Raw genomic sequence first — 144,179 nt, 5'->3', positions numbered from 1 at the left:
ATTACGTGTTTATATGTATATGAGTAATGAATAGAAGGTAGGGACTCTGACTGGTGAAAAAGGATGTTGTAAACCGAGAATCGTACTTTAAGAGTTATGAAATGTGTGTAAATGCGTGAATGTATCACAATGCCGGCGAAAATTTTTTGGACACTGTTATATTCATAAGATATTGTTTCTACACATTTGTAACCAAATTCTCAACCTGTGAATTTTTTTATATGAGACTGTCACTGTAGCGAAAACTGCTGTCGTCAATATTTCGGTATGAAAGGTAAGTGACCGTGACGTAATTCGTTGTGAGCGGCCAGGTGTGCCAGCCGCCTTGAGAAAAAGCCGTTAGGTGGTAGAAAAAAAAAAGGGGGAGGCCATTATCCTCGCTATTGACGTTCCTTTGTAGAGAGCATCGCAAAAACGACACGGTCGAACTTGAAAACATACGTTGACACTGTGGAGATCTTAATTTATGATATTTACAGAAATGCCTAATGAAATGACGAGAAATATTTTTACATCTGCACACCTGATTATGACAAGCGTCTTTCTACGAGAGTTGAGAGATTTTCTGTACTACCTTATGAAATGCCCTATGGCTAATGAATGATGTTTCATGCCTTCCTTTGTACATACTTACTCATTTTGTTTAATATCTAGTTTCTAGCTGCACTGCAGCATTGGTTAAAATAAAATTTTATAGATGTACTAATATAAATATTTTATGCCTACAGATCCAGTAAATAATTTTATGATCTATTCAAAAAAACGAAGGAGCATAAAAAGATATTTCCCTTCACAGGAATTGCATACGGAATTTTCTTTTCAACTACTGGGTAATTTTTTTTGGTAGAATAACTTCCTGTGGTGCACCACTTTAATTACTTAGACATTAAGATGTGATTATACATTTCCCTTATCTGCATTGTTATCTTTAGTGTACTATTTTTTCTGCTTGAGCTATGTCATGTTTAGATATTTCATTTTCTGCTGCTGTTTGCCAGGCATAGTGTTGCTGAATTTGAATTTGTGTTACTCTGCTAAGCCACATTTATTTTTCTTGTTTGCTGCTCATTGCCTTATATTAGTTGTAATATTGCATTTGCTTTGCTAATTTATGCTGCTTGCTTTGCCTTTTCTATTTTTTATCATTGTTGTTTGTCTTAATTGTTTTATGCTGCTGCATTGCCTCGTCCCTTAGTTTAATATCTGAGCTCAGTAGATTTAAGTTAGCTTAAGAGGGGGTAGACTATATAAGAACCTAACTATGGAGAATAGGGAAAGAATGCTTTGGAGGTTATATGAAACAGATTTGGCAAAAATGAGTATTGTGCACTGAGAAATAATTATTTTGAAAGAAATATGAATAGAATACAGAAAGCAGGTATAGATAGGACTTTTTGGGAATAATGATGAACGAAGGGAGATCTCCAAGAACAAAATAGGTTTTGTTCGCAAAATACTGCAGTACCAAAAGTTACACTGAAAACGAACCCTGTCCTTTCCATTGTGTTATCCCCCTATGTGTTTGTGTACCCTTGTGTATTTGTTTTCTTCCTGTCTCTGTGTACTGTTTCATAGAACTTTTTTCTCTTCTAATACTAAGTTACATTCACTATGATGAGGAATACTGTTATCCTCAAATACAATTGGCATTAATAATATGTTATTTACTTTGTAAAGATGTTTAGACATTATTAATTCTGTTCTGTGAAAGTTATTCTGATCTTTTATGTATGTACTCATGTCATAATTCCTGTAACACTGATGTATATGTTTATTTCTATTCTTTTGTAAAGACCCTATTCCTACAAATGTTATCTGTATTATTATGTTTTTAATGATGTATTTTGTACCGTTGTTATTGTATTCTTATGCTATAAAATTGTAATTGATACCAGTTCATCAAATTAAGTGACTTGTAAGTTACATTTCATTGCACACGTTTCTGTTGGTCATAGTATATGGACAATATGTGAGAAGTAGGGACTGTTAGTGTTTGCACATGTGTTAATAATTCAGCAAGGGACTAGATAACAGCATTGCTGGTTCTAAGGACAATTCCAAAAACTTTGTGAGTGCACAAGTGGTGGTTTATGGACTTGCTATATTGTCCGCAAGACTCTTCGATGGTGATTGTGCACCTGCACATTTGCAACAGATGGCTGCTGGCCGTCTCTACAAGGACTATAGTGGGTCTGCGTCTTTGCTGACTCACCAGTACCATTATTTCTACAAGGACTGCAGTGGGTCTGCACCTCTGGTGGCCCACCAATACCGTAATCTCTACCAGGACTACAGTGGGTCTGCTCTGTGATGACCTACCTACCAACACTCTTCAAAATTTCGACTGACTCTGCTGTGGGTTTGCTCTGTTGAGGCCCATTACCTGTCTGCATGTCGAATCAGCACTGTCTTTCCGCTGGAAGGACAACACTACTTCTTCAAGACTGCATGGAAATCCACTACTTCCGTGTGCATTTTCCTTTACTGCTCAGACTTTGAGAAAAACACTGCAATGTGATGAATGATCAGGACTGTCTTTATGGACTGTGAGAAAATTTTAGCTTTTGACCAACATTGTATCAATAAGTGTGTGCATTTGATTTCTTTGTTATTGTAATTGTGAAAAAAATTTTAACAAATTTGTATTGGCCAGTGCCCAAAAAAATTTTGTAAAATTTTTTTGTGGGGAGCATGGGGGCTATGTAAGTAGGCTGTTTAGGTTTTTTTATTGGTAACGCCACCTCTGTATGAAAATCACTGGCTGTGCTGTGTGCAGTCTGTGGCTGCTTTGCATTGTTGTAATACTCGCCATTGTAGTGTTAGGCAGCTGGCTGTGAACAGCGCGTAGCGTTGGGCAGTTGGAGGTGAGCCGCCAGCAGTGGTGGATGTGGGGAGAGAGATGGCGGAGTTTTGAAATGTGTCATGAACTGCTCTATATATATGATGATATCAAGGTAAATACATTGTTTGTTCTCTATTAATATCTTTCATTTGCTAACTATCCCTATCAGTAGTTAGTGCCTTCCATAGTTTGAATCTTTTATTTAGCTGGCAGTAGTGGCGCTTGCTGTATTGCAGTAGTGGGAGTAACGAAGATTTTTGTGAGGTAAGTGATTTTGTGATTTGTGAAAGGTATAGTTTAATGTTAGTCAGGGCCATTCTTTTGTAGGGAATTCTGAAAGTCAGATTGCGTTGCGCTAACAAAATATTGTGTGTCAGGATAAGCACAGTCTTGTATAATTGTTCAAAAGGGGACGTTTCAAGTGGAAGTAGAATATTCGTAACATCCTTCATATATCGTTGATGGTTTGACATACAAAGACGCCGGCCGTTGTGGCCGAGCGGTTCTAGGCTCTTCAGTCCGGAATCGCGCTGCTGCTACGGTCACAGTTTCGAATCCTACCTCGGGCATGGATGTGTGTGATGTCGTTAGTTAGGTTTAAGTAGTTTTAAGTCTGGGGGACTGATGACCTCAGATGGTTTAGTCTCATAGTGCTCAGAGCCATTTGAACATACAAAGACGAATTTTCGGCAAATGACGCCATATTTTTCAACATAGCCACTATGCAAAACTTTCTTATCTACTGCAATATATGAGTGACTACATCTTTTTTGAATGAAATTATGTAATTCTCTAAAGGGCAATCCATAGCTGGTGAAAAGAGAATTAGTAAGGACCTAAAAATAGGAATTTTGTGAAAAGAAGCTCTTTTTTAACATGGCAAGAACAGAAACAAAAAAATTCTAAAGCACAAGAGAAAAAAGAATCATACCTCCCTCTGTTGCAATTTCAGCGTAGTCCTGTATCCATTGAGTTTTTAATAATAAACGGTTGACTTGCTGAATGATTTGTCGTACTGTCATAACCTGTTAATACGATCGCCTGTAGACTTTGCTAGCAGTAGCTCAAGCTTTCTGCGAGATAGGCATTTGTGTGAAGGCTTAAGGGTACTAGTACGTGAATAAGTGTCGAAACATCGGATTTTTTAGATCTTTAGCTTTAAAATTTTTAAGCAGTTTTCTTAGCAAGAAAAAGTTTACTGCCAGGGAATTGAACTGAAGAACGTCCCAGAATTATAGGAATTTAAGTGGCTTTACACATGAAGACGCCTCCACGTCACACAGACAGCTCTGTTTAGAAACAGAACTTTGTTCTCGCCATAAGTATTGTTTGCCTTTTCCTATAATGAAACCCGTATATAGGAATAATACTGTTAGTGACACAAGGCTATTAGAGAAGTGTTAACATGATAAGACTCAAAACGCAGATGAGAGATTTGACAACAGTTCTGATAGGACTAACAAGGGAACCTCCCCATCGCACCCCCCTCAGATTTAGTTATGAGTTGGCACAGTGGATAGGCCTTGAAAAACTGAACACAGATCAATCGACAAAACAGGAAGAAGTTTTGTGGAACTATGAAAAAAATTAGTAAAATATACAAACTGAGTAGTCCATGCGAAGATAAGCAACATCAAGGACACTGGGAGTCGTGAAGTGCCGTGGTCCCGTGGTTAGCGAGAGTAGCTACGAAACGAGAGGTTCTAGGTTCAAGTCTTCCTTCAAGTGAAAATTTTAATTTTTTATTTTCAGTTTATGTGACAAACTCTTATGTTTTCGTCACTTTTTTGCGAGTGATTATCACATCCACAAGAAAACCTAAATCGGGCAAGGTAGAAGAATCTTTTTACCCATTCGCCAAGTGTACAAGTTAGGTGGGTCGACAACATATTCCTGTCATGTGACGCACATGCCGTCACCAGTGTCGTATAGAATATATCAAACGTGTTTTCCCGTGGAGGAATCGGTTGACCTATGACCTTGCGATCAAATGTTTTCGGTTCCCATTGGAGAGGCACGTCCTTTCGTCTACTAATCGCACGGTTTTGCGGTGCGGCCGCAAAACACAGACACTAAACTTATTGCAGTGAACAGAGACGTCAGTGAACGAACGGACAGATCATAACTTTGGGAAAATAAAGAAAGTAAAATTTTTACTCGAGGGAAGACTTGAACCAAGGACCTCTCGTTCCGCAGCTGCTCACGCCAACCACGGGACCACGGCGCTCCTGAGCTCACATTCTCCTTGATGTTGCCTATGTTGTGCATAAACTACTCAGTTTGTATATTTTACTAATTTTTTTCATTGTTCCACACAACTTCTTCCTATTTTCTCGATTGATATGTGTTCAGTTTTTCAAGGCCTATCCACTGTGCCAACTTATAACTAAATCTGAGGGGGGTGCGATGGGGAGGTTCGCTTGTAAGTACTCTGAAAACATTGTGCTGCACGCTCTGCTATGTTTCAGTGCTAGCGCAGTGTCGAGGTTTAAGTTTATGAAATCGATAGCAGATCCTGCTGGACACAACATACAAAGAGCTTTCATTGCCACTGACCTCAAGGACTCTCTGAAACAGAGAAATCAGTGTCGGAAGCCAGCAAAGAAGTAGGAATAAGAATACGTAGTTTGAAAAAGAAAAGGGAGGAGTAACAACGCCAGAAACAAGATGAATATGGTGGACCTTTGTTATGCAAGTTATAAAGGGTGTTTCAGAAGCGATGGTCAATAATTCACACGTGGGAAGTACGGGCCAAAACAGCTAAAACTCTCCAATAAACATGGGTCCGTAGATCAACCGTTCCCTGGGTACCGCATTAATTCGAGTTGGAAACCAACTGTACACGCCGCTGAATACCGCGGCATTTACGTTCGTATCTCAAAGCTGGGGATCGACTACCTATTTGTTTATGCGTGGATAAGTACTTACCTTTCCCCCTCTGTGTACTGTGCCGTGCGGGCCTCCCATGTATAGCAAATGGAATGGCAGTGCCCTAGAGGCCGCACGATTGTAACAAGCTTCACCTCTCCGCCGGCAGCCCAGCAGGTGTACATTTAGCCGGTTACAGGAGTGCCTCAGAGAAACCGGGAATTTCGCACACACACGTACGAGAAGGTCGACCCAGACCCATAACGCCCGATTCTGAGGAAGCCGGGTTATGCATTGTACACGAAAGTCCGAGTACTTCAACAAGACGGTTTCCTATTCAATAGCGTGTCCTGACTCATAGCAGTGTGTGGCGGCTTTTTCATGGACAAGTTCTCTATGCATATCATCTCTAGCGAGTGCAAGCCCTCAACAACGCAGACATCCCTCCTAGAGAGAATTTATGCCAGTGGGTGCAATGGCAGTGTACCGCTGAAGCCCCTGTTTGTAAGCAGTATTCTGTTTGCGGACGAGACTGGATTTACCGGTGACTGTATTTTTAACTACCATAACTGTCACAGTTGGATCGATGTCAATCCTAATGCAGCGCGCGTATCACGATATCAGCAGTGTCAATCGTCGAACGTCTGGGCAGGACTGCTCGGAGACCACATAACCGCACCACACTTCCTACCACGGAGACTAACCGGACAGCTGTAAATGTTGTTTCTGCAGAATGTACTTCCTGATGTACACGATGATGTCCCACTGAACCAGCTCCTCAGCATGTGGTTCATGCATGACGGAGCTCCAGCACATTTTCATTTACGAGTGCGCCGGCTTCTAACTCGGACGTATGGTCAACGTTGGATAGGTAGGGCAGGGCCTGTGCCACGGTCTCATGGCTCTCCGGATTGCTGTGTGTGAGGTGATGTCAAAAGCTTCGACTTTGCTACCGAGGTCACGTCTCTTGAGGAATTGCGCTCGCGGACTGAAGCAGCCTTCCAGCATTTACAGAACTCCCCTGGACTGCCTCAGAGGATTCGCAACTCATTTCAGACACCAAGTTCAATGTTGCGTTCGGAAAAATGGGCTACATTTTGAACACCTAAATTAATGTTTGGAGATGCTATTCAAGATAGGGCCTCAAATGTTGTATACTGTCTTAAGAAACAAAATCAAAAAATCCACTATTTTGATAACTTAAATTTCTGAAAATTGAAGACTTTTTAAAGAACCACTAAGAGATAATTACTGAAATGTACGATAATCATTAGTAAAAAGTTTTTGGATCATAATTTATGTTAGCAACATCTTTTTAAAAGACTAATTTAAAAATAACACAGTAAAGAATTTCTATTTCTGGTTTATTTCGAGATATGTGTATCTATCTGTACACAAATAATTAACATAGTTTCTTTCACTTACAATACAAAATACAATTAAGAAAAAAATGTGGTTCATGCATCAGAATGTTCCCAAATGATGTGTTACCTGGGCTTGCAACTCTTATCCTTTGAGCTACACTATTTAGAAAACTGACAAATTTTTCACGGTCTGCCCTTCAGTCCACGAACCAGTCTCCTTTAGCTACAGAACTACACCTCTCCTGCTGTGAAGCCCTGCCACCAGGGTCGTATTTAGGTGGGCGCAACATGTGCAGTTGCACAGGGCGGCAAAGTTTTGGGGGCGTCGAAAACTTGTCGTAGAAAACTTTTGTTTAGTTATAATTTGAATGTTCATTACATGAGCATTCAGGCGTTCAGTAATTTATTGCAGGCTGTTGACAAATATTCGTACGTTTTATTAAACTTGTATTTTACTACTGGTCCAGCTGTATAACGTCTTCCACTCCACGGCATCGCCGCGTGCCGGTCAAACAGTGGGTGGCGCGCGGGCGAGTGTGTGCAGAAACAGAAAGACTGACGAAACTGATGCGTGCAAATGAACTTTTGTGCGACGTACGGTTCTGTCATTATGAAAATGGGATGAAAAAGGCGGCAACAAAGAAGAAAACTGAAGCAAGTGTATATCAACAGAAGAATAAAGACGCAGTTGCACGATATAGTAACAGATGAATATTGCAGAGTACAATACAGTTCAGTTAAAATAACAATATGCTTCCACAAACCAATGCTGCCATTGAAGTACAATTTAAATTACAAATACGCCGCTCTGACAACAGCTTCTGCAGTATCGACAGGCCTGGAAAAGACTCATCAGTCTCGAGCGAGAATAGACAAGGCGCTTTCCACCACACTATGACCAGTGCATATTTGTTTACTGAAAATCGCTTTTCAACGATCTTCAAAGGTTGTTCATTTGGGGAAGGGGATGATAAGACAGGTTTGTAATTTAAACCCTTCTTCACCTGTCAGCACGTGAGCGACGGGCATATTTATGTCCGGCAAAGATTTCAGGGAGACAATACACTTTTCTCGTATGAATTCGCGGAAAAATCCAGAGTTTTCAACACTTGTGCTGTCAGAGTGTCTGCGTTGGCTGCCCACGTCGATAACCACGCAGCTGTAATCGTGAACAATAACTGCAAGCAGAACAGATGAAAACAAGCTTTTGTAACAAAAATAATTTGAGCCACTGTTTTCTAGAAACTTCATTCTAACATGCCGCTAGTGCAGTTAGGAAACTTCCACCGTTCCCTCAATCCCACCTCAATTTTCTCCCAGATTTCCTCTGCCGGTTGAGGTGGTTGAAAACGTTGCACTGTTCTTGACTATTTGACTAAGCTGGAGACGGTCGTCTTGGCCGGTATGGTGTGGATCACCAGTGGCCAAATATCTGGAACGAAATGTACTATTTGTTAGCGATAAATGCATCATGTGGAATAAAATAATTCGCGTGTGTCTTGAGCAAGATGGAAGAATCTAGGTGACTCCTACAGCAAATACCTGGAATTCATAAAGGGGGGGGGGGGGGGACAAGTTGGGCCAAGAAGTATTAGAATTGGCCACGGGCAGGTCATTCGGAGTTTCTTCCTAACACACTGTCGCCATGTCATACATCATCAAACGTTGCAGAGTCAGAGGAACCATTTCCTCAAGATCAGAATCGAGACGAAGAAGCACAACTGAATCCGTAATGTCAGTTCATCCGACGAAAAAGCCGAAACGAAAAGAAATAAATTAAGATGTAGCTGCAATCACAAATTCTCTACACACCAGAGACAGTAACAGGAGAGGGGAGCGCGACCTTCCGTACGGCAACTCATTTTTGATTTATGCACACACGTTCACACAAACTCATTTAAAAATGCAGCAGGCACAAGTTTTAGAGAGACTGAACTCGCGACATTAGACGACGCACCACCGCCACATCTATCCCCCGCAGTCCTCGCATCAACCAGGTCAGTGGTGCCCCAGTTTAGTGCTCCTGCTATACCATAAAATAAAGTCACCGTTGCAATTTTGGAACCAGGGAAATCTTCCAATGACTTTTTAGCGCTAGAGAAATGTATGAGAAAGCAAGAATTTTTTTCAGTGTCGACGAATATCCATAGCTCAAAAATGTCTCTGAGCACTATGCGACTTAACTTCTGAGGTCATCAGTCGCCTAGAACTCAGAACTACTTAAACCTAACTAACCTAAGGACATCACACACATCCATGCCCGAGGCAGGATTCGAACCTGCGACCGTAGCGGTCGCTCGGCTCCAGACTGTAGCGCCTAGAACCGCACGGCTACTCCGGCCGGCTGTCCATAGCTCACACTTGTTTGTACACACTGTTTGTTTACAGTATTTTTCAGTTTATACTTTACTCACACAGTTCCACGTTTCACGATTATTGCTATTTTTCAGGATATGTAGTGGGAGTAAATAATAAAATATAGTAAATGGTTTCCATCATAAATAACTTTCTATCATATATAATGTTCTATCAAGCAGCGACAGAAGAATCAATCGACATCATAAATAATGTGCTTGCCTCATACAAATTGACGAATCTTTCCACTGAACCTATGGGCTTTCCCTAGTTCGTTTTAATTTTTGGAGATTTTCGATTAAATGAGCTTCTGTAACGTTTCCGATTGTTCGCGAGACGTCGTATACAACCATCATTTCATGTGCTTCTCAACTTAAAATTAAAGTATCAACAGGTCATACATTTGATACAACCAAAGTACAGTGGACTCCCGATTATCCGGTCTCCCGGCTATACAACCTACTTATTTAATATCACAATAAGCGCTCCATCTTCAGGCCACACGTGACCCATCGGGACCATCCGACCACCGTGTCAGCCTCAGTTGACGATGCGGATAGGAGGGGCGTGTGGTCAGCGCACCGCTCTGCCGCTCGTTATGATGGTTTTCTTTGACCGGAGCCGTTACTATTCGGTCGAGTAGCTCCTCAATTGGCATCACGAGGCTGAGTGCACCCCGAAAAATGGCAACAGCGCATGGTGGCTGGATGGTCACCCATCCAAGTGCCGGCTACGCCCGGTTCTTAGAAGCGCTCACAAACAACAATGAACACACGTGGAGACCAGCCGTATTGGCAGCCCTGTGTTCTTTGTTTCTTCAGTTCCACATCAGAAGCCCGTGCATTGTTAAACTGTTATTTTGTGCGATCCTTTGTGTTTTGATTAATGAGTCCGAAATGTGTGGTAAACGATGAAAACTTATAGTGAACTTAGAAAATTTTAATAAACCTGGGCTTTGGTGTAAAAAGGATGTTCTTAATGGTATTTTTTTTTGTCCAGCTTGACCTCCTGCCTCATTAGGTCGGATAGTCGGGCGTCTACTGTCTGTTCAGTTTCTAACGTTCTACATCGTAGTTTTTTTTCTATAGTTCATCGTAGCGGTATGGATGGACGATCTGGGTTAAGTGGTGCTGCACATCCAGAGAAGGCTGAAGAAAAAGACAGAGGGACAATAAACTTTTACAGAAAATACCGTAACTGTACTCATATTTTAGGGGTGAAAGTGAGAGTGAACCTGTGGCTCTGAACCTTCAGCTGAAGTAACAATGAACAGTGTAGTTCTGTAAGTGCAGACGAAATTGGAGTTCTCCAAGGTAAACAGAATCCTGAAGTTGTAACTTTCCTAGTTCCAGAAGGATGCCAAGAACCTACACACCCCCGATGGCAGTGGGTTTCCGTGTTCCTAGGCCCATTTTATTGGGAAAACAATGACCAGACACTGGATTATTTGGTTAAAATGGTATTAATCGAAACAAAAGTGCTGAATTTTCGTCCTCAAGGAGATACGCCAACGATCTCGGCGATTTCGCAGCAAAAAATTGTTTCAGAAAATTTTGGTGAATGGGAAAGTTATCAGCCGAGGAAAACTTGTATATTCTCCTGGCCAAGGATCGCCGTTCTGCGCATGCTGTGAACTACTCGGCGGCGCACCTCAGTTTGCAACATCACGTGTCAGCGATGGAGTACGAATACCTCAACATGGAAGAAAGTTGTGCCTCTCCCACAGGGTGCTTCCTTAACGAGATGAACTGAATTGGCAGACGGTTGCTTACCCAGCACGAACATGAAGTTGTATATATTGGAGAAATGTGCTAAAAAGAGTTGTTTCTGCTTCTAGGGTATAGCATTTTGTGAAGACAAAGGTGTGTTTGGCTCTGTGAAAAATGGAAATTTCATTATATGTTAGGAATTAATTGTGGAGTGTGATTCTTTTTTGTCTTACTTAATTACAAGGTATGATAAACGACGAAAAGGAGTTATTTCATACTTGTTACCAGGAACTTACGAATATTTAATACGTACGTCTTCTGGGGAGGTCAATGAACCAAAAACTATGACTGAATAGTACATTCTACACTAGCTATACTCCACAGTAACCAGTTACATACAATAATTAGGTACGTAAATGAAGATGGGCTCACAGTTGAAAGATTCCTGTGTTTTATGAAAATGCTGATCACATGGTAGAGAAGCTTTCTGAAGCAGTTTTGAATTCTTTACAACTACACGGACTGAAATTTGACAACTGTGGAGGTCAGTCATATGACAACGGAGCCAATACTTCTGGTGGACATTTAGACTTGCAAGCAAGGTTCAAGGACCGAAACACTCTAACTTTAGTCATTCGCTGAATCTAGTTGGCTCACGGGCTGCACAATACTGCACAGCATAGCTGTAATACAGTTTTTTTGAGTTATATTAAGTTTTATACAGGCTGATGGAACATCTTGGAAACATATTTTGATTCTGCGACTATGGCACTGAATCACTGTCTACAATACGAAGGTGTGCACGTGATAATGCTTCTAAGAGTTAGAATGCAAATTAGAAAGCTATGTTTTCAGCATTAAGAACAATTTCAGGAAATGAGAGCGGTGCAGTTAGATGTGGAGCCGAAGGTCTTTAAGGTAAGTACTACTGCGACAGCTTTCATGACATTCTGCAACAGTTTGGTAAGGCAGCGAAAAAATTGCAAAGTGAAGTTGTAGACATTTCTACTGCCGTTGAAATGTATTACTCTCTTGCAATGTTTTTAGCTGAGCTTCAGACATCTTTTCAATTTACAAGGCTTCAGCTGAAAAGAAACTTACAGAGCTCAGGAATTCAGAATCAGTTCCATCTATTTCAGGTGCGAGAATCAAAAACGGAAACGTCAAATTATATAGAAGAAATTCTTTGATGAGTCATGTGACTCAGAGGATGAACACAAATGTCCTGAAGAAGGTACGGGATCAGATTGCGTTGAGATCTGGAGCAGAATGAAAAACGTCATATTCTGCGGTTATACAAACAGTCTAAGATAAGTTACAGAAGAGAGTTACTGTCTACAGAGAATTTTCATTTGTCTCTAATATCACTGAACTGGAAGCTGTTCGTATTTATGATGCTGCAGAGAAACCTAGAGCCATTTATAGTTCTGACCCAGAAAGCAACTTTGGTGAAGAATGTATACACTTTAAAAGCTATCTGTTTTCTATGAATAAAGAAAATGGTGACATGTTTCCCTCTCTTCCATTTCCCTCCGGAATGTCGGTTAAGAAAAAATGTTGTCTATCCAAACGTGTAGGTAGCGCTCAAGATTTACAACTGCACAACTGTACCCCAACGAGAAACTGCTCAGCTGAAAGGTCCTTTCCAGTTTTAAAACGGATTTACAACTACCTACGGACAACAGAAAGTTAAGACTGACTGGTCAATCTTGTAGTACTAGCCAAAGAATCAGGCATGACAGTCTGGATGTTCAGGAAGTGATAAATCAATTCGTAAATACAAAAGAGAGAAGGAAGTCATTTCTCTAATATTTTGGAAAAGATCAGGTAAATGATATTGTATCATGTATTAATTGTTATTTATTTATTTATTTACACGTCAAGTTCCGGAAGACCAAATTGAGGTCATGGAACGTGTCATTACATGAAATTACAACATAAAAGTAATAACAGATAAAAATAAATGTTAATGAACCTGAAAAAAGTCAGTCCATAAGTTTAAGTAAACGCAATCAACAAAACAATAAGATCAGCTTAATTTTTTGAAGGAACTCCTCGACAGAATAGAAGGAGTGACCCATGAGGAAACTCTTCAGTTTCGATTTGAAAGCGCGTGGATTACTGCTTTGATTTTTGAATTCCAGTGGCAGCTTACTGAAAATGAATGCAGCAGTATACTGCACACCTTTTTGCACAATAGTTAAGGAAGTCCGATCCAAATGCAGGTATGATTTATGCCGAGTATTAACCGAGTGAAAGCTGCTTATTCTTGGGAATAAACTAATATTGGTAACAAGAAACGACAATAAGGAATATACATATTGAGAGGCTAATGTCAAAATACCCAGACTCGTGAACAGAGGTCGACAAGAGGTTCGTGAACTCACACCACTTATTGCCCGAACCGCCCGTTTCTGAGCCAAAAATATCCTTGTAGAATGGGAACAGTTGCCCCAAAATATAATACCATACGACATAAGCGCATGAAAATAAGCAAAGTAGACTAATTTTCGCGTCGAAGTATCACTCACTTTTGATACCGTTCGAATAGTAAAAATGGCAGTACTAAGTCTTTGAACAAGATACTGAACGTGGGCTTTCCACGACAGCTTACTATCTATCTGAACACCTAGAAATTTGAACTGTTCAGTTTCACTAACCATATGCCCGTTCCGTGAAATTAAAACGTCAGGTTTTATTGAATTGTGTGTTAGAAACTGGGTCTTACTGTTATTTAACGTTAGTTTATTTTCTACAAGCCATGAACTGAGGTCCTGTAGTGCACTACTTGAATGTCGCACACAACATCCTCTACTAGCAAGCTAGTGCCATCAGCAAACAGAAATATTTCAGAGTTACCCGTAATACTAGAGGGCATATCATTTATATAAATAAGGAACAGGAGCGGCCCCAACACTGATCCCTGGGGCACCGATTGTGAGCTACTCCCCTTATTCCGTAATGGTCCAACTCCTGGAGCAATACTTTGTCATCAACACAATCAAATGCCTTAGTTAAATCAAAAAATACGCCAAGCGATCGAAACTTTTTGTTTAGCCGATCCAGTAACTCACAGAGAAAAGAATAGCAGTTTCAGTTGTTAAACGACTTCTAAAGCTGAACCGTACATTTGATAGCAAATCGTATGTTATATATAATGATCAATTATCCTTACGTACACAGCCTTTTCAATGACTTACATTACTTGGTGGCAAGAAACAACCAGCAGTTAATATGAACAACAAATGTAATAAGTATATCAACAGCCGTCTGATGTTGAACCAGTTGGTTCTAAACCGATAACGTCGCTAGTTGCGTGAATACACCGACGAAAAGAAAAAAAAATCGCGACACCGAAAGTAATTTAAAAATGGTTCAAATGGCTCTGAGCACTATGGGACTTAACATCTGAGGTCATCAGTCCCCTAGAACTTAGAACTACTTAACATAACTAACGTAAGGACATCACATACATCCATGCCCGAGGCAGGATTCGAACCTGCGACCGTAGCAGTGGGGCGGTTCCGGACTGTAGCGCCTAGAACCGAAATTATTTAGTGTAGACTAATGAGATTTGGGGAATACGATTGTCTGCTTAGTATATTTAAGTGATTAACATTATGTGACTGCAAGGATGCAAACGTGTGCACGATTCCTTCGTGGAGGTTCCGGATGTCAGTTTGTGGGATGGCTGCTGCACTTGATGGGTCGGTGCTGGCACTGTTAACGCTGTTTGTGAATGACGCTGGACGTGTCGTCCGGTGATGTCCGATATGTCCTGCATTTGAGACATAGCTGGTGCTCCAGCACGCCACTCTGCAGAGCACGTTGGCTTACAACAGCGTAATGTGGATGAGCGTTGTCGCCTCTGGAATGTCGTTCACGAGTCGCAGCACAGCTGATGCAATCACCAGACTGACGTACAAACTCGCAGTCAGGATGCGTGGGATACCCACGAGAGTGCTGGAAATTGGCGGCCGAGACCACAGGGGTGCGTCCAGTGCGTCCAACGTGCAGACAGGTTGGCTACGGGCCCTCAGCTGGCCTCCAGAACCAGGTGTCACTGGAAAACACAGCAGACCTCCACCCTGCTCTCTAATGAGCTCTCGCTTGACACCGGTGCAAGGCGCAAACGGCGGTGCTTTGGGGTCAGTGGAATGCACGCTAGAGGGCGTCTGGCTCGGAATTCTCCTCGAAGGAACCGATTCGAAACAGTTCTCCGTGGCACTGTGGTGCCAACTGGTGGTCACATTGTCGCTGCAGGTGCAGTACGACGCGTCACAGCCGTACGCCGAACACGATGGTGTTCCCTATCGGTTGTGCCATGTAGCCGCCCGGAGCCCGTTCTACCGGGTGATCAAAAAGTCAGTATAAATTTCAAAACTGAATAAATCACGGAATAATGTAGATAGGGAGGTACAAATTGACACACATGCTTGGAATGACATGGGGTTTTATTACAACCAAAAGAATACAAAAGTTCAAAAAATGTCTGACAGATGGCGCTTCATCTGATCAGAATAGCAATAATTAGCATAACAAAGTAAGAAAAAGCAAAGATGATGTTCCTCACAGGAAATGCTCAATATGTCCACCATCATTCTTCAACAATACCTGTAGTCGAGGAATAATGTTGTGAACAGCACTGTAAAGCATGTGTGGAGTTATGGTGAGGCATTGGCGTCGGATGTTGTCTTTCAGCATCCCTAGAGATGTCAGTGTATCACGATACACTTGCGACTTCAGGTAACCCCAAAGCCAATAAACGCACGGACTGAGGTCTGGGGATATGGGAGGCCGAGCATGACGAAAGTGGCGGCTGAGCACACGATCATCACCAAGCGACGCGCGCAAGACATCTTTCACGCGTCTGGCAATGTGGGGTGGAGCGCCATCCTGCATAAACATCGTACGTTCCAGCAGGTGTTTATCCGCCAGGCTGGGGATGATGCGATTCTGTAACATATCAGCGTACCTCTCACCCGTCACGGTAGCAGTTACAAAACCAGAATCACGCATTTCCTCGAAGAAAAAAGGCCCGATAACGGTAGATGTGGTAAATCCAACCCATACCGTGACTTTCTCGTCGTGCAATGGAGTTTCCACGACCGTTCTATGATTTTCGGTAGCCCAAATTCTGCAGTTGTGGGCGTTGACAGACCCTAGGAGCGTGAAATGAGCTTCGGCGGTCCACAACACGTTATCCAACCAATCGTCATCTTCCGCCATCTTTTGAAACGCCCACACCGCAAATTCCCCCCGCTTCACTAAATCGCCAGGTAACAGTTCATGATGCCGATGGGTTTTGTACGAATAGCATCGGAGGGTACGCCTAAGTGCCGACCAAACAGTAGTGTATGGAATGCAGGTGCGACGTGCGACTGCACGAGCGCTGACTTCCCCGTGCATTGGCGAACCCGCTACAGTCTCCATTTCTTCCTGAACTGTCTCAGCAGCATTACGCCTTGTGCTCGGTCGGCCACTACGGGGTCTATCGTCTAAACAACCCGTGGCTTCGAACTTTGAAATCATTCTCGCCACAGCTGCATTTGTCAACGGACCTTTACCCGTTCGAATCCCCTTCCTATGGCGATAGGATCGTAACGCTGAACTACCACATTCCCCATTCTGATAATACAGCTTCACTAAAAGCGCCTTTTCAGGTAACGTCAACATGCTGCGACTGCTGGCGCATCTGATTCTCTCTCTCATTACAGCTCCTTTCATACACGATTGGCATGCGCAGTCACTGACGTTTTGCTGTCCAGTGCCATCTGTCGGACATTTTGTGAACTTTGTTTCTTTTCTAATAAAATCCCATGTCATTCCAAGCATGTGTGTCAATTTTTACCTGTCTATCTGCATTATTCCGTGGTTTATTAAGCTTTCAAATTTATACTGACTTTTTGATCACCCGGTACTTGTGACCGTAAGTTCTAGTGGCCACCGCTGCCAGCTGGTTGTCCCCCGTTCGTGTGCTAGCAAGTGCCTCTTCCACTCTTCCTACAACCATCAGCGCCCGCGCGCGCTCGTGCGTGTGTGTGTGTGTGTGTGTGTTAGCACATGTACGCATGACATGTTCTCGAAGTTTATGCTACTCTGTTGTCCTGTTTTCAAGACAGTGACTCAGCATTCATAAATCATACTTCTGTTGTTTCGTCGGATGCTCTGTGCATCCCCATCAGGACGAGTCGGCTTTTTTCATCGCGAATTCGGAAATCACGAACTTTGACTTAGCTCTCTCGACAGTTGCACGTTTCCCAGGGTATTTCTTTTTCGCATTTGTTGGGGGGTCGTGAAATAAGCAAATAATTTGAACTTTACTTCTAGCATGTGAGCTTACTTGATACACATTGAGGTACTAGATTCTTGTTTCTTAGAATATCGTAATTTTCAACGTGGCGTTGGGTTGTTTTTACGGAGTACGGAGTATTCGAAGTAAAACAAAAACTGGGAAGAGTTTTGTATCCCGCTCTTTAAATCTTGTCCCGAGTTTCCAGTGCTGACTGATGAAGTTTGCTGACTGATGAAGTACAGTGGTTGGATGGGTCGCTGTGCATCAGTTGTGCGTTTCTGTTATGAATCGTACCTTCAAGTGAAGAGGTCCAGTTATGTTGCGAAATCCGGCACTAATTTAACACTGTATTCCGTGATGTGGGATTGTTTTGCCCGTATCTTATGTCCGCCCATATACTTCTGAAGTTCCTTCTAGATTTCGCACGACTTTTAGGGGGAAATTATTTCGTGTTTTAGACTGTTAAAAAGAATAGCGTTCTCCTGAATAATCGGCATGTACTGTTTACTATTCAGAAACTGGAAGAAACTTCAGAAACACACGCCAAGTCCCGTTCCCTTTCCTTGTGGCGAGAAACAATGTGAAACAAAGAATTCTGCAATGCAAGAGAATGGTACTTCATGCAGTAAAATGATACGCATACACACACACACCCACACACGCATACACAGACAGACATACGGCAGAACTACTGCGCGATCTGATCTGGTCGACCAGACGAGTTGACACTCGGCTTAGGTCGCTGCTGCGGACATGGCAAAAACAAAACTCGAATCATATCGACGCACCGACCTATTCCAGAAGACTGGCTGCTTGTGGGGTGGTTTTCCGCCACACACGCACAGCGAGCCGTACAATTAGCGCTGCGCTACTCGGCAGCTTGCCACGCGGACAGCGCCAGCTGTGACACACACACACACACACACACACACACACACAGACACAGAGTATAGAGGGTGAACACTGGCTGCGCGGCGCGGCGCCGCGTGGGCGAGAAGCCCGCCTCGCCTCGCCTCGCCTCGCCACCCCCCTCCCCCCGCGTCGGCACACACTCGCCACTCGCCACCCGCACTTCCCTACGGATGCCGCTGCCGGCCAGCCTCCACCGTCTGGTTCAAACTGAATTTAGCTGAGCGCGGCTGGGGCGCAACCTGGCCCTCAGTACGCGCGTTGCGTCTTAGAAAAGTTGACACATCAAATGAATTCGGAATTGCGAATAAGGACTACCATCAGCTGTAGAATGAAATGACGACAGTGAAAATGTGTGCCGGACCGGGACTCGAACCCGGATTCCCCGCTTACCGCTAGCGTGTGTGCACGTCCGAAGGAACTTTGCAGCGTAGTGAAAACAGCACGGGCACTGAAATGTCGTGTCTAAAAGTTAAGGCTGCGGCAGACACTGGCCGGTCACACTGCGTCCCGCCTCCACCGTCAGTTTCCGGCGAGATGGACGTCCGGTTAGAGGCTCTGCCGTCGACGAGGTCGGTTAGGACGGCTCGTCCCGCAGGACGAACGCCGCGACGCCTCTGTGCTCGGAGACGAGCGCTGCTGTGCGGCGGCTTTTGCTATTACAAAGATGCCAATGCGTGTCAATAAGCTACACCTGTCTCGCAAAGAACGTGGCGAGTACTGTACGCTCTTTTTCGCAGTAACTGGGATCACCAGATAAGTTGTACGAACATACTAGATGAAGAGAGAAACGTTCTAGAACGTACTCGACATGATTCGAGGTGACATTGAAAACGAAGATTACAATCACTCTGCAAAACTGGAAATAAATTCACTAAAACAGTCGTAATTATGTCATTTCACCTGACGTGGATGGCATTCAAATTCAAATGGCTCTGAGCACTATGGGACTCAACAAAATGGCTCTGAGCACTATGGGACTCAACTGCTGTGGTCATTAGTCCCCTAGAACTTAGAACTACTTAAACCTAACCAACCTAAGGACATCACAAACATCCATGCCCGAGGCAGGATTCGAACCTGCGACCGTAGCAGTCGCACGGTTCCGGACTGCGCGCCTAGAACCGCGAGACCACCGCGGCCGGCGGATGGCATTCAGAGTACGTTTGACACACAAACAAAGATTTGAATAAGACACTCTGACCACCAAAAGCGTACAAAACTGTAAAACGCAATATGCAAACCGCTTCGAAAAACAGAATAACCACACTACTGGCATGAAAACGAAGTGAGCAGTAGTAACAGTTCGTAGATAGCTAATGCCCTCCTTCCGCTAGCGAAAAAAATATCTAAAGTACGACATCTTCTCTCTTCAACAAATTATTTATCGAGGTTATATTTTCCTACTAAATTTTCCGATAAAATTTTGCCTACTTGTGGTTCCCAATGAAGCCGCGATTTCAGTCCACAGACTCCCAGCCACAAACCAATTATGACATATTGTAAGGTGGCAACGGCCTTGCACCTTACATGAGTCCATTTAACGTGACACTTTAGGTTTTGTTGGAGTAATACTCTAAATTACGGTATAGGAAATCTATGTGGAAACGCGTCGGCACGCGAGAATTCCGCGATTTTGTAATTATAAGATTTTGCGGAAAGGCAGTACGCGAGACAGAGCTCGGCTATCTCCCCGCCTAGCCGCCGAAGGCCACAGCCTAACTGTATGAATGGTGAACTGGATGATTTCTGTAATCCGTTTAGAGAGGCCACAGCGGCCGCCAACCTCAGAAGGACGTGCGGCTGCAGGTGTTCAAGTGTTTACCAAAACAGAGCAGTGGATAGCTGGACGCGCTTTCCTGTGCGTGCTCTCGCCTATGTCCCACTAATTTTACCCTTCGAGTAACTCAAGTGGGGCAGGCCAGGAGTTGCGAACAACAAACTTTCAATCGAAGAATCTGTGTTCGCTACGACGGGGAATCTCGAGTGGTCTTTTGGGAGAAATATTCCAGTAAACGTGTTATTGCCCACAGCTGTGGTTCTTCCCAGCCGGCGAGGGTGGTGTTTGCTTGTGACATTTTGTAGAAATAAAAGAATGGTGAAAAAGAGTTCTATTCCCAGGCCGTACATTGGTCGGCACTGGCAAACTGGGTATTTTGAGAGCTTCTAGTGATGTGATTCCCTCGGTAAAAGTTGAGGGGAGAAAACAAAGGTGAAGAGCGTTCTTGCTGGACTCTCGGTAATGGTCTTCCGTTCTGGGCTCTCGTACTGAGAGGACGTTAGCCAAGTCGTCCCGCGTCTTGGTCTTTCGTTCTGAGTGGACGTTAGCCGCGCCAGCTCTTTGCTGCCGGGAAGATCGTTGCAAATACAGGAGTTTATGGACAGCGGTCTGTTGTCCGAGTAGTGTAGGAGTGTACTTTCCGAGACGCCACACGCCAACCGCACAGCCGCGCCGTCGCCGTCGGAGACCGCCGCTGCAACAGGAACATTAGGGTGAGGTGGCTCCCACTTCGGCCTGTGCTAGGAGTAACGTTAAATAGGTGGATCACGTGCAATTGCTGTTTCCAGAGAGGTTTCACGGTACTTTAGGGTGTACTGGTTCTTCGTATTTTACGTTTTGTGTCGATGTCAGCCGGTCAGCCAAGTTATAAGAGATCGCGTTTTGTGCCAATTTTAACACAGTTCACTGCCAATGCCAGTCAGGAGGATGATTTGTAAATTGTTCATCGTGTTTTATTCAGCATTGACCTGAAGGTTTTAATAAAATTATTGTGATTCAGTAGAGCCTTTACTTTCAGTAGTTGATCCTGAATTCACCCTTTTGCGTTATTTTATTTTTGTGTATGTGTTTGATGTCATTGAAGAGTCTAAGTGGTCATGATCATTCAAGTTTGGAAGTAAAAACAGGTGTGATTTATCGTCAACGCTACCACCACAGATTAATTAGGGGTGACAGGTCCCCATTTAAATCTAGCGTTATCCATTTTTGCGTACAGTTCCACTCCCAATTTCTCTGTAAGTTGTTTGTCAGGGGCGAACACACGCAAAAATCGGACAAGCAACAGGTGGGGTGTTACAGGTGCACAAACTGTTTCGAAATGCAGAAACACCTGCAGATGATCGACGACTGGTGCAGCGGCTGGTAGCTGAATCTGGACTCAGGCAGGTGTAACATAGTACGTATGAAGGGACAGACTGAAGAGATCCATTACACTCCCAGTACGGGTCCTCCGTACTCGAGACGTGGCAAATTAATTTTATTTAACTTTAGCGCCCGGGTGCCCTCTGTGTCACCGCAGCCGTCAGTTACTAGAGGGGGGAAGCCCCCCGTGTGCGCTCCCTCGCTGTAAATTTTGTGAACTTTTGTGCAGCGCGTGTCAGCGCATTTTGACTGTTTGTGTGCCATGTTGTCTGAGGCGGAAATTGGGGTGCAGCCCGGCGCTTGCCTAAGCGAACGTGGGGAACCGCCTGAAAACCCCTGTGAGGCTGTGCGGTGGAGCGGCCACGTCCTTTGTAATCCGCGCAGGTTCGGTGCCGCGTCTCGCAAGCTAGCGCACTCCGCTTTACGCTATACCAGTAGGGCGGCACTCGACTACACTGCTGGCGGTAAGCCATTGGAAACTTTAACAGCTAGCAGTAACCAGCCGGAGCGGCCTAGAGTTGCGTGACGACGTAAAACTAGTTGTAGGCGGAGCAGATGGAAGATCGAGATTCATTGCAAGGTCCTTAATCGACGAAGGAAGTAGCTTATACAAAGAACTTGTCCGACCAACGAAGAGCGGCGCATTTAGCCACGGTTATCGCTCAGTAAACTGGAGAGCGTTTCCAAAATGTTGGATAAATTCCAGTGGCAGACGCTACGGGACAGCGCTGTCCATCACGGAGAGAGCTGCGGTCCTACAAAGGTCGGGTAACACATTAATCATCCCCCCCCCCCTTACGCCATGCACGGCTTGAAAATGATCGCAGTGAAGGAACCTGTCTAATCGCAGCTCTTACTGCGGTTGACCGACAGCCGTTCTTTCACAAAGCATTCGCGTCGACGTAGATGCATTCGCACTATTTCCTACTTACTTAATAACTGGCGTTCTTGCCCTCCTGCAGCAGGCCAATCCGTAACACCGAGTACTCAATTCAACGCGCAGCCTCTGTACAAACTTTCAAAGTTTAGAGAGAAGGGCACACGTATGAGTAAGCTGCTTGTACTTCCAGATGTTTGTGTCGCTATCTCGAGCAGCATCTAACACATGGCAGTACACTGAATGAAAGGGATGTTCTACAGGGTTCGGATTGTTGTCATTCAGAATGCTTATGATAACCAAATAGTGCTTTCGGTCAATATTCTCACAAAATATCTGTTATTTTTATGGAATTAAAACTTAAAAATCACGACGTCCAAGATTTGGTCACGAGATCGAAAACGGTCTGTTATTGGCTGAACATCTGGTCATGTCGCACGTTAGTATTAAAACGAAGATATACGTTTGTTGTAGTGAGGTTTGCCCGAAATTAACATGGTTTTCCGTATTTTTTCTACAAAAATATCAGTGATGCAAAACGCATATACAACTTTTTTGTAACAAAAGGAAGGAATTTTGTGAAGGCTGATGGTAGGAACCTTCCGAAGGTTGACTCTCTCCCTTCGTTCTAAAAAACAAGCCAGATTTTTATGTTCCGGAAATAAGGAACACGAGAACTGCGTTGACGGCGAGTGGGACGGAAGTAGTGTGGCAGAGCAACGAGTTGCACAACTGAGGGAGGCTGCAGCTGGATTATTTGCTCGGACCATGCTGAAAAGTTTTTCCAGGACAGCTTGTCAGACCTTGCATTATAGAACGCAGTGGAAACTTTTTCATTCACAAGATAATTCTGACCACTAATAGCTGCGGTTGTCGCCAGAAGTACGACTGTTTTCCAGGTTTCGCTGGAAACTTATGTCTATGAAATATGCAGATTACGCAGCAAGATTTTAAAATATCTTTTACTGTATATTTCACAGCTGCTGAAACACTATGATTTAAAATACTTAAGCAGGGTCAACTTTCATTTTATCGCAATGCCCTGATATTATTACATTTCCTCGTAGGTTCCAACCGACGTTTACATTTTTTCCTTGTTCGCCTTTACAACAAGCACAATGGAGACGTCAAGTAGGGAAGCGGGAAAATTTGAGCAATGTAAGAGGCCTTGCACAACACATACGTAGGATCTATCCAAAAGTCAATTCGTACCTTCTGAAGAAGAGTAAGACTGTGTCGTTCACGTTCCGGTACTGATCTCTGAAACTTATCAGTACCCGATTTCCACTTGAGAGTCGCCATTTGGAGCGGCCAACGATCAGTAACAACTCCGAGTGATGTATGTCTACGCACAGCAGCGGCCCACGTGATTACTGTCCACCGAAACCCCGTAAATTAAGAAATTTGTTTTTGCCCCTCGTTGAATTGCGACCCCGAGACAGGAAATAACCATCGATGATCGTATCTCTGCACGCCGACGTAGTAAAACCATCACTTGATCAGCGTACAATCCAACAGCGAGGGTTCTTCCAGAAAGTGTCCAGCCCTGAAGCTGCACGCAGTCTTCCTAAACAACTTCTCCGGAGATGAGACAAACAAAGACATCGAGAGCGGGTTCCCTTATGGCACTCCCTGACGGACGGGAATATGGTGTGTCAGTTGCCCATTCACTATCACCGAAGCTGCGACGTCTGTGAATATGTTCGATAACACTCTACGAGCCTCAACAGTAAACCGAATCGTCTCCAAAATCCGAAGCAGAAAGTCATGATTTACACGATCCAAAATGGTAAAGGCACAATGGACATAAGTAATGGCAGCAGCCGAAACCACATCACGGTATTCGGCCCGAGGGGTACGAATAGGACGACCGGGGAGACAGCTGACAATAGCTGCCAGCGAGGCAGACATCCTGCGACTTAACGCCCTCGCCACTGTCTTGTAATCAAAATTCAGTAACGCGAGAGGACGAGAAGTATTAGCAGCATTACAACCAGCATGTTTAGGTATCAACACATTTTTCCCCCCCCATCTCGAATAGATTGGGGACAACTATCTGCCACCCTTATCACCTCTTTCAACATGGATGAAAATGTGGTGGCCAAAAACGCACATAAAATTTCTTGGAGCGCATCCAGACTTGGCAATTTGTGACAAGGAGAAGTAACGATAAGATGATGTACGTCGTCTTGGTAAAAGTCGGCCAAGAATTCCGTGTTCTGTTCAGGCGCGAGAAGCATACGTAGGGTCCGAATTGCCGGATCGGAGGAAAAGTCGCTAGCTGTATCCACGTCTTAAAGATTGACATAAGAGTGATGTAAGGCGTGAACCACGTAAGCTTGAGCTATCAGCTGCCGGCCGTGAGGCGCTTTAAGAGAAGCAGTGCAAGAACGGCGACGTTGAGCTTGATGTCGAGACAGATGGTATAATGAAGGCAATTCCCACGCCACTAGTGGTCGTCGTTATCATCTTATCCGAAATCCTTCCATTTGCCGCCGCTTCAACTGCGACGACTTTACTTTAATACATCGTTCATCCGCAACCCGCAGGGGGCGCTATCAGAACTGTCTTGCAAGTGGCGGATGGGACAATAATAAAAAAATTCACGAGTTTTCCGAAAATCCCTCGCCCTAGCAGCACAATAAGTGATCAAAGTTTGACGGAGCTTTGGCTTAGCCAGGGCAGTCCACCGTTCCAAAGCAGCAGAGTACCTCCGAGCGGATCGAAGACTACCCTCCCACACATCATCGAAAGAAGAATCTGCGAAGTGAGCGACGTTAAACATCCACGCGAAGCACAGTGATCAGAAAAGGTGGCACGGATAGCATCGACTGCAAGATGTGATTGCGAATCCTATCCGATAAATAGAATCGGTCAATGCTGCTACCAGAAGTCGTAGTGAAATGCACAAATTTGACCAAACATTTTAAGTACATCGAGCATACCAACTCATTTAAATCCCGACAGTAATTAAAACGTGGAGACTGATCCCATTGCTGAAGTGGAGCCTTTGAATCTGGTAGAGATAGGCTGTAGGCTTTTTGACCTCCCCTTGGTTGTTTTACATGCCCCGTCTAGTTATGTTCACACAATGGAATGTTCGACTTTTTTTTATAAAGAGCAGATTATTTATCTTTTACGCAGAAGTGCCGCAACACGACGTGGCATGGACTCGACTTATGTCCGAAGTAGTGCAGAAGGGATATGACACCACGAATTCCGCTGGGCTCTCCATACATCCGTAAGAGTACGAAGGGCTGGAGATCTCTTCTGAACAGCACGTTGCAAGGCATCCCAGATATACTCAATAATGTTCATGTCTGCGGAGTTTGGTGGCCAGCGGAAGTGTTTAAACTCCGAAGAGTGTTCCTGGAGACACTCTGTAGCAATTCTGGACGTGTGGCGTGTCGCATTGTCCTGCTGGAATTGCCCAAATCCTTCTGAATGCACAGTGGACACGAATGGATACAGCTGATTGGACAGATGCTTACGTACCTGTCACCTGTCGGAGTCGTAATCTAGACGTATCAGGGTTCCCATACCACTCCAACTGCACACGCCCGACACCATTACAGAGCCTCCACCAGGTTGAACAATCCCCTGCTAACACGCAGTGTCCATGGATTCATGAGGTTGTCTCCATACCCATACCTGTCCATCCACTCGATACAATTTGAAACGAGACTCGTCCGACCAGGCAACGTGTTTCCAGTCATTAACAGTCCACTGTCGGTGTTGACGGGCCCACGCGAGGCGTGAAGCTTTGTGTCATGCAGCTATCATGGTTGTATGAGTGGGCCTTTGGCTCCGAAAGCCCATATCGATGATGTTTCGTTGAATGGTTCGCACGCTGACACTTGTTGGCTGCCCAGTATCTCTGAATTCAGCAACTATGCTGTTAAGAACGGCAACGCTGTAGGCAAATACGAAGTCTATTACTACATGAGGAGCAAGTGACCTGCGTAATATTCCTCCACCACCTATCCCTCTATCATCTGTACAGCAGGAAATCCCCTCTTTCAACATCGACATCCCTCAACGGTTGTGTGTGTGTGTGTGTGTGTGTGTGTGTGTGTGTGTGTGTGTGTGCATTCTTTCTGGAGCAGAGTTCAACCTGCAATGGATGTACCTAGAGCATTGTCGTCGTTGTTTGTTGTTAAAAAAACAACAGCGACAATGCTCTAGGTACAGCATTGTCAACGAGACGAAATTATTTGAGGCAAGCAGAATATCTAGTTCTTCTACAGTCACAGTATACAGCAACACACACACAGCTCTTATTCAGTACAGTGGGGTGTCTGAAACCAGTACCAGGCAGCCTTCAGACAGATTACCTGAAGATGTAGAATAAAGATGAGCGATGGATCGGTTATAACCACATGTAGTGGCGGAAGGTAGCGAGTGCAGACACTGCTCTCCAGAACAGGCAGGTTGGCACACAGTCGGACGTCTGGTATAAAGACCTGTGTGTACCTCATTTGTGCAGGACGTATCATTTCTATGTTGTTCCTACATGAGGCTGATTTGGCCGAGGAGCACTTTCAGAGAGTGCCGGCACATGCGGAACGTTTAAGAGCAGGTCGCTCTTCACCCTTCGGTTCTTCATCTGTAGCCGATAGTCACGTATTCCGCTATTGTTCCAAGAAGGCTAGTTTTTCCGAGAAATACGTTTAACCCTTACAGCAAGCATTCTGTTTGTGAATCTTTTGTCTACCTGTGACTGATTTCCGCACAACGGAAACAGTATATCACTGCCAGTAGATGGATCTCAGTGTGTACCGTCTGCGACAGGTTAGAACAAGCCTGGAAAATCTCTGTCCCCAGCTGGGGGGAGTGGAGGAAAGACTGGTTCTAAGGCGCTTGGTCTGTAACCACATATCGAGGTGAACACACATGCAGCTGCTGCCTCTCTCTAGTGGCAAGATCTTTTCGGGCGGTTCTTGTGGCAGTTTTGTTATTATAATGGCTTTTCTCAATTCCTGGGGCATGTATTGCATTATGAGCCATTGTTTACGAGTGGTGGTTTTTCACGACAATTTCCTCAGCGCCTATACACTTGTAGATCGGTAGGCGGCAACTCTTCCTACACTTCAGTGATAGTTTTCTGTCCTAACTGTTCATACCGTATATCTGTGTTTAACTTTATAGCCACACCCAAACTTCCATATGCCATTGTTTCCTGTAATTGTACACACATTATGCAATTCCTGCACACTGGAGGACTTTTTAGTTGGATGTCCGTTCCTGGTATCGGCAGATAGATATCATATTGCAGTGTGTGTGTTGTTAAGAAGCACAATGCAACGTTCCTTCGAACGTGCACGCATGCAGTTACATAATGTGTGTAGGAGTACGTGTTGTGACGCACGAACGATGACATACAGAAATTTGGGTCTGGCCACGAGTCGTGAACGGATAGCCCAAGCGACAGTCTGCCTTCGGCAGTGGGGAAGCGTGCACGCCTTGTTTGAATTCGCCTATTGCGCTGCTTGCAAGGGAACGCACATTTGTTTACTTTCGCAAACCGGCTTGTCTCAGAGTCTGACTTCATCTACCATCGTGGCATTTTCTTACCGCCAAGCCACAATTAAACTAACTTTTCCTTTGGATCACTAACGACCGAAGGTGTATGAAGTATAACATTTTATACGGGATGAAATGTGTCTCCCTGCACTTCCCCTGCGCTCGAATGGCCCGTCCTCCCGGCGATGGCAGTTTTTCAGAATTATCACAAAGCCACAGTCAGTGTCGATATCATTCGTGTAACCCACAAACTGGCTTTACTCCATAACATGCTGTCTGCTGCAGATATTGAAGCTGTTCTCCTTCAGGAGGTGCACGCTGCAACTCTCTGTGCTCCCCACGGTTTTACAGCACACGTTTCACATGCTTCCCCTACTGGAAGTGAGGTGGCGATCCTCTTGCGTGTCGTTATCCTCGCTGATGAAGTTGCCTGTCTGCCTGATGCCAGAGGTACGACTCTCGCATTTAGTGGCGTCAGGATCGTCAATGTCTGTGCGCCATCTGATTCGGGTCGCCGCCGTGAACATTCCACCTTCTTCTCAGAGACAGTCACGCCTCGTTTCCTGGGTCGGCAGGATGCATTGATCGTGGGAGGCGATTTCAACTGCACCCAGACACCCAAAGACCAACTACTACGTCACTCTCCGTGCGCGGCGCTAGCGACAATTCTCCAGCACCCCAGTCTTGTGGATTCTTGGGAATATGTTCGTGGCGATCGTATGGCATTTCACTAGCCGTTCTTCCAGCCACCTCGAACGTGTTTACATCTCCCGCGATATTGTCAATGGGGTGCAGGCTCCTGAAATCTGGCCCATTGCGTTCTCTGACCGTGACGCATATATCTGCGCCATTAATCTCTACCGCGAAAGGGTGTGGCGCTGCCTGGACCGTGGGAACTGAACACGTGCCCCCTTACTTCCCCCGACTGGCGGCGCCTCATCGAGACCACGTGGACAGCTTGTCGTCGACGCCGTGATGCCTGCCAGTCTGCCCTGTCTCTGTGAAAACCTGCCCTCCGCAAGGCCTTATTGGTTGCAGTAGGGAGGTTGCAGTTTGGCGGCGACGATCTCAGGAATTCTGTTTCACTATTCTCCGAGAATGTACTACGATGCCGGATTCACCAGAGCGCCAGGCGATGGTGAATTGTGACAAGATACAGCTCACATCCCTCTCTCCCCGCCACCTTGAAGGAACAATGGTCATGGCGCACACACACGACGAGTTAGGGCAGCAGTGGCCATCTATGTATCGACGCCACCGCCAGGGGGCTTTGATTAATGTTCTTACGACCAATGATGGGCGGCGTTTTCATGTAGGTCTGCCCTCCATGCCTTTTATGTTGCGGTGCGCTCTGAACAACACCATCCTGCCAATATTACAGCGGTCTCCAGACTTTCTTTTGGCTCAGTTCGTCTGAATGCGACGATAGATCTCTTATCACAGAGGACGAAGCCCACGGTGGCACCCAGGCAGGTTCTACCAACAGATCGCCTGGCCATGGCGGCCGCCCACTGTAGTTTTGTCGCACACTTCGTCCCCTTCTTGCGCCAGTGTAGACGAAAATTTGTCAGGACCTTATGTCACCTCTCGTACCGATTTCAGACGGTCTCCTCGATGGTTTAAACGGACGGCTCAGTACGTGGATTCCCCCGATCAAACTTCTTAGGCTGGTCCCAATAACAACTGCACTTCCCTCTGTCGCTATTGGGGCATAATCGCTCTTTCTCACGCTCGACGTATACCTGGACTTGTGACAGCTCTCGACTTCAGCCAGGGGTTCGATCGAGTCGATCACGACTACCTGCAAGGGGTGCTCCGCAATATGTAATACCCTGATACTACCGTCGACGTAGTAATGCGTCTCCTTCGTGGAGCTACGTCTCGTGTGCTCTAAAATGGCCGTCTGACTCTTCCCATCTCTATCCGTCGATCAGTGCGTCAATGCTGCCCGCTCTCTGCACTGTTGTAAGCTTTCACCGCGGAACCGTCGCTCTGCGGCCTCCGTCAGTGCGTCTCTGGGATGTCTCTCGGTGACCACGTATTCAGCAGCACTGCTTATGCAGACGATTTCGCCATCGCTAGTCGTAGCACTATTGAGGTCAGGGAGTCACTGGCACGGGTTACTGGTAGGCGCCCGAACGTCCGCAAATCGAGCGACACGGCTACAGGTGTGGGGCTTTCCGCGGACAGCGCTCATCCTTTGTGTGATACCATCCGATGCTTAGGCCTTCAACTGCCAGCGCCGGCTCTTAGGTCACAGTTAACGAGCACTCTTCTGCAATGGACTCAATATGTAAATGTCTATTTGGCGTCACACATCCCCCACGCGGCACACACACTTCCTATTCCGCCTTCCGAGGAGAGCCGCTCGCTAGCGGCATTGGGTTCCTTTGTTTCCCACAGCGTGCTGTTCAAGATAACGTCCGAGACGGTCGCCCTGCCGTGGTGCAGGGGCGGTTTATGTCTGTACCGTGTGCCTGACAGTGCGGTAGACCATTTCATCGGTTCTCACATGGCTTTTTGGCGCAGTTGCCTTACGTGCCTTATCAGTCTGTTGCTATAGGCCCTTGCGTCTATCCCGCTTTCGGACGTCCCGCCGAACTTCTTTTACTTCCGCTACTTTTTCCTCGACCTGAGCCACATCCCTCCGTCGACTAGCGTGTGCGCTCCTGATCTTGACACTGACGTCCAGTCTGCACGGCGCCCTACTGTCAATGGGAAGCAAGAATGCCGGTCACGCGCTCACGGGATTCACCTCGTACACACCCCACTGTGTGTCGCCTGTCATGTTTTGGACACAGACGAGCAGCGCCTGGTCTGCAGATCGGCAAGAGGTGTCTAGTTGTTGGAGGGACAGATGCTGTCCCTAGTTACCCATACGACACCTCATCAGAAGTCTATTCAAATGCTTCTTTTTCCGGACGCATCATACTTCTCGTAAGCGAAGACGAAATCTGTGGATTTGTCGCCACGCAGCTCACTGCTTGTTTGATGATGGTGAGAAAAGTATCCTTAATTTTTGGTAGTTCCTTGATGAATGCCATTCATTCTAACTGTACTCCACGTTCCCTACGCTTTCCTCGGTTCCTGGAGGGTGGAAACGACACGTGGTGACCACGCCTCTGGTTGCGACCCCTGTCCACTTCGCCACCACCCCTCCCTTGGGACACAACGAGGTTATTATAAAATAAAATAAATCGATTGACGCAACCGCTAACGTAAAACGGAATATCCGAGATCGGCTCCCGGTCCGGCACAAATTTTCATTGCCGTCATTCCTCTATACACTGAAGCGCCAAAAAAAACTGGTATACGCACGCATATTCAAATACAGAGATATGCGAACAGGCAGAGTACGGGGCTGTGGTCGGCAACGCCCATGTGAGACAACAAGAGTCTGGTGCACTTGTTAGATCGGCTACTGCTGCTACAATGGCAGCTTATCAAGATTTAAGAGAGTTTGAACGTGATGTTACAGTCGATGCACGAACGATGGACACAGCATCTCCGAGGTGGCGATGAAGTGGGGAATTTTCCCGTACGACCATTTCACTAGAGTACCGTGAATATCAGCAGTCCGGTGAAACATCAAATCTCAGACATAGCTGCGGCCGGAAAAATATCCTGCAACAACGGGACCAATGAAGAATGGACAGAATCGTTCGACGTGATAGACGCGCAACACTTCTGTAAACTGCTGCAGATTTCAATGCTTGGCCGTCAACAAGTGTCAGTGTGCGAACCATTCGACGAAACATCACCGATATGGGCTTTCGGAGCCGAAGGCGCACTCTTGTACCTTTGATGACTGCACGAAACAAAGATTAACGCCTCGCGTCAGCCGTCAACACCGACACTAGACCATTGATGACTGGAAATAAGTTGCCTGGTCGGACGAGTCTCGTTTCAAATTGTATCGAGCGGATGGACGCGTACAGGAACGGAGACAACCTCATGAATCAATGGACCCTGCATGTCAGCAGGGGACTGTTCAAGCTGGTGGAGGCGCTGCAATGGTGTGCGGCGTGTGCAGTTGCAGTGATATTGGACCCCTGATACGTCTAGATACGACTCTGACAAGTGAAACGCACGTAAGCATCCTGTCTGATCAGCTGCATCCATTCATGTCCAATGTCCATTGCGACGGACTTTGGCAATTCCAGCAGGACAATGCGACACCCCACGCATCCACAATTGCTACAGAGTGTCTCCAGGAACACTCTTTCTGAATTTAAACACTTCCGCTGGCCACCAAACTCCGCAGACATGAACATTTTTGAGCATATCTGGGATGCCTTGCAAAGTGCTGTTCAGAAGAGATCTTCACCCCGTCGTACTCTTACGGATTTATCGACAGCCCTGCGGGATTCATGGTGTCAGTTCCGTCCAGCACTACTTTAGACATTAGTTGAGTCCATGCCACGTCGTGTTGCGGCAATTCTGCGTTCTCGCGGAGGCCCTGCTCGATACCAGTTTCTTTGGGTCTTCAGCGTGTAGCTGTTGGTTGTTCGTATTCGCAATTGCAAATACGTTTTATATCCCTACTAGTACCAAGTAGGGACTGCAGCAACTCAAACTATCTTGGCCAGCTCAGTGCCGGGTGCACGCTCACTGGGGTTAGCTCGGTGAGCAGGCCACAACACTATGTTTGTATATGAACTGGCACAACTGCAACGCTGCAGAGTAGATTAGAATTAGAGTAGATTAATAAAATAGATTATCCTTGTTCATAGTTATGCCACTACTTGAAAGTTTTCGTAACAATGCTTCTTTGTTTTCATGTTGTATCACATATAGACCCACTAAATAGTTAAAGTGGTGCGTTTTGTTGTATCATTATATTGTATATTATATTGCATTAATAAAGTTTTCGCTGGCAGTTGTGGCCGAGCGGTTCTAGGCGCTTCAGTCCGAAGTCGCGCGACTGCTACGGTCGCGGGTTCGAATCCTGCCTCGGGCATGGATGTGTGTGATGTCCTTAGGTTAGGTAGGTTTAAGTAGTTCTAAGTTCTAGGGGACTGATGACGTCAGCAGTTACGTCCCATAGTGCTCAGAGCCATTGTTTTTTCATGCTTTTCATTTGTCTTGGTATTGCGAAACGTAGATATCCTTTTGCTTTCAGATATTTTCTCTCTTTTCTGGCAAAACGCTAGTAGAAAAATACCAAGTTCTCGAGCATACTTTGCAGTGTAACACGAAAACAAAGCGAACAGTGGCGTGGCGCGCGGCAGAACAAGCTGCAGCAGACCCGCCCCTGTACGACGTGCGCGACGTTTCCGCCCGTCCCTCCAGCCAACCGTACACCTAACGGGAGCGCCGCAAGGTCATACTGTGGCCTGTGATTCTGCGCTAGTCTGTGCTTGGCAACCACAGATCTGTCGAAATAGTGATATTGTATGTGGAGCCGTTGCTCTGCGCAGCGTTCTCAAATCGTTCACACTGACTGGCCAACATAACAAACGAAATTGCTTCCACAATCGCGAGGCATTCGTAAATTTCAGAGATATTGCGAAATTAATTTAGTACGGTGCCCGCCAGGGCCCCAATTACTGTATTTTTTTATTTGTTATAGTTACAAGAATGTACGATGCAACAGGATCCTTACCTAATACCTCTCCCTACTTTGTAACATCAGATTTTCGTCTGTTTCCAAAACATAAAACACACCTTCGATGACTTTGATCGTTATGAAGCGGTGTAAGTCAAACATTCTACAGCGCTGGTATCTACAAACTGGCCTCTTTTTGGGAGAAATATGTTCGTCACCAGTGTGATTATGTCGAGAAATAAATGTGTAGACATGAAGAATGAAGATGTAGAATGTTCGTTTGATTTCGGAGCTGTAGGTGTTTTCAGATTAAAAATTCGGAGGCATTACCTTTCAGCACGTCCTCACAGAGTGAGCGTGTATTGCTACACTGCAGTACTAGCACGCTGCACCAGCGTTTGATCTGCTCGTATTTTCGTAGAAGCACAAAACCTAGTACGGGTGTTGCTCGATATTTAAACTAAATCACAAATTTAGATGCACTCCCACCCACATTTGAAACATAGACCTTGCCGTTGGTAGGGAGACTTGAGAGCCTCAGCGATACAGACAGCCGCACCGTATATGCAACCATAATGGAGGGATATCTGTTGAGAGGACAGACAAACGTGCGGTTCCTGAAGAGGGGCAGCTGACTAGCCAAAACGGCCTTGCTGTGCTGGTACTGCGAACAGCTCAAAGCAAGGGGATACTACAGCCGTAATTTTTCCCGATGGCATGCAGCTTTACTGTATGGCTAAATGATGATGGCGTCCTCTTGGGTAAAATATTCCGGAGGTAAAATAGTCCCCCATTCGGATCTCCGGGCGGGGACTACTCGAGACGACGTTGTTTTCAGGAGAAAGAAAACTGGCCTTCTACGGATCGGAGCGTGGAATGGTAGATCCCTTAATCGGGCAGGTAGGTTAGAAAATTGAAAAAGGGAAATGGATAGGTTAAAGTTAGATATCGTGGGAATTAGTGAAATTCGGTGGCAGGAGGAACAAGACTTTTGGTCAGGTGAATACAGGGTTATAAATACAAAATCAAATAGGGGTAATGCAGGAGCAGGTTTAATAATGAATAAAAAATAGGAGTGCGGGTAAGCTACTACAAACAGCATAGTGAACGCATTATTGTGGCCAAGATAGACACGAAGCCCATGCCTACTTCAGTAGTACAAGTTTATATGCCAACTAGCTCTGAAGATGATGAAGAAATTGATGAAATGTATGAGGAGATAAAAGAAATTATTCAGGTAGTGAAGGGAGACGAAAATTTAATAGTCATGGGTGACTGGAATTCGAGAGTAGGAAAAGGGAGAGAAGGAAACATAGTAGGTGAATATGTATTGGGGCTAAGAAATGAAAGAGGAAGCCGTCTGGTAGAATTTTGCACCGAGCATAACTTAATCATAGCTAACACTTGGTTCAAGAATCATAATAGAAGGTTGTATACATGGAGGAATCCTGGAGATACTAAAAGGTATCAGATAGATTATATAATGGTAAGACAGAGATTTAGGAACCAGGTTTTAAATTGTATGACCTTTCCAGGGGCAGATGTAGACCACAATCTATTGATTATGAACTGCAGATTAAAACTGAAGAAACTGCGAAAAGATAGGAATTTAAGGAGATAGGTCTTGGATAAGTTGAAAGAACCAAAGATTTTAGAGTGTTTCAGAGGGAGCATTAGACAACGACTAACAAGAACAGGGGATAGGAGTAGAGGAATAGAAGAATAAGTAGCTTTGAAGGAAGTGAAGGCAACAGAGGATCAAGTAGCTAAAAAGACGAGGAATAATATAAATCCGTGGGTGACACAAGGTATATTGACTTTAATTGATGAAAGAACAAAATTATAAAATGCAGTTAACGAAGCATGCGAAAGGGACTACAAATGTCTAGAAAATGAGAACAACGGGAAGTGCAAAAAGGCTAAGGAGGAACGGCTAGAGAACAAATGTAAGGATTTACAAGGATGTATCACTGGTGGTAAGATGGATGCTGCCTACAGGAAAATTAGAGACCTTTGGAGAAAAGAGAACCACCTGCATGAATGTCAAGAGATCATCATCATCATAGGGAAATCAGTCCTAAGCAAAGAAGGGAACGCGGAAAGGTGGAAGGAGTATATAGAGAGTCTATAGAAGGGAGATGTACTTCAGGGCAATATTATGGAAATGGAAGAGGACGCAGATGAATATGACTAAGCACTGAAAGACTTAAAACAAGGCCCCGTGAGTAGACATCCCGTTAGAGCTACTGATAGCCTTGGGAGAGCGAGCCATGAGAAAACTCCTGCATGTGGTGAGCAAGATTTCAAAAAATGGTTCAAATGGCTCTGAGCACTATGGGACTCAACTGCTGTGGTCATAAGTCCCCTAGAACTTAGAACTACTTAAACCTAACTAACCTAAGGACAGCACACAACACCCAGCCATCACGAGGCAGAGAAAATCCCTGACCCCGCCGGGAATCGAACCCGGGAACCCGGGCGTGGGAAGCGAGAACGCTACCGCACGACCACGAGATGCGGGCTGAGCAAGATTTATGAGACAGGTGAAATACCCCCAGGCTTCAAGAAGAATATAATAATCACAATTCCAAAGAAAGCAGACAGAAGTGAAAATTACCGAACAATCAGTTTAATAAATCACGGCCGCAAAATACTAACACGAATCCTTTACAGAAGAATGGAGAAACTGGTAGAAACCGACCTCGGAAAGATCAGTTTGGATTCCGGAGAAATGTAGGAACACGAAGGGCAATACTGACCCTACGACTTCTCATAGAAGATAGGTTAAGGAAAGGCAAACCTACGTTTCTAGCATTTGTAGACTTAGAGAAAGCTTTTGACAATGTTGACTAGAATACTCTCTTTCAAATTCTAAAGGTGGCAGGGGTGAAATACAGGGAGAGAAAGGCTATTTACAATTTGTACGGAAAGCAGATGGCAGTTATGAGAGTCGAGGGACACGAAAGGGAAGCTGTGGTTGAGAATGGAGTTAGACAGGGTTGTAGCCTGTCCCCGATGTCATTCAATCTGTGTATTGAGCAAGCAGTACAGGGAATGAAAGAAAAATCTGGAGTAGAAATTGAAGACCCGGGAGAAGAAACAAAAACTTTGAGGTTTGTCGATAACATTGTAATTCTGTCAGACAGCAAAGGACCTGGAAGAGCAGTTGAACGGAATGGACAGTCAAGAAAACTTCCTTCCCTAAGAGAGAACTTTTCACACGAATGTGAATGCAGGTTGAAACGTTTCTGAAACTGTACATCCGGAGCACATCTACGCGAACGATACACGGACCATGCGGAGAATGGAGAACAACAGAGACGGGGAATATTGGTAGTGTGCTTCAACAGAAAGCTGTCAACAAACAAGTGGACAGTGGTACTGGAGAAAGTGGACGACGTTGGAGGTCTACCGGAAACCCTTTTGAGAAGGACTGCAGACAGACAATGATTAGAACACGTAAAAGAAAATAATGGGGAATACTGTGTGTAGTTGGCATGTAGAAGTGAAGGGTTCAGCACAAGACGGGATGGAGGATGGCAAGAACGACTCGAACAGGTGGTAACTGTAAAAGCATCGTGAATTTTACAGTACGCAGAACTTTCATTTCATATACTTGGCGCGCAATGAAACCTATCTGAGTCAAAATCGCTACGATGTAGTCTTTCATGGCACTGCAGAAAATTTATTCTCCAATTTCCCACTTTTAGGAACGCTGTGAGAAAATAATTCCAACGCTCCTAGGTTCGATATTGCACAGGAGAGATATTTTCCGTGATATATTCTGCCCGACTTCACAGCCCTATCGTGCCGCCCTAATTTGAGTTTTTCGCTTTCTTAATATAGCTGGAAGGATTTTATTACAAAGCCCAATGGCGATTCATTCTCACATCGATTTCAAGAACCGCACTTGTGATCCGTCTTTTGTGGTCCTACGCGTCCAAGAGAAGTAAAGGCTAGTAAGAACACATCCATTTCTGCAATTTTTTCTTTCGATACGCTCCAAAGAAAATGCCAGAATGAATGAAAGAAAACAATGGGGAGTGGTGCTCCAGACACGTGGTCCTGCACCACAGCACGCAGCCCCCGGATAGTCCGCTCGCCTCGCGCCCCCCACTATCCGCGGATTCCCCAGGGAGGGGTACCTGGAATATCAAAAGACTTCAATAACGCGTATTTCGTTCACGGACAATGAAGTGAAACGGTCCAACATTATCAGATATTATGGTATTACAATGCCAGTTTCAATTATATTTTCACCTACAACATAAGTTTACAGACTTTCTGTGATGACAGTCTTTAGCAGGGAATAAGGCGTTTATTATCACAGAATTAAACAATACTGTATTGTTCGCAAGACATTATGTTGAATAAAAAGGTACCCACGGATTTCTGCAGTGTCAAACACACTGCAGACTTTTTTTTGCCATCGTAGCACTATTTTTGCAGCCAAACTTGTTGAATGGCGCTTCTGCATAATGGAAAAATACAGGGAGTGACACGCAGAACGCGAGTACGGCGTCTTTTGTTGTGCAAAAAGCAGCGGTGTGTGGCGGTCCACTTACAGAGACAGCGCCAGGAGTAGACGTGTGAGGGGCAATCATCTCCGCACAAGGGGAATTTTCATTTTGTTGACAGAAACTGAAAATTCTTGCAGAAAGCCTAGAGTAAGTTATGCGACGCTGCTGTTGGTAAACTGTCGCTGAACCGTGTAGCCGATAGACAGCAGCGGGCAGCCGATAGCCGGGAGAGAATGAGGTAGACTTCAAGGAATCCACCGGCGCAGAATACATTATGAAGAACGTTAAAAAAGTTCCGTTCTGTTCCAATCTGTATGTGGCTCGATAATGTACTGTACAGAGCACCAAGCAGGATATACTGCTATTTTGCAGTGTAACGGCTGATTGTAAATGCTAGCTAGAGATTGTAAGTGACGCACGACTGTAAATATTATGAGAAAATACAGTGGCGTGAATATTAATTTCTACTGGAAGTGATTTTGTCATTTGACTCTCGGTGGTTTACACTGCTAAACTACAATTACATCATCTGACAGAATCGAAAATTTCGAATGAACAGATATAGTTTTGGACTGGCGGTATATTTTTTTCAAATATCAATTTATTTATCCTGTGGCACAACTGCACATGGTGGGAAAGGATCGGTGGCTTAGTTCATGCTGCGCTAATACACTGAACAGCCAAAGAAACTAGTACACCTGCGTAGTATTGAGTAGGGCCTCCGCGAGCACTCAGAAGAGCCGCAACACGACTAGGCATGGACGACTAATGTCTGAAGTAATGCTGGAGGGAATTGACACCACGCATCCCGCTGGGCTGTCCATAAATCCATAACAGTACGAGGGGGTGGAATCTCTTCTGAACAGCACTTTGCAAGGCATCCCAGATATGCTCAAAAATGTTCATGTCTGCGGAGTTTGGTGGCCAGCGGAAGTGTTTAAATTCAGAAGAGTGTTCCTGGAGACACTCTGTAGCAATTCTGGATGCGTGGGGTGTCGCAGTGTCCTGCTGGAATTGCCAAAGTCCGTCGCAATGGACAATGGACATGAATGGATGCAGGTGGTCAGACAGGATGCTTCTGTACGTGTCACATACCAGAGTCGCATCTAGACGTATCAGGGGTCCAACATCACTGCAACTGCACACGCCCCACACCATTAAAAAAAATGGTTCAAATGGTTCTGAGCACTATGGGACTCAACTGCTGAGGTCATTAGTCCCCTAGAACTTAGAACTAGTTAAACCTAACTAACCTAAGGACATCACAAACATCCATGCCCGAGGCAGGATTCGAACCTGCGACCGTAGCGGTCTTGCGGTTCCAGACTGCAGCGCCTTTAACCGCACGGCCACTTCGGCCGGCCCCACACCATTACAGAGCCTCCATTAGCCTGAAGAATCCCCTGCTGACGTGAAGTGTGCACTGCTTCATGAGATTGTCTCCATACTCGTACACGTCCATCCGCTCGATACAATTTGAAAGGAGACTCGCCCGACCAGGCAACATGTTTCCAGTCGCCAACAGTCCAATGTCGGTGTTGACGGGCCCAGGCGAGGGGTAAGGCTTGTGTCGTGCAGTCACCAAGCGTACACGAGTGGGACTTCGGCCACGAAAGTCCATATCGATGATGTTTCGTTGAATGATCCACACACTGACGCTTGTTGACGGCCAAGCACTGAAATCTGCAGCAATTTGCGGAAGGGTTGCACTTCTGTCACGTTAAACTATTCTCTTCAGTAGGCGTTGGTTCCGTTCTTGCAGGATCTTTTTCCGGCCGCAGAGATGTCGGAGATTTGATCTTTTACCTGATTCCTGATATTCACGGTATACTCAACTCATAAATCGGTAGTACGGGAAAATCCCCAGTTGATCGCTATGTCGGAGATGCTGGTCCCATCGTCGTGCGTCGACTTTAACACCACGTTAAAATTCACTTAAATCTTGATAACCTGCCGCTGTAGCAGCAGTAACCGATCTAGCAACTGCACCAGACTTGTCGTCTTATTTAGGCGTTGCCGACCTCAGCGCCGTATTCTTCCTGTTTACATATCTCTGTATCTGAATACGCCTGCCTGTACCAGTTTCTCTGGCGCTTCAGTGTAGTACACCACACTCCTGTTTCCAATTGAGGCAGAATCTCTTGACGTAAGTAATGAGGGTTTCCAGCATGACAACACCTCCTCTCCGTCACGGACAGGCTGTCGAAGCCGGTGGCGGTAGTGACCACTCACCTCGTCAGCCAGCGCATCGCCGTCGCTCCGTAAGGTTTCAGCCCTGTGAGTACTGCCAAATTTGCGCAACGGGTTTCCGAGACTGCTTTCTATGCCCGCACCTTGTTTTGCGGCTAAAGCCGATAAGCGGTCTGCTATTGTGTGAGGTGGTCGCACCCTACTTAACTACCACCCACCCTCCTGCGCCCCAACCCTCGACCACTACAGCCCGACACTTGTTTCAACAGAACACAGTGTTATTGAGTATCCCAAAACATTATTCATTAGTTGATGTAGTTGTTCAGATTTAACTAATTTTCCACACTTCTGCTTCTGTTTCAAATTGTGACATGCTAAGGTCGGAACTCAATGTCGGACTGACGCGGGATTGTTGCCTGCCATTGTAGTTCACCGAGCGTGCTGGAAATGAGCGTCGTCGAGACGGTAGCAGCGCCGGGCTGGATTTAGCGAACTGTGAGAGACGCGTAGCAGCGCTGTCTGAGGTGAGGGGCAGCAGTGTTCCGCTGAGGGTCCTGCACCGTGTGGTCACTCCGCCGTCAGCCTCTGCTGATGGTCCCCTCTCCTCGCTGAACTACTCGTGCACTCGCGACAAGGTTGTCAACGGAGGTGTGTGTGTTCTCTTGCTCCTTTTCGCTGAAAATATCCATATTATTGTTTCTGAACGTACTGGGAAGTATTAGCCACTTTTTGATAGAATTCTGTTGCCACGCGTACACCACACATTGCACGCACGCACCAATCTTGAGAATATGCAGCAGCTCTTCAAACTACTGATGGGCATTTCCTGAGCATAATGGCACACGCCGTTTTACGCAGTTTTGCGACTAACAAGTAAGTTTTGCATTGCATACTTTCCCGGAGGTTTTTGCCAAAACGTTACCAGTCTTAAATTCTAGCACAAACAATTTCGTACACGTTCTCACGAGTTCTGTTTCGTATAACACTCGATAATAAACTCACGCCACTTTGTCATGAGCACCATTTTGTGTTGCATTCACTAAATACGTCTGCTTCCATCAGTCACTCAAAAGTAACGACACAGTCAAGTACCTGGCACAGACCGTGCGGGTGATGCACACGCGCACCGGTTGCTGCATCGAAAGTGACGGATTCCAGTATTCTTTGTGATGGGCAGTTTTCGTGTTCATTAACGTGTTTTTGTGGACAGTCTCAATTTGTCGAGCCCATACAATATGCCACTACGCGGTGTACACTCCCTCTCGCACGACCCTTGTCCAGGTACTTGTGTAGCGGCTCCTTCTATCGGACGCTGACACACTGACACCGCCCTGGCTCTGGCGTCACTTACTTGGTCGCTCGTGGCCTCTGAAGGCGCTGACGGCGGCGCGGCCTTCCAGCGGGATCTCTGATTGAAGACAGGAGCTGTTTGCGGATTTAAAATGAGCGTCGCGGAGGGCACGCTTTACGCGAGGCATTACGTACGGCCGGCCGCCCTGTTTACACGCCGACGCCGCCGTTTACACGGCTGGGTCGTCGCCGAGCGCCGCTCTGGCCAAACATCGGCCGCTTTTCTGGCACTGCGCGTATATCTCCGAGTCGCTCGCACCACATACCCGTCCACGGTTGAAACACCGTCTTTTTTTAAACCTTTGACCAATTATATTGTATGTGAGCAATAAAAATAGCATAAAGGATACGAATATCTCTTTCAACATCCACTTTTGATGAAATTACTTTACACTAATCATCCAGAACATTATGACCACCTATCTAATACCTGCTATGTCCACCTTCGGCACCTGTGACAACGGCGACACACTGTGACACGGAAGCAATCGGGCCTCGGTAGGTGGCTAGAGGGAGCTGCACACACGAGCCACCTCATTCCCTTGAAGCTCTGACGCCACCTTCAATCACATCCCAGATCTGTTCGATCGGACTCAGATTTGGCGAGTTGGAGGGAGAGGGGGGGAGTGGGGGCAGCACATCAATTGGAACGCGCCTCTGTGTTCCTCGAACCACTTCACACACTCCTGAGCTTGTGACATGACGCATTATCTTGTTGAAAAATCCCGCTGACGTCGGGAAACATCATCGTCGTGAATGGGTTTACGTGGTCTGCGACAGACTAAGATACACCTTGGCTGTCGTGTTGCGTCGCACGATCTCCACCGGACCTGTACTGTGTACACCAACTAAATGCGGACCACAAATAATCGTTCCTGCAGCACTACAAACCGAAGTGTTACAACATGCACATGACCGTGCACTACCAGGACGTGGAGGTAGGAGGGGTGTGAAGAGATGAGTCGCAGAAAGATTTTGATGGAGAACACGACTTTATGATGTGGAAAAGTATCTAAAGAGCTGCGTTCCCTGTGCTCAACGAACACAGATGAATCACAAAAAGATACAACTTTAGAATTACCAGAATCACAAAAGTCTTTTCATACGATAGGAACGGATGTATTGGGATTGTTTAGTAGGAGTCGACCGGATGATAAGTGTGTACCATTTTTCAAGATACCTTTAATGACAGCAACAGCACATTAAAAAGTGAGCACTGTAGCTCAAGCCATGGTTAACAACTGGTTACTTATGTTTGGCGTATCAGAAGCTATAGTCATAGATCAAGGCACTAATTTTATGTCTGATCTGCACAAACAGTCATGTCTTCTATTGAAAGTAAAGAATTTGCATACTAGTCCATCCCACTCACAACCTAATGATAGTATGGAACGAGTCCACAGTAGCATAGTGGAGATGTTAATTCACCATGTGAATAATAGTCAATATCTAGATTGGAATATCAATTTAGACTATGTGGCGATTGCATACAACTCCGAAATCCACACAGAGGCAGGTCATTCACCGTACGAAGTTGTGTACAGGTAAAAGATGCTGTCACCTTTTGATTTAGTGCACCCTAAGGTAGCAACACAGGGTGAAAATGTGAAGCAATTCGCTAAAACTTTAAAAGAAGTTCGCACAAATACCGTCACTGGAGCGTCAAGACTGAATTGGGCAGGGTGTCAGTAAATTCCCTCAGTACGGAGCAGGATAGTGGGTTCCACTAGCAAATCTGTACACCCCAAGGAGTAAAACCAATTAATGTTTGACAAACTTTCAAGGACCATACCAGGGAGTGGAGATAACTTCATCGGTCAATAGTGAAATTACCGACGAAAACATCAGGTGTTTATGTTAATCGAGTTAAATGTTTTAAGAGTACAATCGATGTGTTACCGAAAATACCTGCACTGTTACTACAGAAAAATAAATTACCGTGTAGAAGGAGAGTAGCACACAGTGTGCCTTACGTGCTTAGGCCTAGGGATATATGATAAATTAGCGGTGACCTCTGTTTAATTTTGTGATGGGTTACCTAGATTAATATTTTTTTTATGAGACACGCTTCCTTCCTCAGGAGCGAGGGGATTCATGGTAATTCCTTTCTCCTAGGTAGTGTAAAGATGATGCTGAAATGTATCATCGTGGGTATAATGCTCTCGCACTTACGTGAAGAAGAGATGGTTAAAATGCAGCTGTTGGAGAACGCAATCTTGTTCTTCAAACTCACATTTGACATCTATGAGGTAAGAAATGAAGCCCACCGTTTACAGAATATGTTCATAAATGCATCTACTGAAGTAGAAAAGGGGAATATGCTAACAGACGTACAGCACGAATATCAACAATGTTAAGTTATCCTATTAGAAACTTCGGGCCCAGTAACAGTAGATGACAAAGATACACTCCTGGAAATGGAAAAAAGAACACATTGACACCGGTGTGTCAGACCCACCATACTTGCTCCGGACACTGCGAGAGGGCTGTACAAGCAATGATCACACGCACGGCACAGCGGACACACCAGGAACCGCGGTGTTGGCCGTCGAATGGCGCTAGCTGCGCAGCATTTCTGCACCGCCGCCGTCAGTGTCAGCCAGTTTGCCGTGGCATACGGAGCTCCATCGCAGTCTTTAACACTGGTAGCATGCCGCGACAGCGTGGACGTGAACCGTATGTGCAGTTGACCGACTTTGAGCGAGGGCGTATAGTGGGCATGCGGGAGGCCGGGTGGACGTACCGCCGAATTGCTCAACACGTGGGGCGTGAGGTCTCCACAGTACATCGATGTTGTCGCCAGTGGTCGGCGGAAGGTGCACGTGCCCGTCGACCTGGGACCGGACCGCAGCGACGCACGGATGCACGCCAAGACCGTAGGATCCTACGCAGTGCCGTAGGGGACCGCACCGCCACTTCCCAGCAAATTAGGGACACTGTTGCTCCTGGGGTATCGGCGAGGACCATTCGCAACCGTCTCCATGAAGCTGGGCTACGGTCCCGCACACCGTTAGGCCGTCTTCCGCTCACGGCCCAACATCGTGCAGCCCGCCTCCAGTGGTGTCGCGACAGGCATGAATGGAGGGACGAATGGAGACGTGTCGTCTTCAGCGATGAGATTCGCTTCTGCCTTGGTGCCAATGATGGTCGTATGCGTGTTTGGCGCCGTGCAGGTGAGCGCCACAATCAGGACTGCATACGACCGAGGCACACAGGGCCAACACCCGGCATCATGGTGTGGGGAGCGATCTCCTACACTGGCCGTACACCACTGGTGATCGTCGAGGGGACACTGAATAGTGCACGGTACATCCAAAACGTCATCGAACCCATCGTTCTACCATTCCTAGACCGGCAAGGGAACTTGCTGTTCCAACAGGACAATGCACGTCCGCATGTATCCCGTGCCACCCAACGTGCTCTAGAAGGTGTAAGTCAACTACCCTGGCCAGCAAGATCTCCGGATCTGTCCCCCATTGAGCATGTTTGGGACTGGATGAAGCGTCGTCTCACGCGGTCTGCACGTCCAGCACGAACGCTGGTCCAACTGAGGCGCCAGGTGGAAATGGCATGGCAAGCCGTTCCACAGGACTACATCCAGCATCTCTACGATCGTCTCCATGGGAGAATAGCAGCCTGCATTGCTGCGAAAGGTGGATATACACTGTACTAGTGCCGACATTGTGCATGCTCTGTTGCCTGTGTCTATGTGCCTGTGGTTCTGTCAGTGTGATCATGTGATGTATCTGACCCCAGGAATGTTTCAATAAAGTTTCCCCTTCCTGGGACAATGAATTCACGGTGTTCTTATTTCAATTTCCAGGAGTGTAATTCCACAAACGCTAGTACAAATGAGAATAAGTTTGTTACCTGCTGGTAGGAAATTATTAAAAACGATATTGGAGTCAGCTGATAACGACTTCACAGATGTAAATAGTACGATAGGGACAGTACAAGAACTGGCAAGGAACACGAAATCAACAGTTACTTGGCACGTGACAAATTAAAAGTGCGGAAGTACCAGAGTGTAAAAAAGTAGTATCAGTGCCACAAACACATTTACAGTTGATTTGCAGGCAATGAATGTATTCTATGTTTTCGGTAGAATAATAAGACATTTACATGGATGACAAAATTAGAGTTAAAACAAAGTGAATTATTAGCAAATGGAACCAAATGTGGTATAGCCAGAAGAAACTTTCACCTTCCTGCTATGAATACAGGTATCACGATAAGTGCAAGAACTCTGCCGAAGTTGTAGTGGTCAGAGAAGCCTTTTAGCACGTTACCAATGAAAAACCTAATCTTTCTGAATAATCCTTTTGATCCCACTTTACTACGGGCAGTAGACGAATTAGTCATTGGAGAGAGAGGACAAATTTCGGTAGATCAAATGTTACAGCAAGTGCAGAAATATCAAGTGATCCCACATTACTACTGGCAGTAGACGAATTAGTCATTGGAGAGAGAGGACATATTTCGGTAGATCAAATGTTACAGAAAGTGCAGAAATATCAAGAGAATGTAAACAAAATATCGTTATAATCACTGTATCAAACACTAGTGTTATGGTGATACTAGCTTTTATTTATACAGTGTACTTTAGACTCAAAAAGAAACACTCACGAAAAGAGAACAACAGTCAGTGAAATTGCTTTGAAATGGATTCGTACTAGTAAGAGGTTTTAGAACAACATGTAAAAAAAAAGTAAGCTAGAAAAATAATGTTGAGCTAGGATGAGACTTTCTTCGTGCTTAAAGGAACAAAAGGTTCAGAGTAGATGTAAATATATAAGATAGTTAACCAAACAGGTAGGAAAGGATAAGATTTGAGAGTAATTGTATTAAAGTGGAGGGGAACGTTACACTACAAATTAGTAAGGCAACGGGAGAGTAAAAGTTTCTAAGTTCGAACAGCCGGCGTTACTGGGCCACGCACAAATACCAAAAACTAATAGCCGGGAAGAGTAAACATTTCAACACTCGGTCGACACTCTCGAGCGAGACTGCGAGGGAGCTCAGCAGAAAATCGTCATGCAGGAGACACTACACTACATCGCCTAGCAGGGGTCTCACTAAGCAGTGAAGACAATGTAAAAAACTTGTTAACCAAATGTAGCAGAACTGGAGACCGCTGACTACTTGAGAAGAGCAGAACCGATTACGTCATTACGAATGACGTCATAGAGCAAAGCCCCTCCTCGACGACATAAATACTCCCCCTAGAGAACTCAGTCTGTAGGACCGATGGCATTCGTGTCATTCGCACTCAATTTTGTGGTTACGTTATGGTAACATATTGTGGCTAGATGTGTATTTTATTAGAAATCGTTTGTTTAAGCAATATTCCATCGATTTCACCGGGCAATAGGATGCTGCGAATTAAGAAAAACTACCACACACATGTGAAGAATACCAATTTAATTAATTTTCATAAATTTTTTATATCAATGTGGTGTTAGCAGTACAGTAGTTAATGGGAGGGAGTGCGTGAGTAGGTGACATGGAGCAGAATAGCAGTTAAGCGCAGAACACTAGGTTAATTTGCATAATTTTTATGTAAAACGCAGTACAAAAATTTAAGGGGGTGTGTGGCAATCAAGAATGCGCAGAAATGGCGTTCAAATGCATGTGAAATTCGAAAAGTGTACCATAAAATGGTGGGAGGACATAACTAATTACTTAATTTGGTATCAATGGCGGTAGAATATTTTAAGGAATGGGGGTGACATGGAAAACCACTTAACAGAACAATAGGTTAAGTGCCGACAAAGGCCCAAACATTAGGTTCAGACACCCAGAGTACAGTGCTGAACATTAGGTTATGCATCATGTTTGCTCCGTGTAATTACTTCTTACAAGACCTACATGTTTCTAGACAGCAGGGAATGATGAGCAAGAGAAATCCAACCCCTACAAACTGATTTTTTTAATAAATAAACAATATGTCCTGTTATGAGATCCTTCCTCTCCACCAATTTCCATATATTCCATACCATGCCTTGAATCCCCTAAATTGTTTAAATAAACAATATTCCACACAATTTCTAAATTGTTTAAACAATATACCATGTACTACAGTCGAATACCCTCAAAATGGTCGGTCAACTGAGTCTTTTTCCCACCAATTCCTACGAAGAGGTGGCGGTTGGATGACTTAGGTTAGTGGAGGTGCCCTTTTTTCCCACCATTTTCTTAGGATAGTAGAGGCTGCATTGTCCTGATGGAATTTGAACTTCCCGCCAGGGGGCGTGTCACTTTACCACCAGAGAGGTTGATTAATTGATCAATTTAATTAAATAGTCAATGTGACCTAAATTATCTTCCACCATTTTCTTAGATTAGTAGAGGTTGCATTGTCCTGATGGATTTTGAACTTCCCGTCAGGGGGGCATGGCAGGGGGATGTGGCACTTTCCCACGAGAGAGGTTAACTAATTGATCAATTTAATTAAGTAGTCAATCAAATTGATAAGAGTGAGAGGGTGGCCTATTCCAATAACTCAGACCTGAAAGGGTAAATGTAGCAGTGAGGTGGCAGGGGGTGGGGGAGGAGGTGGGAGTGGGGGGGACAATAGGTTAAGTGTCTGTCAATCAAAAGGAAATGGGTGTGATATGGAAAGGCACTTAACAGAACAATAGGTTAAGTACTTGTCAGTCAAAAGGAAATGGGGGTGAGATGGAAAAGCACTTTACAGAACAATAGGTTAAGGACGTGTCAATCAAAGGAGAACATATCTGCCTCTGATATAGGCAACCCACACTAACAAAATGGCCCAGCACCCCCTTCCTGAAGGGGGGAGGGGGGTGGGAGGGGGCAGGGGGAAAAATAGGATAAGGACCTGTCAATCAAAGGAGAACAATAGGTTTGCCCCTAAGTGCATACCTGCCTCTGATGTAGGCAATCTGCACTCACAAAATGGCCTGGCACCCCCCTTGTCCCATTACTGATGCTATAGAAGAATTCTGAAGATTATCTTGGTAGATCATGTAACCATTGAGAAGGTACTGAATAGAATTAGAAAGAAAAGAGAACTGGGCCATATGTTGACTAAAAAAGGGATCAGTTGACAGGTCACTCTCTGAGACATCGAAGAGTCACCAGTTTAGTACTGGAAGGAAGTGTGAGGGAAAAATTGTATGAGGGGACCAAGAGATAAATACTGCAAGTACGTTCAATTGGATGTAGCTTGCAGTGCTTACCCGCAGATGGAGAGGCTACACGGCGGAGGGCAGCGTGGAGAGCTGCAACAAACCAGTTTTTGGACTGAATAACACAACAAGAAGCACAAGAACAAGATATGCTGACGACGGAATGTCACCTGGTGGCGTTGCTGGTATGTGACGCGGTAAGTGGCGCATATTAACGTAGTAGACGCGGATGGGGATTCATTCTAGCGACGCAAATGGGGAAAAGCGCGGACGTAAGCGCGTTTGACAAAGTCTATATTGGAATGGCCCGGTTCCTGGGGCCGAGCATCTCGGAAGAGGCGAAGCTGGTCGGATGCCTGCGTGCTACTGTCGTGAGCATATATGGAAAAATGTCGCTATAACGGTGAAACGACGAGTAGACGACAAGATATTGGAGGTCCACACCACGTCACAGAATATGCCTGCCCGCTCTGTAAAGTTGGACAAGCGGCGACGTGTGGCAGATTTCAGGACAAAGTGCCGAGCTGGTGCGGCACAGTGTTTCTTGGCGCTCCGTTCAGTACACATCGTGGAATACTGACCCAGTGACACTGCCAATTACGACTGCAGTGGGCACGAGATCACTAAACCGTGGATCACTGGGAACGTGTCGCCAGATCGAATGATCCAAATTCCTTGTTACACCAGGTTCATGGTCTCGTCCTGATACACCGCCATCCAGACTAACAATGGCGCTTCAGTCTGGAACCGCATGACCGCTACGGTCGCAGGTTCGAATCCTGCCTCGGGCATGGATGTGTGTAATGTCCTTAGGTTAGTTAGGTGTAAGTAGTTGTAACTTCTAGGGGACTGATGACCTCAGATGTTAAGTCCTATAGAGGTCAGAGCCATTTGAACCATTTTTGAACTAACAACGGCTCGAAACGGACAGGAAACGGTGCGGGCTGTATTATGACGTGGTGGACGTTATCCTGCGGAACACTTGCACCCCGTGCTAGACGGCTTCCCTGACAGCGATGGCATCTTCCACAAGGATAGTTACCCGTCTCACAATGTCAGAATTGTGTCGCAGTGATTTGAGGAGCATCTTAGTGTAACCACGTTGATATCTTGGCCACAAAATTCCGCGCAGGCTCTACGCCAACAAACCATAGGCCCATAATTTATGGGAACAGCACGACCTGCGTGTAGACACCTGCTGCCACATACTCCCGGAAGTCTACCACGTCGAATCCACGTCGCATAGAATCACTACGGAGATGGGCTCCAGAGGTGAACCGTCATACTATTAAACAGCAGGTCACATTAGTATATGTGCAAGCAAGATGTTTTCCTCATTGTCAACATTTCCATTAGTCATCGTTCCATTCCTGTCTTTAGAAGCACTTCTTCATTCGCCATTCTGTCAGTTATTTTCACTTTCTCCACTTTTCTCCACGGTCATAGTTCGAAACTACCCAACTATCCTTTCTCTTTCTTTTTGACTGTCAATGATTCACTGTCATATAATACTGCACTCATAACAAAATACGTTAGCAAATTTCTTCCTGAGGTGTATGGGGATTATTTTTTGCTGTCAACAATACATTCACCTTTTCAAAGCTCTTTTACATAGAGACATTCTCCTTCTTGCTTTCTCGAGAATGCTTCCATTTTCTCTCATTCAACTTCCTAAATACTTTCATAAGACTCATTACACGGAATGACATTGAAATAAGAGCAGCTGAGTATCTTTCCTTATTTTATATAGCTGTACGTATTTATTAATCTTTCCACTAGCTTATATATCGCTGCTTCGCTCACGTAGACTGTATGGTCTGCACAGATTTTTTTCTTTTCCTATAAACGAATTTTTATGTTATTCACAAACTAACATTTTCTAAACGTTTCACGCTAATTAAGGCCGTAAAATCATGGTTTTATCCGAATGTACTTCAGACCAAAAGGTTTATTAATAATGCTTTTTCCATTTTTGCGGAGATACTTCCATAGAAACTTTATACCCTAACAGATATTTGCTTTAAAAAGTTTTTAGTATACCGGTAATGATGTCCCCTATTTCACCCTCAGAGACGTCGGATTTTCAAAAGCATTGAAACACCTGCCGGCCAGAGTGGTCGAGCGGTTGTAGACGCTCCAGTCTGGAACCGCGCGACAGCTACGGTCGCAGGTTCGAATCCTACCTTGGGCATGGATGTGTGTGATGTCCTTAGGTTTAAGTAGTTCTAAGTTCTAGGGGACTAATGACCTCAGATGTTAAGTCCCATAGTGCTCAGATCCATTTTGAACCATTGAAACACCTACTTTTATTTCTAACCAAATTCAAATAGGTCTAGCTTTAGAACCACTTTCATAATGAAATATTTTATAATAAATTTCACCCCCTATTTCACCCCCTTAGGGGCTGAATTTCCAAAAACACTGGAACACGTGTTTTTTTATTTGTAACTGAGAACTCAAATAACAATTTTCATAGATGTAGCATTAAAAATATTTTAGTTGTCCTTCAATAGTGATTTATTTTCAAAAAAACTTTATACCCACTACTTCACCACTATAGAGGATAAATTTACAAAAATCCTGCAACATTTTTTTATTTCATACCGAAAAGCCAAATACAAACCGTCGTAGGTCTAGCTTCAAAATTGCCTTACTAGCGGCGTATTTTCAAAGAACATTTTATTCCCAGTTTCATCCCTTTTGGGGTGGAATATCGAAAAATCTCTTCTTAAATGACACCCATGATGTAAGATCACCTCTCCAAATTTCAAATTTCTGTCCTTAGTGGTTTGGGCTGGGGGATGATGAATGGGTGAGTGTGAGTCAGTTGGAACGCTGCCTTTTATAATACATAGTGGAGTGACAGAACTTTCGTGTTTGATGATTCTCATCACATTAATCTTTGCTACAATTATCGTAATTCTTTTGTCTTTTCCCACGTTGACCACCCTTTCCATCATAAATTTCAGTTCTTCCTCGGATTCAACCACTATTGCCAGATCGTCTGCATACATAAATGTTCTTTGCTTCTCCTAGTACTGTAATATCTCTCACTTTTTCTAACGCTTACTGTTGTGTCTAGACCATATAGCCCAGACACAATGCTGTAGCCGATAGGGCACGCAAGGCTAACGCAGACGGGCGTGAAGTCTGGAACATGAGACTTATAAATGCACTAAAGAAAAATACGTAGCCTTTTTAATACTTAACTTTATTCTCTTGTTGGAATACATCTCTCCTGCATACTCGTAAGCTATTGGCACTGATACAAATGGCGCCTTGCTAGGTGGTCGCCATTTAACTTAGCAGAGGGCTATTCTACTGTCTATCTCTCGGCAAATGAGAGCAAGGCTTAGCACGTCCAATCGCTAGCTATGTTGTCCGTACAACTGGGGCTGAGGTCTCCTCAGTCTCTCGAGACCTGCCTTGTGGTGGCGCTAGGTTTGCGATCCCACAGTGGCGACACGCGGGTCCGACATGTACTACAGGACCGCGGCCGATTTAAGTTACCACCTAGCAAGTGTGGTGTCTAGCGGTGACACCACACTTACTGTGGTAACTTCTCAGCGTAAATATTGGCAAGCTTTGAAGAAGATCATTTTCCGACAGGCTGCATTTTAAATTATTTTATTGATCGAAAATCTTCATAGGCAAGCGACTGCTCTTCCATCTGTTTCCTTACTGCCATTTTTGTCTTCTGTACATTTCGTTTCCATTCTTTAAACTTTCCACTCTACATAAACATCTTTCAGAGTATTCAGAAGGATAGTGGAGCCTAATTAGTAAACGCCTTTTCCCGAGCGGGGTTGCCCAGAAAGTACTGCACCGCATTTTATTTCTCAGTCCAAAACAATGCTACGAATGCGAAACGTTACGTATGTATTATTTGATGTCTCGTGAGTGAGAGCGCCAAGTTTCCGTCGCTTCCGACAGATAACGTAGCTGCAGGACAGTTTCAAAACGGCGTCTGTAGGTGCTGTACGTTACAAGTAACTGCACAGAAAGAAACTGTGGGGAATATTCACAAAGGCTTGTGCAATGTCTGTGCAGCATTTCCTGTCGACAAAGTATAGTTACGCTGGGGACGGAAATGAGGTCATCAGAAGGCGGTTCGGCGGGCTCCACGATTTGCAGCGGTCGGAGAGACCATCCACGGCTGTCACACCCGGCGTTCTGCAGCGGGCTGCAAGGACAGACGCATTACGACTCGGCAGTTTGCGCTGCATCTGTCGATCAGCAAAGGAAGTGTGGATGCAGCTATCCGCACACTCGGATATTCAAAAGTGTGTGCAAGGTGGGTTCCGCGGTGTCTAACGGTGGATCACAAATCGCACAGAAAAAACATTTGTCCTGCCTTGTCGCAACATTTTGAAGCTGAGGGGTGGCCTTCTTGTCCCGGATTGTGACAGGTGATGAAACCCTGGTTCACCATTTTGAGCCCGAAAGAAAACGACAGTCCATGGAATGGCACCCTTCCCACTCCCCACAGAAGAAAAATTTCAAAGCAACTGCTTCCGCCGGTAAGGTCACCATCACCGTGTTCTGCGACTGTGGAGGTGTGATTCTCATTGATGTTATGCCGAGAGGCGGTACCATTAATTCAGAAGCATACGTCAACACGTTAACAAAACTGGAGACGCGCTTCCGGCGACTTCGGCGTCACAGCAATCCGGGAGATGTTTCCCTGCAACGCGATAGCCCTCGACGCCACACAAGTCTGAGGACTGCTGAACACATCGCAAAACAGGGTTGGACAGTGTTACCCCATCCACCCTACAGCCCTGACCTAGCTCCCTCGGACTTCCCCTTGTTTGGGCCATTACAGGATGCCATTCGTGGAAGACATTTTGAGGACGATGAGGAGGTGATTCGCATAGTGAAGCACTGAATCTGCCACCAGGAAAAGGATTGGTACCGGCAGAGCATACACGCCCTTGTTTCGCGCTTGCGGAAGGCCACAGAACAGTATGGAGATAACGTGCAAAAATAGCGTGTGCGGATAAAACACCATTCGTTCGTATGTTTAGTTGTCATTATGTTCAATAAAGAACTGTTGAAGGAAAAATGCAGTGCATTACTTTCTGGGCAACCCTCGTGGGTCTGATTCTACGAGGCTTCACCGCTACCATTAGGCCCGAAAGGCCTCCGTGACCTGCTGTGCAAAGGTGGGCTGACGAGGCGAGAGCACGGTGTGTGTGTGTGTGTGTGTGTGTGTCGGTATGGCGGTTTAAGAGCACCATACAATACTCTCGCTAAGACCGAAAAAGATTTCGTCATATAGGTATTTGGGGTGTCGCATCAACGATAAGTGTAGGTTAATTCCTACAAAGAAGAAAATAGCAACCAGCTTCTTTGTAAGAATTAACCTACATTAATTGTATACACCCACGGACTCATCATGACAAAAGAGCAACGATAAGTGTGATTTTTCTCCAGAAAGTCACTGCAAAATTGAACAGGCCCGAAGTTTTTTTTCAGAAATTGAAGCTTATGTAATGCTTAACGTGACTTAAGTATTACGGTTTGCGCTCGATTACTTAAGTGCTACATGTTCAGTATCCTACGCGATGGAGTTGAGTCATGGACATTTATCACAGTATTAGGTAAGGATTTCAAGGCATTTGAAATGTGAATGTATCGAAGGATATTAAAGATACCATTTGACAACGTCAAATACCAGCTTTCCAACTAATAATTCGAGGAAATACTGACGGCAGACGTGGTGCAGGACGTAGCAGCTAGCCGTGGTAAACAACGTAACCTAGTGCTCTTCGGAAAAGCCACGGACAAATGGCACCACTGTTGCTGCAGGACGAGGCACTTGATGAAGAAGAAGAAAAAGATATATTATGCCGCTTACACATCTGGACAAATGTTTGAATACATCAGCATAAACCACCATCGAACTAAGGAGCGTTGCACCAACTCAAGAAAGGGAATTACTGTTCAGATAATAGAAAAATCGTTTAATGTTTTAAATTAGTCGAACGGAGAGGATAGTGTTTTGAAAACAGGTTACTAGACGAACACAAGAAAAGCAAAACAAGCCTAATATTATGTAGTAGAATTAAATAAGTTCACGTTGAGCGAATTAAATTATTTTTGCTATTAGGCGGAGAGGTAGGAAGGCAAACAGACGATTGAAGATTTACAGATATAAACAGTGTAATGGGAGTAACAACAAAATCGTTTCCGGACAACAGAGATTTCTAAATATCTAATATAAACGCGAATACAATGATGGAAAAAAGGTAAGCCATTGCAGATGTCAAATGCTATTACATCAACAACCGGTGTAAATGCCAGAATGCTGAATGTAAGCATGAAGACGTGCATGCATTGTGTTGTACATGCGCCGGATGTCAGTTTGTGGGGTGAAGTACCATGCCTGTTGCACTCGGTCGGTCAATACAGAGGCGGTTAACGCTGGTTGCGGATGGCGCTGAAGACACGTCTGGTGATCAAGCTAGCCACGGCAACATCTCGACACTCTGTGAGCACTGTGGGTTACAACAGCGGTATGTTGGCGAGCGTTATCCTGTTGCAAAACACCTCCTGGAATGCTGTTCTGAACGGCAGTACAGCAGGCCCAGTCACCTTAACGACGTACAAATTTGCAGTCAGGTTGCTTGGGATAATCACGGGAGTCCTATCATACCAAATCGCACCCCAGCCGGTCGGAGTGGCCGAGCGGTTCTAGGCGCTTCAGTCTGGAACCGCGCGACCGCTACGGTCGCAGGTTCGAATCCTGTCCCGGGCATGGATGTTAGTGATGTCCTTAGGTTAGTTAGGTTTAAGTAGTTCTAAGTTCTGGGGGACTGATGACCTCAGATGTTAAGTCTCATAGTGCTCAGAGCCATTTGAACCATTTTTGAAACCTGATTTGCGTCCTCATGGCGGCTCTGCTAGCGCCAGTTCCTCTTTCAGATGTAGAAACACGCCTACCAACTTTCGTATAAATCGCACAATGGTGGTGCGATTTATTTTCCATCAGTGTGTTAGGAAACGTTTTCTGAAGATATCTCCCTACAGCTTATCCTTGTTCGTAAGAAGAACGTGGTGATGGACAGTACTGAAAGAAGAACAGCAATATTTGAATGCAGTGCTGAACACGAATGCTAAAGATCACGAGGGGAGATCGGATAAGTCACGAAAAGCTGTTGAATCTGTCTGAGGAGAAAAGAAGTATGTGGCAAAATTTCACAAATGTATGGGACTGGTTAGTAAGACACATCCGGAGGCACTAAGAAATAGTCAGATAGTGATGGTGGGAAGTGTGGGGGAAATAACAACTGCAAGGCCAGACCAAAGCTGGCCATCGGTAAGCACATTCAGGCTAATGCGTGCTGCAAAAACGGTCCAGCAACAGAATAGCGCGCAGAGCTGCGTCAAATCAGTGTCTGGGCATCGAGCACGGTCTCAGTTATTTTGTTTATACAGTACTGCTGTGCCATCTCCTGTATATGTTGAAATTGGCGTGTGCCGGAGAATTTTTTTCCTAACGAAGACAGGCGAAATACCCACAGACTTCAAGAAGAATATAATAATTCCAATCCCAAAGAAAGCAGGTGTTGACAGATGTGAAAATTACCGAACTATCAGTTTAATAAGTCACAGCTGCAAAATACTAACGCGAATTCTTTACCGACGAATGGAAAAACTGGTAGAAGCGGACCTCGGGGAAGATCAGTTTGGATTCCGTAGAAATGTTGGAACACGTGAGGCAATACTAACCTTACGACTTATCTTAGAAGAAAGAATAAGAAAAGGCAAACCTACGTTTCTAGCATTTGTAGACTTAGAGAAAGCTTTTGACAACGTCAACTGGAATACTCTCTTTCAAATTCTGAAAGTGGCAGGGGTAAAATACAGGGAGCGAAAGGCTATTTACAATTTGTACAGAAACCAGATGGCAGTTATAAGAGTCGATGGGCATGAAAGGGAAGCAGTGGTTGGGAAAGGAGTGAGACAGGGTTGTAGCCTCTCCCCGATGTTATTCAATCTGTATATTGAGCAAGCAGTAAAGGAAACAAAAGAAAAATTCGGAGTAGGTATTAAAATTCATGGAGAAGAAGTAAAAACTTTGAGGTTCGCCGATGACATTGTAATTCTGTCAGAGACAGCAAAGGACTTGGAAGAGCAGTTGAACGGAATGGACAGTGTCTTGAAAGGAGGATATAAGATGAACATCAACAAAAGCAAAACGAGGATAATGGAATGTAGTCAAATTAAATCGGGTGATGCGGAGGGGATTAGATTAGGAAATGAGACACTTAAAGTAGTAAAGGAGTTTTGCTATTTAGGGAGTAAAATAACTGATGATGGTCGAAGTAGAGAGAATATAAAATGTAGACTGGCAATGGCAAGGAAATCGTTTGTGAAGAAGAGAAATTTGTTAACATCGAGTATAGATTTAAGTGTCAGGAAGTCGTTTCTGAAAGTATTTGTATGGAGTGTAGCCATGTATGGAAGTGAAACATGGACGATAACCAGTTTGGACAAGAAGAGAATAGAAGCTTTCGAAATGTGGTGCTACAGAAGAATGCTGAAGATAAGGTGGGTAGATCACGTAACTAATGAGGAGGTATTGAATAGGATTGGGGAGAAGAGAAGTTTGTGGCACAACTTGACTAGAAGAAGGGATCGGTTGGTAGGACATGTTTTGAGGCATCAAGGGATCACAAATTTAGCATTGGAGGGCAGCGTGGAGGGTAAAAATCGTAGAGGGAGACCAAGAGATCAATACACTAAGCAGATTCAGAAGGATGTAGGTTGCAGTAGGTACTGGGAGATGAAGAAGCTTGCACAGGATAGAGTAGCATGGAGAGCTGCATCAAACCAGTCTCTGGACTGAAGACCACAACAACAACAACAACAACGAAGTACTTGGGAGAGTGTGCACTTTAGCCAGCTTGTTTGACCGCAGTCGTTCTTTTTCACCTCGGAGTCTTCTGGCAACTCGCCTACGTCACAGGCTACGGTGGGGAAAGATAACGCACCACCTAGTTCTCGCTCTCTTTTCGCTTTTGTCCTCGAATGCGGCGCGCAAGCTGCGTCTCCTAACTCTCTACTACTGTTGCAGGGGCGCATTTTTGAAATCACCGAAGAGAGACAGAGACAGAGAAAGGGCCGGGGGGGGGGGGGGGGGGGCTAGCTACTGAAAATTTTTCACGTTACATGTGAACGACTCTCGCACAGTGGTCGGTGAGGCGCAGGGCAGCGCCACTCATGTTCCCGCCACCCAGGTCAGGTTTAGGTTCCTGTGGTTATCCCAGATTGGTTGAGTCGCACGCCGGGATGATTACCGTGAAGAGGACGCAACCGATTTGTGTGTGCGTCGCTGTTCAGTCCGAGATTTCGTTTCGTTTCTGACGAACTGGTCGTCAATGGGACATTACATTCGTTTCCCTCGTTCTTTATCTGAATAACGTGCATCGGTATGCATGCGACAACTTGCTTACCAATTTGTTCCAAAATGCCGCGCATAAAAACGGTATTTTACCGGGGCTCATGCCTAGGGTTCTACAGGTGACAAAAAGGCAGGATCAAGTGTTTTGAGTAGCCTTTGAGCTACGGACCATTTGCGTATGCGAAAGAAGGATCGCCTGAGTGTCACTGTCAAATTACGTGTATTACACACTTCCTCCTGCTGAAGGAAATGCAGCAAATCGGTTGGTTCTTTTTTTCATTTGACGTGGGCTACTGTGGGCTTGACGGGACTAGGAGGCGCCAGTAGTCCATGTGCGGTTCCTCGGGAAAGCCCGATAAAGGGTTTTTTTATTATACTTTCGCAGTCACCAGCGGCCCAAAACCCAGCTGATGGTTCCGAGATGATTACGCACAGCAAATGGCTTAAATTTTCACGGTAAATTCTTAAGTCCCGATCTCGAACAACGTTCAAAATTTTCTTCATTATACCTTTCCCAGATCAAAGGTTCAAAGTCATCCTATTCGTACACCTAAAATATGCACGTAGGAATTAAATAGATTACTTGACGACGGACATATTCGTGACAAACCCGTAATTAAAATAAACTGACGGATATAACTGTGAATGTATGAATGAATAATTGATGCATTTGCGTAAATCTATGGGCGGTTCTTGAGAACCAAAAAAGAGTTTTTACCATTTTTTCGCCGTAAGCATAGGACCAAACCCCAGCCGCGGATTCCAAGACGGGTATGAACAGCAAATAGCTGAATTTTTTACGATATACCGAGTGATCAAAAAGTCAGAATAAATTTGAATGATGGAGAGGTAAAAATTGGCACACATGCTTGGAATGACATGGGGTTTTATTAGAACCACCCCATATTGCTAGACGCGTGAAAGATCTCTTGCGCGCGTCGTTTGGTGATGATCGTGTGCTCAGCCGCCACTTTCGTCATGCTTGGCCTCCCAGGTCCCCAGACCTCACTCCGTGTGATTATTGGCTTTGGGGTTACCTGAAGTCGCAAGTGTATCGTGATCGACCGACATCTCTAGGGATGCTGAAAGACAGCATCCGACGCCAATGCCCCACCATAACTCCGGACATGCTTTACAGTGCTGTTCACAACATTATTCCTCGACTACAGCTATTGTTGAGGAATGATGGTGGACATATTGAGCATTTCCTGTAAACAACATCATCTTTGTCTTACTTTGTTATCCTAATTATTGCTATTCTTATCAGATGAAGCGCCACCTGTCGGACATTTTTTGAACTTTTTGGATTTTAATAAAACCCCATGTCATTCCAAGCATGTGTATCAATTTGTATCTCTCTATCTACAATATTCCGTGATTTATTCAGTTTTCAAATTTGTACTGACTTTTTGATCACCTGGTATTCCTAAGATCCCCATCTCGAACATCATTGAAAATTTTCTTTCCTAGACACAGAGTTTTAACGTTACCCTACTCGTACACGTAAGACAAGCAAGTAAAAATTAAATAAATTGATTGATGATAAACCCATGATTTAATTAAACCGCTGGTATACCCTCGAATGTATGAATAAATAAATGTGAGATGCATTTGCGTAAATTGATGTGCGGTTTCTGAGGAAACCCCCAAAAAAGCGTTTTTGATCATATTTTTCGCCGTCAGCAGCGCACCGAAACCAAGTCGCGTATTCCGAGACGGTTATGCACAGCAAATGCCTGTAATTTTTACAGTTTATTCCTGAGATTCCGGTCTCGAACAGCCTTGAGAATTTTCAAGATGTCTTCATCCGTTTCTGAGATACAGAGGTTCAAAGTTACCTTGCTTGCGCACGTAAATACACATCCAAAATGTCGTGTGGCGAAAACGTGGTTTATAAAGTGACGTACAAAGGAGAAATATGCTGTTTAGTATCCCCGTCATTATCAGAATGGTTCTGGGAACTGCAGGTTGTAGCACTAAAGCACATGAAAAATTTTTGTGCACGTACAATCCGGCCTGAGGTGTAAATCAGTTTCGCGTTATTACAATTTCACGTAAGTAAAGTACCAAAATTCTACTGACCCATCAAGTTCTTTTCATATGAGTGACGTGTGCTGCTGTGGGAGGGAAAATAAGGGAACAAGCGGAAACATGCACAGAAAAGGCGAATACGCTCCTCTTTATTGAAAGACTCTGACTGAAAAATGGGTTACCTGCTGTCCCAGTCTATCTTCTTCAGCATCTTAAAAAGTTTTTGCAAAAATATTGGCATGTGAACACATCCGTGCTTTTTTATTCTGAATGACAAAGAGACAGTGACAGTAGAAGAGAGACAGAGATGTAATAAATATTGGAAGACGGTAAGTAGACAGTGGTTGTATAGAAAAAGCGAAGGAGACAACGACAGTGTGGGGAAAAGAGAGGGACACAGTGGCAGTGGAACATAGTAGATAGTGAGAGAACGTTGCTAGAAAAGAGTCAAGCAGACAGTGGCAGTGGGAGAGGATAAAGAAAAGAAGGAAGTGGAAGTGGGTGAGAGTGAGTGATAATGAGAGGCAGAGTCTGTGACAGTGAAAACGAGGAAGCGAGAGACAGTGACAGTGAAATTAGACAGGAGCAGTGGGAAGGAATGAGTGGGATATTGGCAGTAAGGGAGAACAAGAGGAACACGGAGACAGTAGTAGCAACACAGAACGGAGGCTGTGAACCAGGAGACAATGACAGCCGGAGAGTCAGAAAAAGGTAATGGCGATGAGTTGCGCCAATGAGTGAGTGACAACGGGCGGCTGGGAGTGGATGAGCGGGAGAGGCTTAGAGCAACGGACTAGTGGGTGTGAGCGAGTTACAGTTGGGGCACTTTGGGGGGAGGCGCCAATATGTTCGCACCCATGCCAATATTTTTGCGAAACGTTTTAGAGGTGGTGAGGAAGTTAGAACGAGGTAGCTGGTGCACCACTTTTCATTCAGAATCTTTTAATAAAGAGGAGCACATTCACCTTTTTGGTCCTCCGGTAGAAGCATTTTTTCGCTGTTTGCAATTTGACCAACCTGTCTCCTATCGATTAACATTGAAGATCTGAGAGCATCTTCATAGCACTGCAGTTCATACTTGTTTTCGAAGTGTACGCGTAGATGAAGATGCACTAAACCACCCTTGACGACGATTCTGTACATTTACTTTTACTTTAGTGGTCACTCTTAATCAATCTGTTTGTAAACTTAGCTTCATCCGTTTTATTGATGTGGCATCATAATCACTTGTCACCTAAAATAAAACTCCATGTATAAGGACAAAATGGTGCACCGCATTTAGTGATTCAAAAGTATTCAGATATCAAGATTTTGTACTGCTAATGGCTATCATGAACAAATTGTATTGGTCAGATGGATCGAAGGGTTGACAACGTACAATAATTGGTCTGGCACATTTATATAACTATGTGGACGGTTGTGTAGAAATGAATTACTGTCTTTGCATCAACATAAAAAAGGGCAAAACTGTAGTTTGAAATTAATGTGACATTCGTTCATTTACAGAAGCAGGATAAAAAAGTTGAAAGCAAAGCATGTATTGTGTCTACGTAATCGTTGTTGTAAACAACTCTGTGGGTCGTCCTGTGCGAGCAGTATGCGTACGAGGGCAACGCAAACTGAAAAACAGTCTAATTAAAAAAGTTAGAGCTGAAAGCACATTTAAATACGAGCAGGATCCTAATTACTGCTTGTAAATACCTATCCACTCACAGTGCTAGTTTCGGTATTTGTACTGGTTATGTTTTGAGGCATTCCTGTTTTATTTACAATGTTCCTGGATTCTGACAACTTTCATAAATTTTTGAGTCTTTATATATTGCCTCCAGCTGTCTAGGAGCGGTATACACTCGTGTTCAGAAAAAACAGAAGACCTTGAACGATTAGAGATAGGACGTGTATATTCTCAGGGGATATACATTAGTATTAGCATTTCCGTCACCTCGGTTCAGAATGTGTGCTGTTGCCTAGCAGGCACAAGGCTAAGATGACTTGTTCCATCGACCCGTATAAGGCGCGTGATACAGCCATCCGTACTGCACTCACTCGGTTCCAAAGTACTTCTGTGGTGGTCGGCACCGGGTCACAACGCTGCTCCCGTCGTTTCACCGTGCCCCACACATTTCACATCGGCGACAAGTCTGTCGATCTGGCGGGCCAGGGCAAAAGAGCGACGTATTGTGACTCCGAGAAGGCACGTGCTCCTGCAGCAACATGTGGTCGTGCATTGCCTTGCTGAAAAACCGACTATGATTTGTGATTGTATGCAGTGGCAGCCCACACCGTAAGGCCTCGTGTTGGCGTCGCATGCCACTACGACGCTGCTCTCCCTCTCAGCCGCGAACCAGAATGCGACCGTCGTCTTACCTTCAACTCCTAGGCCGATGTGATTCAAATGCCAATCGTTTCTGCAGAACATGCTAATGTACATGTCGTATGAATATGAACGTCCTATCTCTAGTTGTTCGAGGTGTTTTGTTTTTCTCTGAGCACGAGTGTAAATTAACCAGATCTTAGCGCACAAGGCCGGCCGAAGTGGCCGTGCGGTTAAAGGCGCTGCAGTCTGGAACCGCAAGACCGCTAGTTAGGTTTAACTAGTTCTAAGTTCTAGGGGACTAATGACCTCAGCAGTTGAGTCCCATAGTGCTCAGAGCCATTTGAACCATTTTAGCGCACAAGACAGTACACTTACAATCACACCCTTGTTCTAACAAGGGACCTCTCCTTCCGCAGCTGCTCACGCTAACCACGGCGCTCCTGAGGTCATACTATCCTCGATGTTGCCTATCTTACGCATGGACTACTCAGTTTGTGTATTTTGCTTATTTTTTTCATAGTTCCACACAACTTCTTCCTGTTTTCTCAATTGATATGTGTTCAGTTTTTCAAGGCCTATCCACTGTGCCAACTTATAACTAAATCTGAGGGGGGTGCGATGGGGAGGTACCCTTGTAAGAAAAAATTATTTTCAAAACCAGTTGTTTTACACTTTCTACAGCAACTTTTCATTCGTAATATTAAATATATCTGTTGCACTTTAGTCGTTTAAGCAATCCCAGACAATCTGGGAGTTACGTAGCTGGACTCAGGTTTTCGCAATATAGCTGCATATCCATCTCGTTCCAGTGTCTGTCAAATACTACTGCAGGCTGTGGTGTATCGAACGTGGCGTACTAGTTAGCGTCGATGTATCTAAGTTGCTCAGACTGAACCAGCGACAGTATTTATCATTTCTGCAAGGCTCTTGAACTACGTAGTGTTTGTGTATTGTGGAATATTCGATGTCTGTGTAGATGCCATCATTCTGGAATATTCGTTGCCCGTGTAAATAGTTGCATTCTGCGCGCACGACATCAGTTCTGTTGTGGCTGTACTACCTGCTACCTGGTGCCCGGCCGCCGGGTATCTTTGGACGCGCGCCGCCGAGGGTGAGCAGGCGGCGGACAGCACGTGGCTCGCGCGGACGACGACCCCCGCCGCCTAATTCTGGAGGAGCAGGCCGCCACGACCTCGGCGGGTCGGCGCCGCCTTCTGCCGCTGCCGCTGCCGCCGCAGTCCGCCTTCCCTGGGGTCGCTGTCGACACTCGCCGTGGTGGAGCCGGCCGGTGCGACGGAGCAGCAGCAGGTGGGCGGTGGGCGAGTGGCGTCGTGCCCGGAATGCGGCGGCGGCGCGCACCCGCTGCCAGAGCACCCAACTGCCTGCTGCCCTCCGATTCGTCGCGTATCTTCGCAAATCCTGCATGTCCGGGAAACTACGCTACTACACCGGCAACCGGCAACTAGCAACATTCAGGGAATATGTCCCGCTGACATCACATTACCATATCTTGCCGCAGCATATTGACTGTTGAGGGATGTTGTTGTTGTTGTTGTGGTCTTCAGTCCTGGGACTGGTTTGATGCAGCTCTCCATGCTACTCTATCCTGTGCAAGCTTCTTCAGCTCCCAGTACCTACTGCAGCCTACACCCTTCTGAATCTGCTTAGTGTATTCATCTCTTGGTCTCCCTCTACGATTTTTACCCTCCACGCTGCCCTCCAGTACTAAATTGGTGATTCCTTGATGCCTCAGAACATGTCCTACCAACCGATCCCTTCTTCTAGTCAAGTTGTGCCACAAACTTCTCTTCTCCCCAATCCTATTCAGTACCTCCTCATTAGTTATGTGATTTACCCATCTAATCTTCGGCATTCTTCTGTAGCACCACATTTCGAAAGCTTCTATTCTCTTCTTATCTAAACTATTTATCGTCCATGTTTCACTTCCATACATGACTACACCCCATACAAATACTATCAGAAACGACTTCCTAACACTTAAATCTATACTCGATGTTAACAAATTTCTCTTCTTCAGAAATGCTTTCATTGCCATTGCCAGTCTACATTTTATATCCTCTCTACTTCGACCATCATCAGTTATTTTGCTCCCCAAATAGCAAAACTCCTTTACTACTTGAAGTGTATCATTTCCTAATCTAATTCCCTCAGCATCACCCGACTTAGTTCGACTACATTCCAGTATCCTCGTTTTGCTTTTGTTGATGTTCATCTTATATCCTCCCTTCAAGACACTATCCATTCCGTTCAACTGCTCTTCCAAGTCCTTTGCTGTCTCTGACAGAATTACAATGTCATCGGCGAACCTCAAAGTTTTTGTTTCTTCTCCATGGATTTTAATACCTGCTCCGAATATTTCTTTTGTTTCCTTTACTGCTTGCTCAATATACAGATTGAATAACATCGGGGAGAGGCTACAACCCTGTCTCACTCCCTTCCCAACCACTGCTTCCCTTTCGTGCCCTCGACTCTTATAATTGCCATCTGGTTTCTGTACAAATTGTGTATAGCCTTTCGCTCCCTGTATTTTACCCCTGCCACTTTCAGAATTTGAAAGAGAGTATTCCAGTCAACATTATCAAAAGCTATCTCTAAGTCTACAAATGTTAGAAACGTAGGTTTGCCTTTCCTTAATCTGTCTTCTAAGATAAGTCGTAAGATCAGTATTGCCTCACGTGTTCCAGCATTTCTACGGAATCCAAACTGATCTTCCTCGAGGTCGATTTCTACTAGTTTTTTCATTCGTCTGTAAAGAATTCGCGTTAGTATTTTGCAGCCGTCACTTATTAAACTGATAGTTCGGTAATTTTCACATCTGTCAACACCTGCTTTCTTTGGGATTGGAATTATTATATTCTTTTTGAAGTCTGAGGGTATTTCGCCTGTCTCATACTTTTTGCTCACCAGATGGAATAGTTTTGTCAAGACTGGCTCTCCCAAGGCTGTCAGTAGTTCTAATGGAAAGTAGTCTACTCCCGGGGCCTTGTTACGACTTAGGTCTTTCAGTGCTCTGTCAAACTCTTCACGCAGTATCATATCTCCCATTTCATCATTGCAGATAAAGTACAAGCAATTACGGGATCCAGAATAACCGGTAACTAAGATCTTCGAGACAGGTCACTCGATGAAAGGCAGCTGAAATGCAGTATTCTGGGCATATAGTCTCCTTCCAGCGACTACTAATGAAACGTATCGGCCACAGCACAAGTGTGGTTCAATTTATACCAGCACTCGGCCCTTACCGCACTACGTGCACTGAACACGAAAGAGGCCGTCAGCGCTGGGCGACTGTGCTGATTTAGGATCCCCTGAGCGTCTGCTGTCCACGTATCCACTCCAAGAGCGAGCTAGGAGACACGAACGTGCACAGCGTGAAATGACGTATCTAATTAGAAATGCCGACACATTCCATGTACTGAGTGTAGTCACGAAAAGTTGATCTAGGAATGAACTACACAAGTCCGGAGCAGTTACTACAAACAGAAACATCACCAGAAGAGAATGGATCAGTAAGAATCAGTATGGAAGGGCGGCCGTGGTGCCGGTGCTTACGAAGAGACAAACCGTTCTCTGTGAGTGAGATGTTGTGTGGTGTCCGTTAATAAGGGCATATTCAGCTGTCATTAGGTTTCAATTTATTTTTTAATTTAAACACATTAGTTATTATTAATAATAATTGTGAGGACTCCATGTTTTCCCGAATTTCTAAAGAAGCAGACAGTTAATCACAGACGGATGAAGTGTAGACTGCTTTTCCACTCAGCGCAGGCAAACCTCGAAGACGTACCGCAATTAACTAGAGAAGTTTCCATAAGAAATAACGTAATACCTGTGTCCATGTTGTTATATTTCATCCTTTCTTTCTTCCTAACTTTTTCTTTATCTATATACGAAAACTTGGTGCCCCTCTTTGAACTTTTTCAATGTACTCCGTCAATCCTATGAGTCAAGGATCCTGCACTGCGAAGCAGTATTCTAAAAGAGGACGGACAAGCGTAGTGTATGCGGTCTCTTTAGTACATCTGTTGCATCGTCTCAGTGTTCTGTCAATAATACGCAGGCTTCGGTTCGCTTTCGCCACAACATTTTCCATTTTCCAGCGATACAGATAGCCGTACCGTAGGTGCAACCACAACGGAGGGGTATCTGTTGAGAGGCCAGACAAACGTGTGGTTCCTGAAGAGGGGTAGCAGCCTTTTCAGTAGTTGCAGGGGCAACAGACTGGAGGATTGACTGATCTGGCCTTGTAACACTAACCAAAACGGCCTTGCCTGTGCTGGTACTGCGAACGGCTGAAAGCAAGGGGAAACTACGGCCGTAATTTTTCCCGAGGGCATGCAGCTTCACTGTACGGTTAAATGATTATGGCGTCCTCTTGGGCAAAATATTCCGGAGGTAAAATAGTCCCCCATTCGGATATCCGAGCGGAGACTACTCAGACGGACGACGTTATCAGGAGAACGAAAACTCGCGTTCTACGGATCGGAGCGTGGACTGGCAAACCCCTTAATCGGACAGGTAGGTTAGAAAATTTCAAAAGGGAAATGAATAGGTTAGAGTTAGATGTAATGCGAATTAGTTAAATTCAGTGGCAGGAGGAACAAGGGTTACAAATACAAAATCAAATAGGGGTAATGCAGGAGTAGGTTTAATAAGGAATAAAAAAAATAGGAATGCGGGTAAGCTACTACAAACAGCACAGTCAACGCATTATTGCGGCCAAGATCGATACGAGGCCCACGCCTACCATAGCAGTACAAGTTTATATGCCAAATAGCTCAGCAGATGACGAAGAGATTGATGAAATGTGTTTTGAGATAAAAGAAATTATTCAGATAGTGAAGGAAGAAGAAAATTTAATAGTCATGGATGACTGGAATTCGATAGTAGGAAGATTGCGCGGCCCCTCAGGACGGAGGTTCGAGTCCTCCCTCGGGCATGGGTGTGTGTGTTTGTCCTTAGGATAATTTAGGTTAAGTAGTGTGTAAACTTAGGGACTGATGAACTTGGCAGTTAAGTGGCATAAGATTTCACACACATTTGAACATTTTTTTGGAAAACTGGTAGAAGCCGACCTTGGGGAAGATCAGTTTGGATTCCGTAGAAATATTGGAACACGTGAGGCAATACTGACCCTACGACTTATCTGAGAAGACAGATTAAGGAAAGGCAAACCTAGGTTTCTAGCATTTGTAGACTTAGAGAGAGCTTTTGAAGATGTTGACTAGAATACTCTCTTTCAAATTCTGAAGGTGGTAGGGGTAAAATAAAGGGAGCGAAAGGCTATTGACAATTTCTACAGAAACCAGATGGCGGTTAGAGTATAGGGGCATGAAATGGAAGCATTGGTTGAGAAGGGAGTGAGACAGGTTTGTAGCCTATCCCCGATGTTTTTCAATCTGTATATTGAGCAAGCAGTAAAGGAAACAAAAGAAAAATTTGTAGGAATTAACATCGATGGAGAAGAAATAAAAACTTTGAGGTTCGAGGATATAAGATGAACATTAACAAAAGCAAAACGAGGATAATGGAATGTAGTCGAATTAAGTTGGGTGATGTTGAGGGAATGAGATTAGGAAATGAGACACTTGAAGTAGTAAAGGAGTTTTGCTATTTGGGGAGCAAAATAACTGACGATGGTCGAAGTAGAGAGGATATAAAATGTAGGCTGGCAATGGCAATGAAAGCGTTTCTGAAGAAGAGAAATTTGTTAACATCGAGTATAGATTTAAATGTCAGGAAGTCGTTTCTGAAAGTATTTGTGTGAAGGGTAGCCATTTATGGAAGTGAAACATGGATAACAAAGAGTTAAGACAAGAAGAGAATAGAAGCTTTCGAAATACGGTGCTACCGAAGGATGCTGAAGATTAGATGGGTAGACCAGATGACTAATGAGCACAGACAATATTTAATTTAGTTAACTTAGATTATATGTATCGATTTTTAAGACAAGAGAATGCAAAATAAAGCAATTAACACCGCTCTCTTGTCACAGCCTGTACGCATCAACACTCTCATGTCATTCGTTGTCCTAGAAGGACTTAATATTTTGTGCGGCTCCACAGTTAGCCATATTGATATTTATTAGCAGAAAAGGCGCAGAATTAATAAGTCGCTCTCATTTGTGAATGATCTGCCATTATGTATCTAGAATTTTACGTAAGTGTAATTTATATCGTAACGTATATGTTAAAATGAATATATGTTTTATTTAATCGTATGTTTTTCATTGTTTTAGTAGTTTTAGTCACTCCATTTACATGATTGAAGCTGAGGTCAGATATCAGACTGTCTACAAAAAATACATAATGAGCCCTGGCTACGTTCCGTACATCTTCGGACGTGCGAAGCTCGATAAATTCACGGCGTAAAATTTTAATCCCTCAATTACTTATCCAAAACAAACTAACAAATTATTATTATTATTATTATTACAAATTATTATTATTATATTTCATTATTATTTTATTAATATATTTTTTATTTGTTACACTGGCGACTATGTGCCAGGACTCATTATTGTATCTGTACTACAACTAATTGTTCTTTTTCATGTACACCCTGACCGGCAACAACCTATGTGACGAGAATATTGAAGAAAACGAATAAAATCTGGAGACAATTTGGACTGGAAATGCAATCTTCGCATCAAGACGACATGTACGGTAAGACGCAGCACTCGCGCATCCACAATTGATTCCAAGCACATTTTTCATTCAAAATTATTTTTTTCAGCATTAAATTCAATATTCAGTTTCCATTCAGTAATTTTTTCCAAATTCCGCGAAATCTCATTATTCAGACGACTACATTCCGATCCAACAATACGCAAGTTACATTGCACAATATGGCCGACATTGTACAAGATTCAAGCAACATGGCTAGTCACCATTAACATGTATGCTTCTTTCGATCTTTAAAGTCATCTTTCAATCATTCTCAGTCATTTAAACACACACATAGGCAGTACATTTTCACACTACGCGTTTAAACGATTTTTTTCTTGGACACAATTTATTCACGATATGGTACAAACTCGACACCAGTACACAATGGAACAACAATCAAGTAATGCAAACATGGATATACGGACACATTCAGACACAGAAATTAATACAGACACGCAAACGCATCAAAATAATAATCCGCTACAGATACACATAAACGCCGAAAGGAGCAACTCCGAACCAAACCTGAGAGACCACGTCACGTCTAATGACGCGGCGGGGGCAAGCTCATTTTGCAATCAAAATTTTGCCGCTATACTGAATTCAATTTTGGAAGGCATATCCGATATTAAGCAAGATAATGCAGCCTTCAGGAATGACATAAAATCAGACTTCGCCACACTGACTCAAAAGGTAGATGAAATTAATACACGTCTTTCCAAACAGGTCGACGATCTTACGGAAAAATTCGAAAATTTAGAGTTACGACAAAGCGACAATGCCAATCACATCCATGACTTGAGAAAAACCTGTGAAACTATTAATTGCAAATTAGAATCAAACACGCACGCATGTGACGAAATTAATTTAAAGGTGAATGCAATAGAAACAAACGTAGCTGACATTCACAAACAGATTCATACAACAATACAGATAGAGGCTGAACCCCATTTGTCTCGCATTAATTCACAATTTAAAGAATGGACGGCACACAAAGACGAAATTTTTGAAGAATGTATACAAAACAAATTGCCACATATTGTGCACGATTCTGTAGTGGAATACATGAACAACAATAGACAAGTCATCGATGACGATATGCAAACAAAGACAACTCAATGCCAGGTACAACAAAATAGTACACCCACTACACATTTTTACACACACAGAAGAAAATCTCGATTCGGGAATGAACACATGTACACACAAGAATTTCAACACTCAAATACACAATACACTGACACGCATAGCAACAGATACCCATCAGAAGAAATACAATACAATTATCATTCTGATGAAGAACCATGTACACACAGGGAAGAATTCAATGATTACACGGAAAGAAACAGACGAACACGTAACAAAGAAGAAGAAAGTCTATTCAAGCACTGTAAATTCCAACCTTTTATACCAGGCAAAAACACTGTACACCCTGTCATCTTCTTAAAAGCTTTTAGGAACGCATTCCCACGTTCGTGGAGCGACCACAAACGCATTGCGTACGTTGTGGATTACATTCAAGGGGACGCTGCTGTCTGGGCTTACCATGAAAGCGACAGATGTGTAACATACGAGCAGTTTGAACGCGCCTTCTTGAATAAGTTTTGGTCACCCACTGTGCAGGAACGTATCCGCAAACAAGTCACTGAACCCGAACACTTCAATCCTAAGAACGGCAACCTGCGCAGATATTTCGAGAAGTACCTAAACATGACACACTTCCTCAATGAACCAGTGAAACCAAAAGATGTGATCCGATCACTGAAAGCAAGACTTCCTTTTAATATTAAAGAGAAATTACTGTACTTACCGGATGACGATCCTGAATATTTTTTGGAAAAGTTAGATGCTGTTGATTTACTGTATGAAGAACAAGAACCAACACACAACTCACGCAGTAGGAATCAACATGTCTACATTGCTACATTACCAAACACGCAGCAAAATTCACAACACACAGTAAACATGCAAAACAATCACCACAACTCACAGCTGCACACAAACAACAACTGCAACTATACACAGGGAGATAACCCGTACAAAAAACGAAGAAACGACAATTTTAATTCAAGAAGGAATAATGGAAACAACAACGGACACAAAGCCAAACAGAAACACTGGCAAGGAAACAACAACACAGATTACACAAGAAATGGAACACCTACACCGCACTTTAACCAGAACGACAACCAGTATTATGTGAGACAGTGGCAAACACCGCCACCACAAAATCATATTCAGATGCCACAAGGGAATTTTGCACAAACAAGCAACACAAACCAACAAGTGACTTCAGCCAGCCGAAAACAGACAGGCGATTGGCAAAGACAATATCCTAATGTAAATATTATTGAGGTAGCTAATGAAACTACAACTACACTTGCCAATGACCAGACAAACCAGGTAAACTAGAACCAGTCATTACTGAGCCCCAGGTCGTGACTGAGGAACATTTGGGGGGCAACTTCAATTTAGAAACTATGTTTGAATACACACTTGCTAGTGAAACTGTGAAGCTAGAAAAATTAACATTTACACAACAAGAGTTGCCTACACTATTCTTAAGATATAATGAAAGTGGAAACTTAGCTGATGATCTGATAAATGACAACACACAATGTCACAATGTAAAGAAAAGATTTGTACTGTCTTCCACCTCAGGCATTGTAGGAGGTATACCTACTAACATAATTATTGATACAGGAGCTGCTGTCAGTGTGATTTCTCACAATTTTTATACTATGATGAAGAAAACTTCTAAGATACCAGAGTTCCCAGTTCAAAACTGTTTAATATTAACTGAATTAGGTAATAAGTCAAGTAGAGTTAATAAGCAGGTATTTGTGACTGTTAATATGGGAAATGGAATCGTACAATGGCCTTTCCTAGTTGTCCAAAGCCTTGCTGCCAATTGTATATTGGGTATTGATTTTCTTTGTGAGAAGGACTGTACTATAGACTTCTCCAAAGGCATTTGTTATTTTAAATATGAAGGCAGAGACATAGTTTTGAACTTGGACACTCGACTAGTAGACCATAACAAGCACTGTTCTGGCTACAAGATACAGATTATACGTGAGACTGACATAGATTCCACACAACAACCTGTATCACACGGTGAGGTAGTGAATGATGTACTTACACAAATTAATTCTAAGTTATCAGAATGTGATGCTATTAATGAAGAGGAGAGATCCCAGCTTAAACATATTTTACTTAAGAATAAGGATGTTTTCACTAGTAAGCCAGGTAGGATCAACACATATATGTATACGATTGAAGTCAAGCCTCACCAAATCTATTACCACAAGTCATACAATGTACCTCTAGCTCTGCGACCTGCGGTTTGAGAAGATTCACAAATGATTACATGCCATACTGTGGAAAACCTAAAGCCATTCTATCAGATAACGCCAAGTATTATGCAGGATTCACCTGGAGAAAACTTCTAAAGGACAATAACATTAAGAGCATCTTTATTTCAAAGTTTCATGCATCAGCCAACCCTTGTGAGAGAATTTTTAGAGAATTAAATAGATTCATGAGAACTTATACCTCAACACAGCACACAAACTGGATACATTACTTAGCACTTTTTGAGGAAATACACAACAATTTAAATATATACAACACACCCTACACTCCCAGAGAAATCATGTTTGACACAAAGGAAACTAATGAATGGAGCAACCCACTACCAAAATTTTCTGACACCAAACCTTCACACGAGGAAAAGGTAAGGGAAGTACTCATTGCAATTACTGAACAAGCTGACATTAGAAATAAGAACTATGGTGCTAATCTGAAAAGAAGGCAAAACTTTACAATAGGCATGCAAGTTTTACTTAAGACCCACTACAAATCGTCATTACCTCTAAAACGTAATGTTAAGTGGCGTCCATTGTATGAAGGTCCTTACACAATCATTGATATACCACACCCTGGAGCATATCTGTTACAAAACCCCAAGAATAAGAGAATTTTAGGTTTGTACCCTCACAAAGATTTGAAAACTTTTAGCCCTTAGCAGAGTATGCTGATACAAAAACAAGGTAAGTCACATCTGGTACTTCAAGCTGGAAGAAGAAGAAGATATAAGCTATAATCTTAAGTATCTACATTTTACAGCACCAGCAGTAACAGCAGCAGCAGCAGCAGCAGCAAGAAGATAAGACTCAGGAAGAACTAACAATTTTCATGCAAAGCACAGTTACTGATTATTAATACCTTGCAGACAAGCTGACAGACTAAATGACCGGAGATAATTGCTGCCCTGAACCTGATATATAAATTGGCATGATAGACACTTGATTTTCTATTCACACTCACACCACAATCCACATGAACACTCTACAGGAAATGACAGATGAGATTAATTGAGCAATGCCATATACTTTATTTTATTTGTAAATGATACTTTGTGCATGTGCTAATTTGGAATTGATTGTGGATGTGACGTGTCGTGTCTTATTGTAATCATGACTTTTCAGGACAGATCATCTCAAGGATGTTTTCTAACCTATTATTAAAGTTTATGTTGCAGGAAACATTTAATGAGGAAGAACACTTATTGTGTAGTACTGATGTAAAGGAAAATATACTTAAAAGGAAAACTTTATTAAAAAGGGGAAAAGACCTATAAAAGAAAATGGATTTTCTAAATGTATCACTATGCGTTGAACCTATAAGATAATTTTTTATGTCTGACCCATATGTATTTGTAAATATCTAGTTTGATGCAATTGAAAAATGTAAAATATGTATATGTATTACCAAACAATATAATGTAAATGTATAAGTACATGTTTCACAGAAAATTTTTTTTATATCTACGTAAATATGTAACAGAAAACTGTACTCAAAGTGAAGTGATATTTGTTAGTTTTGTGCTCTCTGTTGTGAACGAACATTTTGTTTTGCAACGAACAATGTATGAAAAAGTTGTGTGCAAATTTAAAAAAAAAACGGTTCACTGCACTCATGATGGGACACTATAGGTGACGTGAGTTGCAAAACCACGGTACACTTCTCGACGAAACGACGACACAATATCCAGGAGACGACATACGCCTTTCGGAAGACGAAATATGGAGGTTATTGAGTAGATGTAACACGGACTGGTCAGTCAGTCAGACACCATGTATTCCTACCAAGACGAAACCACATTTTAACTACGTCTTCCAAAGCACGCTTCATTGCGAGATTCTTGATCTCCAACTTATTTCTTCAAGAACTGTCGTCTCAATGTAAACAAAACGTGTGACACGTGACATTTATTGTAAAGTGCAAAGACTTTAGCACATGACATGCTACACAGAATACGTTCACATATGTCTGAATATGCACAAAAACATTAATTAATTTTATTTATTAAATGAACATGTGTAATAACATTTTGAAGTGAAAGAGAACAACGGACTATATGCCCAACAAAATTTTTACAAAGTAACAGCACAAGTGAATACGAACTGTGAAATTTGTTACAGTCTGTACACAACTGTTATACAATATTGAAAACACCTTAAGGTTTAGCAGTGATAGCACTGAGCCAGTGTAGTAGACTGTGATACTAGAGATCCCGGGTTCATTACTGCTCGGAATCAAATATTTTTGTTTTTTCTTTTTACTTTCACTGATCTTGTATGTAAATATTATTTATGTATTTGTGTGGATGAATGACATTTTATCATATCTTAAGTATGTTGAATCTGTGAAACAAGATACGTAATAACTTATGATTCATGACATGACAAATAAAGAAAATACGTCAACAAATTGCTCAGCTGCAGGTGGTACACCTTTGCTCTCGCAATTTGGGGGGCAGTTTAAGGAACCATTTGCACTCGAGCACAGACAATATTTAATTTAGTTAACTTAGATTATATGTATCGATTTTTAAGACAAGAGAATGCAAAATAAAGCAATTAACACCGCTCTCTTGTCACAGCCTGTACGCATCAACACTCTCATGTCATTCGTTGTCCTAGAAGGACTTAATATTTTGTGCGGCTCCACAGTTAGCCATATTGATATTTATTAGCAGAAAAGAGGCGCAGAATTAATAAGTCGCTCTCATTTGTGAATGATCTGCCATTATGTATCTAGAATTTTACGTAAGTGTAATTTATATCGTAACGTATATGTTAAAATGAATATATGTTTTATTTAATCGTATGTTTTTCTTTGTTTTAGTAGTTTTAGTCACTCCATTTACATGATTGAAGCTGAGGTCAGATATCAGACTGTCTACAAAAAATACATAATGAGCCCTGGCTACGTTCCGTACATCTTCGGACGTGCGAAGCTCGATAAATTCACGGCGTAAAATTTTAATCCCTCAATTACTTATCCAAACAAACAAATTATTATTACAAATTATTATTATTATATATTTTATTATATATATTATTATTATTATATTTTTTATTTGTTACAGGTGCTACCGAAGGATGCTGAAGATTAGATGGGTAGACCAGATGACTAATGAGGAGGCATTGAATTGAATTCGGGAAAAGAGAAATTTTTGGCCCAACTTGACTAGAAGAAGGGATCGGTTGGTAGGACATGTTTTGAGGCATGAAGGGATCGCCAATTTAGTACTGGAGGGCAGCGTGGAGGGTAAAAGTCGTAGAGGGAGACCAAGAGATGAATACACTAAGCAGATTCTGAAGGATATAGGTTGCAGTGGGTACTGGGAGATGAAGAAGCGTGCACAGGATATAGTAGCATGGAGAGCTGCGTCAAATCAGTCTCTGGACTGAAGACCGCAACAACAACAGGTATTTAGTCGAATTTGCGGCCTTTAGATTTGACAGATTGTGTAACCGAAGTTTAACGGATAGTTTTTAGCACTCATGTCGACGACCTCACACTTTTCGTTGTTTAGGGTCAGCTGCCAATTTTCGCACCAGACTGGTATCTTTTCTAAATCGTTCTGCAATATGTTTTAATCTTTTGATGACCTTACTAGTCGGTAAACGACAGAATCATCTGCAAACAACATAAGACGGCTGCCTTTCTTTGAATTTTTTCGATGTACCACGTCAGTCCTAACTGGTAAGGATCCCACAGTATTCTAAAAGAGGACGGACAAGCGTAGTGTAGGCAGTCTCCTTAGTAGGTTTGTTACATTTTCTAAGTGTCCTGCCAATAAAACGCAGCCTTTGGTTAGCCTTACCACAAATTTTCTATGTGTTCTTTTCAATTTAAGTTGTTTGTAATTGTAGTACCAAGGTATTTAGTTGAATTTACGGCTTTTAGATTAGACTGATTTATCGTGTAACCGAAGTTTAACGAGTTCCTTTTGGCACTCATGTGGATGTCCTCACACTTTTCGTTATTTAGGCTCAACTGCCACTTTTAGCACCATTCAGATATTTGTTCTATATTGTTTTGCAGTTTGTTTTGATCTTCTGATGACTTTATTAGTCGATAAACGAGAGCGTCACCTGGAAACAACTGAAGAAGGTTGCTCAGATTGTCTCCTAAATCGTTTATATACTGTAGATAAGGAACAGCAAAGGGGCTATAATGCCAGAAATCACATGTGTTTTACTCGATGACTTTCCGTCAATTACTATGAACTGTGACCTCTCTGATAGGAAATCATAAATCCAATCATATAACTGAGACGATATTCCAATTGCAAGCAGTTTCACTAAAATCTGCTTGTGTGGTAGAGTGTCAAAAGCCTTCCCGAAATCCATTAATACGGAGTCAATTTGAAATTCCTTGCCAATAACACTTAACACTTCGTGCAAGTAAAGAGGTAGTTGTGTTTCACAAGAACCACGTTTTCTAACTCCGTGCCGAATGTGTGTCAATAGACCGTTTTGTTCGAGGTGATTCACAACGTTTGAACGCAGTATATATTCGAAAATCCTGCTGCCTATCGACGTTAAAGTTTAAGGTAAAAAATGCATACTACTACGCAGAGAATTTCAGTGTACTGACGTGTTGCACGACCTGCTTTAGACACACACGAGGGCAGATGTTATGAATGCATTAAGTAAATAAAGAACTAAAAGATCTCTCCGCCGTGCTCTCCAGTACCCTCCCTCCAACTCCACACCCTCGACACCTGTCAGAACAACTCCGTCTCCCTTACCTAGAACTCCGCCGTGACGTCGGCCCACCGTGGCGGCCTTGCACCCTCTCCTCCGTCAGAGCCCCCCCCCCCCACCCCACCTCATCCGCCCTCGCTCCTTCCAGCCACCGCTTGTGCGTCTGCATTTCCCAGCCCAACATCGACATTTCGATGTACCCACCTGATTTATCACATCCCCCCCCCCTTCCCATTCCTTCATCCTCCCTTGCCGCCGTACAACAATCACTGGCAGTTTACTTTAGTGCCTCAGCAGAAGCGGTACCGTCCTCGTCTTCATCGTCGCTTTTTAGAGCATCATAGGAAATTATTTTTATTGTAAAGAGCAATTATTTTAATCTTGTCACTTGCAGTTATACATGATCGTAAATTTCATACTTTTAACGTGATTTGGTCTAAGAGAAACTGCCAGTCACACCCCTATCGTTCGCCACCCCCCTCTGCAAGTGAGAAAGAACAGAGGTGACGAGCATGACACAGGACGCCACGCGGCGTGCCCTGCCGACGCTGTGGCGGCGGCGCCGCTCACCGGCTCTGCACGGTTGCCGCCCTGCCAGGGGACGCGGGGTGCGTGCGCTCGTGGGCTCCGTCGACGGGCCGTCGCTTGTGGGGACAGCGGGCTCCTGAGTGTCGCTTCCGACAGATAGCGTAGCTGCAGGACAGTTTCAAAACAGCGTCTGTAGGTGCTGTACGTTACAAGCAACTGCACAGAAAAAAACTGTGGGGAATATTCACAAACGGTTGTGCAATGTCTGTGCAGCATTTCCTGTCGACAAAGTAAGTTACGCTGGGGACGGAAATGAGGTCGTCAGAAGGCGGTTCGGCGCAGCTCCACGATTTTGCAGCGGTCGGGGAGACCTTCCAAGGCTGTCACACCCGGCGTTCTGCAGCGGGCTGACGTTGTCTTTGGCAAGGACAGACGCATTACGACTCGGCAGCTTGCGCTGCATCTGTCAATCGGCAAAGGAAGTGTGGATGCAGTTATCCGCATGGTGTGCAGGGTGGGTTCCGCGGCGTCTAACGGTGGATCACAAATCGCACAGATAAAACATTTGTCCTGACTTGTTGCGACGTTTTGAAGCTGAGCGGAGGCCTTCTTGTCCCGGATTGTGGCAGGTGATCAAACCTGGGTTCACCATTTTGAGCCAAAACAAAACGACAGTCCATGGAATGGCACCCTTCCCACTCCCCACAGAAGAAGAATTTCAACGCAACTGCGTCCGCCGGTAACGTCACGATCACCGTGTTCTGGGACTGTGGAGGTGTGGTTCTCATTGATGTTATGCCGAGAGGCGGTACCATTAATTCAGAAGCATACGTCAACACGCTAACAAAACTCGAGACGCGCTTCCGGCGACTTCGGCGTCACAGCAATCCGGGAGATGTTTCCCTGCAACGCGATAGCCCTCGACCCCACACAAGTCTGAGGACTGCTGAACACATCGCAAAACAGGGTTGGACAGTGTTACCCCATCCACCCTACAGCCCTGACATATCTCCCTCGGACTTCCCCTTGTTTGGGCCATTACAGGATGCCATTCGTGGAAGACATTTTGAGGACGATGAGGAGGTGATTCGCACAGTGAAGCACTGATTCCGCCACCAGGCTCTGAGCACTATGGGACTAACATCTCAGGTCATCAGTCCCCTAGAACTTAGTACTTACACCTAACTAACCTAAGGACATCACACACATCCATGCCCGGGGCAGGATTCGAACCTGCGACCGTAGCGGTCGTGCGGTTCCAGACTGAAGCGCGTAGAACCGCTCGGCCACACCGGCCTGTCCGCCACCAGGGATAGGATTGGTGCCGACTGGGCATACACGCCCTTGTGGTTAAGTTACGTGGAAAAATACGGTGTGTGGATACTAAACGATTCTTCCGTGTGTGAAATTCTCATTATGTTCAATAAGCAATTGAAGAAAAAAATGCGGTGCATTACTTTCTGGGCAACCCCTTCAGCTCTGAATGATGTGAATATTGGCCAGGAACGACGAGTGCTTCAGATTTCACGTCAAATCTCATAGGTCCCCTCATCCCGGCAGAATTTCTGAGGTAGCTTGCAGATCCGCAAGTCTCCAAAATGGCGGACAACTCAAAGATCTGCGCCAGGTCTTTGACCAATACGGAAGTATTATTATTATTATTTCTTTCTTTTCTCAGACGTTATGTCTGGTCAAAAATGGAAAGTGACGCGGACCTTGATCAAGTGTGACTTCCTTTTAACTGTATAGTATATGTTATATTGCATTTAGGAACTTTCGGGTAATTGAACATGTATCAATAATTACGGATTTCTGTAGTTGTATATAGAAGTTGGGATGTAGCTGTATTGCATTGATGTACTGCTGGATATTGTGTGGTATGACTTCTGTAGTTGATAGTATAATTGGTATAATGTCAACTTTATCCTGATGCCACATGTCCTTGACTTCCTCAGCCAGTTGGATGTATTTTTCAATTTTTTCTCCTGTTTTCTTTTGTATATTTGTTGTATTGGATATGGATATTTCGATTAGTTGTGTTAATTTCTTCTTTTTATTGGTGAGTATGATGTCTGGTTTGTTATGTGGTGTTGTTTTATCTGTTATAATGGTTCTGTTCCAGTATAATTTGTATTCATCATTCTCCAGTACATTTTGTGGTGCATACTTGTATGTGGGAACGTGTTGTTTTATAAGTTTATGTTTTAAGGCAAGCTGTTGATGTATTATTTTTGCTACATTGTCATGTCTTCTGGGGTATTCTGTATTTGCTAGTATTGTACATCCGCTTGTGATGTGATCTACTGTTTCTATTTGTTGTTTGCAAAGTCTGCATTTATCTGTTGTGGTATTGGGATCTTTAATAATATGCTTGCTGTAATATCTGGTGTTTATTGTTTGATCCTGTATTGCAATCATGAATCCTTCCGTCTCACTGTATATATTGCCTTTTCTTAGCCATGTGTTGGATGCGTCTTGATCGACGTGTGGCTGTGTTAGATGATACGGGTGCTTGCCATGTAGTGTTTTCTTTTTCCAATTTACTTTCTTCGTATCTGTTGATGTTATGTGATCTAAAGGGTTGTAGAAGTGGTTATGAAATTGCAGTGGTGTAGCCGATGTATTTATATGAGTGATTGCTTTGTGTATTTTGCTCGTTTCTGCTCGTTCTATAAAGAATGTTCTTAAATTGTCTACCTGTCCATAATGTTGGTTTTTTATGTCGATAAATCCCCTTCCTCCTTCCTTTCTGCTTAATGTGAATCTTTCTGTTGCTGAATGTATGTGATGTATTCTATATTTGCGGCATTGTGTTCGTGTAAGTGTATTGAGTGCTTCTAGGTCTGTGTTACTCCATTTCACTACTCCAAATGAGTAGGTCAATATTGGTATAGCATAAGTATTTATAGCTTTTGTCTTGTTTCTTGCTGTCAATTCTGTTTTCAGTATTTTTGTTAGTCTTTGTCTATATTTTTCTTTTAGTTCTTCTTTAATATTTGTATTATCTATTCCTATTTTTGTCTGTATCCTAGATATTTATAGGCATCTGTTTTTTCCATTGCTTCTATGCAGTCACTGTGGTTATCCAATATGTAATCTTCTTGTTTAGTGTGTTTTCCCTTGACTATGCTATTTTTCTTACATTTGTCTGTTCCAAAAGCCATATTTATATCATTGCTGAATACTTCTGTTATCTTTAGTAATTGGTTGAGTTGTTGATTTGTTGCTGCCAGTAGTTTTAGATCATCCATGTATAGCAAATGTGTGATTTTGTGTGGGTATGTTCCAGTAATATTGTATCCATAATTTATATTATTTAGCATGTTGGATAGTGGGTTCAGAGCAAGGCAGAACCAGAAAGGACTTAATGAGTCTCCTTGGTATATTCCACGCTTAATCTGTATTGGCTGTGATGTGATATTATTTGAATTTGTTTGGATATTAAGTGTGGTTTTCCAGTTTTTCATTACTATGTTTAGGAACTGTATCAATTTAGGATCTACTTTATATATTTCCAATATTTGTAGTAACCATGAGTGGGGTACACTATCAAAAGCTTTTTGGTAATCAATGTATGCGTAGTGTAGCGACCTTTGTTTAGTTTTAGCTTGATATGTCACCTCTGCATCTATTATCAGTTGCTCTTTACATCCACGTGCTCCTTTGCAACAGCCTTTTTGTTCTTCATTTATAATTTTGTTCTGTGTTGTATGTGTCATTAATTTCTGTGTAATGACTGAAGTTAATATTTTGTATATTGTTGGTAGGCATGTTATGGGGCGATATTTAGCTGGGTTTGCTGTGTCTGCTTGATCTTTAGGTTTCAGATAAGTTATTCCATGTGTAACGGTATCAGGGAATGTGTATGGGTCTGCAATGTAACTGTTAAACAATTTAGTTAGATGTGAATGTGTTGAGGTGAACTTCTTTAGCCAGAAATTTGCTATTTTATCTTTTCCAGGGGCTTTCCAAATGTGAGTAGAATTAATTGCTTGGGTGACTTCATGTTGCAAAATTATCACTTCAGGCATTTGTGGTATCATTTTGTATGTGTCTGTTTCTGCTTGTATCCACCGTGCATGCCTGTTATGTTGTACCGGGTTTGACCATATGTTGCTCCATAAGTGTTCCATGTCTGTTATGTTTGGTGGATTGTCTATTTTAATGTGTGTGTTATCTATTGTCTGGTAAAATTTCTTTTGGTTTGTGTTGAATGTTTGGTTTTGTTTCCTTCTATTTTCACTTTTTTTGTATCTTCTAAGTCGTTTGGCCAATGCTTGTAATTTCTGCTTCTTTTCATCTAATTGCTCTATCGCTTCTTGTTGTGAGATTTTACCTAACCTTTTTCGTTTTTTTTTCTGACATTTCATTTCTTATAAATTGTGTTAGCTGTCCGATGTCTTTTCTCAGTTTTTCTATTCTGATCTGTAGCCTGTGTTGCCATGCTGGTTTTGTTGGTTTCTTCTGTGTGTTGGTTGGTTCTGATCTCTGCCTAGTGTGTATATTTAGTGTAGTGAGTGCTCCTATATAAACCAGTAGTTGTAACTCTTCCATAGTTGTGTTTTCATTTATATTGTTGTGTATGATTGTGTTGATAGTTTTTATTGTTGTTTCGACTTGTGGGTTATTTGGCGGTCTATGCAAGAATGGTCTAATGTCTGTATTTGTGTCTTTGTATTCTATATATGTCAGCTGAAATTTTTCTTTTATATCTAACATGTGTGTCACTTTGTGTTCTATTTGTGTTTGTTCTGGTGGCTGTCGTAAGATTTCGTTTTCCTCTGATTATTTAATTGGTGCGTGTTGTTCTTTGTTTGTTTGCTCTGGGATGTTTGAGTCCATTACTGTATTTTCTTCTTCTTCTAATTGCACATTATTTTGTTCCAGTATTTGTTGTACTTGTTGTTTGATGTTTTCTAATTCTGACTGGGGTATCCTGTTATTTTTTATTATTACACGGATCTGATCAGCTAGTCGCTGTTCAGTTAAAAATTTTAATTCCGGGTATCTGGTAATAAATATTGTGTATACTTGTGATCTGTATCCAGTTGTGTTGGTTCCTAGGTTTGTTGCTTGGTAATAACAGAAGATGAGGTGTCCATTAACTTCATGTGACCATCTCATCCTCTGCCTTTGTTTTCCTTCTAGGGTGGTTGCAGGAAGCATATCCTGCAAAACACCTCTATTTGGATTTAAATCATTTTCCAGTTGGCTAGCAGTGCCGTTACCATTGTGGGCGGGCGTAGGGTTCAAGCGTCGTCCCCGACCATGACGGCGCTTGTACGAGGCTTCTTTAGTTCTGTCCTGAACCAACTAATCACACTAAAAGGGGGTTAGCCCTATTACTGGTTTGTTCTTTTCGTCGCCTTTTACGACTGGCAGAACATACCGGGTTCCTTGAAGGGTCTGACGCTGGAGTACCTTAGGACACCGTTCTCAGTTGTTTCGTATGCAATACGTTGACACTGGAATGTGATATAAATCAGAATTCCATTTACTTCTAGGAAAGGTAAATTCTCACTACCTCTGTCAGTGTCTCTGTCTCTGGATAAACAATACATTATTATTCTTTGTTATGTTGTTTTTACTTGGAAGTTTCTGTTGGTATTCACAGGTTCCTGATAACTGATTACACTCTAATTGTGACAGCTGACATGTATTTCATTTATGGGGAGGCTCGATGCAACATTCGAGGAGCGAAGACGCCTGCGTCCACGACGATTTCCAGGGAGGAGACCACCGAACCGCGTCACATTCCACAGGGCTGATGGTCGTCGCCTTCGTGAAATAGGAAATCTTAGATGGGAGCAATGGGAGTCTGGTAGACTTCGCATGTGCAAACTGTTCCGTATGAGGAAGCTCTGTTACAGCGAATCCAGAAAAATCCAAGCAGCAGTACGTGACGCGTAATCGAGAAATTAAAACCCCAACGCCAGTTCGTGGAACGTCCTGCACCAGACGGCGTGCATGCATTTAAAGTATCAGAAGGTACAAAACTATTAGCTGATGAATTTTCCCCGCACCTGCAATTTTACCAGTTGTATTTACACCAAACTGCAGGCATAACTAATTTGTAAGTGCGTGTTTTATTTACTGACGTGGTTGCCTTTACAACGACGGAATATTTCACAGTGACAACAACAATGTCTGGCAGTGTAAAATCCTAAGGCAACTCGTGTTTTCCACCATCGACAGAAATTTTCCGTAACACTGTGTGCTGGTATTGTTCGTGACCAAATCACCGGCCCGTATCTTCTGCCTAACACGTTCGGTGTAGGAAATTGCTGATTGTTTCTCCGTGAAATACTGCCGAAAACGTTTGGCAGTGCGCCGACTGCCGCCAGGCAACGATCTCGGTTGCAGCACGACGGCGGCCCATCGCACTGCCTTTGACGTCAGAGAACGCTCAGACCGTGACTTCGCCAGTTTGTCAGTTTGGGGAGGGTGGGCCATCTCCACGACGTCCTGCCGACCTCGCCCCTACGGATTTCGTTTTATGGTGGCAGATGAAGTGTGTGGCGTACTGGACACCAACAGACACTCCACAAGACTGGTTGTCCGTTTGGTAGAAGCTACAGCCATTACTCTGCAACGCATAATGACACGTTTCTTATGGCAGTGGTTGTCCATGAATGTAAACGCACCATACATATACCCATGAAGCAGTTGTGCTACACGAACGAACGTCATACTACATCTGAAAGACGACGTCTGTTCAAATTTCGTGCCAGTCGCTTAAGAGTGGCGCTAGTACCACCACTGAGATGAAAATCAGGTTTGCTGTAAATAAGCGCTGTAATGGTCGTCAGCATTAGTTGACGTTAATCGAGAATGTCCTCGAGGCGAGAAAGACGCCATTAACATCTCACTGAGTTTGAACGAGGTCGTGTAGTAATGCTGCGAGAAGCTGGATGTTCCTTCTGCGATAATGAAAAAGATTTGGTAGGAATATAGCCACTATACACGATTTCTGGCAGCGGTGGTCACGGGAATGTACCGTCGCAAGAAGAGCAGGCTTCGGATGGCCACGTGGCACTACCGAAAAGGAAGACCACCGTGTTTAGCGTACGGCTCTGGCGTGTAGTGCTGCATCTGAGCAGCAGCTGGCACCACAGTGACACGAAGAATTGTTACAAATCGTTTACTTCGAGGACAGCTCTGAGCCAGACGCCCTGTACCGTGCATTCCACGACTTCAGAGGTGTCAGGTGAGAGCACGTGGAGGGCAAGGTGGGGTCTGTTGTGCTTTCTCAGTGATGGCCGCGTGCTGAGTAGGAGGAGGCCAGTCGAGGACACGTCTGCGTGCTGGACACACTGGACCCTCACCTGGAGTTACGATCTGGGAAGCGATTTCGTGTGACAGCAGGAGCACTCTCGTGGTTATTCTACGCACCCTAACTGCATATTTGTCCGTCAGTTTGGTGATTCGACTTGTCGTGCTGCCGTTCGTGTGACTCCAGGAGGTGTTTTCCAACAGGTTAAACCTAGCCCACGCAGCGCTGTTGTAACATGTCGACATGTTGCTTTGGTCTGCTCTATCACGATGTCTGTCTCAAATCGAGCACATGTGGGACCTCATCGGACGGCGACACCAGTGTCATCCGCAAATAGCGTTCAGTGTAGCTCTGCTGACCGGTCAGGCGCCACAGGCAACGAGCTCCACCCCACAAACTGACACCCGGCACCTGTACAACACGATGCATGCAAGTTGCACACTTGTATTGAACATTCTGGCAGTTACATCTGTTATTGATGTACCAGCATTCCACATTTGCAATGGCTTCTCTCGCCCTGACATTAACTCGTGATCTTGCAACGTTACTCATTTAAACATGTTACCTAGACAAAAGTATCTCCAAAATGTTGTTATTCTAAAGTAATTATTTTCTGTTCCTTCAGTGTGTCTCTGCGTCTCGTACACCGAACCCAGTTCATCCACCCACACAGAAGGAGACACTCAGGAGTGAGGTTGAGGGAACGCGGGCCGACACTACAGGTCCGCCCTTTGGAGTGCAAAACTTGTAGAATACTTGTATATGCGAGCTCGGCTCCCACTTGCAAACTTGGACGCGGTCTTAACTGTCAGATTAGTTCTGATTCTAAGTACGTTTCGTCACAAATAAGTTCGTAATCACAATTGATAATAGGCAAAAATATTTAGTTACCGCTTAAATATATGATAATAACAAGTTCGTGAAAACATCGATGAGCGAAGTAAGACACGCTTCACTACAGACATTAGATTTTGTTTTAATACCTCTTCTAAATAATCCCCTAAAATGCTACTTTAAAAACAGGGACACAAACAAGAAATAGAACTGAGTCCCTTTCACTCGGCAAGATAATGTTTAATTGTTGTTGTTAACTGAGAAAAATTTACAGTTCCTTAAAATAAAAATATTTGATCCGGAACTGATAAAGATATTAGTAGAATAAAAAATCCGCCTCAGTTGCCAGTAATTTCTTATTTATGGCACGACCGATTTCGAAGCACAAAGCCTCGTCTTCAGGTGCCACCTCGTAATTATGGAATTATAAATGTGTGACGGTGAGGCCGGTGAGCCGTGAGGGCCACGCCCACGTCCAGGAAACGACTGGGCCGACCGCCACAATTACTTGGCGGCACGTGAGGATGAAGCTCTAGTCTTCGAAACTGGTCGCGCAACAAATAAGAAATTACTGGCAACTGAAGCGCATTCTTTTATTCTATTAATATTTTCCTCGGAATAAAATAAACACTTCTTTACGTAAACGCTTACCAGGGTTCCATGAAGCGCACACTGTGGACACTCTCATATTTATTTCGAAAAAGTCACAGGTAGGATTCTTTGGTGGTGCTTATGGCACTGACTTATCACGGTGTTACGTACAATGCCCGCGAGGAAAGAGCCTGGAAAACTTGAAGAGAATTAGATTAACTGACGCATATTGCAGAAGGACTAGCTAAGATGTACGAATAAACAGTACACGAAACACTATAGAAATCTGCGATCGCTTCGGTAGAAAAGCTGATTGCAAAATCAATAGAACAATCCGGCATCGTTCCAAGCGTGCGTACACGCACAAGCCTGCAATGAGAACGAGAGTACCGTACGTAGACGAACAAAAGGCAATAGTCTCATGTGTTCGCTCCATAGCACTGTTAAGCAATCCATAAGACATCTTGGTGTATGCAATAGGATAAACGAAAATTGGTTACTGCCTAGTGCTAACTATAGTTTTTTTTTTCAAATTGTTTTGGCGGGCAGTTGCTCATAATAACCAGTACAAGATTCAGAAACATAAGGCAGAATTAAACTGTGATTAGTTCATAGTCAAGACATGAAAAGAGTGAAAATTTTAAAACTAACATTAATAAAAACACTTAACATTATGCGAATCAAAGTTTAGTTTTTCGGAAATTAACAATTTAAGGGACCGATCAGGTGGTAAGAGCAAATTTAAAGGATCGTTAAAAAATCCCATTTTCAAAGTCTAATGAATTTTTAGTCACATTTATAGTTTCGATACTACAAAGAACTTAGAACTCGCCGGAGTGAGAAGTACTCAAGAATTTTTTGTTCTCCACATAGCGTTTTCTCCCTTTGTTTCTTATACATTGGAAAACAGGCAAGAAAAATGACGCACCGCGAATGAGTTGTGCAGATCGGTCACAAACTGATACTCATACAGGTGTCGACGGAAAATGCAAAACTGTAAACCCCGGCGGCCGCTGACTGAACGTGTGACGCTGCTGTGCAGCCAGCAAGGATAGTAAACAGGGGACGTGTCGATACCAGGGCATGAAGACTTTGGGTACTTCATTCCGTGTACTCAGTGGGACACTAACTGTGCCTCGGAGACAGGCGCGTGAACAGAATACGCAGATGTTGAGAGAGGACGTGTAGTTGGGCTCAAAGAAGCCGGTTGGAGTAATCGGCGAATCGCTCGACATATGAACAACAGTGACGCCATTATTAGACGACGTTCGCAGGGGTGGGTGAACCGTAGCCGAACACAGCGTCAAGAATGAAGCGGTCGACCTAAAGCGACGACAGAACGAGAGGACCAAGAAATCGTCATAGAGGCACTCAGAGCCCCGGATTCATAATTATCATCGATACGACGTGCAACTGGTGTTTCAGTGACCACAAGGATCAGTAACAGGCGGCTTACATAAAAGGAGCTGAGGTCACGACGACTATCATTGACCTATGTACACTAACATGCCCATTTGCAACGGTGATGGACACATTCGACCTGGAACCTCACTGACTGGAGTAGAATCGCCCTGCTTTGAACTGAGCCCAGATGACCAGGGAAGACGTGTCTGGAGACAGCCTGGACAGTTGTGGGACACCAACGTGACCGTCACCTGCCATACGGGCCGACCACCAGGAGTCGCGGTCCGAGCTGACGTTTCACTACATAGCGCGAACCATTTGATTGCCACTCGCGACACCCTTACAGTACATCGGTTCGTCGACGATATACTACGCCCCGTTTTGTTACACCTCACGGCAAGCCATCCTGGACTGACGTTTCAGTAAAATTATCTCCGCCCGAACACGGTGACAGTTTCTACTGCTTGTCTTCGTGGTTGCCAAACCCTGTCTTAGTCAGCGAAGTCGCCGGATCTCTACCCGACTGCGAACGTTTGGAGCATTATCGGCTGTGCCTCCCAACCAGCTCGGGATTTCGACGATCTAACGTCACAACTGGACAGAATTATCTCAAGATGACATCTGACAGCTCTTTCAAGCAATGTCAGGCCGAATGACTGCTTCCATATCAGCCAGAGGTGAACTACAGCGTTATTAACTTTTACAATGTATGAAACTCTTTCTTTCGAATAAATCATCCAGTTTTTTCTAAAATTATGACGATTCGTTTGTCTGTACATGTACATCACATATAGCGATTGCCGACTTCTTTTTTTGTCTTAGAGTGTATGATTATAGAGATAAGGCTATGCTGTGAGGAAATACAAAATACTTCTTCTTTAACACCCAAAGACGTACAACGAAGTTTCAGTATAGTTAGTGGGTTCATTTGTTTCCTTAGAATCACATATTGATGTTTATGAGGCTGTCTGCTTCCACTTCTTCGCTTCTCTCTGTAAACTCTACTTTGTAGCAGTCACTGTTTATAAGATACGCACGTGTTCCGCCATTTTGATGGCATACGTTGTCGATGACAATAGTGTGCGTTTATTTTTCGAAAAATGCTTTATTGTTCATAAGTTACAGTGATCTCGGTATTTTCCAAAGCAAAGCAAAAATTAATGATGATCGTACTCTCGACACGAACTTTGAACATGGAAGTTTCCATCTCGAACGGTTGCTGTGTAATTGAGTGAAACTCGTGTTGTCGCAGTTTAGCCACCAGAGACGCGCAGAGCAGCTGACTGAAAGCGATCTAAGATTTTCGGTGCAGAAGAAGAGTCACGCCGTGTTTACGTCACGGAACACTTGACGCCAGACAACTGGAAACGGCGCATCGAGCAAGCTGCTCGTTCCGTGACACCAGCATGTTGCACCCACCCCTGAAACACTGAACACTTGCCGCTCCCTGACTAAGATTAATCGAATTTCAGTTTAAAGTTGATTTGTACACGGCCAGTTTAAATGCATCAGCTACATGACAGAAACACAAAAGTTATTTAAAAGACTATAACACACGGGACACTCTCATTTCCGCAGTTGTTACGGAATTCAGTATTCGACGATCCGCAGTGTCAAGAGTGTCGAGAATACCAAATTTCAGGCATTACCTTTCAACACGGACAGCTCAGTGGCTGACGGCCTTCAGACCGAGAGCAGCGGCATTTGCGTGGAGCTGTCAGTGCTAACAGACAGTAGCAATGCGTGAAATAACAGCAGAAATCAATATAGATGTACGACTGACTCGAATGGCTTTGCTAAAAGCACGACATCGCCTCCAGCACGTCTCCTGGCTCGTGACCGTGGGCGACTGGGAAATCTCGGGCTAGTCAGATGAGTCCCGGTAAGAGCTGATGGCAGGGCTCGAGTGTAGCGGAGACCCCACGAAGCCACGGACGCAAGTTGTCGACAAGCCACGGTGCAAACTGGTGGTAGCACCGCACCGCTACGCCAGTGTTTACGTCGAAGGGACTGGCTCCTCTGGTCCAATTGAACCGATCGTTGAGTGAAAATGGTTATGTTCGGTTACTTGGAGAACATTTGCAGCCATTCGTGGACTTCGTGTTCCCAAACAACGATGGGTTTTTATGGACGACAATGGGCCATGTCAGCGGGCCACAGTTGTTCACGATTAGTTTGAAGAATATTGCGGACAATTCGATAGAATTATTTGGCCATCCAGATCGCCCACCGCGAAGCCAATCCTCCGGGCGAAAGGAAGTCCGATTCGGAATTGGGAGGCATTCATTGACTTTTGTGACTTTGGTGTAAATATTCCTTTCGCTTATTATTTCGTAACTTAGACCTTATTTGAAACACTGTGTGTGTACGATCTAGTGGTTACCTGAGGTGTTTGCAGACGGTGCTGCTCTCTATAGGAAGGACGCAATGCCAGAGAACTGCAGCCCGCATCTCGTGGTCGTGCGGTAGCGTTCTCGCTTCCCACGCCCGGGTTCCCGGGTTCGATTCCCGGCGGGGTCAGGGATTTTCTCTGCCTCGTGATGGCTGGGTGTTGTGTGCTGTCCTTAGGTTAGTTAGGTTTAAGTAGTTCTAAGTTCTATGGGACTGATGACCATAGATGTTAAGTCCCATAGTGCTCAGAGCCAGAGAACTGCAGGCAGTTGGAGGAGGGCCTGCAGAGGGCCGACATTCGGTGTAGGGGCAGCCAGTTGGCCACGAACGTAAATATACGTCACCCGCTGCAGTTAAATAGGCGGTACTGTCGGGTTACAGTACCGGAAATAAACCACTGGAGATAGTGACATCCGTACAATACCTGCAAGTGACCATTCAGAGCAACCTAAAGTCGAACGAACACGTGAGGCATATTTGAGGAAAATCGGGTACCATCCTGAGATTCACTGGAAGAATCTTAAGGAAATGTGATTCACCCACGAAACAGGTTGCTACGAAGTCGTCCTAACCGCCGTCTGCTTCACGTCTGCTGTGCAGCGAGCTACCTTAATTTGAGTATTAACTGTATTTTTCTTACTTGTCACTTCTTCTTCCGTGTGTTTTTGCTTTTAGGAAGCTTTAATTGTCGAGTGCTATTAATAGTGTTCCATAGATTTCGTATTTGTTTTGAATACAGTCAGAGAGAGTCCCTTTAGTCAACCATAGTGCCAGTAGTGTCAGTGGGAAATAGCGGAAAGGTCGGGGAAGAAGGCCAGTGTTCACTCTGTCTGCTTGCCGGGTGGTCTCATCCGAGATGTGGAGGAGGCCCTACCGGCGGCGACAGAGAGCACTGGGTGCACCCGACTGCAAATTGTTGCTCATGTCGGCACCAATGACTCCTACCGTCTGGGTTCAGAGGTCATCCTCAGTTCGTACAGGCGGTTGGCGGAATTGGTGAAGGCGGAAAGCCTCGCTCGCGGGGTGGAATCAGAGCTAACTATTTGTAGTATCGTTCCCAGAACCGATCCCGGTCCTCTGGTTTGGAGCCGAGTGGAAGGCTTAAACCAGAGGCTCAGACGATTCTGCGGAGATCTGGGGTGCAAATTTCTCGACCTCCGCTATCGGGTGGAGAAATGTAGGGTCCCCCTGAAAAGGTCAGGCGTGCACTACACGCCGGAAGCGGCTACAAGGATAGCGGAGTACGTGTGGAGTGCACATGGGGGTGTTTTAGGTTGGAGAATTCCCTCCCTAGGCCCGACAAGACGCCTCCTGAGACGCGGCAAGGTAGGAGTAGGCAAAATGCAACAGGGAATAACAATATTAATGTGCTAATAGTAAACTGCAGGAGCGTCTATAGAAAGGTCCCAGAACTGCTCTCATTAATAAACGGTCACAACGCCCATATAGTACTAGGGACAGAAAGTTGGCTGAAACCAGATGTAAACAGTAATGAAATCCTAAACTCAGATTGGAATGTATACCGCAGAGACAGGCTGGACAGTGAAGGGGGAGGCGTGTTTATAGCGATAAGAAGTGCAATAGTATCGAAGGAAATTGACGGAGATCCGAAATGTGAAATGATTTGGGTGAATGTCACGGTTAAAGCAGGCTCAGACATGGTAATTGGATGTCTCTATAGGCCCCCTGGCTCAGCAGCTGTTGTGGCTGAGCACCTGAAGGATAATTTGGATAATATTTCGAGTAGATTTCCCCACCATGTTATAGTTCTGGGTGGAGATTTTAATTTGCCGGACATAGACTGGGAGACTCAAACGTTCATAACGGGTGGCAGGGACAAAGAATCCAGTGAAATTTTTTTAAGTGCTTTATCTGAAAACTACCTTGAGCAGTTAAACAGAGAACCGACTCGTGGCGATAACATATTAGACCTTCTGGTGACAAACAGACCCGAACTATTTGAAACAGTTAACGCAGAACAGGGAATCAGCGACCATAAAGCGGTTACGGCGTCGATGATTTCAGCCGTAAATAGAAATATTAAAAAAGGTAGGAAGATTTTTCTGTTTAGCAAAAGTGACAAAAAGCAGATTACAGAGTACCTGACGGCTCAACACAAAAGTTTTGTCTCAAGTATAGATAGTGTTGAGGATCAGTGGACAAAGCTCAAAACCATCGTACAATATGCGTTAGATGAGTATTTGCCAAGCAAGATCGTAATAGATGGAAAAGAACCACCTTGGTACAACAACCGAGTTAGAAAACTGCTGCGGAAGCAAAGGGAACTACACAGCAAACATAAACATAGCCTAAGCCTTGCAGACAAACAAAAATTACGCGAAGCGAATTGTAGTGTGAGGAGGGCGATGCGAGAGGCGTTCAATAACTTCGAAAGTAAAGTTCTATGTACTGACTTGGCAGAAAATCCTAAGAAATTTTGGTCTTATGTCAAAGCGGAAGGTGGATCAAAACAAAATGTCCAGACACTCTGTGACCAAAATGATACTGAAACAGAGGATGACAGACTAAAGGCCGAAATACTAAATGTCTTTTTCCAAAGCTGTTTCAAAGAGGAAGAGTGCACTGTAGTTCCTTCTCTAGATTGTCGCACAGATGACAAAATGGTAGATATCGAAATAGACGACAGAGGGATAGAGAAACAATTAAAATCGCTCAAAAGAGGAAAGGCCGCTGGACCTGATGGGATACCAGTTCGATTTTACACAGAGTACGCGAAGGAACTTGCCCCCCTTGTTGCAGCGGTGTACCGTAGGTCTCTAGAAGAGCGTTCCAAAGGATTGGAAAAGGGCACAGGTCATCCCCGTTTTCAAGAAGGGACGTCGAACAGATGTGCAGAACTATAGACCTATATCTCTAACGTCGATCAGTTGTAGAATTTTGGAACACGTATTATGTTCGAGTATAATGACTTTTCTGGAGACTAGAAATCTACTCTGTAGGAATCAGCATGGGTTTCCCCACAGTCGTTTAATGAACAAAGTAAGAGCATATGGACTATCAGACCAATTGTGTGATTGGATTGAAGAGTTCCTAGATAACAGAACGCAGCATGTCATTCTCAATGGAGAGAAGTCCTCCGAAGTAAGAGTGATTTCAGGTGTGCCGCAGGGTAGAGTCATAGGACCGTTGCTATTCACAATATACATAAATGACCTTGTGGATGACATCGGAAGTTCACTGAGGCTTTTTGCAGATGATGCTGTGGTGTATTGAGAGGTTGTAACAATGGAAAATTGTACTGAAATGCAGGAGGATCTGCAGCGAATTGACGCATGGTGCAGGGAATGGCAATTGAATCACAATGTAGACAAGTGTAATGTGCTGCGAATACATAGAAAGATAGATCCCTTATCATTTAGCTACAAAATAGCAGGTCAGCAACTGGAAGCAGTTAATTCCATAAATTATCTGGGAGTACGCATTAGGAGTGATTTAAAATGGAATGATCATATACAGTTGATCGTCGGTAAAGCAGATGCCAGACTGAGATTCATTGGAAGAATCCTAAGGAAATGCAATCTGAAAACAAAGGAAGTAGGTTACAGTACGCTTGTTCGCCCACTGCTTGAATACTGCTCAGCAGTGTGGAATCCGTACCAGATAGGGTTGATAGAAGAGATAGAGAAGATCCAACGGAGAGCAGCGCGCTTCGTTACAGGATCATTTAGTAATCGCGAAAGCGTTACGGAGATGATAGATAAACTCCAGTGGAAGACTCTGCGGGAGAGACGCTCAGTAGCTCGGTACGGGCTTTTGTTAAATTTTCGAGAACATACCTTCACCGAAGAGTCAAGCAATATATTGCTCCCTCCTACGTATATCTCGCGAAGAGACCATGAGGATAAAATCAGAGAGATTAGAACCCGCACAGAAGCATACCGACAATCCTTCTTCCCACGAACGATACGACACTGGAATAGAAGGGAGAACCGATAGAGGTACTCAAGGTACCCTCCGCCACACACCGTCAGGTGGCTTGCGGAGTATGGATGTAGGTGTAGATAGAAGTAGATGTTCTTCCTGTTCTGGAGCAATGTTCATCAGTCTAGATTAACGGAAGAGATAGAGAGGATCCGACGAAGAGTGACGCGTTTCGACACGGAGTCCTTTAGTCGGCGCGAGAGCATTAGAGATGCTCGACAAACTGCTATGGTAGTCGCTACACGACGGCCACTGTGTTCCCAGAGCGCACATACGCAGGCGAGTTGTGCAACGTATAACTTCCTCCCACATACGTCTCCAGAAGTGAGCACTACGAGGAAATGAGATAAATGAGAGCTCGTAAGGATTTTTATCGGCACTCATTTTCCCCGAGCGGGAACAGAGGATGGAGAAAACGGCAGTGGTCCCAGAGTTAGGCTCCGCCGCTCGCCGGAGTAGAGGCGGGCGGGGCTCAGCTGCCGGCCGTCCCGGGGGGGCAGGCCCGGCAGCGCGAGCCAGGCGGCGGCCTCCGTTTCACAAACGTCCTCCTCTCTCGCACGTCTTTGTCAGTGCCGTATTACTGAGGCATCTCCGCTAATTTAATTTCATTGTATGTTTTTTCCTAAACTGAGGCAACGCGGTAATGTGGTCGGAGTGGGATGTGTTACCGAGGAAGTGGAATATCTGTGAATTTGAGCGCACTGTTTGCCAATTTTATTGTCATTGTTAAAACTAATTTTCGTACGTGTATATATTGCTAAAAATATACAATGGGGCTCAATTCTGTCGTTGTTCCTGCTTCTGTTAGCATCTAACACCTATGGGGCAATTTCGTCCCGTGTTTATAATTAGTGCATTTGATATCGTCGGTAAACGAGTAAGAATTATAGAACTTAATACATATACACAAATGCTATACAGTCACACTAAGAGTGAGCTAGAAAACAGCATCTTCAAACGTATCAAGGCCATTTTCGTATTAAAAATTAAGGAACTGAATTCGTCTTCTGCTCTAAGTTAAGACCTGCATGTAAAAAAATGATTTAATTAAAAACCTTATTAAGGTCGTTAAGCAGGAGAATTTTTTCGTAGATGCAAACCTATTGACAAGTGGGTGGAAAGACAAAGTACATAACAGTAGTAGGGTAATGGCAGTAGTGGGGCCATTGTTATCAAATTAATTATGCAAATTAATTAAAGTTATCAATTAAATACCCACATTACCACTGACGATGTCAACAGTTTCCAACAGGTTGGATGTGGGTCCCTGCAGCACCCCTTGCCTTCCCCCCCCCCTCTCCCCGTGACTCCCCTCCATCCACCCACCCAGAAAAAATGGCTCCTGTAGCTACATCATTTGGGAATGAAACAGACTTGTACCTACGTACAAGTTGTAAGTCACATCCTAACCAACACAAACATGGCAAATAGGTAGTACATTATTTTTTACAAGTGTAGTGTTCATTACCTCATTCAAACATCACATCTCGAGGCGGTCACCTCCAGTTTAGTCTAGCACCATCTATCCAGTTTACTGTGTATCTGAACAGTTGGCCAGGCAGAAAGCTGCCACTGACGAAAGCCTTAGGCTGTGGCTTCCAGTCGCCTGACCCACTCCTGCTGCTGGCCGTGGTACAATGCGAGACAAGCAGGTGGGAATTGGACTAACTGCAGTTTCACCCACAACGTAGTCTCCTTAGTTTAAAAAATCCACTTACCCATCCAAAATGTAGATTCCTCCCTGTTATACAATTATTTTTGAAGACAGAAGAAATCGGATCATAAATGCATTTTCATTGCTAAAGTGTCGCTACTTGTTGTGATAATACTGTGCAGCATTATGACATAGGCTATATTTCTCTTAAGTTTTCTATTAGCAGGTAGAAAAACTTGTTATTATCAGGCTAATGTAAGCCATGTCCTGCATCACAGGACTAGAATATTAAGCTCATTTTTCGCTCATGAAAGAATGCTAAGGGTATGCTGTACCTCTGTCACAGGCTGCATCCTCACTTTTTGACTCTCTTTAGGTAACCAAATACCTAATCATCTATGAAGTCTCTTGAGGTATCAACACAGAGGAGTTGTAAATATCACATTAATACTACGATTCACTTTAGATACCTCACCTTTTAGGTGGGACATTGAAATTCTCCTAAAAGATCTCGCCACAACGAAAAAGCGCCTCATTACCACACCAACTCTCGAATCATATCCATAGGAATCTCGCCCTCGCTTCCACCGGCCTGGCGGCACATCATTGATATCAAATTGACTGACTGACTAATTAAATTGATCACGAGAGTCTCTTTACATAGCTGGTGATTTTTTTCCTGCAGTCACATTACACGTGCTAGGTAACCATTACAGATGCTTCTGTGATGTTTCTGGAGGCTTCCCACAGACTAGATAGCCGCTTCCTCCAGTACCATAATGGATAGTACCATTGCCAAATAGCTGAAGACATCCAACGCTAATTGCATTCTGAGTCTTTGTAGCCTTGTCAGGCTGGTGGAAATAAGTCACTTAGAATTCTGATATACTGCTCCCGAACTAATACTTCAAAAAAATGTGTGTGAAATCTTATGGGACTTAACTGCTAAGGTCATCAGTCCCTAAGCTTACACACTACTTAACCTAAATTATCCTAAGGACAAACACACACAGCCATGCCCGAGGGAGGACTCTAATCTCCGCCGGGACCAGCCGCACAGTCCATGACTGCAGCGCCTTAGACCGCTCGGCTAATCCCGAGCGGCCGAACTAATACTGCTGAGACCTGTTGGTCTATGGTGGCAATAGGAGATTTCACTCTCCTCTTCATCCCACATCGTCTCCTTCCCCAATCCTTGCCCTGCTAGCAGCCCACGTGTGAACAGCTGCCGTCACCAACCCTTGGTCAGGAACCTCCACCCTCTCACCAGGACTGTACCACTCCCAGCTGACAATGCACTGCTCGCCGTGCCGAACAGTTGTTGATGATTGCAGACACACTCAAGTTGTCCTATCTTTCCCAAACGGAATGGGTGCTTAAATGTCACTGGGGTAAATACCCCTCCTACAAACTGAAACGTTTCGAGATATGATTTCAAAATATTCTGGACTGGCTGACGCAGTGACCAATAGCAAAATACTTGTCTACTGAACGTCACATCTCAGATGCGTACGAGTCTGCAGACCTAGGTTTTCCTATAGATGTGTTCCTATTGGCACTGCCAAATTACTTGGTAGGTGCTACGAGAAACTCAAATGTAAATCTGCTGGTGGAATATGATGTTCTTTTGAAACCAACATTTGAAGCTGAGTGCAGAATGATTCTACTGCCACCAACACACATTTTGCAAATCGACCACGAAGATAAGATATCGGGAATTAGCGCTCATATGGAGGTTTGTAGTCAGTCTTTTCCTCCCTCAGTCTATTTGCGAGTGTAATACGAAAGGGAATGATTAGAAGTGGTACAGGGTACCCTTTACCACGCACTATATGATAGCTTGAGAAGTATGCATATAAATGTACTGTAAATTTAGTTACTGATGTCAGTTCGTTTATAAGCACAAAAAACTGACGAAAGCATGTTGTCCCTTATTTATCGAGAAAACAAAGACAGAACTTCTGCTACTGATTGTCTCTCTCTAGAAACCTTTGTATTAGATCCTAATTTTCTCATTGCAGTCACTTCACGAACTTTTGTGAGACTCTGTAATATGTTTGCCCACAATACTTAGAAGAAGCGGTATAGAGCTCACCTCTCAACTCTCCTTTCGTCAAAGTATCAGTTATCTGCCATAATCTCACGAATCCTCCAGTCCTCGATATATAGCATTTGAATCCAACAGCCCGCATCTCGTGGTCGTGCGGTAGCGTTCTCGCTTCCCACGCCCGGGTTCCCGGGTTCGATTCCCGGCGGGGTCAGGGATTTTCTCTGCCTCGTGATGGCTGGGTGTTGTGTGCTGTCCTTAGGTTAGTTAGGTTTAAGTAGTTCTAAGTTCTAGGGGACTTATGACCACAGCAGTTGAGTCCCATAGTGCTCAGAGCCATTTGAACCATTTTTGAATCCAACAGGTTTCGAGAGTAAGAGATATCCCCAGCAAATTATCCAACAGCACAGTTACATTAGTTAGCGTGCCGTCTAGTACTCCACACGTCACTGACTAGGTAGAAAATTATCACAGCGAGAAAAATATCACACTAACATATAGGAGGAGATTCCCAACCCTGCACAGTAGACATTGAATGCACAAATAAATTTCGAAGCATAACATCTACAATTCATTGATATCGAATGACTGTCTATAAATGATTACCACGCTGCAAATACAACAGTGGAATAGAGACCGTGAATTCTCGCTCTCTCTCTCTCTCTCTCTGTCTCTCTCTCTCTCGTTATTTTTTAACATCCAACAGAGTAAAACTACGAACTAAAATCACCTGATAAAGAACTCAACAACATCTTACTGCATCTCTCTCTCCCAGTATAATGGAAACAAGTACCATCTGCTTGTTGACATCGACCATATATGGTGATCCCATTAAATATACATTATTGATCCAATGAAGCAGGTGGCCTGTGACTGAAGCCTCTTCCACAGATCTGCAAAATTTTTCGCCTGTACTGGAGTAAGACCCCCAGACTGTCAGTCACAAGGAGAGGGTTCTCATGCTGTTCATAATCTGTTTGATTCATTGTTTTTTGCTGTAACACACCGAAGCAGTGTATGACTACAGCTGTGTATACAGCCATACATTTTGTTTTTCCACCATGACTTTGAGGTCTGTGTCAGGGTGCTGAACCGACATTCGCACCTAGTGATCTACTGGCACTCACAGAAAGCTAGACATTGCATGGTATAAACTATGCTGCTCCCACAACACACAGGATGGTTGAAATAAGAGACAGAGATGGTGTTTCTTATTGACGAAAATGTGAAAGATATTGTAACAAATGGAAACTGGAAGAGTTAGTGGCATCATGGAGCATTTCCAAAAGCATGTCCAAATTAGTCTTATCTTCCACACTGATGGGGCAGCAGACAACTCAGTGTTCCAGTTTTGAAGAGACCCAGAGTACTGATTCCTCATATTGGTGATGCATATTGCTCCCAGGTATATGATCCCTGTTTCGATGTCCTAGGTGGTAGTCATCCTGACCTCCAAATGTTTGGACACTGCATCTTTCAATTATATGACTTATGCAATGCATAACCACATGTTGAGCAGGGTGCTATTCTGTAGGACTTAAACCCTTAGAGCACATATGGTAGACACCATCATTTATTAATCCCATTGGTGGAGGATTGAAATGATTTTAATACACCCAGGTGAGCATGTAACTACCCCCATCCATGCCCACCTGGCTAGCCACACAGTCTGACGTGCTGCTTCTTGAACATCAAGGCACAGCACGAATCTGCCTGGAGGATTAGTGTCAAGGTCTGGTGCGACGGCCAACCTGTGGATGGTTTTTAAGGCGGTTTTCCATCTACCTCGGCGAATGCCGGCTTGTTCCCCATATTCCACCTCAGTTACACTATGTCGGTGATTGCTGCACAAACACTGTCTCCACATACGTGTACATCATAATTACTCTACGACACAAACATTTGGGGTTACACTCGACTGGGGACCAAACCGCACAATAACCCTGGGTTCGGTGTGGGGTCCACATTTTTGTTGTACTTCCTTACGTATTTTCCCTCAGTTTCATTATTTTACCAGATTTTCACTAATTTAAAAGTATTTTGCCCAATTATTGGAGGTCCAAACCACCACTTTCGACGAGTTGCCACATCAACAAAGCATTTTATTGTATCGATCTCGTGATGCTATCAGCCAGTGACATTGCAGCATGGTTCTTAATTTATGTATCATTGCTAAACCACTCCATCCATTAATTTGCGAGGGTCATATACATGTGGACATATTGCGAGTCTTGTTACACTGTCTACATCACATGACACAGATACCGTTTCTTAGTGAGGAAACAGCTATCAGCATAGAAGAGGTACAAAAACTACTTTTCTCGGCTGAAATAGTTTATAAATTTGGTAACATTTTATTACGATCTGCAGTCTTGCCATATGTGTATGGTAGTCACAAAGTACTGTCGCATTTGCAGGATAAAGTCAGACTGCTTATCAAACAACAACACAGAAACCCTCTCATTGAGATAGACAGTCGGGGCAATATGGTCTTGCTACAGTACAGACGAAAAACTTAACACAGGTCTGTGGAAGCGACTTCAATCAATAATGTATATTTAATGGGAACACCACATATGGTCGATGTCAACAAGCAGATGGTATTTGTTTGCGATATATTGGGAAAGAGAGGTGCAGTAAAATTTTACAGAGTTCTTTACCAGGTAACGTTGGCAAAGTTTTATAGTTCGTAGTTTTACTCTGTTGCCTGCTACAAAAATAACGAAGAGAGAGAGAGAGAGAAAGAATGCGCTGTCAGTGAAGACTCAGACACTACTACACTGTCGTAATCAGCTTCTAACATACATCTCGTGAAGTGACTCCAAAGAGAAAATAAGGGCTAATACAATGGTTTGAAAAGGACACAATAATCAGCAGAAGTTCCATCTTTGTTTTCTTGATAAATAAGAAACAACCTTCTTCTGTCAGTTTTGTTTGTCTATAAATGGATGTATTGGCATCTTAATAGGTAGACTAAATTTACATCTACATCTACATGCAAACTTCGCAAGCCATCATACGGTGCATGACGAAGGGTTCCCTGTATCACTACTAGTCATTTACTCTCGTATTCCACTCGTAAATAGAGTGAGGGAGAAAAAGACTGACTATAAGCCTGAATATGAGCACTAATTTCTCGTATCGTCGTGGTCCAAACACAAAATGTATGTAGAATAATCCTGCAGTCACCTTTAAATGTCGGTTTTCAATAGTGTTCCTTGAAAACAACATCACATTGCCTCCAGGAATTCCCATTTGAGTTCTCGAAGCATCCGCTAAGTAATTTGGTGGGAGCCGATATACATGTCTCTACAGAGCTGTATTCTGAGGGAAACCTAGGTCTGCAGACTCATAGACATCTGCTGTGTGCGAGTCAGTACACAGGTGTTTTGCCATTGCTCACTGCATCAGCCTGTCCGAGATATTTCAAAAACACATCTCAGAACGTTTCGGTTTGCAGGAGTAATTGGGGGGGGGGGGGCATATTGTTCAACATCTTGGTATTTACCCCTGTGACATTTAAGTGCCCATTTGATAAGGATAGGAAAACTTCTGAGAGTCTGAAATCATTGACTGCTGTCCAGAATGGCGAGTGGTGGGTTGTTGGCTGGGAGTGGTACAACACCGACGTGAGGGCAGAGATTTGCAACCCACTGGTGGCAGTGGCAGTGGCAGTGGCAGCTGTTGACATCTGAAGCAGTGAGGGGGGGGGGGGGGGGGGGAAGTGTCGCAGTGGTGGAGACGAAAGTGAAACTTCCCACTACCCCCTAAACTTACAGGTCTGAGCAGGTTTAGTTTGCGAACAGTATACCAGAATTCTAAGTGACTTACTTCCACCAGTAACTGCGGAAAACCCATGACATCATCAGGTGGGTGGGGGCAATTAATTGGTCAGTTTAATTTATTTGCATAATTAATTTGACATCAATATGATATAAATTGTCCCAGTACCACCATTACCCTACCACTCGTAACGCTAACCAAAACAGGAGACATATTTGCTTGAACAAGAAATACACAAAAACTAATTACATTGCTCAGTTTAAAAATTGCCACAAAGCGCAATAACATTAAAAATCTCATTATTTGTAGTTTCACAGTTTGGTAGGTATAAAGTGTTGTTCTTGATGGAGATGTAAATACTCCTATATGTTGAATCGAGCAAAGATAATGGCATTAGTCCTGAGAAAGGCTCTGTACTGTGGCGCGTGAAGTGAGACGCTATATTCGTGATGTGACATTGTCATTAGTGGATATGTTGTACAAAACATACAGTGAAGCAACATCAACTATGTGGTTGAGAGAACTGAAAACGTCGACACATTCGCTACATAAAATCATTTTATTCCTCCTGAAATCCAGAAGGAAAAGCATATACAGTTTTATGCAAAAAGGAAGGAAACCTGAAAATCATACATCTGAACGACGAAATGATGGAGCCAAAACAAAAATGCAGAAGAATGCCTCAGTGAGTTATATGCTTGAATTTCGAGGAGTCCATTTGTATCTCCGACCCACGGTATGCTCACGAATATAAAATATACTGTCCACCAATGTCTTTGCACAGTGGGGGCTATTTTTGTGCAATGCGAAATGTTGCATGATACGGTGACGCACTTTGTCTGTTACTGGAGGGTACTGCGATGCAATAATCTTAGCTCTGTAACAGTTTATTGTTGTTCCTTCAGCGTGACTGCCTTCTGTAGGTAGCTGTGATAAGTGTTTGTGATACACTTTTTTTGATGATGACGAGAGGGCGTAGATGTAAGAATGCGAAACCGGTGTCGGCGAAGAGGCTGCTCCTATCGAACACCACCAATGAAACTGCCCATTCGAGCTTCTACACCGAAACGCACATCACCATGTCTTCACTACACGAGGTATCGGCGATAAGTCTGGAATTTATCCGGTGCTTTGGCACCTAATCATTTGTGAATAAAACCGTCCTGGTCGCTTTTAAAATTTCTTCATTTATTACGACATCCCGGCTAGTTCCGTCATCAGATACGAGAAAGGTTAAAGTTTGTAGAACAAGGTTCAATGTCAGCATTAAAACCTTATGCCTAATGAGTTGAGGCCCCAATTACACACGGCCATTAATGCTGACACTTTTGTGAGCGTTTCAATCACGAAGTATTCACAATGGTCGCTGATTCGTTCAGGAAATTCATCTCTTTTATTAATAAGATAATTATTTGATCAAAAGCTCTGCAACAGCACGCCTCCTGCCATTGGTGGACAGTTGCCAGCGATAAGATCTGATTCGCCGGTCCCTGTGCTAGTGGGTATTTAGCGTAGCTATCCGTGTTGGCATTGTAGCCAGTAGTTGTGCTATCACCATTGGGATACTAACCGTTATACCTAAGGACGAAATTACAAATGTTCTTAAGGAAGACCGTATTTATGTACGCGCAAGAGCTGCTGATGAAATAACCTTTCTTTCGGTCGGAGCAACCATTTAAGGAAAATAGCGTCGATCGATACAGCAGGATAAACGGTTGCACTCTTACTGTATCGTCAGAAAAATAAAATTATACAAAATCGCCTGGGCCTCTTGTAAGTGGTAATGTCATTCTGATTTTTGTGTGCCGTCGATGTGCACTTCAGAGAGAGAGCAAGTTATGTTACGGTTAAACAATCTTTGGTCTTATCGTGACACAGTCTTTGCCTCTGCGTAGTCCGATACATTCTTAGTTGAAGAGTGGGAGGTGATGGACGTATTTAGTACCGTAGTACTACGTGGACTTAAAGATTTAACAGCAAAGACGAATGTTGAGAAAGAAAGGAATGCAGGGCAGAGAAAACAGTTGGGATAAATATCACGTACATTCATATTTCGAACATAATGTTAAATATATCACTTTTTTGAGTTATAGTATCCTACTCTTCAGTTTATCTATATAGTTAGTATGCATTACCTCAGTTGATATATATGAGTTGTATTCCGAAATTCAACGATCTGTATACATTAACTGCAGTACGGGATGCAAATATAACGTCTGTCGACTTTTCCTCCTTCGCTAGCACTACTATCTTATTATTCAGTTTATCTATGTAGGTCATGTTTGGTACAACAGAAATCAACATGAAAGTTCGTCGTAGCACAAGACAACAGAGGGTGTTGAAAAATAACCAATACCAGTAGCGTACCATTAGTTTACATGAGGTAGCAGGAAATTGCGCGGATCCGGTATTATCAACTAGTTTAGCGAGCAATAATCAAACAGGACAAACGATAGATAATGAACACGTAAATTCTGAAGTTGTGTTGGTCTGGATGAGTCGCCACAGTCTAGCGAAAGCTTACAAAAAATGGTTCAAATGGCTCTGAGCACTATGGGACTTAACATCTGAGGTCATCAGTCCCCTAGAACTTAGAACTACTTAAACCTAAATAACCTATGGACACATCCATGTCCGAGGCAGGATTCGAGCCTGCGACCGTAGCGGTCGCGCGGTTCCAGATTAAAGCGCCTGGAACCACTCGGCCACTCCGGCCGGCGAAAGCTTACAAAACTCGCCACAGTCGTGAGAAAGTTTACAACAATAGTAACAGACAGATCAGAATTACGTTTTCCGTCCATGTCTTTTGAAGGAATAACCACAAACGTCACCTTCATTGAACAGTTATACAGAACCACACTGCGCGAATCCGACAAATTCCCTAGAAACAATTCGCCAGATGCTTAAAGAAATACAAGATGAAATGAGTAAGAAAATCGACGAAACACAGGAAGGCAACATAAAAACACAAAATGAGAGTAGGAAATCACAGGAAGAGAACAGAAAAATCACAGGAAGAAGTGAAATTGAAAATATAAAATTTATCAGGTGAGATTAGGGAAGAAGTTAAAAATGACCGTCAACCAACAATGAACAATTCTGCAACTAGAATACGTGACCTTGTAAACAGAACACGAAAACGTGAAAACAAATCAGCGTAATAACAAGAACGAATTGTTAGCTAAAATCAACACTATAGTTCCGATTGCGATAGCCACACAGATAAAAGAACATAACAAACATCTTAACAAAACGGTAAAAGAAATTAGTGAACAAGTGGAAACTTTGACACTAACTTCTGAAAAACAAAAATAAAAGTTAAGCACAATTAAAGAAAAAGTAAAAGAATATAAACCTGACAACGCAAACGGCAAATTTGTTGACCAGTACAGGAAGAGATTCAGATGACGTAATGCCAGTACAGTTTTCAGAAACAGCAAAATATCAGTCATTAATAAATTTTAAAGAAAACCAAGAGAAAATTAATTGAGGAAAAAGCGCTATAGGAACACTGTTAATGAGAAAATCGAGCGACTTGAAAGCAAGCTCGACCGCGACAATGCAAAAGACAAATTTGACCGTGTACGTTCATATTCAAAAAACTTTGTTGTCCATTCAAATTTATGGCGGTTAGGTGACTTTCCACAATAACAGTACCACACATCCACATACGACGATGAACCGCCGATGTAGTGCAATAGAGAACAATCTGGTTCACACAGAAATGGTAACTCTGACTACACTTTTAGACAGTACGTATGTTCAAAGTTTTCTAGAATTACGGTAACGGAATTCGCTCCCAAGCTTGGATTTATCAGTTTCTATATTTACCACCAACACCAAATTGGCCACTCGAACACAAATTAGAATTTCTCTGCGGTTATTTGGAAATGAACCGGCGGCAAGAATGCGCTGAATAGTGAGAGATTGCCGTAGTGTAAATGATTTCTGTCGGGCATTTTTATCAGCCTACTGGTCGCAGGCCACGCAAGATAGAGTAAAACATAGCATAATAATGTTACGGAACTTTGAACAGTCAGACTTCGCGAGCCAAGAAAAATACTTCGAAGACATGGTATTCAGGAATCAGTACTTATCAAACCCAATCAGTCCGTCAGTGCTAATTCACATTTGTTTAACAAAGTTACCTACACATTTGAGACATATAATTTTGACAGACGTAAAGATGATTTAGAGGCTTTTCAAACATTACTCCAGAAACTGGAATTGGACAGTGACAACGGTTTAACGAAAAGACACAGTAACAATCACAACAGGAAGTATGACTCGCATGACGCCTTTGTACCACGTGAAAACAAAAACTATGCGAACTCGCAAAACAAACAGAACTACAGAAACAATTACAGACGGGATAACCGACATCGCCCGTATGACGCACAATTCTCGCAGTTGAATAATGAATATTGTGATAGAACAAAGTAACGGACATCACAGGAGCTACGGTAATGACAATATAACAATCATACTAGTCACAGACAGTACCCTAACGTAGATGGTAATCGTACAAATTCTCGTGGATACACTTAGGTAGACCGAATTTGCAAAATACATGACACAACAACAGTTAACGCAAATAGCAACCAACACCACAGTATCAACATCATAATTCAAATGTTCAAATGTGTGTGAAATCTTATTGGACTTAACTGCTAAGGTCATCAGTCCCTAAGCTTACACACTGCTTAACCTAAATTTTCCTCGTTCTGTTTGGAAGTAGAACAGGGAGAGAAGATGCTAGTTGTGGTACGAGGTACCCTCCGCCACGCACCGTATGATGGATTGCGGAGTATGTGTGTAGATGTAGATGTAGATGCAGAAATTATCCTAAGGACAAACACACACACCCATGCCCTAAGGAGGACTCGAACCTCCGCCGGGACCAGCCGCACAGTCCATGACTGCAGCGCCCTAGACCGCTCGGCTAATCCCGCGCCGTATCATAATTCACAGTGGCAAGTTTCTGAAAGAGCAAGCCCAGCGCGACAACTAGAAATAGTTGAAGTTATATGACCAAATCTACGATATAATCAACGACGGGGAAACAATACAAGACAATGAGTCGCGACTCCGGCAGCAAGGAATGCTGTGGATCACACAAAACACGCCGCTGCCGAAACTTTGAAATCCGTGCGTTTTGAAGCCATTAGAGACATTTTACTCGAAGAGACTGAAGACAAAAAAAATTTGTAGAAATCCTATCATAAACATTTCAGTAGGCAGTATTACACTTTCCGCTGTCCTTGACTTTGATTGTCCATTTATGTAGTCAGTGGAACTGCATTCCACAGACGTATGACAACAGCAGATTGTCCAACTTTACGCACTACTAAAATACGAGGAGCTATTTCTGGAAAAAGTGTTGACGTGAACCATCAAATCTATTTAGAATTTTTGTGTCAAGGCTGCAAATTTTCGATGAAATTCTTGATTGTTTCTCTTTTGCCCACTGAAATAATATTAGGAGTAGATTTTCTAAACAAATATAAAGCTGTTCTGAATTTCAATGACGCCGAAGTAGGAATGGAAGGTAAGTCACTTTCATTAAAATTTCGAGACTGGATCTCGAAACAAGAAGAAGAAAGAAATTGTTTATGTTTTTTGACAAATATTTTTTGACAAATCCCATCCGAGTGCTTTCGTAATGACATAAGTTGTGCACATACCTGTTACGATGAAGTGGATCAGCAAATCAAGATACAGAGTCTCATATAGGAAAAATGTACAGAAACTGACAGTAAGGACCTTCTTGACATTCCATCGTTTTTACATATCGTGGATGAACTATTAAAGGTTTTCAATATATTCAAGAATCATAAAAGAAGGTTGTATACCTGGAAGAATCCTGGAGATACTAATAGGTATCAGATAGATTATATAATGGTAAGACAGAGATTTAGGAACCAGGTTTTAAATTGTAAGACATTTCCAGGGGCAGATGTGGATTCTGACCACAATCTATTGCTTATGAACTGCAGATTGAAACTGAAGAAACTCCAAAAAGGTGGGAATTTAAGGAGATGGGACCTGGATAAACTGAAAGAACCAGAGGTTGTAGAGAGTTTCAGGGAGAGCATAAGGGAACAATTGACAAGAATGGGGGAAATAAATACAGTAGAAGAAGAATGGGTAGCTCTGAGGGATGAAGTAGTGAAGGCAGCAGAGGATCAAGTAGGTAAAAAGACGAGGGCTAGTAGAAATCCTTGGGTAACAGAAGAAATATTGAATTTAATTGATGAAAGGAGAAAATATAAAAATGCAGTAAATGAAGCATGCAAAAGGGAATACAAACGTCTCAAAAATGAGATCGACAGAAAGTGCAAAATGGCTAAGCAGGGATGGCTAGAGGACAAATGTAAGGATGTAGAGGCTTGTCTCACTAGGGGTAAGATAGATACTGCCTACAGGAAAATTAAAGAGACCTTTGGAGAGAAGAAAACCACTTGTATGAATATCAACAGCTCAGATGGCAACCCAGTTCTAAGCAAAGAAGGGAAGGTAGAAAGGTGGAAGGTCTATATAGAGGGTCTATACAAGGGCGATGTACTTGAGGACAATATTATGGAAATGGAAGAGGATGTAGATGAAGATGAAATGGGAGATAAGATACTGCGTGAAGAGTTTGACAGAGCACTGAAAGACCTGAGTCGAAACAAGGCCCCGGGAGTAGACAACATTCCATTAGAACTACTGACAGCCTTGGGAGAGCCGGTCTTGACAAAACTATTCCATCTGGTGAGCAAAAAGTATGAGACAGGCGAAATACCCTCAGACTTCAAAAAGAATATAATAATTCCAATCCCAAAGAAAGCAGGTGTTGACAGATGTGAAAATTACCGAACTATCAGTTTAATAAGTGACGGCTGCAAAATACTAACGCGAATTCTTTACAGACGAATGGAAAAACTAGTAGAAACCGACCTCGAGGAAGATCAGTTTGGATTCCGTAGAAATGCTGGAACACGTGAGGCAATACTGATCTTACGACTTATCTTAGAAGACAGATTAAGGAAAGGCAAACCTACGTTTCTAACATTTGTAGACTTAGAGATAGCTTTTGATAATGTTGACTGGAATACTCTCTTTCAAATTCTGAAAGTGGCAGGGGTAAAATACAGGGAGCGAAAGGCTATATACAATTTGTACAGAAACCAGATGGCAATTATAAGAGTCGAGGGCACGAAAGGGAAGCAGTGGTTGGGAAGGGAGTGAGACAGGGTTGTAGCCTCTCCCCGATGTTATTCAATCTGTATAAGCAGTAAAGGAAACAAAAGAAAAATTCGGAGCAGGTATTAAAATTCATGGAGAAGAAATAAAAACTATGAGGTTCGCCGATGACATTGTAATTCTGTCAGAGACAGCAAATGACTTGGAAGAGCAGTTGAACGGAATGGACAGTGTCTTGAAAGGAGGATATAAGATGAACATCAACAAAAGCAAAACGAGGATAATGGAATGTAGTCAAATTAAATCGGGTGATGCTGAGGGGATTAGATTAGGAAATGAGACACTTAAAGTAGTAAAGGAGTTTTGCTATTTAGGGAGTAAAATAACTGATGATGGTCGAAGTAGAGAGGATATAAAATGTAGACTGGCAATGGCAAGGAAATCATTTCTGAAGAAGAGAAATTTGTTAACATCAAGTATAGATTTAAGTGTCAGGAAGTCGTTTCTGAAAGTATTTGTATGGAGTGTAGCCATGTATGGAAGTGAAACATGGACGATAATCAGTTTGGACAAGAAGAGAATAGAAGCTTTCGAAATGTGGTGCTACAGAAGAATGCTGAAGATAAGGTGGGTAGATCACGTAACTAATGAGGAGGTATTGAATAGGATTGGGGAGAAGAGAAGTTTGTGGCACAACTTGACTAGAAGAAGGGATCGGTTGGTAGGACATGTTTTGAGGCATCAAGGGATCACAAATTTAGCATTGGAGGGCAGCGTGGAGGGTAAAAATCGTAGAGGGAGACCAAGAGATGAATACACTAAGCAGTTCAGAAGGATGTAGGTTGCAGTAGTTACTGGGAGATGAAGAAGCTTGCACAGGATAGAGTAGCATGGAGAGCTGCATCAAACCAGTCTCAGGACTGAAGACCACAAGAACAACATATAAATTCTCGATCAAAGAGTGATCAGGGCCAGATAACTATTTTACTTCAGTTGTGTTCGGATCAGTTACAGTTCAGTTCAAATTAAGTTCTGTTTAGTCAAAGGTTAGCATACGAGCTTAAGTCGAATAACAATTTGTGGGGACATAGTTTTTGCACTTACACACAGGTGAGCAGCATAACGCACTGCACACCGATGTGTTTCCTGTTGCACTCTGCAGTTTCAATTTGCCAATGACGGTCGGTTGGATAGAAACTGGTGGCAGATAAACGCCATCTGATCACCAACTGTGGTGGTAAGCACATACGACTTTCATTATTGTCCATCATTGGCGAACGCTTCCTGGTAGTCCCATTATCAACCGATGTGATTTCAAACCAATGTCACTACAGACTTTCAAATTTTCGAGTTTTCCTGGTCTCAGCTAAAAGAACCTGAAACACTACTGTTTTTTGCAGCAAGGTGGAGTTGCGTGCCATAAGAGTTATCAGCCGTTGCCTCCTCTTCAGAAGAACGCACAATAAAAAGGGGCTCGTGGCCGCCTCGTTCGTTTAACCTCTCTTCTTGTGACGTATTTTGTTTCAAGAAAAAGTGTACGAGCTTATCCAAGTGAAAGAAAACATACGCCGGAGTACTGAGACTGTCTACGTAGCAGTTCCGCGTTATGTGGGTTTGAATATCATTCACCAGCATAAAAACGCAGGAGCACAGCCACCACTGTCCACAGTTGCAATTTTTAAGCTGCTGTAATTCTCCTTTCCAAAAATCCTACGTTACTGGAATGTTGATTTTTTCAGTACGATATTTGCAGTGTCTGTGTTGGGCAGAAGCGTAGGCCAAACGTTCCTCGGGCATAGATGCATGTCGAAGGAAACAGGCACTGCGGTGACTACAGCCGTTATGAAATGTATGAAATGTATTCGCCGTTCCGAATATGGATAACCATCAGCCGTATAATAGAATGACGATAGTGAAAATTTGTGCTGGACCGTGACTCCAACCCGGATTTCTCGATTATTGCGAGCGGTCGCCTTACCATTCTTATGTTTAAAGACGCTACCCCCTTTCTTTCCTGATTGTAAAGAAGAAAGATTTACTTTCCACCGCCACTTTTACCCTAAAAAAAACTAATATCTGTGCCACTTCATTTGCGGAGCTCCATCTGAGGGCGTCGTGGGACAACGTCATTTTCACTTGTGAGAAGGTGTTTTTCATCAGTAACGACGGTCCACGAATCGTTTACAGGCCGCAAAGGACTCGCCATCGACGCGAATATGTAACCACGACGAGAAGAAGTGCCCGGCTATCTGTTCCCGGCTGGGGTTGGATTTCTGCGAGAGGGGCGGGAATTCCTCACAGGATAGAAGGAACTCTGGACAGCGTGCAGTAAGCCCATTTATTGGAAAATGTTATGCTTCCGTCAGTGCGAATGCTGTACGCAGAAGGTGACGTCACACTGCAAGAGGACCATTCTCCCATTCACAAGTCTGCATTTGTTCAGCAGCGGCTCTCCACGATTGGCGCTAACGTCGTGGACTGGCCGCCACTGGCGGCTGATATGAACCCCATGGAAAACATGTGGGCTGAGGTCGCCAGAACATTAACAGAGAACTGGCCACGAAACCAACCAACGACTGCGGACCCTCTTTCGGACTGCGTCCTGGAAGCCTGGGAGGAAGTTGCTGCTTCAGGCTGTTACGTCCGACGGCTTATACATTCTATGCCAAGACGCATGATAGAATTACAAAATAATGAAGGATTCTGGATAAAATATTTGAGTCCTTAAAATGTTTTGTTATGTCTTCTTTTTCGTCATTTTTCCTCATTGGGAGCTAGTGGAAGATCGCGTGGCAACAGAAAAGATATAATATGGGTTAGTTTTCCTTTGAGTTGCCTTTTTAATTCAAGTCGGTTTCTTTTGAATATACAGTTTGTTAAATATTCTATTTTGATTTCATTTATGCCCTGTCTAGATACCTACAAACTAATCAGCGTAGATGGACTCTGTCACAGTAGTTTTGTTATTTCAAATACATCTCTCTCTTCCCCTCCATCCATGAATACACCCTCCGTCCTCCACACAATACGCAAACGATTTGATATTACGTTTACTCGTTGTTAATATCTCCTCTATTCTCTGTCTCTCTCTCTCTCTCTCTCTCTGTCTCTCTCTGACACTACAGCCGCAAGTGCCCTTCTATTCCATTCCCCCAAAACTTTATAAACAAATCTAGCGGTTTCCATTGACGCTACATTTTCTCTTTTAATTGCTGCTGTCTTTCTATCATTCCTCTCAACACCTATGAAACCGTATTCATTCATCTCCCCTTCCCTATAACCCATTCTTCGTTCTGAAAACAGTCCTTCTTTATCTCTCGGTCCTAAGATAAAACGAACTATGGCACACATCTAAGTAAGCAATACTTTGCAAGCATTTCACGCTTATATTTTGCGCTTCTGCACTTCTATCCATTCCCAGATCCCGCCCTCCTTCCTGTTACGCGTCCCTTGACATCTGCATCTACATCTAAATGAATACTCTGCAATTCACAATTATGTGCTTGGCAGGGGGTTCTGTGGTCTGATGGATTAATCTGGTATTGATATGTAAAACGTGCAGGTTCACATCTCACGTCAGGCGTAGATTTTCAACACACACAAGTAACTCTCCTTCACCCCTAGTAACGCCAAGTGCAGAACGCCAGTAAGCTCCGTAGTTCAATAACCGCAGCAAACTTCCTGGCAGATTAAAACCGTGAGCCCGACCGAGACTCGAACTCGGGACCTTTGCCTTTCGCGGGAAAGTGCTCTAGCACTTTTCCGCGAAAGGCAAAGGTCCCGAGTTCGAATCTCGGACGGGTTCACGGTTTTAATCTGCCAGGAAGTTTCATATCAGCGCACACTCCGCTGCAGAGTGAAAATCTCATTCTGGGAACCGCAGTAAAGATAACATCCCTTCGCTGCCGACTGGGGCAGAGCGGCATTCGTTTGAGCTGTGACAGATGGAGAAACCCCGGAAGGCAGAGACTCTGTCACCAGCAAGCCGTCGTAAACTAGAAAACTTATTTCGTTTAATGAACCAATGGCGATGTAAATTCACAAGGCTCTTACTTTATTTGAAACTGAGACGTTGAAAATCGTGGTGCTGGGCTGGGATTCGAATTCGATTTCACTCTGTTCCCCAAGATTGCGAACTCTTCTGGGCCTTCTCGAAAGGCACCTATCTGGTTCTGAATCCTGATCGGCACAAAATATTCATTATTTCATTGCAAGCCCTAGCATGTGCACTCCGAACTACAGGTGAAAAATAGTTGCATTTTCAACGTCTCTTCGTGCGTTGTCAACTGTAACGTGTCCACATGATTAGCTTTTTATCACAACATTACAAGATCAAACGTTTCCTTACATATTTTCAAGTTCCAAACATTCCTCTCCATCCTACTGGCGAAAACGGATTTGGGTTTGACGTTGTGTTCGTTGTGATCACCAACGACGATATGTTGTGGATACAACTTCTAGCCAGCAGAGTGTTTTCCATCACATCATTGAAAGTACAAACATGCCACGCCTAGCAATTATTGGAAAAGAATTTGATAGTTAAAGTGTCTTCATGACCACGTGTGCGGGGTTTGAATTCCATTCAGCACAGAACTTTTCGTCACCTGATGTCTAGCTAAACATGCGCCCATCTCGCTACTGGTGAACCAACAATAGCTATTTATCGTCTGTTCCTGGCTATAAAACGACGGTACTAGATGCTGGGTTCGAATCCCAGTCAGGCAAAAACAATTCTATCGTCATTTAAGGGTCCAACATCTCACTATTGGTGAAAATATTTGATATTTAACTTCTGATTTTACGTACTTCGTCAACAATCCGATTAGGTGCTGGGTTCGCATCCCTGTCACAAGCTTTACATGATGGCATTTCAGTTTGAAACATGAGCCTACCTTGTTCCTTGTGAATGACACCATATTAAACGTCGTTGGGGGTAGTTCCCAGCAAGGTAACCGTTATGACAGGATTCCCAGTTCAGTACAAACATTTTCGTCATTTATTTTCAGGATCTGAATTAATAACTCACACTGGTGCAAACGTCTATACTTCACGTCTCTTTATGCCTAGTGATCGGGGCTCAATAAGGCGCAAACACAGCTTAGCTTAGTTAGCAATGGCTATAGGTGCTGGGTTTGAATCCAGGTGCAGAACGACGACGTTGGTCATGCCATTTAAAGTTAAATTTGTGTACACGTAGCTGCTGATGTGTTACGAGAACAATGATATTACTGGTGATTCGCTGTTAATGTTGAGATTTCAGTAGAGTGCTTGTTGCCGTTAATTGCGTTTTTTTACTGGTTCGTCCAATATCCAGTTTTCAGAGCCACTCGCTGTTGAGCGACGTTCACGACATGGATGGAAAACCTTTTCGAGAGCGGAAAACTTTTGTCCAGTAGCCGTACAGCTTTGTAACTCCATGTATTGTCTCAAGTATTTAATTTTGACTAAGGATTGCTGTACGATATATGTAAAATAATCCGTTTTCTCAGAACTTTTGGAATGTCAGTTGTTGTAATTAAGGTTAGTTTATGAGTGTTATGGGGTGTCTCATCGCTGAGAACGTGTTTTCTAATATGTTTTGTGTGACGATATTAGTTGACGCTTAGAGTGACTGCCATAAAGACCTCTGGTCTCTTAGTAGTCTCTTGCGGTACCCATTGTGTGTAGTCAAACGACTGTACGCTACGGGGTTTTGGTGTTTAGAGGACCTGCAACACAAGTACATTATGTTGGTTCTATTCGGCAGTGACCCAGTTTTTTTGCAGTCAAGTGTACACCACGTCTAGCGATTTCCGTTCCATTCAGATAATGCCTTTGTGGTGCGCCGTTTTCTTTTTTCTTAGAGTGTACTTAATATACTGCACAGGTGGCGCTGGTGGTCAAATACCACAGTGCCACCGACGTTTTCTTTTTTCTTAGAGTGTACTTAATATACTGCACAGGTGGCGCTGGTGGTCAAATACCACAGTGCCACCTGCAGGCTTGGTTAGCATCTAGACTGATGTTCAAGCGTGCGTTCCTCACGTTGTTTCCATATCTTTTTCAGCCCCCGTATCTCACGTGCATTACCCACTGAAGACGTCGTATCGGCTGAAGTATAATTTTCCAACTTCGTTTCTAATCTCAGAAAAGTCAGTTTGGAGTCGTTTGTTCCTGTGTTCGTAATTTTGACTCTTAAGGTGAAGGACACAGCGCACAGGTATGGCCACCGCTTCACTATTTTGTATCTGAGTGTTACAAGATGGTTTGTCCCTACACAAGGAATGTGTGTGTGTGTGTGTGTGTGTGTGTGTTTGTGTGTGTGTGTGTTATGAAACGTGTATACACACACATCGTTTCATAACATAGTGAGAAAACATACAAAAATATTTTTTTTTCCTTTTAGTATTGCACAGTAACTAACTCCTTCGTTTCCCAAGAGAGTAAAGAAATGCACGTCACATAAACTGATTCCTAATGTAAGATGTTTTCAAAGTATTGCCACCTGGCGACAGGAGGCTGTTTCACGGAAAGTCAGTGTGCAGACGTCCCTGCACCGCGGCATCGTTTTTGATGTGGATAAGAATCGGTCTGAACCCTATTACAGCAGCCTTCACAGTATTCGGGTCAACCTGTTTAATAAAACCCAGAATGGGTAATGCCATACGGCTAGAAAAAGAAAGTCGAGCTAGAGTCCACGTCATAGAAGCGACAATGAAACGAACCAAACACATAAGATCGTAATCTGTAACTGTCGTGTGTGTGTGTGTGTGTGTGTGTGTGTCGAACTGTAAAATGTGTCCGTGTTTCTATCAGTATTGCGGGTGACGGTCGTCAGGGCCGCGGCGTGTGCTGCTAGTTCACAGTCGCTCTGAACAATGAACGACGTAGCCAACCTGCGCGGCGACCCCTGACGGGGTAAGAAGCGACACCGGCGTGAAGGACACGTGTCGGGGAGTGCACGGTGTGCAGGCTCGCGGCCGGTCTGTTGACGCCGCGCAGCACGCCGCGCTGTGTGTGTGTGTGTGTGTGTGTGTGTGTGTGTGTGTATCCCGTCCGATGCTGCTCGCCTGCGAGGCCCGTGGCGGTGGCGGTGGCGGTGGCGGTTGCCAGTAATGCCCGCCCACGTACTGAGGCCGAAATCGGCTCGCGAGCGATGCGGCCGCCGCAGCGCGCCGTTCACGAGGATTTATGGAACTGGCTGCTGTGCACGGTATCAGTAAAACCGACATCTAAAATGGAAACCGAGTATGTTCTTTAGACAGGATTTGTCTCTTCTTCTCTCAGGGACCGTATTGTAATGGGCCTCACTGTTTTTTGTTTTTGTTTTTTTTCTTTAACTGATTTGTGCCTGATTTTATTCTGACAAGCTCAGTAATGTACGTCAATACCGTAAATGTAAATGCGATTCAAAAAGTACTTGAAGTGAAGCGCAGCTGAACAGCAAGAAACTCTTTAGCACCCAATCCCCGCAACGATAGAAAGAGGACGTGTTGCTAGGCCGTCGCTCAGAACGTATTGTTACATGTAATGAAAATTGATATTTTAGTGATAAAACCGAGTGAAGTATATGTGTAAGAGTAGCCAAACATTTTCTGGAAGTGAAGAATAGAAATGTCTTGTTTTTGGAAAAGGAGGTGAACATTGTCGTCGCCGTCTATCAATCGACAGAATTTATGGTGCTGAACTCCACTGTCCAATTTTGATGAAGCAGGACGTTTAGTTTGAAGGAAGTTTGTGAGTCAAGCAATCTCCTTTTCTCACGAAAAGCAGATTGCTGTTTGATCTTTCTTACTTACAACAGTGGTCCCTTAGGTACGAAAAGCTACGAAAACTTGAGCTCAAAGCTATCCGCAATACGGCCAAGTAACTAACCTTTAAACCTTAAAGAACAATAACTTCCTCCAAATTGCAATACGTCAACAACTGGTGCAGAAGCTGATCATTCAAGAAGGCAGCAACCAAAATTCAGGCACCAGTTACGACTTAAAGTCAAAATCTCAAACAAAAATCTATCTCTCTTTCTCCAAACACATATATAAATATCGATATTATTATTTTAAAAAATCATTTTACAATATCACACAATGTGTTTCTTTAAAATTACACTGTGGGCTGAGTACCTCACTCGCTAAAAAGGGAACCCTTATATGACCACTTTATTGTCCGTCTCTCTGGCTATACGTATGTCCGTATTTATCAAGAACGGGTAGAGGTATCAAGCTGAAATTTATGTGAAATACTACGGTATACAGGCAATTGGCGGTGTAAATAAAGTTAAATTTCCAAGTCAATGGATCATATTTGTCAAATGTTCTGATACTAGCAAACTCACTCCTCAGAAGTTGCAGGTGAACTCTTTCTACAACACTCGGTTCTGGTGGTCCTGTGGTAAAGCGCGCATCTGAGAACCGAATCTCGGGCGGCCACTGACTTTACTGACTTTCCCACATCAGTTTTAACGTAGCCTTCACCTCTCAGAGACTTGAGGCGTCGACAGAAACAACACGTGGTTCGGTTTGCACGTTGTACTGTGGATCGCCTTTCGCCGTTCCGAGAACTGGGGCGCTTGTCCGGGACCGCGCTGCTGCTACGGTCGCAGGTTCGAATCCTGCCTCGGCCACGGATGTGTGTGATGTCCTTAGGCTAGTTAGCTTTAAGTAGTTGTCGGTCTAGGGGACTGATGACCTCAGATGTTAAGTGCCGTAGTGCTCAGAGCCATTTGAACCATTTGAGAACTGGGGCAGGTTACGGACACGCAATTGGCCAAGTGGCGTCCAGTAGAAAGACTTGCAGCAGGTCGTTATTACTGCTATAAGTGCACGTGATTAAGTCTGCACGGACCCTCGGAGTGCGAGTCGTACTCGCACTCTGTCTGTAGGATCTTTATTGCAGGTCGTTCGACACACACGTCACAGTACATCACATAATTAGATTCTTCATCTATATCTACGTATATAGCCTGCAAATCACTGTGAAGTGCATGGGAGAAAATACTTCCCACACTACAGGCTATTACGGTGTATTGTCGTTCTAAGTGGATGTAGAGGGTAGTGCGAATGAGCCCGTATGTCCCTGTGCGTGCTGTAAATACTCTTATCTTCATCGTCCACACGCGAGCATTACCACGACTTTGTGCTGTACTTCCCATGTAATGCAGACTCTTGAAACCTGGTAAGTAGGCTTTTGCGGTATGACTGGCACGTATGTCGAAGGCTCTGTGAGATCAGCATTTCCGTGACGCCGTCCAGAGGATAAAGCAAGTCTCTGTCTACTAGTGGTGCCCTGGTTTCCATACGTTCAACATCCCTTGTTAGTCTTTCTTTTATATGGCTCCCAGATACCTGAGTAATCTTCTAGAATAAGCTGCACGAGAGTTTTATAAGCAAATTAGCAACAGAAAATGTTTAACATAAAATAATGCCCAGTATAGAATAAAGTAAAATCGTTTTAAACCCACCAGCAACTAAAAAACGACGCTACACGGCACATATGTGTTCCTCTTTTGCGGATGGTCCAGATGTCACGGCAGTGTAGAAACGGCTTACAAGCTGACGACAGAGCAATCTGATTTTTGTAATTTTTTTTTTTATTTATGATACGCGAAGTCCAGAAATTAAATGTTAATCGCTCAGAGCAGTTCGGTGCAAACCTCAAAAATTCTCGAGAAAATGGACTTCGAAGTTCTCCAAGTATTTTTAAATCCCCGAAAACAAGGACAAATCCTTGCCAGATCGCGTGGCTCGCGAATGCTCGCCCACCACCTGGGCAGCAAGAATTGATTCGCAGCCGATGCAAATTTTCAAACAAAGGACAATGTTGTTCTACGAGCATTTCGGTGAAGTGTGAAGAACGTCGGTAGCACTAATCACTGTTGGGAGTCTTTATGCGGGCATTGTTTGTCCTCATTTTGATCTCTTCGAATACCCGTAATATTTAAATATAAAATTCATGAAATGTATTCTAATTAACATACAGATGACTGTCGTTTTTATGAAAATGCACGTCTTTTTATTTCTAAATACACTTCAGCTCATAAAAATGCGGTTTTCATTGCAAATATAAATTCTTAATCACCAACATTCCACGAGATCTTCTCAGACCACGCGCCATTGTTTAAAATCAACGTCGATTTTATCGAGAATGTTTTACTGCTGCATTGAACTACTTCCGGATGTTTATATTTGAGTTCTCAACTTGTCGTATCACAAAAATAAAATAATTACAATAATCTGAACGCCGTGCGGTGTTCTCGTTAGTCTTGCAGTCCCTTGTCGTGCATCCTGTTATGAGTAATTTCGCTGTATGTAATATGTTCAGCAAACTACGACTGTTTCGTGCTTCGGTACTATTCGAGTCCTCGTTTGCCCTCGTGGGCTGCCTCTGCTCTCATTCTATGACAAAATTCACATAGTAATAGAACCTCAGTGTGGAAGCAATACATTACGTACTAGTAACATTTTCATTTAAATTTACACGCACCTTTTGCAAGAAATCGCGAAGGAAAGTTACGGAAGTGTCTACTGAGGATCGCAGTTGGGGACCCTCTAGAAACAAAACGAAAATTCTGAAGAACCTCGCTGCGTAATATCTACCGTAATCGGAGAAGCTAACACCACGAACTCAGGTGTCCGGACTCGTTACTCAGTCACAAATTTGTGAGCGGTGTGCTTCGCAACTGTAAATAAATATGTCGGTAGGGAGCGTCACCAGCAAAGCGGCGAACCGATCCGAACCTCGCGTTTAAACGATCAGACTGCGATATTACGCCGATATGTTGGAACAAAAAAATGGCTCTGAGCACTATGGGACTCAACAGCTATGGTCATCAGTCCCCTAGAACTTAGAACTACTTAAACCTAACTAACCTAAGGACATCACACACACCCATGCCCGAGGCAGAATTGGAACCTGCGACCGTAGCGGTCGCGCGGTTCCAGACTGAAGCGCCTAGAACCGCTCGACCACCACGGCCGGCCTATGTCGGAACACGGCACGAACCCGCGTCCTTCAGTAGGTCTGACAGATCGGCGACGACGACACGTACACAGACGGCGGTGGGCGGTGGGCGGCGCCTACCTTTGGAGGTGAGGCTGAAGGAGCGCAGGCGGTACGACTCGTCGTCCTCGCCCTCGAGCGGCCCGCCCAGCGCGTCGGGCACGTCCAGGTAGGCGGCAGACTTGCGCGGCGGCGGCTGCTGCACGTGGCCGTGGCCGTGGCCGTGGCCGTGAGCGTGGTGCACGGAGCGCCGGCTGGAGCCGCGCCTGCGGAAGCCGGGCGACGCCTCGGGGGTGGCGGCGGCGGGCAGCCCCAGCCCCGGCGCCGGGGGCGGCGTGCCCTCCGCCCCGTGTCCGGCGAGGCGCGGCTCGCTCACGCCGCCCCGCATGCCCTCGCCGCCGCCCCCGGCCGCCCCCGCGGCCGCTCGCCGTCGCACGGACTTGCCGCCGGTGAGGCGCGCGCTCTGCGACCGGGCCGCGGGCCGGCGCCGCCTCCCGGCCACCGGGGTCCCGCCGCCACCCCCACTGCCGCTGCCTCCGCCCCCGCCGGCGGCCGCGGCTGCGGCGGCGGCGGCCACGGCCTCCATGCTGGAGAAGCCGGGCGCGCAGATGGAGGCGGAGCGGCCCTTGGACATGGCCACGGTGAGCGCGCCGTCGTCGGTCGGCATGTCGCGGGTCGCGGGTCGCGGGCGGCGGGTCGCGCGCTGCGGGCGGGCGCGCACTGCGCTGCCCGGGCCCGGCCCCGCCCGCCTCGGCCGCCCTCGGCTGCGCTCGGCCGCCCTCGGCTGCACTCGGCCCGCGTCGCACTCGCCGTCGCCGCCGCCGTCGCCGACCACGTGCCGGCGCCGCCGCAGCCGTCCGTGTAGGGCCCCACGCTAGGGGCGGCGGTTACTGCTCAAATAATCGGTTTTCGGTTATGTCGGTACGCAAGCACGACCACACATTCCGGAACCGGCGAAGCAACTAACACACCGAGTGCTCGTGTAACAGAAAGGATCAACACGTAAGGACCCAAACCAACAACACGTGACACTGCATGGGACAACACAGCGACAAACAACACGACAGGCAGTCACAATCGTAAAACAAACAAAGCACCGACGCCAGCAGTGACACCACGTACTAAGACTCTGGTAGCAAGGTAACGGCTCTAGGCAGGATAAGGTGCAAAGTTCTTTAATTCAGAGGCTCATCCTCCCCAAAGACACATTGTATATTGAAAATGAACTGATATGATCGTATGGCATTGTTGGCCGCGAGGCCCCATGCGGGGAAGTTCGGCCGCCGTATCGCAAGTCCTTTTTAGTTGACGACACTTCGGCGACTTGCGAGACAATGATGATGAAGAACACACAACACCCAGTCATCACGAGGCAGAAAAAAATTCCTGACCCCGCCGGGAATCGAACCCGGGACCCCGTGCGCCGGAGACGACAACGCTACCGCAAGACCATGAGCTGCGAACACATTCTATATTGTTTATATTGTACTATACCGAGGCAGCAAAGTGTTATTCGTCTTATTCTGTCCAGACAGAAGAATATTCTCTATTGTGTATAGCTGCAATCAAAATATTTAATGTACCAAATGTATTTTCTGTATAAACCATGTAATGTTTTGTATTAAGTTATTTAAGGAATACTCCACTCAATTACCAATGAACTACACTCCGTTTCCACTAATAAATTTACAACCGTAAGTTTATTCTTCAAATAAAGCTAAAACACATGTAGTCCATCTATCAAATGCTCAGTCTGTATATAATATGTATAACACCATATGTGTATGTATCTAAGGTATCACACAGAATATACCGCACCTACCAACAATTAGACAAACAAATCTAGTATCCTTACACGCAGCACTCGAGGTAATATATCAATACGCACAAACGCAACAAACCTCCATAAACACACACTGTTACAGATGAGACTATCTCGAGGTTCTACCTACATATTCTCACCTGCAATAGGTAGAAATAGGCTATTATCAACCAACAAGCTAGTTAACTTATATTACAATCTAAACGTACCATGTCACTTCCCTCTACATTTTTCAACGTATTTTCACCACACTTATTGTATCGTGTCTCTGTCTCATTTTATGTTTGCATTATACACTATAAATTATATTCTCCTCAACTAGTAAGAAAAGAATTATACAGAACCACTTTAACAATCGTAAAGACTTAAATTCTCTGTAACCTTAGACGTTTTCTTGTACATTATTTCCTTTCTATGATCTAAAATAGCCTTGTTGTTCTTGTTGTTGTTGTGGTCTTCAGTCCTCAGACTGGTTTGATGCAGCCCTCCATGCTACTCTATCCTGTGCAAGCTTCTTCATCACCCAGTACCTACTGCAAAATACATCCTTCTGAATCTGCTTAGTGTAGTCATCTCTTGGTCGCCCTCTACGATTTTTACCCTCCAAGATGCCCTCCAACACTAAATTTGCGATCCCTTGATGCCTCAGAACATGTCCTACCAACCGATCTCTTCTTCTAGTCAAGTTGTGCCACAAACTTCTCTTCAAACCAATCCTATTCAATACCTCCTCATCAGTTAAAGGATCTACCCATCTAATCTTCAGCATTCTTCTGTAGCACCACATTTCGAAAGCTTCTATTCTCTTCTTGTCCAAACTATCGTCCATCTTTCACTTCCATACATGGCCACACTCCATACAAATACTTTCAGAAACGACTTCCTGACACTTAAATCTATACTCGATGTTGGCAAATTTCTCTTCTTCAGAAACGCTTTCCTTGCCATTGCCAGTCTACATTTTATATCCTCTCTACTCAGACCATCATCGGTTATTTTGCTCCCCAAATAGCAAAACTCCTTTACTTCTTCAAGTGTCTCATTTCCTAATCTAAATCTCTCAGCATCAGCCGACTTAATTCGATTACATTCCATTATCCTCGTTTTGCTTTTGTTGATGTTCATCTTATATCCTCCTTCCAAGACACTGTCCATTCCGTTCAACTGCTCTTCCAAGTCCTTTGCTGTCTCTCACAGAATTACAGTGTCATCGGCGAACCTCAAAGTTTTTATTTCTTCTCCATAGGTTCTAATACCTACTCCGAATTTTTCTTTTGTTTCCTTCATTGCTTGCTCAATATACAGATTGAATAAATCCGGGGAGAGGTTGCAACCCTGTCTCACTCCCTTCCCAACCACTGCTTCCTTTTCATGCCCCTCAACCCTTATAACTGCCATTTGTTTTCTATACAAATTGTAGACAGCCTTTCGCTCCCTGTATTTTACCCCTGCCACCTTCAGAATTTGAAAGAGAGTATTCCAGTCAACATTGTCAAAAGCTTTCTCTAAGTCTACAAATGCTAGAAACGTAGGTTTGCCTTTCCTTAATCTAGCTTCTAAGATAAGTCGTAGGGTCAGTATTGCCCCACGTGTTCCAACATTTCTACGGAATCCAAACTGATCTTCCCCGAGGTCGGCTTCTACCAGTTTTTCCATTCGTCTGTAAAGAATTCGCATTAGTATTTTGCAGCCGTGACTTATGAAACTGATAGTTCGATAATTTTCACATCTGTCAATACCTGCTTTCTTTGGGATTGGAATTCTTATATTCTTCTTGAAGTCTGTGGGTATTTCGCTTGTCTCATACATCTTGCTCACCAGATGGAAGAGTTTTGTCAGGACTGGCTCTCCCAAGGCCATCAGTAGTTCTAATGGAATGTTATCTACTCCCGGGGCCTTGTTTCGAATCAGGTAATTCAGTGCTCTGTCAAACTCTTCACGCAGTATCATATCTCCCATTTCATCTTCATCTACATCCTCTTCCATTTCCATAATATTGTCCTCAAGTAGGTCGCCCTTGTATAGACCTTCTATATACTCCTTCCACCTTTCTGCTTTCCCTTCTTTGCTTAGAACTGGGTTTCCATCTGAGCTGTTGATATTCATACAAGTGGTTCTCTTTTCTCCAAAGGTCTCTTTAATTTTCCTGTAGGCAGTATCTATCTTACCCTAGTGAGATAAGCCTCTACATCCTTACATTTGTCCTCTAGCCATCCCTGCTTAGCCATTTTGCACCTCCTGTCAATCTCATTTTTGAGACGTTTGTATTCCTTTTTGCCTGCTTCATTTACTTCATTTTTATATTTTCTCCTTTCATCAATTAAATTCAATATTTCTTCTGTTACCCAAGGATTTCTGCTAGCCCTCGTCTTTTTACATACTTGATCCTCTGCTGCCTTCACTATTTCATCCCTCAAAGCTACCCATTCTTCTTCTACTGTATTTATTTCCCCCATTCCTGTCAATTGTTCCCTTATGATCTCCCTGAAACCCTGTACAACCTCTGGTTCTTTCAGTTTATCCAGGTACCATCTCCTTAAATTCTCACCTTTTTGCAGTTTCTTCAGTTTTACTCTACAGTTCATAACCAATAGATTGTGGTCAGAGTCCACATCTGCCCCTGGAAATGTCTTACAGTTTAAAACCTGGTTCCTAAATCTCTGTCTTACCATTATATAATCTACCTGAAACCTGTCAGTATCTCCAGGCTTCTTCTTTGTATACAACCTTCTTTCATGATTCTTGAACCAAGTGTTAGCTATGATTAAAGTTATGCTCCGTGCAAAATTCTACCAGGCGGCTTCCTCTTTCATTTCTTACCCCCAATCCATATTCACCTACTACGTTTCCTTCTCTTCGTAGTACCGAATTCCAGTCACCCATGACTATTAAATTTTTGTCTCCCTTCACTATCTGAATAATTTATTTCATCATACATTTCTTCAATTTCTTCGTCATCTGCAGAGCTAGTTGGCATATAAACTTGTACTACTGTAGTAGGCGTGGGCTTCGTGTCTATCTTGGCCACAATAATGCGTTCACTATGCTGTTTGTGGTAGCTTACCCGCACTCCTATTTTTGTATTCATTATTAAACCTACTCCTGCATTACCCCTATTTGATTTTGTATTTATTACCCTGTATTCACCTGACCAAAAGTCTTGTTCCTCCTGCCACCGAACTTCACTAATTCCCACTATATCTAACTTTAACCTATCCATTTCCCTTTTTAAATTTTCTAACCTATCTGCCCGATTAAGGGACCTGATATTCCACGCTCCGATCCGTAGAACGCCAGTTTCCTTTCTCCTGATAACGGCGTCCTCCTGAGTAGTCCCCGCCCGGAGATCCGAATGGGGGACTATTTTATCTCCGGAATAGCCTTAACAGCCGCATACCAATCAGGCTGTAAGAATAAGATGTCTTTGCTATTACATTTCGAGCATCCGATCCACCTGAAATGTCGAGGCTGTGTGTTATTCTGTACTAAATAGTTCAAATGGTTCTGAGCACTATGGGACTTAACATCTGAGGCCATCAGTCCCCTAGAACTTAGAACTACTTAAACCTAACCAACCTAAGGCCATCACACACATCCATACCCGAGGCAGGATTCGAACCTGGGACCGTAGCGGTCGCGCGGTTCCAGACTGGAGCGCCTACTGTACTGTTAATGAAATAAACAAAAAGTAACATGTGGCTTTTTTCACGTCAATTTAACCTGATCGTGAAGGCTAGTCAAAAAAAAAGTTTCTAAAGTAACCGATTTTCGAATTTTTGTTCCTATTATTTCCTGTAAAAAACGTAGAATTCGATAAAAATTGAAAATATTTGACCCTCTCAGTTTTATGAGATGGAATCAGACTATTAAATTAAATGCACAAATAAAAGAAAACTTAGCCCATCCACCATTCGCTATTTTTGACGAAAAGCCATAAGTAGCTGAGTACTACAGAAAATGACCAGTATGCTATTGATTCTAATTTCTCAAAACCTTACTCTTAAATCATATTGTAATCGGGGATCATACCACAAGTTGGGAATTACGAATCGTCAGTCCTAAAGGTGAAAACGAGGTAGAAGAACCAAGTTTTTCATATTGATTTGTCCGTTTTCTAGGGCCACAAGCAGATAAAGGCATATTACGTAGATACGGGCTCCAGATCAGCTGCTTGCTGTTTTTATTGTGTTCAAAATGGTTCAAATGGCTCTGAGCACTATGGGACTTAACATCTATGGTCATCAGTCCCCTAGAACTTAGAACTACTTAAACCTAACTAACCTAAGGACATCACACAACACCCAGCCATCACGAGGCAGAGAAAATCCCTGACCCCGCCGGGAATCGAACCCGGGAACCCGGGCGTGGGAAGCGAGAACGCTACCGCACGACCACGAGATGCGGGCTTTTATTGTGTACTGTGAATGAATTGTTGACAAGGTTTTAACTTATTACTGTTACCGTATTTCCTTTCTGTTTTATCATTTCATAGAAATGGCAGAGAAATTTTAAATCTTTTAAAGCGAATGAAGCATTTTACTTCATTGCTAAGTCACTTCGTGAAAATATACCCAGACTAGGGTTGGTGCCTATCTGCAATACAACGGATGTCCGACGACAATAGCGAGGAATTACTGCCCCCAACACCACGTTGGGGGAAGGCTTTCACACCGACCGACGGGGTAGCGCAGTGGTAGCCCCCTGGACTCGTATTCGGGAGGACAACGGTTCAAACCTGTGTCCAGCATCCTGATTTAGGTTTTCTGTGATTTCCCTAAATCGCTTAAGGTCAATGCTGGGAAGATTTCTTCGAAAGGATGTGTGTTCCGTCTCTGATGACCTCGTCGTCGAATGGAAGGATGTGTGTTCCGTCTCTGATGACCTCGTCGTCGAATGGACGTTAAACACTAATCTCCTCCTCCTTTTCACACACTGTTCACGCAGGATTCGGTGGCCGACGCACAGTGACCAGTTTTCGTCCAATGCGTTGGGCGAGTTTATTCGTCCGTTCGGAAGGGGAGACCAGTGTTTCAGACCTTTCACCCGGTCACCAATGACAGGCTGGAGGAGCACATCTTTCTCAAACGAAGCTGTTCGATAAAAAGAAAGATCATTTTTGCTTTACTTATAGTTTTATCTTTTTAGGTGTGTGTGTGTGTGTGTGTGTGTGTGTGTGTGTGTGTGTGTGTTCCTAAGGGACCAAACTGCTGAGGTCATCGGTCCCTAGACTTACGCACTATTTAAACTAACTAAAACTAACTTATGCTAACAACAACACACACACACGCCCATGCCCGAGCGAGGACTCGAACCTCCGGCGGGAGGGGCCGCGCAATCCTTGAAATGGCGCCTCAAACCGTGCGGCCACTCCGAGCGGCTTTTTTTTTTTTTAGGTTCATGACAGTGTGCCCATAATTTCGTTAACAGTTGTATACCAATTGGGGGGGGGGGGAGGTCAGTAACTGACCCCAACGAAGTTTTTAGGCTAAAACTCCTGTCGTGTTCAGTAGTTTACTTAATAAATACGTGACATTTATCGTAATTATAATTGCTACAGTTGACAATAAGAATAGCTTTTGGTTTACACTCATTGTTGAGTTATAGCGATTGTTATAACTGAAGGTGCAGCAGGTCAACAATCACCTCTCGCAGTCAACCGGTAAAGAGTGTGGTGAGTGGAAGGTAATATCTTTGTGGCATTTGACAGAATGTACAAGAAGATGAAACTGACAGATGACGAAATGAGAAATTTGCTTGAGTGTTCAGACAATGAATTTTGTGGTGAACTATCCCAAAGCTGAAGCAGCGAAACTGATGATGTAGTCACGGAAATTCCACATCAAGTAGTTTCTGTCAGCAGCGAGTTGGATGAAAATGAACGGGCTAAGTATTGATTTTCATTACTTTTTGCAGATATTTTGGAGTATATTAGGATATGTGTCTCGGCAGAATGCTTAGTTCGCTAGTGTTCGGTTCTGTTTTCATATTTTTATAGATATTCAACCAACAAAAATACGACCCAGGCCGAAACCACAAATTGACCAAAAATTGAAAAAGACTTGGTGGCCCCATCAAGTATGATACGGAAGAGAAGCCCTTACGTAAATCAAAGGAGGAGGTCTGTTGCTAACGTAATGAGAACCCAGAAAGGAACTAAGCCAGGGATAAAACCCGATACACCAGGAAAAGCTTTTCTCATGTACTTCGATGATAACATCCTGGATAACATTTTGATGTGTACCAATCAAAAGCTTGGAAATCTTAGGGAATCATCTGAAGATATTTACATAAAAAATTCGAAAGCATTTGAAAGGGAAGAAATTGTGTCAGCAATTGGAATTCTATTGAACTGTGGAGTCCATAGACAGAACAACGACAGTTTACGTGATGTATTTAGTAAAGAGCTTCATTTTCGGAGCATAGACTGAGGCTCTTACTGAAGTGCTCGCGTTTTGATGAATCTCTAACTCGAGCAGCTAGAAAACAGACCGACAAATTTGCTCCTATCAGGGATATATGGAACATGATAGTAAATTTCTTGAGTTTTATAATCCTAGTGAGTCAGTCACAGTGGATGAAGAACTTGTGACCTTCCATGGGCGATGCCGATTCAGGCTATATATCCCAACAAAACCAGGAAAATATGGAATAGAGGTGAACGTGTTATGTGATTCAGAAACGAAATACTGCTTCGCTGAGGATCCCAACGCTGGAAAGCACACTATGAGAACCATAACAGTGGCCCTGAAATAGTTAACAGATTGTTTGAAATGTCTAACTTGAAACACTCTGGAAGAAATGTTACCATGAACAGAAAGTTCACTACCGTTCCAGTCGCATCTGATATTTTGAAATAGAAAGTAACTACAGTTGGTACTATACGAAGTGACGAACGCGATGTTCCTACAGAACTCCGTCCTGTTTCTCTAAAAAAAAAAAAAAAAACTACACCTTTAGTGATGATGCCACTGTAGTCAGTTACGTGCCTAAGAAAGGAAAGGTTGTTACAGTATTGTCAACCCAACATCATGATATGAATGTGACGGAAGAGAAGCCAAACATCATCCTATTCTACAATTATACAAAGTCAGGAGTGGATACATTCGATAAGTGTGTAAGAACGAACAGCTGCCGTCGAGCAACGCGTCGATGGCCAATGGCGGTGTTTTTCAACTTGATTGACATTGCAACATACAATTCATGTGTTCTATTTCAAGATACACACAAGGAATGGACAAAGAATTACCCAACAAAGAGTTCTGGAAGAAAGAAGTACCTGAAAGATCTTGCTTGTGAATTTTGTGACCTCAACATGAAAAGACGCGCTCAAAATGCTGTAGGCCTACACTCAAAATACACTAAAGCGTTATCAGCTTTTGGGTATGAGTGTAATGAAAATCAAGGTGCTGTGAGCAGAGGAAACAATGTTACGGAGCCACGACAGAAAGTAACACGTGCAGCTGTGCATAGTCTGCCAAAGAAAGGACGCTGTTACTTATGCGCCAGAAGCAAAGACCGTAAGTACATGAAGGCTTGCACTTCTTGCAGGAAGTATATCTGCCCTGCACACACCAAGAAAGAAGAAGTAGTTTGTATTGTAAAGTGTTCTGAATGTGAATATGAGTAATCCTAATTGTGAAATTAATACAAATAAATGTAAAAAACTATTTTTTACTAAAAATGTCCCAAAAACCCTTTCCCAGTAATAATAATTCACACTGTACTCTTCTAATCTGCCAAAATTATGGAAATACATAAGTAATGTGATTTATCCTAGATAGAGAATGTGTGATGGTTGTGGGGTCAGTCGATGACCCCTCCCATTGGTATGCAATTGTTAATGGCCATAGTTATTGTGATATTTGAGTGAAATTAAGATACTACGCAAATTCGGAAAAGTGTGCAATAAAAAACAGAGGTCACTATGATTTTACGTTTGCTGCATGTTACGTAATATGTTGTTGCGTATGAAATATAGGTAACATCACGAATTTTTCTTTACACTTGGGTAGAGGTACCTACCTGTCACCAATCTTGAGAAAACTGATCTGATGTAGCACACTCATTTTGCGATCGCACCACGTCATATTTCGTAAACGGTTTCAGATATCGAAATGAGATTTTGGCAAATGATAGTACACAAAGAGGAGAGTATTTTACCATATCACTATTCGGTAAAAATTCATTTTCTGCCGTGTCATTCTAAGAACTTTTTCAGTGAAAGAATGTGATTTTTAAGGGTCATCGATAGCTGATAAAACAAGAAATGTTATGGGTTTTGGAACAACATATGTGAAGACGTTACACGGTTTTTTGTACGGAGGATGTGCTTTTTCATAACCTACTGACTATACTTTTTCACAATTTCTCACTTAATATGGTTAGTAAATCACTGTTTCAGATTTCTCTCGCAATTGTGTCTGCACAACATGCTGGTGAGGTGAGGCAGTGTAAACTCCATTATGTTTGGAAAAAAGGATAGTTTTAAGGTGGTAACAGGAGAAACTTGTAGGTTTTACTCAAAATTCGCCACTCGTGGCGCTTCTCTCGAAGTTACAAATGGTTAACAAGGCAGCCGAAAATAAATCGCTACGTGTTCAGTGGAATTCATTTTAGGTACTAAAAATCATAGGTGATAGCATATCTCTTTGAATGGTCACCGTGCAAGTGTGGGCGCGGAGGGGCCGCACTTAATATTAACAAGAAGTGTGGCGCTTGCCCCCCGGCGCTCGCCTTGTCCCCTCGCCCGCCGCGGCTGACACCACCGCTCTCCCCACTCCTCCCCAGACCAGCGGCCGCGGCAGTTCCCGCGCACTGTACGACACACGGCACCAGGGACATTACTGTACCACTTCTTACGCCACGTCTTTGTTGCTTGTTCCTGACGACATTGTTCTTAGAATAGCACTGTTCGCTTTTCCCATATTGTATAAAAAAGAAATATTTCAAACCAATGGAAATTTCACGAATAAAAAATTACTCCTTTTTATATAAAAACGGTTATTTAAGAATGAAAATTTTTAGCACTGCTGATATTGGTGGCCAACTCCTTCTACTCCATTGATGAATTTCTCAGTAAAACCAACTGATATATATATATATATCAGGGTGAGTCACCTAACGTTACCGCTGGATACATTTCGTAAACCACATCAAATACTGACGAACCGATTCCACAGACCGAACGTGAGGAGAGGGGCTAGTGTAATTGTTTAATACAAACCATACAAAAATGCACGGAAGTATGTTTTTTAACACAAACCTACGTTTTTTATATGGAACCACGTTAGTTTTGTTAGCACATCTGAACATATAAACAAATACGTAATCAGTGCCGTCTGTTGCATTGTAAAATGTTAATTACATCCGGAGATATTGTAACCTAAAGTTGACGCTTGAAATCTCCGACGTTCAGTTGCGTGTTGTAACAAACACGGGCCACGGTCGGCGAGCAGCATCTGCAGGGACATGCACTGTTGTGGTTTGGTCTAGCTGTCGCAGTGTCCGCATGTAGCGCTTGCTGCTATTGTTATTCTGCATGCGTCTCCGCACGCAGACCAACTGTAGTACACCGTGTTACCAGACGTCTGTGATAGTGTAGTGTTGTAGAAACTGTGACCATGGTGTATTCGAACTCTGAAGAGGCGGAGATGATACTCATCTATGGCGAGTGTCGACGAAATGCAGCTGAAGCCTGCCAGGGTGTATGCAGAACGGTACCCGGACAGAGAGCATCCAACGTGCCGCACATTGCAAAACATCTACCGCCAACTGTATGCAACAGGTATGGTCGTAGCACGCAAACGGTTCCGTAACAGGCCCGTCACAGGAGAAGTGGGTGCAGTTGGTGTGTTAGCCGCTGTTGCCATGAGTACACGGGACATTGCGAGAGCCGGTGGACTGAGTCAAAGTAGTGTCATGCGCATACTGCATCGTCACCGCTTTCACCCGTTTCATGTGTCGCTACATCAGCAATTACATGGTGATGACTTTAATCATCGAGTGCAATTCTGTCAATGGGCATTAACAGAGAATGCGTTGCAGTTCTACCTGTTTACTGATGAAGCGGGTTTCACAAACCACGGGGCAGTGAATCTACGGAACATGCATTACTGGTCCGTGGACAATCCTCGCTGGCTCACAGGTAGAGCGACAGCGACCGTGGACTGTAAATGTATGGTGCGGAATCATTGGCGACCACCTCATTGGTCCTCACTTCATTGCAGGGGCCCAAACAGCTGCAACATACATCGCGTTTCTACAGAATGATCTGCCAACGTTGCTCGAAAATGTCCCACTGGAAACGCGTCGACGTATGTGGTATCAGCATTATGGTGCACCTGCACATTCTGCAATTAACACTAGGCTGACCCTTGACAGTATGTTCGACGGGCGTTTCATAGGACGTGGAGGACGCATAAATTGGCCAGCCCGTTCTCCTGATCTTACACCTCTGGATTTCTTTCTGTGGGGTACGTTAAAGGATAATGTGTACCGTGATGTGCCTACAACCCCAGAGGATATGAAACAACGTATTGTGGCAGCCTGCGGCGACGTTACACCAGATGTACTGCAGCGTGTACGACATTCATTACGCCAGAGATTGCAATTGTTTGCAGCAAATCATGGCCACCACATTGAACATCTATTGGCCTGACATGTCGGGACACACTCTATTCCAATCCGTAATTGAAAACGGAAATCAGGTGTGTACGTGCACCTCACCCCTCATGGTAATGTACACGTGCGTCAGTGAAAAAGACCAATAAAAAGGTGTTAGCATGTGGACGTAATGTGCTGTTCCAGTCTCTTCTGTACGTAAGGTCCATCACCGTTCCCTTTGGATCCCTACGTAATTCGGTGCTCTCCGATATACACGATCGAACAGCGGAGGAGTGGTACTCAAGCGTCAACTTTAGGTTACAATATCTCCGGATGTAATTAACATTTTACAATGCAACAAACGGCACTGATTACGTATTTGTGTTAGCTGACTCACCCTGTATATGTGTATATATAACTTCTGCACAATTTCAGTGCAGTGATGTGTTCATTGTAAATAAGTATTATAGTAGAATGAGATTTTCACTCTGCAGCGGAGTGTGCGTTGATATGAAACTTCCTGGCAGATTAAAACTGTGTCCCCGACCGAGACTCGAACTCGGGACCTTTGCCTTTTGCGGGCAAGTGCTCTACTATCTGAGCTACCGAAGCACGACTCACGCCCGGTCCTCACAGCTTTACTTCTGCCAGTACCTCGTCTCCTACCTTCCAAACTTTACAGAAGCTGTCCTGCGAACCTTGCAGAACTAGCACTCCTGAAAGAAAGGATACTGCGGAGACATGGCTTAGCCACAGCCTGGGGGATGTGAGGACCGAGAGTGAGTCGTGCTTGGGTAGCTCAGCTGGTAGAGCACTTGCCCGCGAAAGGCAAAGGTCCCGAGTTCGAGTCTCGGTCGGGCACACAGTTTTAATCTTCCAGGAAGTTTCAAGTATTATAGCAGTTTTATTACATGTTTATAAATAAATAAATAAACTTTTTAATTTTAAATCCAGTGCATTAGTATTTGTAAAATGACTTCTTCATATAGTGTTCATTAAAAAATAATGATCATTCCACTTGGGACCTGTGGAATGGTAGATTAGCTTATTTGTTTTAGTTGTAAATATTTGTCATGTATTGTTGTTATCTGACACGTTCCACATCCTGGAGTACCTCCTCACTACGGATCAATTGGAATGAAAGAAAATCCAATCTAATCTAATCTATGACTAAATGACATTTCTATTAGCCATTTGCTAATAATAGTGAAAAACACCTGTTATCACTGAGGCCAAACAAATACTGAAAAATACTAGGTATTCCGAGCTAAAATACAGGTATCGGTTTAAAACCGGTCGGCTTTTGCCACCATTACCTCACCGGCTGGAGACGAATCGCCAGCGACACTGCCAGCCAGCACTCGGTCGCTCTGTTCGACCCCTCCACCCGCCAGTCGTCTGCCGAGCTGCCCCATCGTGCAACTGCAATGCACTGCTAAGTACGGACTGCCCACTGCACACGTCTCAACATACCGATGCGCTCTCTGCGGATCGGCAGTGGGCTTCGCAGTGAGTGTACGGGCACAGTCTCGCTCTGGTGACCGACAGGGCTGCACAGAGGCGCGGATAAAGGCGTGTTCTGGCAAGGCCACTGCGGGCATTCCGCTCTGCTTCGACAGAGGCGCTGTGTGCGGTGTCGAGAGTCATAACGATCAGACAGTGAAGCAACTTCAGTCTCTTAATAAAAGCAAGTCTTAGGGCCCAGACTGCGTACCACTTAGGTTCCTTTCAGACTATTCTGATGCGAGAGCTCCATACTTGACAATCATACATAGCGCTCGCCCGCAGAAGGATGCTTACCCACAGACTGAAAAGTTGCACACGTTGTAAGGTGGCAGCTTGGATGAATGTTGATTTTCCGTCTTGCCTGATATTTTACACATCATAACGAAATGGCTCTGAGCGTGATGGGACTTAACACGTGAGGTCATCAGTCCCCTAGGACTTAGAACTGCTTAAACCTAACTAACCTAAGGACATCACACACAGCCATGCCCAAGGCAGGATTCAAACCTGTGTAACACCATAGCTCTTATGCTGTACGGATTTATTTTGCTTTTGTTTCATTTAATGTTACATCGTTGAGCTTCTGTAAATGTGTTTGATGAATAGTTAACACAAAATTGTATACTCTTTTCTTTGTTTAAAACTTTGATGTCGTGGCTTGATTCTATGCAATGTAGTATATCTGTCATTTAAATTCTTTGTTCCATTTGGAGGGAACAAAACTTACCATATATAATTGTAATTTCTGTGTGAATAATTTTTTGTAGAAATGTCAATATGTGCAAATGTTCTGTTTGATTTAATGTGTTTGGTTGCTGTTATGTAAATTGCTGAGCTTCACTTAGGATTCTTAGTTATCTTGTGTGTAAGAGATAGTGTGGTTCCCCTTGGGAACGGAACTGTGTAGCGCGCGCAAATTGTGGTTGGCCTAGGTAGAAAAGGTGGAACCAAGAGTCAGTCGGGGACGAGCTACCAAACTGTGCACTGCCATGTAAAAGTTGTATATTGTGCTGGTTCCGAGAGATGCTTTTTCGGCCACTTTGCAATACCTCGGATGGATGGACAAATAGCTGGAACGATTCTGGAATTGGTATCCATCATCGCCACCATGAAGGGACAGAATCCAGCAATTCTGTTTGCAAATCCACCTACCAACATGCAGTTGCCACCACATTGCGCAGTCACTGAAACGGAATACTATAATAATGTACAGCGAAGGATCAGCATATTGGATGTTTTAGTGTGCACAAATATAAGGTAACTTATAACTGAATTTATGTACCTACATTGATTTTTTCCCTATCACAACACCTCTCAGGGTCCTCTCCATTTGAACTATGATTACCGAGTGTCCTAGGTTGTGGAAAAAATGAAAGCCTCCCAGTGATGGAAACAGTCTAATTTAAAGTTTTGTGGAGTTTCAAAGTCACCTATTTAATCATTTACTTGAAAGTAGAAGACTGTGGTAATAAAGACAATTTGCTGTTTCTTTATAAATTAAAGTTCTTAAAACTGAGGCTTATAAAGTATTGCTTAGTAAATGGTCACATTGCTGCCTGTAATAAATTCTTAAAGGTGAGTCAGTTTCTTGCAATTTTGTCAACATTGTGTTTCACTGTAGTAAAAGCGTAAAACTGCAATAGTAGAAAATTATATGTTCATGATTGCTAAGTGTTTGTCTCTCTTGTGTATTGGAAGTGTATATTAATAGTGTAACCGGATCCACAGTTTGTCTATTGTGCTAATGCTAGGTAACAAGTAACGGGAAGACCACTATTTATGAAAACCATAATTTCTTTATTCAAAAGATAGTGAGAACCAACCTGTTAGTGGATTCCAATTAACTCTCATTTTCAATAGTAAAGTATTTAACTGAGAGAGACTTAACCTATGTCCAATTTATGATCCTGCAGTGAATAGTAATAATAACGTTATAAAGACCATTCAGTTTGAATAAGCACTGAAAGTAATAGTGTGTTTCGTTGTTTGTTATATTTATGCAAATAGTTTGTGCTGCTCTAGCTTTTAGCTTCAATCTTGCCGTAAACATATGTATGTGTCAGAGTTCATTGCTCTCGCGTGTGGTCAAGTCTAGGTTGTGTTTGTCCGTTAAAGTTGCTCATATCTACTTTCTTAAACGAGAACGTTAATCTTTCTCTTGCCTAATTAGGCTGGCGACCGTTTTCCTTATTCTTTAAACAGTATAGCTAGGCAAAATATTCTTTGTTACTGTTCAAATATTTACGTAATTCTGACTTTCATTTCCGATAAGCCACCCCGTTAGGTACAACACGGTCAACACAACAAAATCCCTCTCAGACGGTAACACTGCTCTGTTACTTTATACCATAATTGCTTTAACTAGATAGCTTTATTTCACGACGTGCCTCCTACTTTAAGGTTATGGTATAGCAGTAGCGGACAGGAGTGTGTTATACTGCAACCGTAGCGGTCGCGCGGTTCCAGACTGTAGCGCCTAGAACCGCTCGGCCCCATCATAACAAATAAGTGAATACGTCACCTGACATACTGAAGTGGTGGTGAGCAGATTTGCCTATGAAAACGTACAGTAGGTACTGCCAAAAGGGATGACACCCGATTCGATGGTATTAGCACACCGAACCCAAATCCTGCACGAATGAGCAAAAGGTGAAAAAACGCTGCTGGAAAAAAGGTTTTAGTTTGGGGGCAGAAGCGAGTTGCCCCGTCACGGCCCACGTGTAACGGAAGTTTCTGACAAGAATTGGTGACCCACGGCGAGAGGGGCGACGAACGTGCTGGGCAATACACGGAGGGCAGCAGGTAGCGGCCCAGCGCTGCCTGTGACGGAGAAACTGCGTTTTGGAATTTCCAGGTGGATACAAACAGACGAGTGGCGCAGTTGATGACGTGGAAGGTCCGTTTGTGTGCAACTTATAGGCGTCAGGAACCGGCACAAAATGGCCGATTCGTTGAAATAAACTCGGAAGGAGAAAAAGGGCTGATGTTTCAATGCAGTTTAAAGGTATGTGCTTTGCGATTGGCAGGGGTAGTTTTCACAGGATGAAAGGAATACTCCCATTGGTCTGCAAAAGCCGTGACATGAAGCACGAAAATGCACAGTTCGGGGACAATTTGTTACGAAAGACACAATACCTAAAACTTCGGGGACTCTCCTCTGAACCAGTGTCAAGTGTCACTGTCTGTACGACGCCACAACAACACTGCGTTCACTTCGGCTGACATTCAGCTACAAATTAGCTGAAGAGTCGATGAGCTCCGACAGTGGAGAAACGAAACAGCCACGTAGTTAATTTTTCTTGTGAGAACTGAGAGGGTGTTTGAAGTATACACGCTGCTACATCTATGCACGTGTATATCGCCATATTTTCCAGACTAGGGATAAATGCATGTTTTCTCGCCTAATGAGAAACATAGGGCAGTTTCAGCTGATAAAATAAGTAAAGATTTTGATCAGCTTATATAGGATTTTCAGAGGCCCAGAGCAGCCGTGCAGTCGACAGCAAATCACAGCTAAAGGTAAATGCCGCTCACAGAGGCGTTCACCAGCTTGCGTCCATTGTGAACTCGAGCAATCTTCAGTAATCTTTAGCTCATCTTGTCACAAAAACTAACCATCCTCCGTAGACTTTATTGTCATCCTAAATAGTACCGAACTTAGAACCGGACTCGGACGATTTGTCGTAATATTGGCCAACTGCACTGTCTAGAAGGACGAAAAATCTTGTGGAGAACCTTCTTTTTAAATTTAATATTGTTGTGTTCAGTGTTATTTCTGCTAAACACGACGTAATGCATCATCTTGTCAACTCTCCTGAAATTTTCATGTCACAATCTATGTAAACCCGTGTGCTTCTTCAACAATAATATAGGAATGAAACAAATTTAGTACAGCTAAACACCGATGTTCTCTGTAATAGATTAAGGGTCTACTCCTAACCTCAAAAATTTATTCTAGTGACGCTAACGCACTCACGGCTGATGTCTGACGAACGCGAAAAGGAGTGGAGTGTCAGAACGTGACACCAATGTTCAAGAAAGGCAGCAGGAGTAATCCACGAAATTATAGGCCCATATCATTAATGTCGGTATGCAGCAGGATTTTATAACATTTATTCTGTTTGAACAGTATTAATTACCCTGAAAACAACAGTCTATCGACACGGAGTCAATACGGATTTAGAAAACATCGTTCTTGTGAAACGCAACCAGCTCTTTACACACACGAGTTGATGAGTGCTATCAATAAGGAATTTCAAATTGATTCCGTATTTCTAGATTTCCAGAAGGCATTTGACACTGTACCTCACATGAAATGAAATGACTGTATGGCATTATTGGCCAGGAGGCCCCGGGAAGTTCGGTTGTCGAATGCAAGTGTTATTTCAGTCGACGCCACATTAGGCGACTTGTGTGTACCTCAGAAGCAGCTTGTAATCATACTGTATGGTTATGTAATGTCGTTTCAGTAGTGCGACTTGAGGTAAAACAGAAGTGAGTTCTGGGGTTTACCAAGTTAGTGTTGTAGGCCCTCTGTTGTTCTTTATCCGTATAAACAATTTAAGAGAGAATCTGAGCAGCCATCAAAGGTCGTTTGCAGATACTGTCGTTTATTGTCTACTAAAGTCATCAGAAGATCAAAACAAATTGCAAAACGATTTAGAGAGGATATCCATATGGTGCGAAAATTGGCAGTTGCCTTGAATAACGAAAAGTGTGAGGTCATCCACATGAGTGCTAAAAAGAATCTGTTAAACGTACAGTATATATCAATCAAATCAATTCACTAAATACCTAAGGGGAAGGTGAACCAAAGACTGTGTTTTACTGGTAGAACACTTAGAAGATGCAACACATCGACTAAAGAGATTGCCTAAACTAAGCGAGTTGCTCCTCTTTTGGAGTGCTGCTGTATGGTGCGGGATTCTTACCCGGTACGATTAATGGATTACATTGATTTCGTATAATCGAGAAATAGGGGATAGTGTGTCGCGGACGTGATACAGAATTTGATGTGGACATCAATTTTCTCCTCTGAATGAGAAAATATTTTGTTAATGCCAACCTACATAGGGAGAAATCACCATCATCAAAAAATAAGGGAAATCAGAGCTCACACAGAAAGGTACAAGTGTCCATTAGTAGTTGGACAAACTATGTATCAGGACAATTTGTTAGTGTGGGTTTCCTACATTCAAGGGTAAACCTACTGTTCTCTTTTGATTGCCAGGTCCTTATCCTATTGTTCTGCTAAGAGGATTACGACTCTGTGGAGATAATTCATACTTTTGATTGACATGTTGTGACCCCCTGGGGACAATCTTTCCTTTTCATTGACAGGTCCTTAACCTATTGTTGCCTCACCCCTCTCTGTAGTCCTCCTCCACTTCCACCTCCTCCTCCCCTATCTGTCTGGAAACCCACTTGCAAATACAAACATACTTTTGATGCCTATTTAATAGACTAATTAATTAAATCGATCAATTAATTAAATCCACCCTCTGGGAAACCTCCCAGCAACCCCCTCCCCTCCCTCATTTGGAAATTGGTGTGAAAAAGGCTTACACGATTGGCCATTTGTCTGGAAATAAATTGCAGTGGATGGTATATTTTTTTAAGTAATTTAGATAATGTGTGAAATATTGTTTATTTAAAAATTTATCAGATACAAGATGGTGTTTGTAATATAGTTTATTTATTTAGTTAAGGAATTTGTCAGGAAACTGACTACAGTGTATGGAATACCATCTATTTAAACACTTTGTGGGTGACAAGCCACTAAGGAATACTTAAAAAAATTCGGCACATTTTTATTCTGATTGCGCATAGAAACGCAGATTAGGCTTAGTTTACATTTGCTGCCGGAGTCAGGAATGTTAAAGCTCTTATTTTTTATTTTCCTCACTTTTCAAAGTACACTGACCTCTAAGCACAGATGGGAAAATCAGAACAATGACGTATCTAAAAGTTCATGACATATTTCGAAACCCACCGCCAGTTTCTGCAGATGGACAAATTACGAGAATTTCAGCGGCAAACTTTTTTGTACAGATCGAGAAACATACATGCATATTGCACAGACAGTAAACCCTGCAAACAGTATCTACACATCATCAGTGGAATGAAGTGCGATATACTAGCCGCCAGTTTGAGACACACGCAAACATTATGCAAATCAACTAATGAAATTTCTGTCACAAATAGATCGTAGCAGTAAATATATCCGAGGTCTTGTACGCAAAGATGTTTGAGAACACAGACACTCTCCTCCACCACAACGTTTCCACTAAACGTATCTGGTGAGAAAAGAAATCCTGCCGATCACACCAAGTCGCTATCACGGAGCACCCCGCCCGTATCGAATGCAAGCGTGCCAGTGGTACTACGATCGGAAACGCGACTGGATTTTTAAAAGTGCTGTAGTTTTCCTATACTGGTTCTCTCCGGTACATTTGGAAGAATTGAGGAAGGATCTGCTGCATGACAGAATAGAAACAGCAAATACCACAGCAAGACAGAGTCCACTGCCGTGGCTAGATGTAGGAGATGCCGCGCACTCGCCTCCCAGACGGCCACACGCTGCGCACCAAACAGTGCCGGCGCCGACGTTGAGGGAGCGGCCGCAGCCGTGGGCGAGCGTGTACGCCTGACTGAAGCACCCCAGGGTGCGCAGGGCACCCGGGGATGATTGGAGCGGTACGAACTCGGATGTCCGCCACACATGCACGGACACAGACATGCAGAAAATACAGAAGACGCACTGCAACTGTAGAATATGTGCTGGGGTGCATTCAAGCACAGTGCTGTACTATGCCATCCGATCAGATAAATAGTGCATTTGCCCTATGTTTTGGCAACGTGTACTACACTGCTGGCCACCGTAAATGCAACACCCTGAAGGAAGCACCCGAATCAAGTGAAATTTACACCATGGGTTTGCAGCGATGAGATATGCAACTGATTAGAATTTCAGCGCAGACGCACATCACGCGCGCCTGTGGCGCCACCTCATAGCGCCATTTAAGGCTTGGCGATTTCGACGAGTGTACGTTCGGCACGTGTGTTTATCTTGTGGTTTTTTCACAAGACGATCAGTTATGCCTCGTAGACAACAGCGAACTTCTTTTGATCAAGTATCCGAGTTCGACAGAGGAAGGATAGTGGCTTACCGAGATTGTGGACTATCATACAGAGAAATAGCTAGTCGTGTTGGACGAAACGAAACAACTGTAATGCGGATATGTGACCGTTGGATGCAGGAGGGTACGACGGACCGACGTGGTCGATCGCATTCACCTCGGTGCACCACTGCACGTGCTGATAGGCAAATTGTGCGCATGGCAGTGACGGATCGCTCAGTGACATCCCGAACCATAGCACAGCACATTGCGTCTGTAACGCATCATCCAGTGTCTGCGCGTACCATTCGACGCCGTTAACAGCAGAGTGGTCTGTCCGCAAGACGTCCATTGCTTCGTCTACCATTGACGCAGAACCACAGACGTCTCCGTCGCCAATGGTGTGATGACAGACGGATGTGGACGGCAGAATGGAATGACGTTGTCTTTACTGACGAGGCACGCTTCTGTCTGCAGCACCACGATGGTCGGATTCGAGTGTGGAGACATCGTGGAGAGAGGATGCTGGACAGCTGCATTATGCACCGCCACACTGGTCTTGCACCGGGTATTATGGTATGGGGCGGTATTGGATATTACTCTCGCACGCCTCTAGTAGGCATTGCCGGTACTTTAAATAGCCGGCGCTACATATCCGAGGTGCTGGAGCCAGCTGTCCTTCCTTACCTTCAGGGCTCGGCCACAGCCATATTTCAACAGGATAATGCGCAACCACACGTGGCACGCATTGTCCAAAGGTTCTTCGTCAATAACCAGATTGAATTGCTTCCCTGGAAGGCTCGCTCTCCGGATATTTCCCCGATAGAAAACATGTGGTCCATGGTTGCTCAACGAGTGACCCAGATTACATCCCCAGCTGACACACCAGATGATCTTTGCCAACGTGTGGAAGCTGCTTGCGCTGCTGAACCCCAGGAACACATCCAAAGTCTCTTTGACTCAATGCCGAGACGTGTGGCAGCGGTGATCTCCAACAATGGCGGCTACTCTGGCTACTGATTCTGGCAGGAACCACATGTCACAGACGTCTGTAAACGTAATCATTTGATACTTGGTCAACATGTTATCTACAAAATAAATTTTGTTGTGCTACCTCTTGTCTTTCTTGGTGTTGCATTTACGGTGGCCAGCAGTGTACATTTACAAGCAATTTGAGAAATCGGAACGAGAAGTGATGTCCTGATCGCATGATAAAAGTGACATAAAATCGATAAAATTACGAAAAATGACGGAAAATACGCATTAATTGAGTGAAAATACGCCGAAATGTGGGGAAATTGAGAGAGTACTTGCATTTCTTCTGCTAGGTGCAAGACAGTTCTTGTACATGAGGACGAGTATGTGACGCAAGAGGAAACATTGGCATGGAAACACCGGGAACCAAGAAAATAGTCATTTTTCGTCGACAGCGATAAGACGGTTGGAATAGAATGTTTAACTTGGATGAATGTAGAGTAATAAATTTATGTATGTCCGTTCACAAGTCCAGGTGTGATGCCAAGGTTATCGGCAATCGTCTTATAAATTTTAAAAAGTGTCCTTAACTAAAGAGCATTGTATTACCGTCTGGGGTGACTGCAGTAAATAACTACAGAATGAATCGCGTGTTTGTCCCTGTGCAGAACTGTTTAGGTTTTTTAAGCCCTAACAAACAGTATTTACAATGGGCTTCACTGTACTCTCCGTCAATCACAATCATGCTGGTCAGCTAAAAAACACCTTACAAACAGTTGCTCTATATTATTTTAACATTCTACTGTATACCTATTGAGGTAATAGTGATACATGCAAGTTTACTGCTGTCTTTAATGTTTTCTTGGAAAAGAGAGCCAGCTGCCTCGAAATTGACAAGGATCTGCAATAAAGAATGATTGAAAGTAGATGGAGTGGTCGGTTGAGAGGGATTATAAGAAGGTATGATTCGATAAAAAGACTGACGATGCGTCCTAGAGAGAGAGAGAGAGAGAGTCAGAGAGAGATGTTGCTACAGGTCATTTATCACGCATTTAACCTTTTTCTCCGTTGTTCCTTCGGTGGTGCATAATTTGTGTGGTATAACCAGCGATAGACTCGTATACAACTGCGTTTTCTGTGTGCTAATTAGAGCGCTATCTACATGCGATCGTTAACAGCAAACCTCTCAGAGGACTTCCAACTTACGTGTTTAATGATGATGAAACTGTCCATCCTGTTTCGGCGCCCTCCTCTAGGTGAACGAAGAAGTATGCGAAGTAGGCTACATCTTGGACGTAAATCGAGTCTTCAGATTCATATAGGTACGAAACGACTGTTGCTATACGTTTCATGTTCGTCCTATCCTGAAGTCGTGCATGTGAATCATCGGGGAGAGGGCAAGTCTTAGGATTTTTAAGTAGGTTGGTGTATAAGAAGTGCAGATATTCTCATAGAAAACCAAACAGCACCTAGGTACGTCAGAAACATGACCATTCCACATACATATTACAAACTGTGGAAAAACTAAGGAAGATGACACAAAATCGATAAAATTTGAGGAAAACCTGGTATAAACACGAAAAATTGATATGAGATACGTAAAAATTGAGCGAAATACGTAAAATCACGAAAATCTAGTAAAATTACGGAAACAGAGTACATAAAATTAGAGACAAATATCATTAAAAGAGTACTGAACACAATTAATAATATTGCGCGCCGCGCGGGATTAGCTGAGCGGTCAGGGGCGCTGCAGTCATGGACTGTGCGGCTGGTCCCGGCGGAGGTTCGAGCCCTCCCTCGGGCATGGGTGTGTGTGTGTTTGTCCTTAGGATAATTTAGGTCAAGTAGTAGGTAAGCTTAGGGACTGATGACCTTAGCAGTTAAGTCCCATAAGATTTCAGACACATAATAAAATTGCGTGTCCTGGAGGAGGAGAGTAGACTGATGCTACATATACACACCTTAATAGTGGTGAGAGTAGGCATTCTAGAGACGTGACGTCAAGGCGAAACGGCAGTATTATCGCGCAGGTGAGCAATACAGCCGAACATCAGCCCATGACTTCTGTGTGCAAGAGGAAGGTTACCAGGGGCGTTGGTAAGCTGCAGTAAGACATACTGCTACTGATCGTAATGTTTATTTCCTCCAAAGATGTCACTGTTTCTTTGTATGCATTTTCGGCTGTCGACGATCATTTTATAGGGCTGTTGAGAACATATCATAATTTCTGAAACTTAATAGGGTATGAACTTCGTAAACAGCAGGTTTCATACACCTATGGAAACCTATGTAGTGTTCGTGCTACAAGGAATCGATGTTTTCTGTGGTGTGCAGTGTAGGTTTGAGAGGTGGCACACCTTTAGATGCACACAGTGACTCGCCCCCTCTCATA

General features: G+C 43.8%; 1 protein-coding gene across 1 annotated transcript; it reads right to left on the bottom strand.

Moving 5' to 3' along the window:
• Positions 1–119,741: 119,741 nt before the first annotated feature.
• Positions 119,742–120,428, bottom strand: LOC126251378 (uncharacterized). Its single transcript, XM_049951762.1, has one exon. It carries the CDS (start codon positions 120,426–120,428, stop codon positions 119,742–119,744), a length of 687 nt encoding a protein of 228 aa, XP_049807719.1.
• Positions 120,429–144,179: the final 23,751 nt, after the last annotated feature.

Source organism: Schistocerca nitens, chromosome 4, assembly GCF_023898315.1.
Source record: "Schistocerca nitens isolate TAMUIC-IGC-003100 chromosome 4, iqSchNite1.1, whole genome shotgun sequence".
Lineage (NCBI taxonomy): Eukaryota > Metazoa > Arthropoda > Insecta > Orthoptera > Acrididae > Schistocerca > Schistocerca nitens.
This window is presented reverse-complemented; position numbering and strand designations above follow the sequence as displayed.

Bases quoted from the DNA above. Each gene is read 5' to 3' on its own strand.
- LOC126251378 (XM_049951762.1), bottom strand. From the start codon at position 120,428: ATGCCGACCGACGACGGCGCGCTCACCGTGGCCATGTCCAAGGGCCGC.